Raw genomic sequence first — 121,896 nt, 5'->3', positions numbered from 1 at the left:
TGGTATCTAAGTGTTCTTTTTTCAGTCTACAAGAATGAGGGACCTGCAACATGCGCCAACAATTGTGGAATCAGCCTTCTTAATAATGCAAGGCCCTGTCAAGGCGACTTTGGGAGTATTCGAGAGAAAAGTTTATAGAAAGATATACGAACCTCTACGAGTTGGCGACTTCGAGTACCAAAGTATATTTAATGATGGGTTTTACGAGCTTTATTAGACATGAACATAGCTCAGCGAATTAAATCACAGCGGCTACGCTGGCTAGGCCATATAATGCGAATGAAAGATGAAGCTCCGGCCTAGAAAGTATTTTTATCCGAGCCTGCCTATGAAATAGGGAGGTCCCCACTCCGCTGGAAGGATCAGGTGGAAAACGATTTAAATATATGTAGCTGTGATATATGTCGCCACTCTCTCCTCACAATCACCTTTTTTTTCCAAATTTCTAAATGTCAATATAGGAAAATTAGTGAGACAATTATTTGTCAACGTAGAATAAATAAATAAGAAAGCAAGAATGGCTATAGAAGTACTAGATACTCTAGATATTCGGAGAGAGATGTTTAAACAAGTATGCACATACATACATATATATGTACGCCAGAATGAAAGACAAATCATTTGAAAGTGGACATTTTCGAAAATGTTGGCGAAATCTCAAAAAATCTCAGCCGTCGCAGTATTTCTAATGCTTTTGAGTGCATTTAGTGGTTTGTTTTTGGTAAAATTGAATTTGTATTTTCAAATGCAAATGAACATTAGAAAAATCTCCATCAAAGAAGCCAGGTTGGTCGTTCAGTTGCAAATCGAACGGTGTGCGGTAATGAAGAAATTACAAAACGCTTAAAAACCGTTACATTTTTTGTAAGTGAAAAAAGTGTTTTGAAAATTATTGTCGGCTGTAAAGTGTTGGAGTTCCTCAAGATTTTGTAAAAGAAGGTTGTGCTTAAAGAATTCAAACGAGAATAATTTGAAACATAAAAACGAAATAGATTTGAAAAAAATTCAGATCCTTGCGCCTAAGAAATGTTATAGTAAAAAATAAAAATAAAAGGAAAATAAAATAATAATATATTCTAAAAGTAGTGTTAAAAAAAAAAGTTACTAAAATCGTTAATCAGTGAACCAACCAATTCTATCATACACCAGCCAGAGCATGTTTCAAAATATATTTCGAAAATGTACTCAATTACTGTTCTTGCAAAATATTATTATTATTGGCAAAAATTCGAAATTCGGGAAAATTTGTTCAAAAACCTTTAAAGCAGCCTTTAACCTTAGCTGTTCATGAAGTCCTCGCATACGAAGAAGGGGCGTACATCATCTAATTCCCCACAGCAAAGGCGTTTCGGGTTTTCAACCTTTTCCATTTTGTGGCCGCTTAGAAATTTAGTCAGATGAATGTCGACATATCCGTGTGATTAGTTCCCTGGCAAACTTTGTTGTTGTTGTAGCGATAAGGCCTCTGATGGTCATTTGCCGGATGCAGATCCGGTAGGTTCTGTTAACAAGAACCATTAAGACACCAGCCCGATCATCTCCGGAACGATTTAGTATGACTACATGAAACCTTCAAGGCCATACCGCCCTCTCACCTCCTAGTTCCATGAGGAACTTAGGGTCGCCAGAGCCTCGGCTGTTAAAGTAACGGTTTGTTGAGGTTGACAATTGGGTTGGAGAAGCTATATTTTGAGCTGGCAACATATTGAAAGGGTTGCGTTACACAACACCTTCAATCAATTTGGTATTTTAGTCGTCTCTAACGACAGGCATACCTGCCGCGGGTATATTCTAAGCCCCCTAAGCCGCCGGAGCACGCCATCGTAAAGGCAATTAGGGTTTTCAACCTTGCCCATTTTGTGGAGATATTAGCGGAAGTAACCGTGGCCGTATAAGAGAGCAGATTCCTTGTACATAGCTTTGGAGCACCTATGTTTGCCATTAATCTATCTCAGGTTCACTGTGAGCGTGCTGTCTAGCCCCACGGCTAGATATTTCGTTGAAGTGAGTGTTTGTATTTGCTGGTCCCAACCGAAATATTCCTGATAGTGGGAATACGCCGCTTTGTAAGGATAGTGATCACCGTTTTTGCTGTTGCTAACCAGTCAAAATAATTTATGGATAAAATTGAACTACTGAAGAAGTCTATAGGCTGGCCAATTAAAATATGAGGAGTTATAAAAATTCGCATATTGCACGGAAAGAAATTTTGCTTGAGATCAACCGTCAAAAAAATTGTTACTGTGCTTCCTATGGTCGAGCTGCGTTATGCGTTCTTCAAAAAGTTGTAGACCATGAAATCCTCTGCAAGTATTGTCGGAATTATTTTATGAGCTGATCCAAGGTTCAAAAGTGCTTTTCCGATTCCTGCGTTTTACGCTGATTGACTATTGAGCTGATTTTTGCATAGAGGTCAGTTATTGGTGATCTACTAGGTTGTTGTTATTGTTGTAGCAGTGCTTCGTCTCATCCAATAGGTGCGATTACTCACAAACTGTCATTACAGTTTCAACACGGTTGAACCAAAGATATATTGGTATTAGAGGCGTGAGTTCCACATTGCAATTGAAAAGATGGTTGTGGGTATACGTTTCAAGCGAGACATACATTGGGTATATTGGCGTTGATTCTGCATATGTAATGAATCACGTCCGCCAGACTATCTAAGTTGAATTTTTGGCTGTCATGAATATCGGTAGAAAATGTGATGATTCGACTCCTCTACATTCTTTACTTGATATACTTTGCAGAGCAAGTTAATTTTTATACTGCGTCGTCAAAGCAACGGTGCGATATCGCGGTGACCTTTGCTGACACTCGTAAGTACTCTTATTGCAGGTTTATTTAGTTCTTAATCATTCTCACGGCAGAGTTGATTAGTTTGAGAAGAAAACTCATTCGTTATAACGCTTTGTTCACTGTAAGTTTGTTTCCCTAATAGTGTGTTCCTTGATTTTTCTTAGACAATGAAACAGCGTTGGACATACGGAATTGTTCGTCTCATTTATATAGATTTTACGACCTTTACCGGTATTCTCATCAGAAAATGTATTTCCTTTAACGTTACTGTACCCGGAGACTCAGCAAAAACGGTCACTGAGATGCTGTATAGTACGCCATCGAAGCTCGACACTTCCGTATTATTTACGGTATTAGCAGGTTGGATACTAATGCTTATTAGGCAGCCTGGCTGACAACAAACAGCATTCGTCCCTGGCCCTGTACTGTATTAGAGCAATCCAGCAGGTCTCTCTATGTCGTAGTGCTCCGTACGAAAGACACTGCAAGCGTCAAGAAGTTGTTGAGACTAACTGTCTTGCATATGATTCGAGTATACTCAGTTCCCATTTACATTTTTCTATGTAGATGGTAACATCCCTACCATTGTCTAGGATCTTCTTTCTTCCTCCCTCGAAGCATACCTTGTGTTCTGTGCTGGAAGTCAACACCTGTTGTTATTGTCAGACGGTAGGTCAATGTTAACCCCGCTTATTTGACTCTTGTTTTTTTTAACAAATTCCTGCTCAAGGATATACATATGTACATACACTCAGGTTCCAGCGCACATCATAAAATTACTCTTAGTAGTTGTTGCCGTATTTGCTGCTTCCCACTATAAATAGCCACCACATTTAGCTGGGCTGGATTGCTTAAATTTATAATTTTCGGACGACAGCTGCATCGTCAAAGTGGCAGCAAAAAATATAAGGAATCATTAACAACTACAAAACAAAAAATGGAAATGAAATATGTGAGAAAAAAGTACTGCGAATGTATTTGAGCCAAACGGAATTTTTAAATTTGGAAATCCAAAAAAAAAAAAAAAAAAAACAGAGAAAGTTGTTTGTGGTTTATGTGTGAAGTGGACAGCTTTTGCGGAGAATAAGAAGAACCAATAAAAAATTTACTTGAAATAAACACAAAATATAATTTTTGTCACATAAAATGTGCAAAGCTGTGAAAAATTATGTGAAAATTTGAAAATATATGAATAAAGTAGCTATTTTTAGTTAATGAGCAGAAAAGTGACAACAATTTTGGTCTGAACTGGAGAAAAGCGCATTTGTGTGTATGTGTGTGTGTGTGTGGGAAGCATGTGATAAGTGTTGGCGGTTATTTGTGTTGGCAACAGTTGGCTGTGGTTGGAAGTGAAAACCAAAAAATTCTTTGCTAAAAAGTTTAAAAATTGAAAATGAAAACAAATTTTATGATATAAACTATTTGTATTAAATCTAATAACACAACATAACTTAACATAACATAATAAAAAAACAAAATGAAACAAAACTTAAAATAACAAAGCATAAGTGAAATAAACTTAAATTAACATAAAATAATATCACAAAACATAATATGACATAAAATAACAAAACAACTTAACCATACATTATATATGGGGTATTCCATCCCATTTTGACCAATTTTGAACCCGACCCCTTTAGAATTGGCTGAAAGTTTTTCTTCTTTTTCTAGCTTACGAAAGACGTTTTTCAGAATTTTTTCAAATTTTTTCATCCAACTCAAAAAAAGATGAATTTAAAAAAACACCGTTTTTGTTTTCAAAATGCTATAACTTTTTCAAAAATTGACCGTTTTTTTTTATCAATTTTATTTATATAACAAAAAAATATAAGAATATGTTTTTTAAGTATTCTTTTCTTTATATATTATGGTAATCTACGATTAAAATATTTAAATATATAAATAAATATCATTTTAATCGTAGATTACCATAATATATATAGAAAAGAGAACTTAAAAATCATTTTCTTACATTTTTTTGTTATATAAATAAAATTGATAAAAAAATTTTTATTTTTGAAAATTTTTTTCAATTAAATAAAAGAAATATAAAAAAAATCGCAGAATTTATTGAAGTTTTTTATGAGAAAAAAAAAATGTCGAAATTCGAAAAATCTCGAACAACTGAAAAACTAAAAAAAAAACTTTAAAAATTTTTTTGTATTTTTTTCCGAAAAGTACATTTAAAAACAAATTTTTTAGATCCCAAACGGTCAATTTTTGAAAAAGTTATAGCATTTTGAAAATAAAAACGGTGTTTTTTTTTTAAATTCATAACTTTTTTTTAGTTGGATGAAAAAATTTGAAAAAATTCTGAAAAATGTCTTTCGTAAGCTAGAAAAAGAAGAAAAACTTGCAGCCAATTCTAAAGGGGTCGGGTTCAAAATTGGTCGAAATGGGATGGAATACCCCATATATAAAATAACAAAAATATATGTACATATGTATATATATAATATATATATAATAACATAGAATAACGTAATATATCATGACCTAACATAAGATAAAATGACATGACAATATATATATAATACCATAACATAACATAACATAACATAACAAGACATGGTATACCATAACATAACATTATAAAATATGACCTACTATAACATAACATAACATAAACAAACAATATGTATATTGCACATAACAAAATAATAATATAAATAAAACAAAACCTAAATGACATACGTAACATAACATAACATGGCGTAACATATCATAACATAAAAAAACATAAGATAACTAGACATGGTATACCATAATATAACATTATAAAATATAACATACCATCACATAACATAACATAAATAAGCATACCTTAACAAAATATGTATAATAATACACATAACAAAATAAATAAATAAAACAAAACCTACATGACATAGAATTAACAAAAACAAATGCACGAGAGATATCTGAAAAGACCTCAAAGTTAAAATTAAGTGGAAATAATGCATGAAAAAAAAAAAAAAAAACAAACAACCAACTATTTATTTAGTAACATCAAGAACAATAATTCGTATTTATTGCAGATAAAATACTTGGCGACATAATAAGCTCACAACAACAATTACAAAATGAACAATGTATACAACTCGGACTATCCACTCGTCGTAATCCGACATACCCTAAATTGAAATATTGGAATGAAGGAAATTCCTTAAATTAGTTTTTCGCGAAATGCGCGCGTAAATAGACTACAAGAACAATGCACACTTACTAAGACATACATATATACATAAATGGCAACATAGGCATTTACGTACAAGCATTAATGCATGAGTAGACTTAGCGCTACTTACATAGGTGAAAGCAATTTTTACGCAGTAGCTGTGTTCTGAATGGAATGATTTTCGATTCCTACGAAGGCTGACTTTGAGCTCTATATAGCTAGGAGGAAGCTAGGTCATGCATGTTATATTTTCTTCGGAAAGCTCACGGGCCCAAATATCTACGATCCAACTATATGGCTGGATTTTTGAATGTTCCGCTCTCTGTAATATTACCCTCGTTCCTTTTCAGTTGGTAAACATTCAGTCTATGTGAGGTCTTTATTGACCGGCCAGTTCAACCTAATAGTATCCACATGTTCAGGAATGGTTGTTGCAAAAGCTGCCGGAAGTACAGTTATGGTAGACACTACGCGGGAGTATTTGGGATAGTTTTTGGGAGAACATCGGGACTATTTTAGTAACATTTTGGTGGCATTTAGTCATATTTTCGGGTTTATTTCTATATTTTAACGGGGTAAATTTTGGAAACATTTCCGGCTAATTTCGCAATTATTTTGGACAATTTTTCGGAATAGTTTTGATGCCTTGGGAGTACATCGGAACATTTCAGGATTGCTCTCGAGGTAGCTTCGTTAACATTTCGTGATAATTTCGAAACAGTTTTCAGGATCTTAATGGAAGTATTCCGGAACCAGTTCGGGGTTGTATTTTGGATAGTTTCTGTGCTACATAGGATCATTTTGGGTAGAGGTTAACCCAGAATATTTTAGATTGATTTCGGAATTGTCTTCGGAATGGTTTCGGCAATACTTTGTTATCGTTTCGGGACTACTTCAAAAAAATTTCAGATTAATTTCGGGATTGCCCTCGGAATAGATTCGGTACTATTTTAGTATCGTTTCAGGATTATCTCTTTATCAATTCGGGAGTGTTTTTGTATAGTTTCGGAAATATTTCTTGATCATATTGGAACCGTTTCGGGATTCTTTTGGGACCATCTCTGGATAATTTCGGCATGATTTTAAAGATTACATGGGGGACTATTTGTTTTCAGAATCGACTGGGAATTATTTCCATACCATTTAGGAGTATATTTTGCTTTTATGATTAACCCGGGATCAACACTTCAGGCCTATTTCGGGATTGATTTTAGGATCATTTCGGCACTCTTTGGCCGGATGTAATCAAAGAATTTCCATCAATTTGGGAGCAACTGCCTATGGGACTATTTCGGTATTGTTTTCAGGATCGACTGGCAATTATTTCCATACCATTTAGGGCATATTGCTTTTATGATTAACCCGTGATTATTGTGGACCTATCTCCGGATAATTACATCATTACTTTGGTCAACATTTCAGACCTATTTCGAGATTGGTTTTAGGATAATTTCGCCACTTTTTGGCCGGATGTAATCAAAGTCCTTCCATCGCTTTGAGCGCAACTGCCATGGGGTTTATTTACCTCCTCCACAGATGACATCTATTAGTGGCATAAAACCGGAGTGGACTTATAAAGAAATTGAAAGAGAAGGTGGCTTACATTAGATGGACTGAAGATTTATATTGGTGACTTTGACCGACTTCAGCGAAGAACCTGAGAGGCCAAACCAAATCGATAGTCTTCAAGATTATATAAGCAGATCGGTCCGGGAAAAAGCAGTGAAAAATCGTTTTTCCCTTGCATAGAAATCTACATTCCTCTTACTTTCCCACTGGGTTAATCGCTTATTCTATTACTTGCGGTTGCATACTTATATTTGCTTTTTTCTTTGTTGTCTCTATTGTCACACTTTCTGAATCGTCACTAATGATAACGCTTCCAAATGACTTCAATTAGAACTTTGGCAGTATTCCGGCTACAAAAATGCCGCCTCCACCACTAACCTAATCACTTATAGTGCATGTTTTTTTTTTGTTTGTCAATGTGATTTTGCAATGTCGCCATCATTGAAATTCTCTGTTTAGATTTTGCAAAAACGATTTTTCAACATGTCACCTATTGCTGGTGTGCGGTATAGTGCGGTGGATCGTGAAGCTGCAGGAGAGGTATAAACATACATAAACTATTACAACAATAACAAACAAAATTTAAATAAAATTAAATTACAATAGGTAAAACTTATAAGTTTTGTTAGATAGCGACAGCGACAATGGACACCATAGCTGAGGTTGTGGAGGGTGATAAAACGTTGACGAAATTGAAAAATTTTTTTTTACCGGTATAAATAGCCCTCGGACAAAAACAAATCGACTAACTGACATGCAGCTGAAAGTTGCGAAATTTAAGAATATATACATACATACATGCATACATACATACTTACATATGCACTTGCTATGCATCAAATGGATGCCAGGCAAATTCATGAAAACAATCAAAGTGATCGACTAAATCTGATGTCTGCCTTTTCACTTCGGTTTGTTTGTTTGTTTGATGTGGACAAAAAATGCCGATTTGCTGTAAATTTCGGTTTCTCATTACACAAATAACATGCTAGTCGTGTGTTGCCAAAAAAGTGGAGAGCAAGGTAAAATGCTATTACAACAATACAAACGCATTGCAAATACCACTATTTTGCAGATTCAGAAACTGTCTACTTTGCCCCATGAGTTCGCTAAGTTAGGTAGTCAGTTAGTTATACTCTGTGTATTTATTAGGGTATACGATGCCATGATACAAGTCTTGAGTAGGTGACCATGGAATGACTTAAAACAATATACGACGGGTGCATAAGACTTGATCATGATACCCCAGCGAGTTAGGGGTCAGAATATTCCCGCGGTAGGTATGCCTGTCGTAAGAGGCGACTAAAATACCAGATTCAAGGTTTGCCAACGCAATATATAGTTTCTCTAAACCCAATTGGCAACCTCACCTATCCGTGGCGAATCCTGTTTCACTAACAGACGAGGCTCTGCTAGCACCTTAATGGTGCTGTGCTACCGGAGCGTACCGGATCTGTATCCGGCAAAGGACCATCACATCGATAACACTCCCCAAAGCATTCAGGGAGTAACCTTATCGCTATAACAACAACAACATGATACACCTTAGCTCTTAGAAAGCTGTCCGTGTCGTTTTCCTACAAAAGTCTGAGAAGACCAGTAATATGTGTCCCAAAGACTATAGACCCATTAGCTTAAAATCGTTTCTGCTCAATACTTTTGAGAAAGTCATAGATGTGTATTTAAAGTTCAACAAAACTGTACTCCAAAATTTCAACATGCGTACACCCAAGACAAGTCGGTGATCATGGAGGGTCTTAAGTACATTGCAGTACACGAAATACAAACCAGATAGATCGACTGCATACTTCATTGCAAGAAGATTACTTCGCAGTGGCGACTGTATGAGGCCACAAAATCGGTGGACAGGTGCACGCCGCAGGGCAGGGTATTGTCACCTCTGCTGTGGATGCTGGTCCTCAACCAGCATCTCAGGCCGTACGCAGTGAAACCCGTAAAAATTACGGCTAATTCAGATGACAATGCAATTGTTACAAGTGGACAGTGTCTTTCAACAATTAGCTCTTTAATGGATCAGGCGCATCGGAATATGCATACCTGAGCATGTAATGCCAATGTGGAGAAGACGAATATGGGCTTGTTTACGAAGAGGTACATGGTCCCAAATTGGTCCATGCCTAAGTGGGATGGTTGGCGCAAGGATGCCGAAATGACGGACGAGGCGTTAAACATCTACACCGATGGTTCCAAAGTAGTCAAAAGAGATAAATAGATCCTACACCCTGCACTGGAGGAAAAAAGCCTCAACTGCAGCCGCGTCAACTTTTACATTGATAGCCACGCAGTAATTAAGGCAACAAGCTCGCAGAGCACAACATCTCAAAATGTGTTAGAGTGTCAACAATCCCTGGAAAGCATCGGGATAGGGCTAGGCACACATCTATATTGGATCCCTGGGCATATGGGATTACATATATGGAAATGGAAAAGCGGATGAGCTAAAGAGGGCGCATCGCTTGCACTTTGTACCGTAGGCAGTCCAATTAGATTGGATGAGAATAATGGAAGATGAGAGTTGCAAACGTTTGACCATACCGGAGGTACGTAGAACCAAGCGCGCGGCTGAAAAGGGTTGAAGATCATGTGCAGGTCTTACAAGCTAAGAGTTACAAAAAAGGGACTGTAGGCTTATGATGGGTAATTTTACTAGACACTGCCTTCTAACATCATCAGATTTAGAAAGTGCGGATTTGGACGAGGAAACGATCAAGTACTCAAGTAGCAGTAGGCCCTAGAAAGCTTCCAGTATTTGCCAAATTTCACAACATAGGTCCCGGTTTCTTATAGAGATTATTGCCTTTACTTGCTGCTTGGCTGTCAATATAAAAATTAACGCAACGCGGCTGCAGATTAAGCTCTTTTCCTCCAGTGTTTCTTCTGCTTCAGTCAGGGCTACTACTTCCGTCTGACAAACTCTATAGTGAACTGGCAGCTTGTATCCATTTGAGTCCGGATCAGCGCAATATTCCGAACCCACCACTTCTTTTAGCTTAAATTCATATGAAAATGGCAGCGAGGTTTTTTAAAAGGAACACCCTACTGTGCAATTGAAAAATTGGAATAAGATTAAGTGTTTTGTTGTTGTTATTCTTCATTAAACATCTACAATAAGCGTTGCCTTTTTGCTTAAAAAAATCTGTCATTCCTTTAAATGTGACAACAAAAAAGAGATACAACCAACAAGCAGCCGCCATAAACAAATATGTATACACAAATGTATGTAATGTTGATGGGTTTAAATATGTAAATTCTAAATAAATTTAATTTAATTGCAAGCGTTGATATGTTGGCCAGTCAAGTACTGGCTAGATTATGGCCTGGCGGGCGTTTGTGCAGTCGGTAAGGGCAGGTGCGGTGGAGAGTTATGGTATCTGCCAGGGATTCCTGAGATTTATATAGCTACGAGAACTCAGCAAGACGGCCAGCTAGAATTTTATTTATTTTTGTAAATTTTGGTAATTTACTTCCTTGCACAAACTAATTAATTTATTTTCATGTGCATATAAAAATCCTTCTGTTACAGCTTAAGGAGCTAAGCTCTTTAAATGTAGTGGTTCAAGTGGATTAGAAAAACTTTTCTAAGCGGGATCGCCCCTCGACTGTGTTTTGGCAAACACTCCCAGTGTATTTTTGCCACGAAAAACTTCTGATCGAAAATTTATATAAAATAAAATATGTAGGTCGTCCCGCCCCGCTAAATTGTAGGAAAAAATTAATGAAAAATTTTCGATATCAAATCGATAATATTTAGGTAGTAAATCGATAGCTTTTTGATAACAAAACGATACTAAAATCGATATCTTTTCGATAGGAAATCAATAACTTTTTGATAAGGTATCTATTATTTTCCGATAAATTTTCGCTAACTTTTCTATAATAAATCGGTCACTTTTCAGTAATATATCGATTACTTTTCGTTCAATGACCGATAACTTTTCGATAATAAATAGATAGATTTCAGTAAATTATCGATATTTTTTCGATAGCGAATCGATAGTTTTCCGGTAATAAATCGATACATTTGCAATAGCAAACCGATAACAAGGGGTCGAAAAATCAATGATTCATTGTTGATATTTGTTATCGATAGCAAGTTTATTACACTTCGATAACAAATCGATAACTCTTCCAAAATCGCTTGTCTTTCGTTTCCGTTCCTTTATTCTCCTTTCTTGTTCGATAATAAATAGATAGAATTCAGTAACATATCGATATCTTTTGGATAGCGAATCGATCAATAGCAAACCGATAACATGGAGTCGAAAAATCAATGACTCATTGTTAATTTTTGCTATCGTATAGCAAGAAAAGGAGGTCCTAAATGTTCTTAATTATACCATCAAAATTTAACACGCTTTTATTGGAACAATTAAGACTGTGATATAAACTGTAAGATTTAATAATGTAGGTGTAAAGTTTTAATGTTATAAATATATAATTATGTACAATAAGGAATTTTTTTGTCGTTTTGTTTTTATTTCTGTGTTATATTTCTTTACAGTCAATTTATTTTCTACTTTTTAGTAAATTTTATTAACCAATAATAAACGCTTATTTTTAAAAAAGTTTTTTTTCTTTAATTTTATTCTCCTTTCCTTACATTTCCTTTCCTTTCCTTTCTTTTTGTTTCCTTTGCTTTCCTAATCTTTCATTTCTTTTCTTTTCTTTTCATTTCTTTTCTTTTCTTTTCTTTTCCTTCCATTTTTGTCTTTTCTAATCTCTTATTTTTTTCTTTTCTTTTCTCTTGCTTAATTACTCTCCTTTTCTTTCCTTTCTCCTCCTTTCCTTTTCTTTTCTTCTCTTCTCTTCTCTTCTCTTCTCTTCTCTTTTCTTTTCTTTTCTTTTCTTTTCTTTTCTTTTCTTTTCTTTTCTTTTCTTTTCTTTTCTTTTCTTTTCTTCTCATTTCCTTTCCTTTCTTTTCTTTTCTTTCCATTTCATTTCTTTTCTATTCTATTCTTTTCTTTGCTTTCCTTTCGTTTCCTTTCCTTACCAAGTCTTTCACAGTTTTAAAACAACACCGAATTGAGAAGCTTTCCAAGGCTCAATTACACTCGCGGGGCTTGCCAAGGGGCTACTCCTTTTAGAAAAACACTTTCTAAAGAATTTTGATGCAACTTGTAGCGTGAACTGAATCTGGTACTTCCGGTATTGTAGGCCGGATCATTAACTTAATCGCACGTTGGCCGCCTAACACCTTTTCGTAGGTCCTAAGGCGCTATCAGCGCATTACGCTTGCAATGGAGCCTTTAGGATAAACAGGGCACTACCAGCGCATCGGTCGATCTTAACGTCTGGAACTTTGGTATGGTAGAATGCGTTAGTCAAGTCTTACGAAATGATACAGTAACATCTGTCTTAGAATCTCTCACATCACTTTTTCAGTCAACAGGCATGCTGGGCTTTTCATGATAGAAAGTAAAACAAAGCAACTGAGTCCGGACTCTACTCGAAGCATCTGCAGGTCACGCTGTCGAAATTCAACCCTTTTAAATTTACAGTATTGCACAAGGAGTGCCTCAGATTCATTTGATTAAAGAACAAAACAAAAATAAGTAAATAGCATAAGCAACAAGTAAGGAAGGTTAAGTTCGGGTGTAACCGAACATTACATACTCAGTTGAGAGCTATGGTGACAACATAAGGGAAAATAACCATGTAGGAAAATGAACCGAGGGAAACCCTGGAATGTGTTTGTATGACATGTGTATCAAATGAAAGGCATTAAAGAGTATTTTATGAAGGAGTGGGCCATAGTTCTATAGGTGGACGCTATTTAGGGATATAGCCATAAAGGTGGATCAGGGTTGACTCTAGAATGCGTTTGTACGATATGGGTATCAAATGAAAGATGTTAATGAGTATTTTAAAAGGGAGTAATCCTTAGTTCCATAGGTGGACGCCGTTTCGAGATATCGCCATAAAGGTGGACCAGGGGCGACCCTAGAATTTGTTTGCACGATATGGGTATCAAATTAATGGTATTAAGGAGGGTTTTAAAAGGGAGTGGTGGTAGGTGTATAGGTGGTCGCCTTTTCGGGATATCGCCATAAAGGTGGACCAGGGGTGACTCTAGAATGCGTTTGTACGATTTGGGTATCAAACGAAAGGTGCTAATGAGTATTTTAAAACGGAGTAATCCTTAGTTCCATAGGTGGACGCCGTTTCGAGATATCGCCCTAAAGGTGGACCAGAGGTAACCCTAGGATTTGTTTGTACAATATGGGTATCAAAAGAAAGGTGTTAATGATTATTTTAAAAGGGAGTAATCCTTAGTTCCACAGGTAGACGCCGTTTCGAGATATCGCCACAAAGGTGGACCAGGTGTGACCCTAGAATTTGTTTGTACAATATTGGTATCAAAAGAAAGGTGTTAATGAGTATTTTAAAAGGGAGTGATGCTTAGTTCCACAGGTGGACGCCGTTTCGAGATATCGCCATAAAGGTGTGACCCTAGAATGCGTTTGTACAATATGGGTATCAAACGAAAGATGTTAATGAGTATTTTAAAAGGGAGTAATCCTTAGTTCCATAGGTGGACGCCGTTTCGAGATATCGCCATAAAGGTGGACCAGGGGTGACCCTAGAATTTGTTTGTATAATATGGGTATCAAAAGAAAGGTGTTAATGAGTATTTTAAAAGGGAGTGATGCTTAGTTCCAGAGGTGGACACCGTTTGGAGATATCGCCATAAAGGTGTACCAGGTGTGACCCTATAATTTGTTTGTACGATATGGGTATCAAATTAAAGGTATTAATGAGGGGTTTAAAAGGGAGTGGTGGTAGTTGTATAGGTGGTCGCCTTTTCGAGATATCGCCATAAAGGTGGACCAGGGGTGACTCTAGAATGCGTTTGTACGATATGGGTATCAAATGAAAGGTGTTAATGAGTATTTTAAAAGATAGTAATCCTTAGTTCCATAGGTGGACGCAGTTTCGAGATATCACCATAAAGGTGGACCAGGGGTGACCCTAGAATTTGTTTGTACAATATGGGTATCAAATTAAAGGTATTAATGAGTATTTTAAAAGGGAGTAGTCCTTAGTTCCATAGGTGGACGCCGTTTCGAGATATCGCCACAAAGGTGGACCAGGGGATACCCTAGAATTTGTTTGTACAATATGGGCATCAAACGAATGGTGTTAATGAGTATTTTAAAAGGGAGTGGGCCTTAGTTCTATAGGTGGACGCCGTTTCGAAATATCGCCATAAAGGTGGACAAGGGGTGACTCTAGAATGTGTTTGTACGATATGGGTATCAAATTAAAGGTATTAATGAGGGTTTTAAAAGGGAGTGGTGGTTGTTGTATAGGTGGTCGCCTTTTCGAGATATCGCTATAAAGGTGGACCAGGGGTGACTCTAGAATGCGTTTGTACGATATGGGTATTAAATGAAAGGTGTTAAAGAGTATTTTATGAGGGAGTGGGCCATAGTTCTATAGGTGGACGCCATTTAGGGATATAGCCATAAAGGTGGATCAGGGTTGACTCTAGAATGCGTTTGTACGACATGGGTATCAAATGAAAGGTGTTAATGAGTATTTTAAAAGGGAGTAATCCTTAGTTGCATAGGTGGACGCCGTTTGGAGATATCGCCATAAAGGTAGACCAGGGGTGACCCTAGAATTTGTTTGTACAATATCGGTATCAAAAGAAAGGTGTTAATGAGTATTTTAAAAGGGATTGGGCCTTAGTTCTATAGGTATACGCCGTTTCGAAATACCGCCATAAAGGTGGACCAGGGGTGACTCTAGAATGTGTTTGTACGATATGGGTATCAAATTAAAGGTATTAATGAGAGCTTTAAAAGGGAGTGGTGGTAGTTGTATATGTGAAGGCTTTTTCCAGATCGGGACCAAAATGTGGACCAGGGTGAACCAGAACATCATCTGTTGGATACCGCTAATTTATTTATATATGTAATACCTGCCAAGATTTTAAGGGTTTTTTAATTCGCCCTGCGGAACTTTTTCATTTTCTTCTACTTAATATGGTAGGTGTCACAACCATTTTATAAAGTTTTTTCTAAAGTTATATTTCGTGTCAATAAACCAATCCAATTACCTCACCATGTTTCATCCCTTTTTTCGTATTTGGTATAGAATTATGGCATTTTTTTCATTTTTCGTAATTTTCGATATCGAAAAAGTGGGCGTGGTTGGTCATTGTCGGATTTCGTTCATTTTTCATACCAAAATAAAGTGAGTTCAAGTAAGTACGTGAACTAAGTTCAATAAAGATATGTCGATTTTTGCTGAAGTTATCGTGTTAACGGCCATGCGGAAGGACAAACGAACGACAGTGTATAAAAACTGGGCGTGGCGTCAACCGATTTCGCCCGTTTTCACAGAAAACAGTTAGCATCATAAAATCTATGCCCCTACCAAATTTCAAAAGGATTGGTTAATTTTTGTTCGACTTATGGCGTTAAAAGTATCCTAGACAAATTAAATGAAAAAGGGCGGAGCCACGCCCATTTTGAAATTTTCTTTTATTTTTGTATTTTGTTGCACCATGTCATTACTGGAGTTGAATGTCGACATAATTTACTTATATACTGTAAAGATATAAAATTTTTTGTTAAAATTTTACTTAAAAAATTATTTTTTTTAAATGTGGGCGTGGTCCTTCTCCGATTTTGCTAATTTTTATTAGGCGTACATATAGTAATAAGAGTAATGTCCCTGCCAAATTTCATCATGATATCTTATACGACTGACAAATTACAGCTTGAAAAAGTTTTAAATTACCTTCTTTTAAAAGTGGGCGGTGCCACGCCCGTTGTCCAAAATTTTACAAATTTTCTACTCTGCGTCATAAATTCAACTCATCTACCAAGTTTCGTCGCTTTATCTGTCTTTGGTAATGAATTATCGCACTTTTTCGGTTTTACGAAATTTTCGATATCGAAAAAGTGGGCGTGGTTATAGTCCGATATTGTCCATTTTAAACAGCGATCTGAGGTGAGTGCTCAGGAACCTACATACCAAATTTCATCAAGATACCTCAAAATTTACTCAAGTTATCGTGTTAACGGCCATGCGGAAGGACAGACGGACGGCTGTGTATAAAAACTGGGCGTGGCATCAACCGATTTCGGCCGTTTTCACAGAAAACAGTTAACATCATAAAATCTATGCCCCTACCAAATTTCAAAAGGATTGGTTAATTTTTGTCCGACTTATGGCGTTAAAAATATCCTAGACAAATTAAATGAAAAAGGACGGAGCCACGCCCATTTTGAAATTTTCTTTTATTTTTGTATTTTGTTGTACCATCTCATTACAGGAGTTGAATGTTGACGTAATTTACTTATATACTGTAAAGATATTAAATTTTTTGTTAAAATTTTACTTTAAAAACATTTTTTTTTTAAAAGTGGGCGTGGTCTTTCTCCGATTTTGCTAATTTTTATTAGGCGTACATAAAGTAATAGGAGTAACGTCCCTGCCAAATTTCATCATGATATCTTCAATGACTGACAAATTACAGCTTGCAAAAATTTTAAATTACCTTCTTTTAAAAGTGGGCGGTGCCACGCCCATTGTCCAAAATTTTACTAATTTTCTATTCTGCGTCATAAGTTCAACTCATCTAGCAAGTTTCGTCGCTTTATCTGTCTTTGGTAATGAATTATCGCACTTTTTCGGTTTTACGAAATTTTCGATATCGAAAAAGTGGGCGTGGTTATAGTCCGATATCGTTGATTTTAAATAGCGATCTGAGATGAGTGTTCAGGAACCTACATACCAAATTTCATCAAGTTACCTCAAAATTTACTCAAGTTATCGTGTTAAAGGACGGACGGACGGACATGGCTCAAGCAAATTTTTTTTCGATCCTGATTATTTTGATATATGGAAGTGTATATCTATCTCGATTCCTTTATATATGTACAACCAACCGTTATCCAATCAAACTTAATATACTCTGTGAGCTCTGCTCAACTGAGTATAAAAATTTCCTTTAATTACGATGTATATCAACAACACTCCACTCTACAATACAATGCAGTGTGCCGAAGCGTATGAGTAATATTTCTCACTACCTAGAAAATCCACTTAAATATATTTCGTCAATTCTTCTGAGATATCTTCGCTCATTTCTTGAATATTTCACTCAACAAATATCACTTATTTTCTCTTTTCTAATGGTGTTTTCTTTTCTACACGAAAATGTCGCCTTCACGCCAACCCTTCAAAAAGTTCTGTTCTGTTGTAAAATCAGCTTAGCCTCAATAGAGGGCATCATTATCTTTTCTCAACAACCTACCCCTAAAAATGGCGAAAAATGCAACATTACTTGCCCTCACTGCCATTGATGGTGCAGAAAACAGCCCTGTCAATTAGCTGATGAATCACACGAAGCTGAATCGAATGATATGGATCAAACGAAGCTGAAGCGAATGCTATATATGAACATATGTGTCGCATCATGCCTCACTCAAAAGCAATTTGCGATCACAGTTGACAGCGAACAAACACACGAACTGCATTTTTTTGTAAAAATGGTTACAATTTTCAAGTCATGCAGGGTGGCACTGAACATTTTAAGTGGCTATAATTTCACAGGGCGAAGTGAGAATCTTAAAAATGTTTGTCGCTGAAAGTGGCGACATTTTGGTGTAGAAAAGAAATCACCATAACATTTTTACAAAATCATTCATTAATTGCCCATAAAATTGATTTGTTTTGTTTACATTTTGCTTTGTTTTCGAAACAAGTGTCCACTAAGTAAATATGTATGTATGCATGTACAGATGTATGTAAAATAACGAGCGTGCAACAATAACACACAAAATAAATACGATTTCAGAAAGGAGGAAAGTGTTTAGGAAAATTCTAGAGAAATGAGCAACAACAATCAATAAGCAAAATATACACATACATTCGACTAATGCACGCGACATATGTATGTACATACACTCATATGTATATACGTAGACCGTGAGACAAAACGGAGCAACCGCACCTTTTCCGGCTGTAATGATGAGCCATCAGTGGCGTAGCTAAGCGTTGTATGGTTTAAGTGTTGCAGACGGTGGATGCGACGAAGATAGGCGATGATGACTATGACGATGTCGCTGATAATTAAGTTTAGATTTAGTAGCAAATATGTATGTATGTATGTAGTACATAAATACATACTCATTGCTTCTGAAGATGCTCTCAAACGCTGTGTTTACTCATTGCAAATGTTGAGTGATAGAAAATGTGGAAAGTTTGCAAAAAAAAAGAAAATTTGTTATAAACAAAGAAACAAAAATTATGTTATAAATGTAGTTGTGCGCGCATATGTACATATATACATATATGTATATATGTACGTGTATTAGCTCGAGGTGTGAAATGATTGTATTTACAAATTTGCTTGTGTTCACTGGTTTTGTTTACAATCCATGCAATAAATATTTTGACATATATAATACCGCAACATTAATTAAAAAAAAAGTGCGAAAATAACTAAAAATTTTTTTTTCTACAGGTGGAACACCTTTTTAAAACTTAATTCAGCATAACCAAACATATTTAAAAAAAAACTTATTTATTTCTAAAATAAAAAAATTTATATTACTTTAAAAGTCAAATAAACTTTATGAGCGTTTACACGAATTTTGGTTGCACTTTTGTTTTTGTATTATGGAAAATGTTAACGCAACTACAGCAACAGCTAATACAACCAACCAAAAACATTCACAACAACACCAACAGTTGCTGCAACATCACCAAGAGCAAGAACAACAACATGAACATCAACAACAATTTTGTTTGCGTTGGCATAATCATCAGGTAATTAATTAAAAAAACATTTTAAAACGGTATTTTTTTTAACAATTTTCTTTAATGCCAATTATCGAGAATGAAGTCTCACATTCTTACATATATATCTGAGTTTGTGAACAGTACATTTTTAATTGATCGTAGAAGCGTTTGTAATACCATGGCTTACCTAATCCGGCACGGTGTATTATTTGCATGACCCTCTCATAGTTGTTAAAAACTGTACTCGCGGGAAGCAGGAAAAAGCTGGATGTGATCTGTTTATATTTCATCTCCTAAACTTGGGCTCAGCCCCCTAGTGGGGAAAACACAGTTGCTCTGGCTTCGCCTCAAATGTGCGGAGGGTTCACCTTTGAAGAAGTAGAAAAATAAAACATTCTGAATGAAGCATTGTGGTCTCATCTACGCTAGAGCTGACAATAATGCATTCTCTTCGGTGTTATGCAGCCTCTTCAGCTCTCTTTAACAATAAAGCATTCTCTTCGGTACTACGCGGTCTCTTCGTTAAAAAAGTTGGTAATAAAGTTTACCCTTGGAGGCTTTGTTACTAAGGACTAAGCGGCCTCTTTACATATTCTAAGCTATGCATAAGTTTTTCAAGTGGTTCTTTTGAGGAAGGTCTAATATCAGGTTGATCACATCCCTCAAATTTGACTCCGAAGTATGACTAAATGAGGGCACATACCTTAATTATAATACAGTATTAAACACGGCGGCGGCCGTGGTGTGACGGTATCGTGTTCCGCCTACCACACCGAAGATCCTGGGTTCACGCCCTGGGTTCACGCCCTGGTTTAGGTTAGGTTAGGTTGAACTGGCCTGTCCATGAGGACTTCACATAGAATGAATGAGTCCGTAGTGTTACCAGAAGTTTGTTTTAACGACCAAACTGAAAAAGCCTATCAAAAACCAGGACCTATGTTAAAAAATAACTCCGTCCTCTTGGCAAATACTAGAAGCTTTCTAGGACTTAAGCCACTAGATCTGATAGCTCCAAATAGCTGCAGTCTTGGCCTGTCAATCGCGGGGCACAAGCACTTCCTACATCTGCTAACACTGACCAAGTCTAATTTAAAGGCATGTGACGCCAGAAGGCAGCATGAGTCTAAAGTACTCTCTTTTTAATGATAGAAGCAACTTTGTTAGTCTAAGGTTGTAAGACCTGCACATAATAATCAACACGTCAAGGCACGTCAAGCCTTTCCCGCTTGGTTGACCATGTGTACCTCTGGCCTTCTCTTAATCTTGCCCAATCTAATTGGGACGTCTACGTAGCAAGCTTCAAGGGATGCGCCCTATTTAGTTAATTCATCCGCTTTCTCATATTCATTTGTTCGCATATGCTCTGAGACCCAATATAGATGTATTCTTCTCCCTGTCCCGATTTTCTCCAGATACTGCTTATACTCTAACACACTTTTAGATGCTGTGCCATGCGAGATTATTGCCTTAATTGCTGTGCCAGCCATCCACCTCTATTGCGGCTTTAAGAGCCCCCGCGAAGCGCATATAGGGAATCAGGTAGTCTGTGCGTCCTGTAATTGGTGACGCTATACTACTTATGGGATAGTTTCGACACTATTTTCGGAATCATTTCGAAACTATTTTAAGACCAATTTGATCGACTTCAGCGTTATCGATGATTCTAAACAAAATGCATTTCCAACCCAAAAACTTTGAATCAAAATAAGTTTTTGATTTGCGATTAAGCTATAAATAAATTGACATCTTCTCTTTGGAAAAGAGACCAACTAGAATTTGCCATTTACGCGCCCTGCTGTCAGTAAAACATTCCTTGCACTTTTCCGCTTCGCAAGCATTCAGTCAAATATGTAAATGCATTGAGGTCCGGAAGAGATATGGACAACAGCAACTGACAGACAGACAAGGGAGCAAATGAATAACACAAATAAAACAAATTATATGCATTAATTACAACAACAACAACAATATGCCTCATCAAACGGCAGCAAAAGAAACGAAATGTCAAAAGTAGAACTAACGGCTCATTGAAACAGGCAGCACTTTTCTATTGCCGCCAAAGACACATTACTCGAAGGCAGTACATAGTTGGAATCGAAGAAAATTCTTTGGATTTTGGCAACGGCACATTCAAATATTTGAAAAGATGTAACGAAAATGTATTTTCTTATTTGATTGTGTATGTTTCCCTCAGCTGTAAAAAGTAGACATAAGTGATGTAGCCGCTGTGTCTTAACTCGCTGGACTATGTTGATGTCTGCGTAAAGCTCGTACATCTCATCATTAAATATACTTCGGTACTCGCCGTCGCCAACGCGTCCGTATATCATTCGAAGAACTTTTCTTTACTCCCGAACACTCCTAGAGCCGCGTCATCTGATGCCTATCTATGCCTATCTAGTGGCTTTTATTGGAAGGAGTGATTCTCCGCTGGGCTTCAAAGCTGATGTTGTATTTTGTCTTAGTGCTGGTTAGAGTTCGCAAATATCTGTGTACCTGTGATTTTGTCACAGTTGCTGAAATATCACAGTACACTTCAGCGACAGATGATTGCCTGTGACAGCATTTATTTCCCGTTACCAATCACAGACGCAAATATGGCTTTCATCACAGGAACAAATCGCTTCTATGCTATGAACCAATACAAAGAGCAAATTACTTAAGATGCGACTGAATAACAGTAGATATCCCAAAAAATTACGCAAAGTCAACAAAATCCGCAGGGAAAAATATAAAACTGAGGTAATTCTATATGGCAGCATGACACTCCTAATACGCGTCCAAAAATATCGAGAGGGGTGTCAAAAGATGCGTATTGACCTCGACCACAATAATCAGAAGGCGGAAAATAAAAATTTTAGCTCGTTAAAAAAATATTAACGAAAAACCGGAAAATGACCCCGGAGTGCTCCGAAACCGTTTTGGAGACCAAAACTATATCCGCGCAAAACAAGTATGTTGACAATTTTTTTTTGTGGGTATCACAAAATGTTCAAAATTACAACAACGACATGGAAATTTTCAATTTCTTTGACAAATATCTCTTGACAGACCCAAAATTTTATTTTCCGCCTTCGGATTATTGTTGTCGAGGTCAATACGCGTCTTTTGACACCTCTCTCGATATTTTTGGACGCGTATTAGCAGTGTCATGCTGTCGTGTAGAATCACCAAAACTGATTCCTGTTGGCGTGGTATTTGTTTTTGTTTTTCAGTCACAGTCCCGGTTAAAAGCCGCTGTGACTGAGAGGTCACAATCACATATAACATTGTTCCTCAAAAATTACGGGATCGGCCAACATTAGTGCTGGTGCCCAAATATGGTTGCCAACAGTGTCATGGCTCCCAAGGCTTAAATGGGCTGACTCTTTGCTTAACGGCAGCAGACAATTTGTTTTGGCCTCATTCACTATCATACCCATCTTTTCCGCTTCTTTTCTATTGAAGGCGACTTTAAAATCGACGAAGAGGTGACCTGTGCCAATTACTTCTGAAGTATTCCCTTCATAATCTAATTACGCCCCGTCTTTCAAGACTTCCGCCTGTCGCAAAATATTTTGATAAAATTACCGGGCGTTATTCTTGGTGGCTGGCAGCTCAAACCCCTCGCACTGGCTTTTGGCTTCCTATAAAAGTGTCTCGCTTTTCTTTACAACTCGCAGTAGCGTCCACGCACTCTTCCTGTTTCGTTAATAGCACTGTAGACAGCGTTCTTTTTTTCGGTTGCAACGCGGCATTCTTCATCGTACCAGTTCTTTTTCCGTGGTCATCCATTTTTTTTTACGGCGGCGCTAGGAAGTGCTTTAAAGATCTGCTCCCACTCTTCCTGCATGCAGTATCAAAATGCTATATTTGTAATTTCATCCATCTTTCAGACCAGTCTTCTCAGTACACTGCCAGTGCTGTTAGATCAATCACACCTCACCGATGTCACTATATCAGCTGAGGGACGTACGTTGCGGGCGCACCGAGTTGTGCTCAGTGCGTGCAGGTATAAACTCTGAAGTAAACACATTTCACATAACATTCACAGTTTTTTTTCATAACAGTACTTTCTTTTTGGAGCTCTTTCATACACTGGATACAACAAATCATCCAATTGTCATTATACCCGGCGCATCGTTTGCCGCCATTGTTGCGCTTCTGACGTTCATGTACTCGGGTGAGGTGAATGTATACGAAGAACAAATACCAATGCTACTCAATTTAGCTGAGACTTTGGGTATTAAAGGACTTGCCGATGTGCAGCACAATGTGAGTATTAAACGTTTTTGTATACTTTAACAAAGTAGCTCGTATTTTTCGTACTTACTTTGAACTGTTTTCCCCAAGTTACAGAAAACGAATAGACGCGCAGCCACAGCACCGCCTGCGCCACCACCAGAGACAGAACATTTCCTTAATGCATTACATAAAGAGGACTCAGATATATCGCCTACACCAGCCACACCTCCGCCACCGACATCTACCTCTATGGCTCCACCCACGCTGCCGCCGTCACCTTTAACATATGCCGTGCCAGCAGCAAGTGCCCAATTACCTCTAATTTCTGCCACCACAGTGCCAAGCGCTTTCAATACACCACTACTTGGTGGCAGCAAACTTCCCACACCACTGGAAAGTTTCTTTATTAAGTCGTTGCAGTTTTATCCAAATTTTCTGCCTCAACCACTTAACTTCTCACAAACTGCACTGAATAAGACAAGCGAGCTGTTAGCCAAATATCAACAGCAGTTCAACAGTTTGTATCAGGATGCGTTGGGAATGGCGAGTAAGAATGCTATGCCCACACCTTTTGGCGCTGAAGACTATGCATCAACTACACAAGCGTGTGCTGGTACACTGGTGGATGATAGCAGCGCAGGAAACTATGAAAATGCGAAACGCTTCTGTTCCGCTGATAAGCAACGTCAATTGATACAGCAACCGGCACAGTCGCATCATCATCACTATCCGCATCAGCCGCCTACGTCGCTGCAGGCACCTTTGCAGAACACATTAGCGACGCAAGCGCAAACTCTTTCACAACAACAAAAAGACATGAAACGCATAGATAAGATTGTTGAAAATTTACGTAAGACACCGGTAAGCGGTGAAAATAGTTCAACTTCGCTTGGAACACAACAAGCAACAACGCAGCTGCAGCAGAAACAGCAACAATCACCGCAACAACACTTACAAAACCATTTACAAACACCATCGTTAAGTGTGAAAGCATCGTCGTCTGGCAGCTTTACGCCCACATTGCAATCGCCTCATTTGAGTGGAAGTAAATCACCATGGTCCGTCGTCTCGGCAGGGATTAGTACGACACAAAGTCAGCTGCAACAGCATCCACACTCGCATGCGCTGCCTTATTTGAGCGCAGAAGATCAAGTTGCTAAACTACAACAACAAATCGATCAATTTGCTAGCTGTAGCCGTAATCTTGCATCAACGACAGCGTCAAGCTCAAGCGGTGCTATAGGCGCAGATATGAAATTACACACTCAAACTGATTTGAGCTTGCTTTCGACGTTACACGAAAAACCACCTAGCGGTGCTATGAATTCTACAAGTGCGAGTTCGCAACCTAAGCCGCCTTCGAATTCAAAATTGTATGCGACCTGCTTTATTTGCCACAAGCAGCTAAGCAATCAATATAATTTGCGTGTGCATTTGGAAACCCATCAGAATGTGCGGTGAGTTTAGGTTAGCATTCCGTTTAGAACATGATTTAATTGAAGATCTTTTCTCTCAAAAGTTATGCCTGTAATGTTTGTTCGCACGTCTCACGCAGCAAAGATGCACTACGCAAGGTAAGACTTATCTACATATGCAATTGCCTATAACAGTGGTGGCCAAACCAAGACAGTCATTCATTTTCGTTTTTTGGGTAAACTCCCTTGAAATGCCGTCCGTCCGCTAATATATTGTAACAAATTTTGGGAAATTCCGCTTATTTTAAACCTTCTGCCAACGTTTGAATCACTGAACAGTCGAATAAATAACTCCAATATTAGGTATTGCAAAATGGTATTAATTTAAACTACTTTGGGAGTAGTACTTCACAACTAAAATTATACTTCACTAAAGCGTGGCGGCCACCGTGGTGTGATGGTAGCGTGCTCCGCCTACCACACCGAATGCCCTGGGTTCACGCCCCGTGCAAAGCAACATAAACATTTTTTAAATAAGGTTTTTCATTTAGAACAAAATTTTTCTAAGCGGGGTCGCCCCTCGGCAGTATATGGCAAGCACTCCGAGTGTATTTCTGCCATGAAAGGCTCTCAGTGAAAACTTATCTGCCTCGCAGATGCCGTTCGGAGTCGGCATAAAACAAATAGGTCCCGTCACGCCAATTTGTAGGAAAAATTAAATAGGAGCACGACGCAAATTGGAAGAGAAGCTCGGCCTAAAATCTCTTCGGAGGTTATCGCGCCTTACATTTATTTTATTTTAAAGCGTGTTTAAATCAAACTGACTCCTCAGATTGCGTTCGCCCATTTCTCCTTATGTCTAGACGTTTCACGCACATGCCTTCTAGAACAGTTGTATCTCATGCTTGGTTAGTTAGCTATATACATGTATATCTGTAGTTTATGCTTTTCGTCTAGCCATATACATGTGTATGTGTGAGTAACAACTTTTGCTCTTAGCTGCCGGCTACATATATGTATGTGAAATAATCTCTCTGATTCGCGCTGCTGGTTATCTGCATGGAATATTCTTCGTTGCCTTGTACATAAGTGTGGTTGCTTGCTCTAATGTACACATGTACATAAAGGCGCTGTTTGCTGTTTTTGTTGTGATTATTTACTAGCAGCATAGTGATGCTAATATTCGCCACAATATTTATTTGAGCATGCTTACTGTTCTAACAAGGATTCTCAATGAAAATAAGCGAAATACGTCCGAAGCCACGCCAACTTTTTACATACATAAAATTTCATAAAGCACTGCACTCGGTTTTTGAGAAAGATATGCCTCTTGATTTGACAAATAGGTTGCTCGCAGAGTATTTGGTTCACTTCCTATCAAATTGTTCTAGTATGGGCGTGCCACTACCTTCTTGTTGAGCTTTTAGCTAGGGTCGCAGCTTCTGTGGTGTGGTGGTAGCGTGCAGCGTTTACCACACCGAAGGTACCCAGTTCAAGGCTCGGAAAGCCTCTCTCTCTTAAAGGCCTCCCCTGGCAGTGGTTTGATAAACATTCCAGTGGATTTATGGCATAAAAAGCTTATCAGCGAAAATGTATCTGCCTGTAGATACTGTTCAGAGTCGGCATAAAGTATTGTAACGAATTTGCTTGCAATTCCTCTTATTTGCCTTTTTGCTTTGTTCGTATCACTAAACGGTTGAATAAATAACTCCAATATTGAATAAAGGAAAAATACCTTTATTAAAGTACTTCACAATAACATATATCTTCTCATATGCGTGTATTTGGGAGCGACACTTCAACAATTACAATTGCATACTTTTGGGAGCATCTCTTCTCTGCTGCGTGTACGTACATATGTGTAGACATAATGTTTTATTCGTTTATGTAGATACAAGTGACTGTCTGCTTTATTGTTGTTGTGACTTCATTTACTTAGCATCAGACTAGGGATGTGAGTATCACCTGGTGTCACTCATATTCGTCACACTGCCCTCCACCTAAGTCTGATCGTCCCGATCAGACAAATCTCTCGATCTAAACGCTGCCAGCCTTTCCAAATGAACCACTTTGATTTTGGTTCGTGGTTTGCCAATGGTTTGTATGCGGTACACTACATCGTTGATCCGTTTTAAAACTTTGTATGGGCCTTCCCAGTTACACTGCAATTTCGGGGACATACCTTTTTTTCGTTGTGGGTTGTATAACAGCACCAAATCTACTTCCTGAAACCCTTCCCAATTAATTGCTTTATCGTACCTCGCTTTCATCTTGTCACTCATAATTTTTGATCGTTGCCTTACAAGATCGTGTATCTCTCTCAGCTCTTCTTCCAAATCACTAGTGGATTTCTTAACATTTCTCTCCGCATTGGCATCTATCCCAAACTTCAAATCAGCTGGCAGTCTAAAGTCATTGCCTAAAATTACTTTTGCAGGGGTTTGGCCCGTTGTCTCATGCACGGCTGATCGGTAAGCCATCAAGAATAATGGTATGCGGGTATCCCACTCTTTATGGTACTTTTCTATTACTTTCCTTAAGTGCTCCTCCAATGTTTTATTGACTCGTTCTACCATACCATCGGATTGAGGATGCAAGGCAGTTGTCCGTGTTTTTGGAATGCCCAATGATTTACACATTTTCTGGTATACAGCTGATGCGAAATTCCTGCCTTGATCAGAATGTAACTCCATTGGTACACCATACCTTGCAACCCAATTGTTTATAAACACTTCTTCTACCGTTTCCGCTTCTTGATTTGGGATTGGGTATACCTCTGGCCATTTGCTGAAATAATCCATAACTACCAGTACTTATTTGTTTCCGCCGTTGCTAGTAGGAAATGGACCGGCGACATCCATAGCGATCCTTTCAAATGGCGCACCTGAGTTATATTGCTTCATCTGGCCATGACTTCGGGTTCTGAGCCCTTTTACTCTCCAAGATGACCTCCGCTTGGACCATTATGCAGCTCGCTGAGCACGTCACGAATCCTCTTTCTGGGAACAGCTATCAGTTTTTTTTTGTATTTACCATCCTCACTCTCCCATACTCGATGAAGGCAACCGGATATCAATTCTAAACTGTTCCACTGTGCCCAATATGACTTCGCAATGGGACTCTCTGCTGACATCTCTTCTCTGTTTGGTCTTTCGTTTCGTTCGAGCCCTTTCATAACACGTGACAGATCTGTATCTTCTAGCTGACACTTTCTTAGCAGTTCCTTGTCCCATTCATCTGCACATGTTATAGTCATTAGCCGGACATCTATAATGTCTTCTTTAGCCTCAGCTTTTGAACAGTGCTTGCATTCCAAACTACATGGTCTTCGTGACATTGCATCGACATTTCCATGGGTACTACCTTTTCGATGCTCAATGGGAAAGTCATAGCTTTGTAGTCGCTCGATCCACCGTGCCAATTGTCCTTCCGGATTACGGAACTGCAGAAGCCATTTTAAAGCTGCGTGATCTGTCCTGACACGGAATCGTTGGCCGTAGAGGTATCTGTGAAAATTTTTAATGCACTCTACCAATGCCAACAGCTCTCTCCGCGTAACGCAGTAGTTCCTCTCTGGTTTTCCAATCGAACGGCTGTAATATGCAACTACCTTCTCCTGTCCATCGACCAGTTGTGATAAAACGCCTCCTATAACATATCCGCTCGCATCTGTATCTAGAATAAACATTGCTCCTGGAATTGGATATGCCAACATTGGGGCAGTGCACAAACGCTCTTTCAATGTTTGGAAAGCTACTTCTTGCTCCTTCTTCCATTCAAAAGCTTTATTTTTTCTTGTTAGCTCCTGGAGACTATGGGCTACGCTGGCAAAATTTGGTACAAATCGGCAGTAATATGTGCACAGCCCAAGGAAACTTCTCAATTCATGCAGATTCTGTGGTCTTGGCCAATCCTTTACTGCCTCTATCTTTTCATTCGCTGTACGGATACCTTCTGTCGTTACCTTGTGACCCAAATAATTTACTTCCTTTTTAAACAGCGCACACTTTTTGGGGCTTAACTTCAGACCAGCGCCAGATATTCTCTGGAAAACTTCATCTAAGTTTTTAAGATGTTCATCAAAGTTCTTGCCCAATACGATGATGTCGTCCAGGTACACCAAGCATGTTCTCCAATGTAGTCCTTTCAATACCTGATCCATGAGTCTCTCGAAAGTAGCTGGTGCATTACATAGTCCAAAGGGAATTAGTGTAAATTGCCAAAGACCATCTCCGACGCTGAAGGCTGTTTTCTCTTTGTCTTCCTTTTTCGCCGCCACTTGCCAGTAGCCGCTTTTCAAGTCCAGTGTGGAAAACCATTTCGTACCAGAGAGCGAGTCCAGAGTGTCGTAAATTCTTGTCAATGGGTAGCTATCCTTTTTCGTAACGTCATTCAACTTCCGGTAGTCCACGCAAAACCTCATTTTTCCATCCTTATTCTTTACAAGTACTACCGGTGAGCTCCAGGGACTAGCTGATGGTTCGATGACGCCGCTGTCGCTCATTTCTTGTATAATTTTACTCACCATTTCCCGCTATGCCAGTTTTTTTTTTTTTTCAGTGGAACACTACGTGGAGCTTGACGTATCGGCCTCGCGTCTCCAGTGTCAATTTGATGTTTCAGCGGCCTGGTTTGGAACCATCCTGGTCAAATATGTTTGCGTACTCTAGGAGCAATTGCTTTGCCTTATTCTGATAATCTTCCTCTAGCCCCTCCGTCCATTCCGTGATGTTATTTGAAAGATCAGTGTTACTAGATGAAACGTGTTTCTGGAGCTGTTCACAGTTGATAATTACTTTAGCCTCTTGGCATCTTCCCAAAATAGCTCCTTTGGTCAGTTTGAGTGGTGACTTGAACTCATTGAGTACTCTTACCGGAATACGTCAATCTTGTTTTGTCATAGCCAGGGTTTTTCCTACAAGTATGTTCGGTGCTGATTTGTTTGCTGCTTCGACAACCCACAATTTGTTTGTCCCACGATCTCCATCAACCTTTGCCCAGATGACTGCTTCGGATTTTGGTGGTATTCGCTGACTCTCTTCCACCTTCAAAGGATGGTGTTTTTACCTTTGGATTACTCGCTGAAACAGCTGGGCGATTTAGTTGTAACTGCTCCATACGACCCTTCAAATCATCGACTTCTGCCTGAAATTGAGCGATTTTTGCATCCTGCGCTTCCAGCTTTGATTTTACCCTTGCTTCCTGTGCTTCTAACTGTGAAGACATTTGTGCCACCTGCAATGATAAGCGCTCCTCTTGTTCTTCCATTTTGGATGTTATGCGTGTCTCCTGCGATTCCAGTTGGGATGCCATATTGGATGTAATCTGTGTCGACATTTCTGACATACGCGTTTCTTGTGCTTCAATCTTCGATGTTATTTCTGACGACATTTCTGCAATATGTGCCTCCTGTGCTTCCATCTTGGATGTTATCTGTGTCGACATTTCTGAAATACGCATTTCTTGTGCTTCAATCTTCGATGTTATTCGTGTCTCTTGGGATTCCATCTGTGATGACATATACGTTTTCTGTTCTTCTAGTTGAGATGACATTGTCGATGTTTGAGCAGATATTGCAGCCAAAATCATGTTCAGGTCTGTGCTCGTAACTGTCTGCGATGTTTCGTTTTCCCTTCAATTTTTGTTGTTGTCTCGTCCCCATCAGGATAAAAGACATACTCGTCCACATCAATTCCTTCTGCTTCCATTGCCTCTCGTAGCCGTGCCTGAAGTTCGAGTTTATCGCCGCTTGTATTCAATCCACGGCTCTCCAACTCCTTCTTCAGTTGCTGGATCTTCAATTCACTGAACTTTGCCATGTCCTTGTTGTCCTCTGGAATGTATTCAAAAATTCTTCTTCTGACACCAATTGTAACGAATTTGCTTGCAAATCCTCTTATTTGCCTTTTTGCTCTGTTCGTATCACTAAACGGTTGAATAAATTACTCCAATATTGAATAAAGGAAAAATGGCCTTTATTAAAGTACTTCACAATAACACTTATACTTTGCAATTAGCTGGCTTAATAACCGAACTGATAGCTTAAATGAAACTGACTTTCAAAATAATACTGCTATTGCTCGCTAGATATCGTCTTAATCGAAACTGATTATAGCGCCTCTACCGCTGGTGCTTTTATACTCTTTGATTTCCTCGTGGCATCTTCTAGGCGCTTCCAGAATTTACTTACTTGCCGCCATATAATTATAACTACAGATGCACGTATATAGCTTCTCATATGCGTGTATTTGTGAGCGACACTTCAACAATTACAATTGCATACTTTTGGGAGCATCTCTTCTCTGCTGCGTGTACGTACATATGTGTAGACATAATGTTCTATTCGTTTATGTAGACTTGTATCTTTATAGTTGTTGTGACTTCATTTACTTAGCATCAGACTAGGGATGTGAGTATCACCTGGTGTCACTCATATTCGTCACAGTATGTAGGTTCATCCCGCAAATTTGTAGAAAAAACTTAGAATTAGCACCACTAGCTTTACTTCTAAAAGCCCGGCCTAAATCTCTTAGAAGGTATATATCGTCCTAATTTCAGCAGCAACCATGTGTTTCTGGACCAAAAAACTATCCCCTTGCGAAACCGAAGCCCACCCTTTCTTTGTCTTCAAGGTATCGTTCCAATTTTTAAATGTTCAAAGACCTCTCTTTTGTGGGGATATTTAGAGCTGAATATTGATCCGGCACGTTCTGGACAATAGGACCATCAATGGCATTGGCATTTTTACCATCCTGTATAAGTATTTTTTGAAGTATTATAAGAAGTTCAGCTTCTAGTGCACTATGCTTAAACATTTGTGATTAGTCTCAGTGACTATTGTGCTCTTCATTTTACCGTCAGTCTTGTCAGACTAAACAATCCCTTCTTGCTTTCTTGGCCAACGATTTTCCGTTTTTTATTTCCATAGACTTATTGTTTCCAGCGTAGACAGATCGATCGGGTTTGTTCCGGTGATTACTTGCACAGTTACTCTTAGAGCTGTTTTTCGCTGTACAGATGATCAGAGCTTACAAAGGTTCTTCATCATAAGTGTGCGCAGTTGGGCTTCATAGTGCCTTGCGGATAAGGTAATACCCATAAGCAGCTTCCCTTTCTTGTATTCCATCTCCGATGTTTGCCATCATCTTGCTTAGCAGCGATTGCTCTTTAGATGAGTTATGTTAGCCAGGAGTTGTATTTTACTGCTGGACAATTACCTACCTCCTTTGAGGCTATGTTTACAGAACAGATTTCGAAACCAACCTTTTGCATTGTGTGCTTTTTTGATAGGAGTATAAGCTCTGTATATCTTCTCCAGGAGGAATGTGCGTGTTCTCCTGATTGTTCTATGGCGGCTGCATTACGTGGTCTTAGGCTTTCGAAAACTTTTCGGACTGTATGAAACAAGTATGGTGGGTGGTACACTGATGACAAGTTCGTGTCCGCTTGCCAATTAACACTAGATATTACTTTTTCCAAGCCCAAGGGAATAATCCATTTCCTAGGCCGTGATGCTATGTGGCCCAGAGGCCTTATTGTCACCAGCTGCTGGAAATTTGTGGCTCTTTTATGGAAAGTGGTAGAGGTTCAATCACCGCGCTGATACGATCTTCTGTATTTTCCTTGAATATGTGGGTTGAATATGTTATGTGACTCTGGTGTCAAGGACTTGGTCCAGATCTTTCTTAGTACTATTTTGTAACCCAGAGCCCAGATGGCAACATGGCATCTTATTGAAGCTTCTTAATGTCTTTCAACTGCGTTTTTTCCATTTTGTATAACGCTCGACGTTAGGGTATCCTACACGCTTTAAGTCTGTTACTGCTTTCAGATGCTTTCCTGATATAATGCTTTGATTTCGGTAGAGACTGCAGTTTATTTCGATAGACGTAGCCGACAAAATACAGTACCGACTTCCAAGAAATCGGCAGCGTCAACCTAAAGAGCGGTAGGTAAGGTGTAACGAGGTCTTTTCGTGAGCGGTTCCCTCTGACCCATCACGCTTATTAGTTTAGAGTGCACCTGATAAAGCGATGTTTAAAGCGCAATCTAGAATAGACGGTCTTACGCTCTTAACTTGGTGTTGGCTAGACCTTTGAACATTTTCAGTCTAAGCATAAATTAGAGCTCCTTATTTTATCCTCCACACCAAACAATAATTAATTTTTTCTTTTTACATTTTATACTCAGCATGTTTCCTATCGTCATCCAGGAGCGCCATCACCTTGCGAAACAGAAGCACGCCGTAAGCGCGCTGCTAAAGCAGCGAACGCCTCACCACCTGTGGCTACCGCCACCACACCAACCAGCTCTTGTGCTTCGGATAGTGGCAGTATTACACCAACTTCACCAGCTGCTGGAGTTAGCGCACCATTTCAATTAAATCCACTTGACACAATTGTTCCCTCAGCGTCAGCGACTGCTGTGGGGCACACGAGCGGTGCAAGTAGTAATACGCCTTCGTTAGGCGCTGAAGCACAAATGGCTGCAGCGGCACAGTTAAGCTCCGCCTATATGTTTTTACCAAATCAATTTCATTTAGCCGCCGCAGCCGCTGCTGCTGCTCAACAAGAACAACAGCGACAGCAGCAACAACAACATCAACAGCAACAACAGCAGCAACAACGACAGCAACAGCAACAGCAACATCAACAACATCTACAAAACGCCTTAGATGCTTCAAATACAGCAGCAGCAGTAGCAGCGCTAAGCTATGCAACTACTTCGCTTGCGTCCGTGTCCACTACAACAACTGCAGTAACAACGAGCACGAACGGCGAGGATAGCACCATCACTGGTGGTTCAGCTAATAACGTACTTATTAAACGTGAGCCGAGTCCAGTTATTGGAAGTCCAGGTACTGCAGGCTCTGCTATACAAAGTGCTGGCGTAAGTTTGAGCCCAACACGTCTGCCCTAATAGACTATCAAACATTTTCAAATGGAAAACATCAAAGTTGCTTTTTTGTTTTGAAGCAGCAGCACAACAAAAATGTAACTAAGTACGTTAGCGATGGCTTAGTGTAAGATCAACAAATATCGGCGTCCATTAGAAAGTGCCCTTTCGCCGAATTCGGTTGAAGAGTACCCTATACTGAAACTTGTTTCACAAATTTTCTAGCTCAGCTGAAAATGTGTTGTCTGGTTGAAGTTATACGGCCAATAAATAATAAAAAGACAAAGTTAAATTCTCCGTTTCCGTTCTAGGCGTTTTGATGCATTCACGTCTTCTTCAGGGAGTCTGATACTCATTTTATGTTGAGATAGGAATATTTTGAAACAACTTCTGATATAGAGCAGTCTTCAATAATTTTCAGACACATTAACTGCGCTAGGGTGATATTCCAATAAGCCATCGTTATAAACTACATACATACATAAATCTATAGTTATATATGTAAGTCCTTTAGAGATTTTTATCATGTAATCGATCCCATCGTTAGCCCCGGCTGTGATAATTAGTGAAAACTTTTATAATTTTTGTTTGCCATTGTTTTATCAATGATTATGTAAAAATATGCCTTTCTATTAAGTGCTAGTCCTCCAATCCTAGATTTAATGTTATCTATAAGCATCAAAGCTGTTGTCGTTTTTTTACTGAAAATAAGCGAGCCAGATGGTAACAGGCGATCCCATTAATTTATAGCCAGATACTTTTTTTCTTAAAAAAAATAGAAATCCGAACTTGACCCACCTCAGTTTCTTTCCACTATTGAATCTTGAGCCATTGATAGACAGGAAACTTGTCAGCCATATTATTTAGCTGAGTGGCTTGGGCGCTTGCACACGTGAATTGCGTTGTACTTGAGCAGAGCCTTCTCCTCACTGGGTCGCGTTGCGAAATAACGGTGGTCTCGTCGCCGCAAACTGCGCTGCTGTCACGAAGTAATTGATAAGCTTAAGTGCGGTGACACAGACACTCCGGTTTTATTCCGAGACTCTAAAAGCAGCAAAATGCAGCGACTTCGGTTGTTCAGAAGCACTGCTCTCCTTAAGAGGCGTTTTGCTCTTTCTGTTTAAGCTTTGGTATGCAGCATTTTTTTTTTAAGTCTGTTCACACATTTTAGCAGATCTGTAAATATGTATTTATCAGTTAAATTATAGCTTGTTTTTTTACATCTATAGACGTTTACGCTTCAACTTTATATGGACTGCTAAGCGTCAAACTTTAAATACACCCCTGAAATTGCTGCGCATACAATTAGTACTACTAAATTTCAATACGCATTATACTCAGATGTAACTGAAATATGTGTCTTTGTTTCACCCTCTACACTAATTCTATGTATTCTATGTGTGTCCACAATTCATCGCAACTGATTCAGCTGTATGTTATACCCTACGGCCATCAGAGGGTTGTGTCTCCGCTTTTCGGTACACCTTGTGCTGTAGCTGTAGTTATTTAACCACTGCCGCTAGATGGGTCTTCTAAGCATTATCTAAGCGAGGATTGGCGTTTTTTCACACGCAAACGTAAAGTATACGCGTGTGAAAAAAACCCAGCTTATGTTTCACCTCAACACTAATTCTATGTATCACCTCTAAAAATGGTGTGTATCCACTATTCAGCGCAACCGATTCAGCTATATGTTATACATTATGGCCACCAGAGGTTTGTGTCTCCGATTTTAGGTACACCCTGTTCTGTAGCTAGTTATTTAACCACTGCTACTAGATGGGTCTCCTAAGCATTATCTAAGCGAGGATAAGCGTTTTTTTACGCGCAAACGTAAAACACGGCTATTGATAGCTTAATAAAAGATACCCTATAAAAAATTAAAAATTTCCAAAACATAATTTTTTTTAAAATGCTTTTTCAGCATTTGACAAATTGCATCTCTGACAAAAAACGCAGCTTATGTCAAATACGCAAAAGTGGATTATCCCTTTTTTCTTGTATCATGGTTTAGGGTTGCTCGAATTGAAGCCGAAAAGCGGAGAAGGAGTAGTGCGATAAAAAGGGATAAATAATCTGTAAAACGATATAGTCCTTTAGGAACTCGTTTTCATCACATAGTATCCATTTTGTTTCGATTCAGTCTTCCACCTCGTAACCGATTACAAATATGAATATTGTTAGAGGCTTATAAAGTATCATAAATTGAAAAACGTTCTATGAAATATGTAAAAAATTTAATATATTGATATACAAATACTCAAAAGTTCTACGTTTTATATTAAAAGCAGTTGAAATTTCGAGGCGTAATATAAAACCTTTGCCACAGATTTTGTTATGGAAAAAATTATAAAATTGTTTAGGTATGATTTAAAAACTAATTTATTTCATGCAATTTTTACTAACCCACAAAGAATTTATGACTACTTTAGTCATAATAAAAGCAATTATTTGGAAAGACACTGAAACTAATAACTAATGAAGTATACACATACACAATACATATTTAAATATGTATATTCATTAAATTTAGCCAGGCTCATCAAAATTAATCTACTCTTTACTCTTTAGGATGTAAGTTAAAAACGTACATTTTTATACAAAAAATGACTTTTATACACAAACAACACACATAAAAAGACAAGAATATATATATTTATTGTTTTAAATTTTATATTCAAATTATTTAATAAAAAATATATAATTTTCAAAAATGAACGAGTTTTTCTTGTTAGAGACACTTTTGAAGTTAACACAACAACAATGCAGATATTTTGAAAGCGACTTGGTAAATTGGTACTTTTTATTTCTCAAAGCTGTGGACTATCATCTACTACTCCAAAAACGAAATCAGCTCCCAAATTCCAGCTTTAGCTAACGCTAAAGGGCCCATTACTGATACTTAGCATCAGGCATGCTTAACCAACGAACCGATATCATTTCGTTACGAGAATTAACGTTATTAACGAAACAAAGTCATTTCGTTTAGTTTATTAACGTTAAGAACGTCAAATTAACGTTATCGTAACGAAATGATATCGGTTCGTTGGTTAACCATACCTGCTTAGCATATAGTTGACTTGACTTGACGTAAACTTGGCAACTTAGCCACGATTATACTCCTCTTAGCGCCTACAATCTGGCATCATAACCAATAAATGTCAATTTGTATGACAAAATGTCAAAATGAAATGGAAACAAACAAATGGCATTTCAAAATGTAAACGTCACTTAGAACTTACATAGAGAATCAAAATTCAACAGACTTCTAAGTCAAGTTAAGTGTTGCTAAGTTTGAGTAATAAGTACATGCAATGTTCATTTAACAGAACTGTAAGTAACAGTTCTCAAGTCAAGTCAAGTCTATGGTAAGTATCAGTAATGGGCCCTTAAAACTCCATCGCGCTAAAATGCCAAAAACAGTATCAAGTGCGCAGAAAAGCATGCAACATTTACAAACATGTGGTCATATGGTATACAACCTAAAGCGGGAGTCATTGGTGCCGTATGTCGTATCGCTTTAGTCGTATCCCTAACGTAATCAGCTATTTATCGTTACGACGGTAAACCAAAAACCAATTGGTTGGTTACGATACGGTTATGACCTTAGCGGCACCAATAATCGATTGCATTGATTCCCATAAGGTTGGTCGAATCAGCTGTTATAAGGTTACCGATAAAGCACCAATGTCTGCAGCTTAAAGAGCCAATTAAACTTCCTTAACCCTAACGCCATAGTCGTAACCATACCCATATCCATAACCATCTCCAATGTGATCGATTAATGGTGCCTTAACCTAAAAATCGTGAAAATTTCATAAAAATGAAGAAAACGCAAAAAATTACAAACATATACCACAAAAAATAAGTATCTTAGTCATAATGTATCCAAAACAATGCATAAAATCTACAAAAAGTTATTAAATTCACCAACTCAAATATTTTTAGGTTATGGATATGGCGAGAAACTAAAAACCAATTGGTTGGCTATGGTATGGTTATGACGTTAGCGTTATGGTATGGCACCATTAATCGATTACATTGATTTCCATAAGGTAGGTTCGATCAGCTGTTTTATCTGGTTATGGTTTTATGGTATATAAGTCACCATTAATTGGCCCTTAAAGTGTAGGGGTAAGCTTGTAATTCCACGTGACCATATGGCATAAATGTTATATATATGTGACCCGGCCTATGAAAAGGTGGCCTATGACTCAAAAAAGAAATTGCGAGAAACAGCTGTTAAAGATAAACAATGCATTTCTTCAGTTTCTTAGTAGTTTTTCTTTTGCCTTATGAACAGTCATGTCCAAAAGGCAACCAAAAAAGGCAAAAGAGCATAAATGAGATAAGTTCGTGTGTGTATATAGAGCGATGTTTTTTTCAATGCAAAGCTCAAACCCATGGCGGAACGATACAAGATGGCAGCATGGCGACATGCCTACAAACATAAATAAAAATTCCATCTACTTTGTTTTTGTAAATTCGATCGACAAATGTCAAAATCGTACTGCGCCGGAAGTTGATGTATCAAATCAAATAAAAAAAGTTTATAATCAGCTGTCCCATGCTGCCACCTTGTATAGTTCTGCCATGCACAAACCAGTTTCTGACCGAAAAAAAATCGTGTGAGTGCTCAGATTTAAAAGCAATGCGAAACGAGTAGGACGTGTGTCGCTTGCGAATAATGTCTGTCGAGGAAGAATTTAGCGAGGTTTTTCAAACATATTTCTGTGAAAATGAAGAGAATGATGATGATTTTTTCGATGATGTTGGTATCAATTACGAGGACGAACTACAAACATTGTTTCAAGCTGAAGGTCAAATGGAAGTGGATGAAAATATCATCTCCAGAACACTTCTAAGCAAGTTAGGACTTTCTAGTTTTCACCACGTGAAAGAGCGTCTCAAAAACTCTCGAAACCAGAAAAAAAGTTGAAATTTTTTTTGGAGTCATAAGCCACCTTTTCATAGGCCGGGTCACATATATTTTTTAGATATTTTTGGCGATGGCGTTTGCCAAAGCTTGAATTGGCTCTCGGCATTATATGTTTTGATCAACCCAGCGTTATTATGATGTCCAATGTCCTACTGTTTACAGCTTAAAAATATAAAATAAATTTACAAACCTGTTCCGGGTCTTACAAACCATTTTCCAAGCGAATTTGGATCAATATAGTACGATTTCAATCCGCTGTTCCAGTATCAGCATTGAAGCTTTTAGATTCTTTGGTACTTTGCAAATCCAATTGGTAGGTTCTTTGCAGGTGAAAATATGTATGGGTGGCACCTCTTACAAAGCGATGGCAGCTATTATGAGCCTAAAAGTAGGCAATGTGTATGTCTTTAAAAATTACCCTACAACCTGAACTTAAATAATACTTATCGGAATAATTTTGTTATTCTCGCTCGACACTCGAAGTAGGGTGGTCTGTAACTCGATTTGAAAGGAAATGCGATCCGAAAGCTGTCAAAATGCATCAATTTTTTTAAATCTACAAGAAGTTTCTTTCAAATCGAGCTACAGAGTAAAGCCACCGTTGTAAATCACGCGAATATAAGATAAAAACACATTAAATTTTTTTGACAAAATATTTTATTTTTTTTAGTGTGCTTTCACATTCGCGCGACAATATTTTACAAAATTTTCCCGTATTATGATAATATTTAGTTTCTTTTTTTTAAATGTTACAATGAAAAATAAATATTGTTGTGTGTATATAATAAAAGTAAGATGTTATGTATACACATTACTGCTTGATATAAATAAATATGTATGTATAACGCAAAAACATTTTTCCTAAACGCACACGCATTTCAATTATAAAAAATAAATACAACACGTACGGTAAGTAAACTTAGAAATTTAAATGCATAAGCTAAAAATTGATTTGATTTTGTTAGTTTCTAAAATAACGAAGTTTCTGAAAAGCTTATGGAGTTGTGCAAACAAAGTAATAATGCTTTGGTAAGCTCGTTGAAGCAGTAATTAGTAGTTAAGGTTTTTGTTTTCAAAAAAAGTTAGTGCAGACGAGCGCCATGGATGGCATATTTTACTTGTTGTCGGTGGGATAGTAAAGAACCGACAGCAGCACTATTTTGCGTGGTTAAAATTGTATAAAAAATGCGTAGAAATATCTTTGGAGTCAACATGACTTATGGTTATGCTATGGTCTTCATTATTTATATCTCGTTTATGAGCGAAGCAAACGGCGGCATAGTGCGGTATGTTTATAAACTATTAATGTAGTCGTTGCATTATCTTCTACTCTTTCCTCATTCATAAAGCTATTAAAGTTTAAAACTTAAATAGTTTCCACTTCCCAAACTTTTGTGTTGCAATCTTGGCCAGTAGAGATCACAGTGTTGTTATCCAACCACACTAAGCGTGTAATTTGCGATTGTGGATGAGCATCTAAAAATGAATAAAAAAAAACATTCAGTTATTTCGAAGCATGCACATGCGTTATGAAATTGCTGTACTCACTTTTAATAATAGTATGTTTGGCTGGATTGTTGACCGACCAAATAATAATAGTAGTATCTAACGAGCCACTAGCAACCAGCAGCGAATTGGGTGACCATGCCACCGTATTAACGCGCGCATTGTGGAAGCCCCATTCTTTGTTATGCGGCGGCTAATGAAATGTATACAAATTATTATATATTTATATATGAATAACTGTGAAAATTTAGCTCTCACCTTATAATCCTCCACAGCATAGAGTATGACTTTACGATTCGCATCGCATGCTACCAAATATTTATTATCAGGTGAGTACGCACAATCCGTGACAGGTCCTAGATGTTGCAATTCGGTTTTCTCTTCTAACGCAGTACCTTTAAGGGAGTACACATGCACTTTGTGATCATCACCTGTTACAGCAATATCCAAAGTTTCAGCATTAGCTGAAATTGAGCTAGCCTCATACTTGATGGGTAGGGAGAAGACCTTTTTATTGTCTTGCACAAGAGTCAGTTCTTTAACGCAAGCTAGAGCGATAATATTCTCATTACGTAAAATGGCCAATCCGCGTGGTTGGCAGTTGAGCTTGACAACATAATCGGTGTAGGTGTTACCTTCGATATTGATTTGACGTAGGCTATCATCAATGCCGCAAGTATAGATGTGATCGCCCCATGCAGCAATGCCGTTTATCTGGAAAAGTTATTGGACGATTGTTATTGCTAAGCCGGAGATATAAAAAATAAAAAAATGTAAGGTGCGATAGCCTCCGAAGAGATTTTAGGTCGAGCTTCTTGGCGGGACGGGACCCTCTTGTAGGAGGGACGCAACAAATTACATTGGGTTGAAGCCAAAAAACACAAGCAGGTCCTCAGTGAACTCCACAAATAGGCGTCGGACCCTTATGCCGTGAATTGGCCGGTGAATCCAGCAGTCGAAGAACAGTACCCAAAACTTGCGGAAGAGGAACGCACACTCCCCAGGGAAACACGATTCACTCTAGCTGAACTTCGATCTGGATACTGTAACAGGTTAAACTCTTACCTATCCAGAATCAACCCCGACATACAAAATGTATGCCCGCTTGCAATGTGTCCCCACATGACACCAAACATCTCTTTAATTGTAATGTGTAACCAACGCCTCTAACACCCCTCTCATTATGGTCCACCCTTGTTGAAAAAGCAAGTTTCCTTGAACTCCCGTTAGAGGATATTGATGAAAATTTGTGATCGGTCGCACCTATTGGATGGGGCGAAGCACTGCTACAACAACAACAACAACACGGGACCCACTTGTTTTATGCCGACTCCGAACGGCAACTGCAAGGCAGAAGAGTTTTCACTGAGAGCTTTCCTTGACAGAAATACACTTGGAGTGCTTGCCAAACACTGCCGAGGGGCAACACTGCTTAGAAAAATTGTCTTCTAATTGAAAAAACTTGTTTCTAAAATTTTGATGTTGCTTTGCGCGGGGGGTGAACCCAGAATCTTCGGTGTGGATGGCGGAGCACGCTACCATCACACCACTACGGCCGCCGGAGATATACTATTCTTTATATTTTATTTTATTTTGGATTCGCACGTTTTTGATTCAGATTTAAAAGCTTGATATCCAACAGGAACATTTTTTCGTTTTAAATTCTTTAATTTGCTTCACCCTTCATTCAAGCTAAACTAATATTTACCTGATTGCCATGCCCTGTGCCGCCAATACGATCATTCACACCACTACCAGAATTCCAATTTGTAACCACACCATCATGACTGCCCGTATATATGGTGCTGCGATCATCACTCAAACCCAGCACAGTTATCGGTTTATTGTGACCCTTAATAATCCTCAAGGGTTTTGTTGGATCATCAACATTCAGATAACTTATATTACCAGACAAAGATACAGTAAGTAAATATTCGCCTTGCCAGAGGCAAGATACTTGTTGATCATCGACGCTGGTACCCATTTCGAACTCCGTAATTAATTCACGCGTTTCCACATTCCACAAACGACACGTTTTATCACCAGAGCAGGTAAGTAACTGTGTGCCATCAGGTTTCCATGCAACAGCATAAACACCACCTTTATGAGCAGGACTACCGAATTCACCAATCAAATCAGAGGTGGCGCCATCATAAAGGAAGACTTTACCATCAAAACCAGCTGAGGCAAAGAACTTGCCATCGGGAGAGTAACGTACGGCTTGTACAAAGCGAGAATGCTCCTGTTTGGTCATTTTGAATTTGAATGGTGGTCCCTCAAAGACGGCGATTGTGTTGTCCTCGCTGCCTGTGTGACGCGAATGTATATAAAGAGTTAGCAGTAGATGTAATGTTAGTTTGTATCATTTAAACATACCAGTCACTATGCGAAAGGGACGTGCAGGGCGGAAATCACAAGAGTTAATAGGTTTGGATTGACCACTAATTTCACCCACCGATGTGCCAGTCTCAGCCATGAAAACATGTCCGAAACGTTCACGTCCCTCACCAACGATCACAATACGTTGATTATCTTGGGACCAAGCTATATCCTTAATAGGACCACCAATCGGCTGGAACTCATTCTTCAATATATGTTCTTTGTTCACGGTGTCCCAGATACGTATTTTGCCAGAGACATCTGAAAATATGGTTATTTATTTCGTTAGTTTATGAGGTTGCCTTTATCGCTTCGTTACATGCATATCGTCATTGATAAGCTCGTTATCGTTAAAGAAATGTTAATCAAATACATTTGTATTCCATACTAAGCTCATATACATCAACGTGCGATTTGCAACATTTTCGCATGGTATTTCTAAAAATCGCAGGTCAAGCGAGAAAAAATATGTGCCTAATAAGCACTAGATGCAATTTAAAACAAATAAGGAAGGCTAAGTTCGGGTGTAACCGAACATTACATACGCAGCTGAGAGCTTTGGAGACAAAATAAGAGAAAATCACCATGTAGGCAAATGAACCTAGGGTAACCCTGGAATGTGTTTGTATGACGTAATAAAGAGTATTTTAAAAGGGAGTGTATCATAGTTCTACAGGTGGACGCCTTTTCGAGATATCGCCATAAAGGTGGACCAGGGGTGACTCTATGATGTGTTTGTACGATATGGGTATCAAATTAAAGGTATTAATGAGGGTTTTTAAAAGGGAGTGAACCTTAGTTGGATATGTGAGGGCGTTTTCGAGATATCGGTCCAGGGTGACTCAGAACGTCATCTTTCGGGTACCGCTAATTTATATATATATGTAATACCACGAACAGTATTCCTGCCATGATCCCAAGGGCTTTTGATTTCGGCCTGCAGAACTTTTTCATTTTCTTCTTAATATGGTAGATGTCACACCCATTTTACAAAGTTTTTTCTAAAGTTATATTTTGCGTCAAAAAACCAATCCAATTACCATGTTTCATATCTTTTTCATATTTGGTACAGAATTATGACATTTTTTTCATTTTTCGTAATTTTCGATATCGAAAAAGTGGGCGTGGTCATAGTCGGATTTCGGCTATTTCTTATACCAAGATAAAGTGAGTTCAGATAAATACGTGGACTAAGTTTAGTAAAGATATATCGATTTTTGCTCAAGTTATTGTGTTAACGGCCGAGCGGAAGGACAGGCGGTCGACTGTGTATAAAAACTGGGCGTGGCTTCAACCATTTTCACAGAAAACAGTTATCGTCATAGAAGCTATGCCCTTACCGAATTTCACAAGGATTGGTAAATTTTTGTTCGACTTATGGCATTAAAAGTATTCTAGACAAATTAAATGAAAAAGGGCAGAGCCACGCCCATTTTCAAATATTCTTTTATTTTTGTATTTTGTTGCACCATATCATTACTGGAGTTGAATGTTGAGATAATTTTCTTATATACTGTAAATATATTAAATTCTTTGTTAAAATTTTACTTTAAAAAAATTTTCTTTTAAAAAGTGGGCGTGTTCTTCATCCGATTTTGCTAATGTTTATTTAGCACATACATATATAGTAATAGTAGTAACGTTCCTGCCAAATTTCATCATGATATCTTCAACGACTGCCAAACTACAGCTTGCAAAACTTTTAAATTACCTTCTTTTAAAAGTGGACGGTGCCACGCCCATTGTCCAAGATTATACTAATTTCCTATTCTGCGTCATAAAGTCAACCCATCTACCAAGTTTCATCGCTTCATCCGCCCTTGGTAATGAATTATCGCAGTTTTTCGGTTTTTCGAAATTTTCGATGTCGATTTCGTTCATTTTAAATATCGATCTGAGACGAGTGTGAGTGCCCAGGAACGTACGTAGCAAATTTCATCAAGATACGTGAAAATTTACTCAGGTTATCGTGTTTACGGACGGACGGACGGACGGACATGGTTAAATGAATTTCTTTTTTTGCCCAGATCTTTTTGATACATAGAAGTCTTTATCTATCTCGATTAGTTTATGCCGTTACAGGGTATCGTTATGCGAACAAAATTAATATACTCTGTGAGCTCTGCTCTGCTGAGTATACAAAAAAAAAAACGCATAAGACCGCTGAAGTTAAATTAAATCTGCAGTCAATGACGGATGTAGGAAATGAGCTGTTCTTCTAATCGCTCTATTAAATTCAAGTATATAATTATGCCAATATAAAAATCACTCAGTCTGATCGCCGTTGGCTTTAACGGCTTTTAGATTTCTGTTCAACAAAGGCGTTAACTAAATATTTAACTGTAAAATTGCAGTAAAAAGGAAAATAAAAGTTATGAATGAAAATGTGTATGTATGACGGTAATGAAAGATTTAAGTAGCTGAGTGAATGGGTAAACTTTCTTATTCAAACACGAAGAGCTCAGCAACCGTTGTGATAAGTCATATATGAGTCATTGACAAACAAACAACAAAAAAGGGAAAACACAGCAGCTTTAAACAACAAAGATAAGCAAAAACCACCAGTAAGCATCATTAGTAAAATAACTGTGGCTATTTAGCGCTGGGTTCTGATTCAAAGCGGCGTCACACTATGGCGCCTCTGCCGAAAAAGCCTGACAAAACAAAAAAATTTCTTGAAAGCGTTTGATAAACCTAAATACCTCAAGGGATTACGTATAAATAACTTTATTAAACACAAAACAAATAAAGGTGTCTAACTTGTAACCGAACATTATATACTCAGCGTGAGCTTCAATTGTACATTTCATTTCAGATAAATTACTTTTCTACATAACACGTGGCATCGCCCGTTTAAAAGAAAAATGTCTCCCCATTTCCTCTTAGAGTAAAACTGGATAAGTGAAATATCATTCATTCAAAACTATTTTTTGCTAAGTTATAGCCTTATTATTCTAGTCTACGACCCTTTAAACTTGTTTTATATAAAAGTTGCCGTGGTCTTTAACCAGGGATGCACCTTAACGTTAAGCTAATCGTTTATCAAAAAATTTCCACCGTTTTCGTTGAAAAACTTCGAAATATTATCGATAAAGAAATTATCAAGATAAATTGTATCTCGTTTTTAACCGAAACGAAAAGCTCTCGTTAACGTTAAAAACGTTAACAAAAACGTGATACTTTATGTTTGAATTGTGCTGGCAATGCTATAGCCATGGTGAAGCCGTAAGGTGGTAACAGCGAGCGGACATACACACAAACTCTATGTAATTTGTTTGTGTAATTCGGTGGTCGTAATGTCAAAAATACTCTGAGAAATGGTCGTACTGTCAAAATTCATGAGAAAAGTTGCAATCAGCACCTTTAATGACTCCGCCATCAATCATCATAGTTTGAAATTAATAATCAACATAAACGATTTGATTTCGTTTTGATATGGCAGAAAGCGAAACCAAATCATTTCGTTAATTTGACGTTCTTTACGTTATTACGTATTAACGTTAATTGTCGTAACGAAATGATATCGGTTCGTTGGTTAAGCATGCCTGTCTTTAACCGATCCCGTCCATTTTGACTAGAAATATTTTCTACTATAGGGAAAATTTGTGTACCCAATTTTATTACGATCTGTTAATTTTTTTTTGAGTTATGGCTCCCGAAATATAGAAAATTGCTTAGTCATAAAAGGGGTGGTGCCACACCCATTTTTTTTAATTTTAAGTTTTCCTTATTTATTGTTATAAATCCACTTGGGAAATTAAATACCATTGATATAAAGTCCTTTCTTGCAAAGATATAGCATATTTTATTCGTCCACGACCTTTTCAAAAATCTTTTATATAAAAGTGGGCGTGGTCCTTAACCGATTTCGTTAATTTTTCTTCAAAGCATTCCTTATAGTAAAGGCAACCTCTCTGCCGAATTTTGTTACGATGGGTTTAACGATTTTTGATTTATAATTAATAATATTTGTAAAATTGATTTTATCACAAGTGGGCGGTGCCACGCCTATTTAAAAAAATGTTTCAAATTTTTATCAAGACTTAATGGCAGTCCACAAGTCAAATTTCAACATTCTAGGTGTATTATTTAATAAATAATCAGGTTTTTTGTGTTTTCCAAAATGTTATATATATAAAAAGTGGGCGTGGTTATCATCCGATTTCGCTCATTTTCAATACCAATCTATTCTGGGTCCAGATAAGCTCGTGTACCAAATTTGGTGAAGATATCTCAATATTTACCCAAGTTATCGTGTTAACGGACAGACGGACGGACGGACGGGCATGGCTCAATCAAATATTTTTTCGACACTGATGATTTTGATTTATGGAAGTCTCTATCTATCTGGACTCATTTATACCTGCACAACCAACCGTTATCCAATCAAAGTTAATATACTCTGTGTGCAAATCACGCTGAGTATAATTAAAGTTTACTAGGTAAATACGCTCAAAGTTGACAAATTTTCAGCGTAGGAAAAATGTGTGGATTTTGTTTTTTTGGTGTATTTTAAATGTCTTTATAAATAAAGATGCAGTTTACTGCTTTCATGTACGAAATTTTGGGTGTACACAAAGATTTAAATTCGTTTTTTTTTCGGTAAAAGTTGGCGGATCTCCCTGTTTTATAGAAAGCCTATTTCTAAACCCATTTTCAAACTTTGATGGACAATAAAAAGAGAAGTCCAAAAAATACTTCCCTGAAATTTACAGTAGTGGATCCATAGATATCCAATTATCGGAATTCAGAAAGTCCACCTGCGTTCAGCAGCGATTCCACCTTTTTACATCAAATACTGTTGTTTCACCTTAGGTGCAAATGCGCGCTTGATCAGGTATAGATAAAGAAGGCGAATTTTGCTCGGTCGTCCCTTGTCAAATTTGGTTAAGAGACAATCAGGTCTCGGCGTTGCGCAATTTTTAGTTTTATTTTTCGTTTCCAAGTATTCGGTTATTAAAACAAAGTGCAAAGTATTTTTAAATATAGATCAAAAGTAAAAAAATGGCAAGTTGTAATATGTTTCTAGAAAATTCGGAGGTGTTCAAAGCTACGAAGACAAAAGATTATTTCGTATGAATATATTATGACAGAATGAACAATACAACAAAGAAGACAAAGGCCTGAAAGAAAAAAAATGGCTTACTTTACTTTAAAATACAAGGATATTGGCAAGAAATTAGTCGTTCAACTTCAAGGCTTATAAATACGCATGAAAGCTGGCTAGCTGGAATAAGTTTTTTGGACGAAGAAACACCTGATATATCAACCAATCGAACTAGAAGGGACCTACAAAACCAATGAAAAAATATTCGGCCTATCGCCATGGCTCATCTCTTAGAAGCATCGGCTGTTAAATAAATAAAAAACGGCGCAAAGTCAAGCCTCATATGACAGAGGTTCAGTGCGACTGATGAGAATCAAAAAGAGCACTCCCACACCGCCAAATGTCAACATGGACATACATATATAACTATAGATATAAGAACACTTGTAAAATATCCCTGGTTCGACAAAAAGAAGACCTTTTCAACCAGCCATCTCTTTTGACGCGCATAGCTCGGAAATTCTTTATTTTTTTAGATAAATTTTCCAGTGACGATGTCTATGTTAAGGTAAAATAAAATGGTCACATTACAAAATGATTTAAATATTTTACTGAACAATAAAATCAATTAAATTTTAAGATGAGTCTTCACGCATCCTGTATCTACATTTATCTTAAAGCTTTGGCGTTCGAATTTCAGTATAATCTAAATTTTTACAAAAAACAAAACGGCTATCGAGTTTCGCAAATATTGGTAAAACGATTACTAAGATACAACTTTTTATCATGAGTGGGCAGTACCACGCGCTTTTCATAAATTCATTGGTTTTGTCTTTTACTCAAAAAAATTTTTATTGAACAACTTTGATTTTGTTATTAATAAAATATTTGGTTTTTTCAATATTTCAAAAATATGTATGTTAACTTTTATGAATTTAAAAGTACCCTGTTAATATGGCAGCCTGTATATATATTGTTTTTAAAGCATAGACATTTGAATGATCAAGTTTCGTAGAGATTGATAGCGTGCCTACCATGATACAATTTTTTTAAAGTAAGTGGGCAGTGCCACGCTCTTCATCAAAATCACTATTTCATATGGTTTTATGATTAAATCCATCTTTCATATTTTTCCTTCAGTTTCTTACTAAAAAAATTTAGTTTTTGCATTTTTTTACGATTTTTCGATTTTGACGAATTATTATGAAGCACCCTGTTTCTGTGTAATCCTATGTTTTGAACTGTTAAACGTTCAAACAATTAGCTTTAGTTCAAAAGATATAATTTTTGCAAAGAAAAAAGTCAAAGGGCGCCATAGTGCGTCGTCTAAGTGCCTTAATGACGCTGATACTTTGCTTTTACTAAACATTCATGCTACATAATAATTATTAAGCATTTTATGCTGGCTGAGCAGAGATAATGCAATGCGATTCAAGTAGCAAAAACAAAACTAAACATTGAATAAAGTAAATAGAGAATATGAGTTTAAATCAGAACAGTCAAAGAGATAATGATATAGAGTTGGTAAAACAATTTGAATGTATTCAGGTATACAAATAAAGTATGTGTAATATAGGTCCGTCATACAAAAGCACAATACATGCCCTACTGGAACAACAACAGGTAGCAACAAATTCGTAAATCTTAAGTACTGTAACATAAAAGAGAAAGGCTAGTGACTGAATGCTGGGCGTTAAAAAAGCTAAAGTGTAATGCACTGCTGTGAAGCTGCTTAGGAGAGCGTAACGGCTGCTGTGTAACAAAAAAAGATATACAATACATATGTAGTAGGGCGGGTCAAATTGTATGGGAAAAAAAACTTTAGCTGCACATCCAGTTTCTGAATCTATGGGTCATACTGAGTAATATTGTCCACGGGACCATAGGTCTGAAATGAATTTTGAGCCTCCCTAATTTTGTTAGAAAATATTTTTTTTAGAAATTTTTATTATTAGTTTTGTTAGAAAATTTTTGGGCTATTTAAAAATTGATTTTGCAATATGGGAAAGTAAAATATTCGTCGATTTTTGCGATTTCCCCCAAAAAGAAGCGATAAATGCGAAAAATAGTAGGAAAGCGCCCTATAGCGACGAATATTTAACTTTTCCATATTGCAAATTCAATTTTCAAATAGCCCAAAATATTTTCTAACAAAGGGAATAATAAAAATTTCTAAAAAAATATTTTCTAACAAAATTAGGGAGGCTCGAAATTCATTTCAGACCTATGGTCCCGTGGACAATATTACTCAGTATGACCCATAGATTCAGAAACTGGATGTGCCTTTTCAACAATAAATTTCACCCACACTGTTGTTGTTGTTGTTGTAGCGATTAGGTTACTCCCCGAAGGCTTTGGGGAGTGTTATCGATGTGATGGTCCTTTGTCGGATACAGATCCGATACGCTCCGGTAACACAGCACCATTAAGGTGCTGGCCCGACCATCTCGGGAACGATTTATATGGCCACATTAAACCTTCAGGCCATCCCTCCCTCCCCACCCCCAAGTTCCATGAGGAGCTTGGGGTAGCCAGAGCCTCGTCTGTTAGTGAAACGGGATTCGACGCTCGAAGGTGAGGTTGACAATTGGGTTGGAGAAGCTATATATTGCGCTACACAACCCCTTGAATCCCAGACTAATCCCACACTTGAATCCCACACTAATATGTAGCGTAAAAAGATCAGGGACTAGATTCTTATTTAAAAAATTAATTTTCAAATGTTTTCCCACTATCACTGAGAGTTTTGTTTCATTTATTGCCTAAGGTTGTTTTAAAACTGTTATTTTGTGACCGAAATAGAAAATCTCTGCAATGGAAAACTCTCGCCTGTTCTATTAGAATTCACATAATGTAAACTTAACATTATGTTGTTATTCGGAAAATATTTTTCTTCGCAAAATTTAAATCAGAAAAATTATACTACATCCTGATAATATATGTATTTTTGGGACTGCAGGACTATTTATAGAACCATTTTTAAATTATTGCTGGACTGGTATCAGATGGAGGCTTTTTATGTAGTAATCTTGGGATAATTCCGGGACTATTTCGAGATCATTTCATTATTAATTGTATTTTTTTCGATATTGTTTTAGGAACTATTTCGATATCATTTTGGTAAGATGTTAGGGAACGTTTCGGTACCATTTCGTGTTAATGTTGGCACTACTTTAAGACTGTTGTCGAAATCATTTGTGAATAATGTCAGTGCATTCATTTAGCAGAGTTCGGAAAAATTCATTTATTAGCGCGATTTTACTATCAGAATGCTATTGGTTCATTATCTATGTTTTATCGGCTTGTTATCGATTACAACTTTTATCTAAGAGTTATGAGTGTACTATTGGTGAATTACGGACATGTTTTCGGTTTCGCAATCGAAAAGTTGTCGACATGTTATAGAGAAAATATAGGTTTGTTATCGAAAAATATCGCTTCGTTTTCGCAAATATATAAATTTCTTATCGAAAGGCTATCGATTTTTTATTGAAACGTTATGGAGTTGTAAACGTATCGTTTTGGTCTATACGCACAACATGGCCATGCCAGCGAAGGCTTTTGTTTCTTTGTTGCCCGCACGTTTTTTGATAGCAAATCGATGTTTTGATAACAAATCGATATTTATTCGATAACAAATCTATATTTTGCCAATACGTTTTCCATAAACAATCGATGTCATCGCAAACGTTTCCTATCCATAACAAATTTTTAACTATTCGTCAATAAATCGCTGATAACTCATATGCCAATGTACATATGTATGTATGTATAACAAGCCCACAAACCGTTGTTGTTGTTGTTATTTTTTCTTTCTTTTAGTTTTCTCTCCCTTAATTCCCTTTCGGCATTGAGAACTGTTATTCGCGATCTCTGCTTAACTCTCCAGTGGATTAGGGGGCTTAGAATATACCCGCGACAGGTATGCCTGTCGTAAGAGGCGACTAAAATACCGAACTGATTCAAGGGGCTATGTAGCGCAACCCCCTCAAGGGGTTGCCAACGCAATATATAGCTTCACCAACCCAACTGTCAACCTCACCTACCCGTAGCGAATCCTGTTTCTTTAGCAGCAGAGGGTCTGGCGACCCTAAGTTCCTCATGGAACTAGGAGGTATTGCAAACGTATATGCGCAGTAAGAAAAAAGACTAGGATTTTATAAGACTATTGTAACAAAACTTCTTACAGAATGAAAAAATATTTTATGTAGATGACAGAAATAACTCGATTAGATTAATTGCTATTATAAATTGTTTTTACAGTGAAAATATAACAAAGTATGTTACAGTATTAAATTGATATCTCTAACAGGAGGGGGGGGGGGGGGGGGCATGGCTTAGAAGGTTCAATGTTGTCATATTAAATCGTTCACGAGATGGTTGGGATTGTATATTAATGGTGCTTGTTACCGGAACGTACCGGATCTATATCCGCAAAAGAACCATCAACATCGATAAAACACCCCAAAACCTTCGGGAAGTTTCTTTATCAATACAACAACATCTCTGCTTAAAACACATATTTCCAAATCAACATGCGAGTCAAAATATTTTATCCATTTAAATTATTAAGCTATGAACATTTCTCACTCGCTTCCACGATACTTATTGGTGGGTCTATTTCTTCTCTTTCGAAGACCTACAACTTTCGAGAATCGAACCGAAGTTCATATACTCCTGATGTTAGATAGTTATAAGTTGGTACTATTAGGTCGTTGATTCGAGCAGACCTGGAGAATATTAGCTTATCATATAGGTAACTAGGCTCCTTATACATGATAAGTTGACAAAGGAAAATGCTGTTTCTAGCTTTCAGATATTCGAAGATTTCACAGCCCAGTAGACGCACTCTCCAGCTGGATATATGATCAAATCTAGCTAAACCGAATACATAATGTGTAACATGATTAAATGCTACATCAATTTTATGAGCAGACTGGGAGCTCAGTTTACTGTACACTAGCTCAGAGTAGCCTTGGGGTACCCTGTCAATAGTGGTTTTAGACCTGAAGTTTCGGAGCCGACTTTGACAAGCTGGGATCTACCCGTCAGATAACTTCGCATGAGCCGCACTGCGGAGCCATCAAAACCAAAATATTTTTTTAATTTTAAGCACAGCAGGTCATGGTTCACAGAGTCGAAGGCTTTTGAGAAGTCAAGTAGGCATAATAAAGTCAACTGGTTTTTGTCAAAGGGTGCCCTGATGTCGTCTAAAATTTTTACGATAGCCGTGGAGCAACTGTGCTTTGATCGGAAGCCTGACTGGAATGGTGATAGCAGACTATGTTTGCTAACATGGTCTTGAATTTGTTCCGACAACAATATCTCAAAGACTTTCGAGAGTGCTGGCAAAATGCTGATAGGCCGAAAGTCACTAGGACAATCTGCAAACTTAGTTTTTGCAATGGGTATAACCGTGGCAACCTTCCACAAATCAGGGAAGCAGGAGGTAGTAATACTGTGGTTGATAATATGCGTCAATGTAGGAAGAATGTACGGGGCAATTATTTTAACAAATTTGAGCGGTATATTGTCCTGACCGATTGCGTTGGACCTTATTTTATTTATGCATCTCGCCACATCAAGTTCCGAAACAGCTGTAAACTCAAATACTTGACAAACAGGAACCACATATAAGGGAGGGGTTGGGAAACAGGTATTAAGACAAGACGGGTTAGCTTGGCTCACAAAAGCTGCATTAAGATCTTCAGGATTAAGGGAACAGTCAGAACTCTCACTCACATGTACACGAAGTTTTTTCAGATTACGCCACAAAACATGATTAGGCAACGATATATTCAACATTTTACTGTAGTAGTTGCATTTTTCTCTCCTAATATAGGCTGTGGTCTCATTTCATGTAAGTTTGTATGCACGCCAATTGGCGTCGCTTCGGTTTTTCTTCCAGAGGGAATAAAGCTTATTGCGCTTGATAATCACAGCACGGTCGGATCTATTAAACCAAGGGCAAGAGGAAGATCTGCTCGATTTGTGCTGACAGCTATGTAAGACTAACATGCTAACCTTATATTGGATGCGCTCAATTAGACAATCCTATACTCTGATGTTGGACCGATTATATTAAAATTTACAATAGCTTAACAAATATAGACGCGAATTTTTACACTAGCAAACAAATTATGACACAAAAGTGAATAACATTGCGAGCCTAGGATTAAGCGAATCAAAACAAAAAGCATCATACATAATAACCCAAAAATGGTATTAATTGATCGAAGTTGAAAAGCTGTTATGTGCCAACTACTTTTTAGCCGGACGACGACTAATATACATAATATACATATACAAGGCGTCGATAACCTCCTAAGAGATTTTAGGCCGAACTTCTCTTCTAACTTGCGTCGTGCTACTTTGAACTTTTTTTTTTACAAATTCTCGGGACGGGATCTATATGTTTTACGCCGACTCCGAACATCTGCAAGGCAGATGAGTTTTCACTGAGTAGGTTTTCATGGCAGAAATACACTCGGAGTGTTCGCCAAGTCCCTGCCGGGGGGCGACCCCCGATTAAAAACTTTCTCCTAATTGAAAAACTTGGTTTTGATGTTGCTTTGCCCGGGAATCGAACCCAGGACCCTCGGCGAGGTAGGCGGAACATGCTACCACCACACCACGGCGGTCGTTAACTTATTATGAAACAATGAAAAGAAACTGGATTTTTTCTTGCAGTGATTTCTAAAAGTATTTTTAGTTATTTTTATTTAATGATTAACGCAACTGTGAGATGCTACGAGTGAAACAAAGCAACACATAGTATTAGATAAATATATTTTTAGTAACTAAAAATGCAGCACGCGCGCTATAATACATATCGCTCATTTACTTCAATAGTGTCATAACTCAAAAAACACAACTGTTGAGTTAATAACATATAAACTTACCCAATATCATGATCTATGTTGTATAAAAAAATCTATGTGATCAGTTAAAAATTTACCACGTGCTATAATAATGAAAATGTGCCTTTATATGCGCAACATATGGCATTCAAATCTTTGATTGGCTCTCCTGAAAAATTGTGTTTTTTGAGTTATGACACTATTGAAGTAAATGAGCGATATGTATTAAAGTGTATGGATTGTCGATAAAAGGGCAAAGCCGGCTATCCAATATATGCAATACCGCATAACTGACTTTTACGATACCAAGCAAGTGGGCTGTAATTTACTTAAAAGCCAAATATTTGTAGAAGCTGAATGCCTTTTCGAATACGTCTAGATGTATATCCTCTCATAATAACGTCCTACAAGTATGTTACTTATGTTATTAAAGAAATTTCTATTCTTCGAATTTTCGCGAAACGCAACTTAAACTTTTGACGATTAAACTTTGGACACTTTTTGATCACAATGTTGGTTATGCTGTTTTTACAAGTTAGATATGCGGTTTTGCACTGCAAACGATCTTCAAAACATATACATATAGAAAAATGTATTTAAGCGTGTGTGTATTTACTTACCGCCTGATGCAATATAAAATCCACTTGGTGAATATTTGGCTACATTGACGGCACACGAATGTTCCGTATAGACATCAGAAATTGCTGGATTCTGTCAGTGACAATCAGTGCATATAGTCATGGAAGTTACAAGTAGAGAATGAAAAACAATTTACAAAAACAAGCAATGTTCCAACAACAACACAAGATATTAGTAGCAATGGAAACGTTGTTGTTTGATAAATTCGAGATAGGTAGGCAAAATTTTCGTTAATATACACCATTAGATAAATTCGTTGATGGGAGAAGTGAAGCGCAGGCCATACCCACATTTTATTTTAATTTTAGGCCAAATTTTTTTGTGTTGTTTTTCAAGTTTTTGTTTTTCGTTCGTATACGAAGAAAATGATGTTGTATCGAGGAAAAAATAAAAATATCATTAAAAAATGAACGAACACATTGCGTTTGTTGTTGTGTAAAATATTTTTTGGGTGGAAAGACAACAGCCGGCGTAGCAGAAATGTTGGAATCATGAAAATAGAAGAGAAAAACGAATAAGTTGTAGAATTTTTTCAGACAAATTTTATGTTTTCCTATTATTTAATATTAAGTTATTTATTCAGAAAAAAAAATTTAAAACCAAAACATATTATAAAATGATGTATAAATCAGGGGTGCATGACTTAGAATTGGGTGAAAATACGTATCAAAAAATTCAACTCAGATCTGATTTGGGATTAAAAAAATGTTTTATTTATGGTCTACCTTTTCGAAATCGAATTGCAAATATGCAAAAATGAAATCAGAGATAAAAAGCTATATTTGATTTGAATGAAGGGTGACATCAGAAATAAAATTGTGTCTAAATTCCTCTATAGTTTCTTAAAAAAACAAAAACAAAATAAAAACATAATGCTCTTGTTGTTTGGTTTTCATCTCTAAGGCCAACATTGCCTACGACAGTAAACATCCAATAGTGCTAACTAAGCAAAATCCAATATCGTTACTCATCTTTAGAGATTCTCTCTAGAGATTTTGGATCTTATCTGCCCGAAGCCTGGCAAGATCAGTACTTCGACACTGCCTTGTGTGTTTCAAATATGGGTGATCTACCAGCAGTGAGACTTCAACCTATCAGACCATTCAAACACAGCGGACTAGACTATGCTGGGCCCGTTTTAATAAAGGACGTTGAACAGACTTGTATTCTGACTGCGGCTCAACTTTCATTGGAGCCGAAACAGAACTTAAAATTTGCTTCGAAATTCAAAAATTAGAGTTACCCGAATATTTGGCAGCTGGACTGGCTAACGAAGGAACCACCTGGCATTTTATTCCGCCCGGCTCACCTAACTTCGGTGGTTTATGGGAAGCGGGTGTAAAATCCGCAAAGCATCATCTGCGACGAGTTATGCGTTATCAAAGATTTACATTTGAAGAATTAACCAGGCTTTTAGCCCAAATTGAGAGCTGCTTCAACTCACGACCACTGTGTCCTTTATACGGCCAACTTGCCGACAACCACGCGCTAACTCCCGCACATTTTCTTGTTGGAGAACCAACAACCTGTGTATCTGAATATGATATACTAGCTTACGAGGAAAATGCTTTAAGCCGCTGGAAGTTAGTTGAACGACTTAAACAGCATTTTTGGAAGAGATGGAGCAGTGAGTACATTCACACCCTACGAACACGTTCCAAATGGTCTCATACTAATCGAAACCTAGAAGTTGGCGACATTGTTTTACTGCAGCACGAACGAAGTGCACCAGGGTACTGGCCCTTAGCGAGAGTACATCAAACCCATCCTGGGACAGATGGATTGGTAAGGGTGGTTACACTTTTACTCAACGGTAAACTGCTGAAACGTCCGATATCCAAGGTGTGTCTGCTACCAATAATGGAGTCTACCAACAAGGACCAGGAACAACCTGATGCACAAGGTAGCACCTAAGGACTTCAAGAACAGTCGTTCTTAGTGGGGGAGAATGTTTGGTTTTCATCAACCTACTTACTTTGTTTTATCCACATTGCTTACTTATCTCACCTTGTACTTTACTACCCCTACTCCTAAAATTTCTCGATTAATCTTAATATCAAGGATTCATCAGCACTACTTGTTAACCATCACTACTTTGACAAAAAAAAAAAAACCTAAAATCAATGTAGTGAGTTCTTTTTTTCTATTAATGTATCCAACACTTGTTTCTTACAACAGTGTAAGAGCTAGAATTATTTTGAAAAAATTTTCGGTCGCTTCGTGTCTTGTCTTGGAGACAAACCGGTTTCACTGTTTATTTATTTAATCACTCCATCTACGGATACAGACAAATTAGATGTACATTTATTTTAGCAAGTTTAACATACAGTCAGTATATTAAGTTTTATGACAATACCTATGTAGTTAAAATAAATTCTGAACTATATTGTTGATGATGGCCGCATGGACAGGATTCCGAGCACCATTGTTGAAGTTTGGTTATATGTTCGAAATTATTGGTTTTCAATTATCATACCTTTGTAATAGTCGGAAGCTCACAACATGCAGGTAATGGCATCCATGATAAGCTTTAAATTTTAATTAAAATTTTGTAATCGTTAGTATAATATCGAATACTGGTATCGCCTGTGGTCGAAATTCGACAAACGTGTATTTTTTTTCAACTCAGTCTATGCATCAAGTGTTGGAAATATAGCAAACTGGTCTAACTTACTTAACTTTTTCTTTAAAATTTTGAATTTGATCTAAGACTTTGTACTTTTTGATTGTATTTTCTTAAATTTTCTACAAACTTTTCACACGTAATTATAACGTTTTGGTATGGAGCTCCTTAAACCAAAATATAAAAATTATGTAAAATCAAATGAAATTGACATAGAATTATGGTGAAATTACTTAAAATTGAATTGAAAAATAGGTCTTTCCATACCCGGAAGGTCCCTGTTAGCGCGCTACCGAAGTTAGTTTTGGGAGCTCGGTTCCCCAGTAGGCCTATATCACCCATATACATATATCGCCCATTTACTTCAACAGTGCCATAATTCAAAAAACATGAACTTTTAGTTAAAAACGAAGAAATTTGCTAAAGGAATTTAGCCTATTTCACGCCACCCGTTTAATTTTGTATAAATACATATCTAATATGTAAGTGTGACACAAAACAAAAATTTCGAGTAGAATAGAGGATACCTTCATAAAAAATAAAATAAAAATATAAAAAAATTATGTAATGAGAAAGGAGGCAGAGTTTACTAAAAAAAATGTTTAATTAAAGTGAAGTGAACAAACAGCTCCATATAAAAACGCAATAAGTGCACTTAGACTTTTTTCCGGGTTTTAATGTGATCATTGTGGAAATATGAAGATTCTATAGTTCGGATATTTAATGTTGGGTTTCCCATTGAGATCCAAGTACGTAATTAATCTGTATTAAATTTGGAAACACTCCATTTCATTAATATATATGACCATATCTACCATAAGATATCGTCTGTGAACAATATAATACTAAGATATAACAAAGCAGAATAAATTAGGAAGAAAAGAAAAACAAACAAAAATATTGAAATTATTCACGCAAAAATATTTACTAAAATAAAATTGATTTCACAACTTTAAGCGACAGAAACAAATTAGGGTTATGGGATCTAAGCATCCGATTAATGGATATATAATCCAACAAAGTTAGCCTAATAATAAATATAGTGGGTAATATACTACTATGCAATACGGCCGCTATGATGCCGGTTGCCGCTTTGACCTAAAATCAAAAACGTTTTTGGGACGTTTTTTTGTTTCGTAATTAGCATAAAAGGCAATTGCCATCATCCAGTGGCAAAATCCTGAGCCAGATAAATCCAGATAGAAGTCTGGTTCAATTTGAGAGCCAGATAATTTGTTAATTACTTCTTTTTAGTTTGGCAACGCTGCCCTTAATAAACCTAATTTTTGAAAAATATATGTCGCTGCTTAACCCGCTGCTCGCCGTATGAGTTAAATGAAAAACTGCGGCGACATCTGCCTATCACATTTCACGTATGCGTAAATTTCACTTCTGCTTCTCAAGTCTCTCAATGATCCAGAGCATTCCCGTGAGAATTGAGCGTGAGCCGGAGCTGTAAAACTTACTGGAAGACGGCAAATATAAAAAATGTAATGTTATATTTTTGTAACTTTTTTTTTTGTTCAGTATAAGACGTACTTTATCTAAAATGAATCTGCAAATGAAAAAACATTTTCGCGCAAATTTGCCATTAATTGTTATAAATAAATAAGTTAGTTTCAACAAAAGTTAACTCATTATTTGTGATTTCATGATTTTTGAAAACAACTAAAATAAAAAACAAAGAATCTGTTAAATAATGTATTTACTTGTAAGTGAACTTTACCACAAAAAATGGGCCGGTCAAAAATTAATTCTATTTACGATTTTTTGGTACGCTACAAATTATTTTGGAACAATTTTTTAGGATTTTGCTAGAGGCTATTATAGGTAAGTGGCAACAATGGGAAACCATATTTGTATGTAGGTGAAACATTTGTGCTTTCGGATTTAGCGGGGATACATAAAATTTTAAATTCACATTAGAACACTTTGATAATTGTTCCCAAAGACGGCGAGCTTGTGCATAAAGGTTCAGGACTTTGAAATTCGCATTAGAACACTTAGATAATTGTTCCCAAAGATGACGCGCTTGTGCACGAAAATTAATTACGATATTTGTATGAATTGTTCGAGTTTACAAAAAACTTGTTCTATTAATTATAAACAAATAGTTATATTTGTTAACAAAACTAGGCCTATGCACTGCGGCTGATCAATACGAATCGATTCATATAACTTTTATATGATTTTACGTATGCTAAGTATTCGAAACAGCCTGTCAATTGATTGTATGGAAATTTTGTTAGTGTATTAATATATAGATGTTGTCGGAGTGGACGCGCCGGCGAGCAAAACCGAATCACATTTATTTTATTAATAATGGTTTCGGAATGGACGTTATTTTGTGCAGTACGTGTAAAATTATCACACAACATTTAGGGCTGCACTGCATTGGAGGTTGGGAATGACGTGTTTCGAAAATACTCTCAGTAAGCAAAACTGGGCTGCCCAACGACCTCTAGTTGTGACATCTTAAGTGTTCAGTTTCGTTCTTCTTCTGAAAAAGTTATAACTGTTTACCCTGTATGCTATCCAGAGCAAAAAAACACATACTGGAAAAGGCTGCAGGCCTGACATAATGCTGCATTCAGAACTGGCCAAAGAGTTCAAAATTAAAGAGCACAACAAACGCTGGACAAGCAGTTTTTGCTGGAACACCTTGGCAAAAAGCATCTTCACAAGCACTATGATAAGATCAGGCACCTGTCAACACGGCCGTTTGATCCGGACAAGCATAAGTAGGCCCACTACCAAGGGAGCGATAAGGACACTCCCCGAAGGCCTTGCGGGGTGTTACCGATGTTGATGGTCCTTTGCCGGATGCAGATCCGGTAACCTGCACCATTAAGGCACCAGCCCGACCATCTCGGAAACCATTTAGTATGACCACATGAAACCTACAAGGCAATACCCCCTCCCACCCCCTAGATCCATGAGGAACTTGAATCGCCAGAGCCTAAGCTCTTCGGTTGGAGAAGCTACTTGTTAAAATACATTGGCGTTCCTACACAACAAATACCAAGAATATTTACCAGGAGAGACATATGAACTAATAAGATTGGGAACATCAATGAATCTGACGTTGGAACGCTGCTACACCACATCAGCGTTGAAAGGCTTGTTTTTTACTAGCGAAGCGTTTAATAAATTTTCATTGGACTGCAGCTGCCAGAAGCCAAAAATAAACAAGCGTTTATTAATGTATATAGGTGCATTGAAAAATAGCATATAAAAGTTGGATGTGAACAAGATATGTATAATTATAGAACATATGCAATATATACTAAATGCAATGAAGCTAGCAGTGAGTGCCGTTTTGTTTTTATCAGGTAGAAGATAACGATTTCCTTAAGCGATAAATTTACATATGTATGTATAATATACAATTTAAAACCTAAAAGATAGCGATAATTAAATTAGTTCTATACACGAAGATAAATTAAATTTGTGAACTCACCTCAATGTTCCTTATAATCACCGAATTTCCATTGGCATAGAGAAAATTCTTTCCTTTAGGATCACTACCCAATACAATAGGTTGACCGCGTTGGGTGCGTGGCAAAGTGGCGTAGATAAATTCTATAGGAGCGAAGCGACAAGAAAAATTAAAAACACATTCTTTTGAAACACTGTGCTAGATTTGTTTTTATAATTTCAGTTATTTAAATATCACAGAATCAATGGGCGCTCAAAATGAATTAACAATTCCACACATACACGAATTATAATTATCACAGAGCATGGAACTTAAGTAAAGTGGGGGGAAGGCGAATACTTATTGGATTAGCTGCGAAAGCCGGCAATGCATCTACAAATACACCTATTAATTGGGCACCTAGTCTATTTGTTGTTGGTAATCCACTGCTTCCGCTGGAGAGTTGCAAGACAGTTCAGTATTCTTTTGCCCATATAAGCACATAAAGTGCTTCATAAACATTGGTTTAATATTGCCACTTCCCCACTTCAACCACTGGCGCCCACTGACTCATGCTTTTTATTTTTGCTCTATATTTGATATATTTATTATAATTTTTTTTTCGATCAGACGATGACCGGCCAACTCACTATTTTGATAGGCTGGTTTTTGTGGTTGTGACATTGTTGCTATTTTAACACACTTTACAGCTTATTATTGAATACACTTTATATAAACTAAATTAGTTTATTTTTAATACAAAATAAATGTTTTTTAAAGAATTAATTTCCAAGCACAAATTGACACCACCAAAATCTGACTGAACAAAACCGACTAAAATTTTTGTCTGACTTGCACTGTAGCAGTGTTGCTGCAGCACGTGTGGGTTTCGTGAACAGCGCCAGGTTGCATTTCCGTTTTAAAAAGACGGCAATAACTAAATAGTGCAGCACTGGTGTTAATTTCACTATCAATCTGTAGATGGCGCAACACATTCTTTGAAAAGATGAGCTTCGCCCACAAATTGGAATCGAATAGGAGAAGAGACCTTGTGAATGGCTTGATTTATTATTTGTGAGAGTTTATGAGTGCTCGCATCGAATGGGGATAAGCAGTGCTGCAAGAAGAAGAAGAAGAATTTAAAAGACCCCTCAAATGCCAAATGATTAAGTTACAATTAATATTTAGAAGGATCATTAAGAAATCAACTTCCTTTCAAGACCCTTTCAACATAAACTTCAAGTTTATGGATGGTTTATTTTATATTTTATGTGCTAATCTGTCATCAGGTTGGTGTTGTAGTAGTGTTCCCGCAAACACAGCAAAACGATTTCTCTGGAGCGGGATCAGGTACCGGCTTCGGATTGGGTTCGATAAATTCCCGGAGCAGGAGAATATGGCGCAGTCCGCTGCAAAGATCTGCTGGGAGGAAGACAATTTGTTGGAGGGATGCAACAAATCAAATGGGGGTACACTGAAATGACAGCCCTTGGTCAGGAAAAACCCCTAGTCGCACTGTCTTGGGAAGCGTCATCAGACCTTTAGGAGTGATGAAGTCATTACATTTCGGCTGCCACCACCTGAATGGCATGTTTCATTTACTTAAGCGAATTCGGAATCTCGACCTCATAATCCTGCGCGTTATTGGATGATAGCAAGGAACCACGGGTGCCGGAATTCAAGGGGATGTGTAGCGCGACCCGTTTAAAGGGGTTGTCAGCGCAATTTATAGCTTCTCCAACCTCATCGTTAAACTACCAGCTGCGAATCCTGTTTCTTGAGCGGCCGAAGCTCTGACTTCCTCAAGTTCCTCTAGGATCTAGGAGGGGGGGGGGGGGGGGGGGGTGGTGGCGTTTTGATCAAAATAGGCCATTGTGGTCATATTAATTTGTTCGATGCTTTGAAGCGAACCTTCGCCTATAACCCTTCTTTTGGCTCCTTGTATTAGTCACGTTCCAATAACTCGTGAACCAGTTACGGATAGAAATTTAGCATGCAAATGCAAGAACAAAGTTGTGATCCTGATATATATCTGGTTTTCTGGTTCAATTTCTGATCCGTATAGCAGTTCTGTTCGTTTCGTTTTCTGTAGTAGATTTTTTGACAGCTAACCACTTTTGAGTTGGTAGCTAATGGCTCAACTATATAGTTCGCCCATCTCTACAGCAACAACATAGCTTTGTTCAGATTGTCAAAATCAGCGTGTTGGTGTTAGACGAATGAAATGGAATGAAAACACAAAACTTAGCAGCTTTTGTGTGTAGTAAGAAATTGTTGCTTCATTTTGAGCTTGCCATCACCTTCTGACAATCGTTACTCCAGTGAAATGAAAAAAATAAAATCAGCTGATGAGTTGAGCCAACCATATAGTTGAGCCATGGTAGTACTGAAATAAATACGTATACATATGTGTATACATAAAAGATTTCGCCAAATTTTTAAGCAAAAACACGGAAAGAGTAAACAACTTGAAGAAACTGTAAGGAAAATAATTAGTTTATTTACGTGTGAATCATTTAAACGGTGGTAATAAAATAAATTTCATTATTAGGGAAAGGAGGATGTGGACCAACACCATCAAAAAAACATGTTTTATAATAGTGCAGATCAGATCGTTCCAATAAAATTTGATAGTGAGCCAGAGCTCGATAACTCAATGGAACGTCCTATTGTTTCCTTTTTTGCCAGCAACCCTGCAATCAGCTGTTTCTGACGACTCATTTGTTTACAAAACTTCCGTCTAATAATTCGTGATATTTTTATCTATATACCGTAAAGTTATTTACACAATATTTCAATTATGCTACAAACTCCAGCAGTAAAATTTGTTAACCCACGTTATGGCCAATTGGTCATTGGCCCACCAGGTTCTGGTAAAACCACATACTGCCATTATGCCTACAACTTCTACAAAGAATTGGGACGAGAAATCGGCGTTGTTAATCTAGATCCTGCGAACGAGAGTATGGAATACAAACCAGTAATTGATGTTATGGAGCTTATCACAGTTGAGGATGTGATGGAGCAATATCATTTAGGACCCAATGGTGCGCTTATGTATTGTGCTGAATTTTTGGAAGCACATTTTGAAGATTGGTTTCTCCCAGAGCTGCGTAAAGCAAGCGCGACATGCAATTATTTTCTATTTGATTGCCCCGGACAAGTCGAACTATACACACATCATACAGCAATGGCTACCGTTTTTGAAAAACTGCAAAAGGAGGGATACCATTTGGTCACTGTAAATCTTATCGACTCACACTATTGCTCAGAGCCAACAAAATTTGTATCAACGCTGCTGCTAGCATTGAACATGATGCTGCGCATGGGTTTGCCGCATGTGAATGTACTCTCCAAAGCAGATCTATTGCGTAAGCACGAGTCAAAATTGCAATTCAATTTAGATTTCTATACAGATGTACTGGATTTGAAGTATTTGTTGGAGTCATTGGATGATACGCCGACAATGAAAAAATATCGCAAGCTAAATGAAGCTATCTGTTCTATGGTAGAGGATTATGCTTTGGTAACATTTCAATTGCTGGATGCGCGCAGCACAGCAAGTATGTTGCGATTGAGAAATCACATAGATAAAGCAAATGGTTATATTTATAAAGCGGGTGAAGAGACTGCTGTAAATTCGTTAATGGCCTGTGCCGTGGGTGCAGAAGCAGAGTCGATGCGGCAAGCACATGATATAGATCCGTATGTTGCGTGTTGAAGTGGAACTGATATGTAACATGATTAAGTATAGTTTAAGAGTTAATATAAATACTTTACATACATATATATTATTTATAAAAATCAAATTTCTTATTGTTTTCTTGAGTTATAAACAAACTTAGCATAACTATATAAAAAAATTTAAAAAGTGCGCCCCAAAAGTATGATATATTCAAAACAGAGAAAAATAGATTTTGAATTTTCTCATTGACCAACATCGTGTCGCATGATTTAAAAAATTCGGAAGCCAAAGCGGGGTATAGGAAGCTTCTCGTAACCCATCATCAGATTATGGCTCAGGGATCAGCATGTTGTTGTTGTTGCTGTTGTAGCGATAACGACACTCACCCAAAGGCCTTGGGGAGTGTTATGTTGTTGTTGTTGTTGTAGCAATGCTCGCCCCACCAAATAGCCGCGACCGATCACAAATTGTCATCAATATCCTCTAACGGGAGTCCAAGGAAACTTGCCGTTTCAACAGGGGTGGACCATAAGGAAAGGGGTGTTAGAGGCGTTGGTTCCACATTACAATTGAAGAGATGGTTGGTGTCATGTGAAGACACGTTGCAAGCGGGGCATACATTTTGTATGTCGGGGTTGATTCTAGATAGGTAAGAGTTTAACCTGTTACAGTATCCAGAACGAAGTTGAGCAAGAGCGATACGCGTTTCCCTGTTGTTGTTGTTGTTTCCCTGGGGAGTATGCGTTCCTCTTCCGCAAGTTTTGGATAATTTTCGTTAAGCACTGGATTCACCGGGCAATTCCCGGCATAAAGGTCCGACGCCTATTTATGGAGTTCACCAAGGACCACCTTGTGTTTTTTCACTTCATACGGCTGGGTTCTCAGGTGCCGTATTTCCTCAAAATGCTCATTTCTCTCCCTGATGGGGAGTATTCTCGCCTCATTATGCAGATGGTGTTCTGGGGACATAAGAAGACAGCCCGTGGCGATTCTGAGAGCAGTTTTTTGGCAGGCCTGTAGTTTCTTCCAGTGGGTGATTTTTAGGCTTGGCGACCATATGGGTGACGCGTAGCACTTAATCGGCAGGCTAATTGCTTTGTATGTAGTCATAAGCGTTTCTTTATCTTTTCCCCAAGTACTGCCAGCGAGGGATTTGAGGATTTTGTTACGGGGAGTGTTATCGATGTTGATTGTCCATTGCCGGATGCAGATCCGGTACGTTCCGGTACCAATCCCGACCATCTCGGGAACGATTTGGATGACCACACGCGACCTTCTAGGCCACGCTTCCCAAGGCAGTCGTTCTATGTACCGGAGCGACTCGGGATTTTTCCCGACCAAGAACTGTCATTTCAGTGTAACCCCATTTAATTTGTTGCGTCCCTCCCACAAATTGTTATCCTCCCAGCAGCTCCTTGCAGCGGGATTGCTCCATATTCTCTTGCTCCGGGAAGGTATCGAATCCAATCCGGGTCCGTCTCCTGACCCCGGTCCTGAGAAATGGTTTTGCTGCATCTGCCGGAAAAGAATATTTTTAGGACGGTCATACTCTGTTCAGTGTGTCTCGTGTAAGGGATGGTTGCATCGGACAGGTTGTTCTGGGCTTGATCCCAAAACCCGACGTCCACGTAACTTTTATAAATCTTTTGTGGCTCCTTGCTGTTTACGTCCAAGGGCGTCCCGTAGTCTACGCCTTAGCGCCCCCCCACTACCTTCCAGCAGCCCAGCTGCTCAGCAAGCCACAACTAGTACCCGCTGCTGCTCGCGCCCCGCGGCGCCAACAACTCAAACAGTTGCTACCACTCATAACTACTATCTCCGTAGCAGAGTCGGTAGCAATGCTGAGCGGAAATGGAGGCGGCCTCGCGTTTATCATACAGCACTCTGTGCAATATCATATATTTGATCCTGGCATCGACCGCAGGGACAATGTCTTAGAACGTCAAGGCCTATCTGTCCGGTCAGGCGATGCAAACCTAGAAATCATCAACATCTACATCCCTACTGCCACCTGTTGCCCCAGTGGATACCGCCCTAATATTAGCGCCTTACTCACTGGCAACAATCGCATTATCTTATGCGACTTTAATGCCCATCACGATCTATGGCATTCAAACTTGCGGGCGGACAGTAGGGGTGAGATGTTGGTTGTTCAAATAGAAGAAACGACGTTCTGCACAATAAACGGGGACGCCCCCACACGTATGGTAGGAAGCTGTCACAGTTCGCCGGATATCTCAATCGTGAGCGCAGAACTCGTAAACTGCGTCAACTGGCAGCCAATGGTAACATTGGCATCCGACCACCTCCCTATACTTATTTCGTTCGAGCGTACCACCGACTTCATCGTTACAGAAAAGCGCACTTTCATAAACTTTAAAAAAGGAAAGTGGGACGAATACAAATCTTTTACAGACAACCTCTTTGCTGCCCTCGCTATCCCGACTGATGCCCGCCAAGAGGAGCGTGCTTTCCGCAAGGTCATTGAATCCGCCTCGGCACGTTTCATTCCCGCCGGGAGAATTCCCGAAATTCGGCTCTACGTCCCGGCGGAGGCCGCAAATTCAGCGAGAGAACGTGACCTTATAAGACAGCTCGACCCAGGCGATATAAACCAACGCATCAGATTGCTTGTGGATGAACACAAGCGGGCGAAATGGGAGGAGCACCTAAGAGGTTGTAACCTCTACCGGTGTGGGTAAACTTTGGTCCACCGTAAAGTCCCTATCGAATCCGTATAAACACAATGACAAAGTTTCCATCGCCTTCGGCGATAAAGTGCTGTCGGATTCGAAAAAATGCGCGAGCGCTTTCTGCCGTCAATATGTAATGCATTCTATGGTCGACAAAGATACGCGGAGGACCAACAGACACGCCCATAAACATAAATTCAGCGCGTCATCAATTACCATCACCGCCAGAGAGGTTGAAGATGCCATTGGTCACGCTAAACCATCCAAAGCAGTGGGCCCAGACGGCATAGCCATGCCGATGCTTAAAAGCCTAGGGAAAGAGGGTTTCAAATACTTAGCACATGTCTTCAACCTGTCTCTTTCCACCTTTGTCATACCCGAAAAATAGAAAATGGCCAAGGTGGTCCCGCTACTAAAGCCTGGGAAACCAGCTAATATAGGAGAGTCGTATCGCCCGATATCTCTCCTATCGCCAGTAGAAAAGACGCTTGAAGCCATTTTGCTCCCCTACTTCCAAGCAAATTTGCAGCTAGCCTGTCATCAGAATGGCTTCAGAAAACTCCATAGCACCACCACCGCGCTAAATGCCATCAGCACCCATATAAATTGCGGTTTAAATCAAAACCCCCACCATAGAACTGTACTCGTAGCGCTAGACCTATCAAAAACTTTTGATACGGTTACCCATGGCACTTTACTGCAAGACCTGGAAGGGTCTAACCCCATGTCTTAAAAGATGGACCGCAAATTATCTGGGTGGTCGGCAGGCATCGGTGCAATTTAGAAACGAAACATCAAAACCAAGAAGAATTAAACAAGGGGTCCCACAGGGTGGTGTCCTATCCCCACTTTTGTTTAAATTCTACATGTCTAAGCTACCTTCACCACCAGAAGGAGTCACTATCGTTTCATACGCCGATGACTGCACAATAATGGCCACAGGCCCAGGCCCACAGATCGTGGAGCTCTGCAACAGAATAAACGGCTACCTCCCTGATCCCTCCAGTTTTTATGGCATTATCACCGACTAAATCTTCCGCGACCTTATTTACAACATGGACGTCCCAAATGTCGACCATTTTGAACATCCACGTCGATGGCACTACGCTACCGACTGTCCTACACCCCAAAATCTTGGGTGTGACGTTTGATCAGGATCTACATTTTGGTGAGCACGCAGCCGCAATTGTTCCGAAAATCCAGACCCGTAATAAAATCCTCAAATCCCTTGCTAGCAGTACCTAGGGAAAAGATAAAGAAACGCTCATTACTACATACAAAGCAATTGACAAGCCGTTTATGTGCAACGCGTCACCCATTTGGTCGCCAAGCCTAAAAATTACCCACTGGAAGAAGCTACAGGCCTGCCAAAATACTGCTCTCAGAATAGCCACGGACTGTCTTCTTATGTCCCCAGAACACCATCTACACAATGAGGCGAGAATACTCCCCATCAGGGAGAGAAATGAGATGCTAACCAAACAGTTCCTGTTGAATACCCAGAAACCTGGGCATCCAAACAGACATCTGATTGATGAGCCAACACCGCCTAGGGGCTTAAGGAGTCATCTCCGTAAGCATTTTGAGGAAATACGGCACCTGAGAACCCAGCCGTATGAAGCAAAAAAACACAAGCAGGTCCTTGGTGAACTCCACAAACAGGCGTCGGACCTTTATGTCAGGAATTGCCCGGTGAATCCAGTACTCAAAGAAAAGTACCCAAAACTTGTGAAAGAGGAACGCATACTCCCCAGGGAAACGCGTGTCACTCTCGCTCAACTTCGTTCTGGATACTGTAACAGGTTAAACTCTTACCTATCCAGAATCCACCCCGACATACAAAATGTATGCCCCGCTTGCAATGTGTCCCCACATGACACCAACCATCTCTTCAATTGTAATGTGGAACCAACACCTCTAACACCCCTTTCATTATGGTCCACCCCTGTTGAAACAGCAAGTTTCCTTGGACTCCCGTTAGAGGATATTGATTACAATTTGTGATCGGTCGCGGCTGTTAGGTGGGGCGAAGCAACCTTCTAGGCCATCCCACCGCCTATATCCATGAGTTCGGGGTCCTCAGTGCTTCGGCTGTTAATGAAACATGATCCGCCACGGATAGGTGAGGTGCGCTGGCAACCCCTTGAATTTATTTGATATTTTAGTCACCTCTTACGACAGGCATACCTAACGCGGGTATATTCTAACCCCTTAACCTCCTGTTGCCAAGGTAGATCAAGATCTTCACATACACACTTTTCTGCGGCCTTTGGATATCGTAATTTTCGGCTGCAACGCGACATTCTTCACCGTACCAGATGCACCTTTTCCAAGTATTTTAATTGGCGGTGGCACGAAGTGCTATATAGATATGCTCCTGTATACATTCCCCGCATGGTTGATTTGTACTCTGACAGAGCAGGTGTGCTAGGATTTTGGTTGCGCCGATATAGTGATCTGACTCGATGTTAGTACATCGCCTCGTGCGCATATCTAAAACACCGTAGGCATGTCGTCCGTTTATCGCAATATGGTCCATATCTATAGTAGCTTCATGGATCTTTTTTATGTTTATACCTGGAGCTAGATATGTAGTTGGACTTGTGTTAGGAGATAGCAGGAAATCACTCGCAGCAAGATATGATTGGGGCGATATCTCTACTTTAGAACCTGAGTCCACGGCCTTCTTCACAGATGGCTTAATTTAACGGCAATCAGGGCACGGGCACCTTCTGTTGTTGTTGTTGTAGCGATAAAGACATTCACTGCAGGTTTTGAGGAGTGTTATCGATGTTGAAACCTCCGTTGAGTTTTAAGTATGTTATCGAGTCTTTTAACAATCTTTTGGGCGATTTGGCGCGCAGATGAACTCTGGTCGCTTGAAAGCCAAGACTGAAGGATTGGTCTTTTAGAGCAACGGTAAGGCGGCCTTTATTGTGCCATAATCGGATGATGGAACATTGATTCCATTATTTACAGTAAGGGACATTGTCTCATCTGATTCTCATTCGAACTTCTTCTGCCGAATACCAGATGTGCTGTTTTTGTTGCACGGATAAGAACAGTCCTCGAAGGGATATAGATCCGGTACGTTCCGTTAACAAGCACCATTAAGGTACTAGCCGGACCATCTCGGGAACAATTTAATATGTCCATATTGAACCTTTTAGACCATATCGTCCCCACCCCCTAATTCCATGAGGAACTTAGGGTCTCGCCTGCTAAATGTGTATATGATACATTCAAATTTGTAACAGGACTCGCCTCGCGTGGGTGAGGTTGGCGATAAGCAAAAAGAGCAGAAGCCCCCCGGCCTTTGGGCGGATAAGGTTGATAGACGAAACGAAAAACGTCGCAACGTCCTGGACCTAGTGACGAAGAATATTATTAAATTTGAAACTGCAGGAAAGCGCTGCTCTTTGCATGCATTCCCAGCGTTATGCAATCTGGAAACACCGAAATTTGTCTTTAAATTTGTCAGCGGCTTCCAATCAAAAAGCACTTTACGTTTACCACAATACAATAAAGAGGAAACAAAGCCATTAAATGTAATCGAGCCATGACATGATAGAAAGACTAGCAGCTAAACACAAGACATACAATATAAACAAGTTACTTGTGGACACGTAAACATAGTCCAGTTATCAGTCAAAATGTCTTTAAAACAAATCAAAAAGACAGGCATTAAGGAGGGAGTGCAAGAGCTTAATAAGGCGCACACCTCGTGTGTGTAGCTACTTTTTGGGCTCGTAGTAAACTTAGACGATTGATATGCAACAAAGTGCAACAGTCACCTCAATCGCCTTAAATAAGTTATACAGGGGCGTAAGCCGGAGGGCAGAACAGACCTGTTGTTGTTATTCTTTCCCATTTTTTAATGATAACAAGATCGTTGTTAATGGACCTCGAAGTGGTCGTCAATGCTCCCTATTCAAAAGATGTTTCTAGATACTGTGTTAAAGCTAATACATGTCATAATAAGTAAGGTGGTCGCTTAGTCCAACGTATTATTTTGGGCAGGAAATTAAAGAAATACAGAGGGAAAGGATACTAGAAGATACCTGAAATAAAGCACTCCTTTAGCGACAGGCGACTAAAATTCACATAGCCAGAGATTCAAAAGACCAGAAATATCGTCCCCGCTGCATTGGGGTTAGCATCAGAAGGTGCAGTTACCGGCGCGTACTGGATCCATACCTGGAAAAGGACCGCCCACATTCGTAACACTCACCTAAACATTCGGCGAGTGTTCTTCCGGTTATAACAACAACAAGGTGAAGATACGAAATCTCGCCCTTTAGACCATATACTATTGATACATTTTTGGCTGTTTTTCCCAGTCCACTGGGTTTTGACATGTGCAGCAAAGTTCCTGACTGACCCACGGACTTACTTCCTCATCCTAAATAAAGAAAATTAAGACCGCGAGCGTTTTTCTATGGAACCGACTCAAACACAATATCCAACATTTAACAAAACCCTTTTTGTTGTCTATACACGACTCTGGTCCCTTGTTGGGGGAAGTCTGACCACACCCCTGAACATTTGTTAATTTATATCTATTGTACAATATTGTAACAGGAACCACCTTTCAACAACGAGTTGCCTTAGTCAAACATTTAACAGTCAATCGAAGTCAAGTCTTAAAAAAGCCACACGCTATCGCATACACGTTGTATAGTCGGCCACATTATCTTTTGTAAAATCAAGCGCCACTCGCGTCATAATAACAATATGAAATGGCAACACAATTTGCTGCTGCCTTTAAATAAGGCGGACCCCAAAGACGCACAGTGGGATAATAGGAAGCCAGCGCTGAAAAGAGGAAAACACCTCGATATTATCCAAATAACTACTTTAATGATTTGGAAATAATTAGGCAGTAATACCGAATCCAATCCTGAAATGGTAACAGAATAATTCCGATATAATTTTTAATTGGTCCCGATATAATTCTGTAATAGTCCCAAATGATCCCGAAAAAAATGTTAAAATATTTCCGATATTATTATTAAATTTTACCAAAATGCTGCCAATAATAAAATGGTCCCGCAATAGTCCTGAAATGGGTCCAAAATTATCTTGCAAAGAACCCAAAATTAAATCGCAATATATCTTGGAATAGTGAAATTGTACCTAAGTAAACCAAACAATAATCCCGAAACGATCCCAAAATTAATGCCCATACAACGTCGACTAACCATAAATACAACTTCTTATAAAATTCCCGAACTCTTGGTACCCAATCTTATAACGATCCGGTATTTTTCTTTGAGTTATGGCTCGTGAAAATTGCTTATTCATAAAAGGGGCAGCGCCACGCCCATTTTCAAAAATTTGAATGCCTTCTTATTCCTTATTATAATTCCATTTTGAAAAGAATTATATTTGATATACAGCTCTTTTTTTGCAACGACTTAGCGCAACCGCTTTAAAAATCTTTCATATAAAAGTGGGTGTGGTCCTTAACCGATTTCGTTAATTTTTCTTTAAAGCATTCCTTAAGTAAAGGCAACCTCTCTACCGAATTTCGTTACGATAGGTTTAACGATTTTTGATTTACTATTCATAACATTTATAAAATTGATTTTATCACAAATGAGCGGTGCCACGCCCATTTTCAAAAATGTTTTCAAATTTTTATCAAGAGTCTCAATGTCAGTCGACACATCACATCAAATTTCAACATTGTGTTTTCCAAAATGTTATATATATAAAAAGTGGGCGTGGAAATATTATTAGTAAATAATCACAAAAAAAAAAAAAAAACAGCAAGCAGCCACACTTATGTACAAGGCACCGAAGAATAGTACATACACATAACCAGCAGCTTGAAGCATAGAGATCATTTCACATACATATATGTAGCCGGCAGCTAAGAGCAGATGATGTTAGTCACACATACACACGCATATGGCTAGATAAAAAGCATAAACTACATAAACGTCTAGACCTAAGGAGAGATGGCGAATGAGGTAACCGAGAGTATAAAAGCAGCTGAGGAATCAGTAATCACTTTGATTTAAACAAGGTATTAGTGAAGTGTAATTGTTAAGTACTCCCAAAGTAGTCTAATAAAGACCATTTTGCAATACTGAGTATTGGAGTTATTTATTCTACATTTCAGGCTCACGATCTGTTCATTGCAAGTGTGAAAACCCCAGACTTCTTTAAATGCCCCACTGTGCAACGCATGCACTTCGATAAACGAATATGAGCAGTTTAGTGTAAAGAACCCTTTCTTTTCTGTTCCATAAACTTGTCGAATCACAATGCACCTGACAGTGGTTTTAGTTGCTGTCTTCCAAAAAGCATAGATAATTATTCACACACAGATACATATATATATGCATAAATATGTGTGCTATTTATAGTTGTATGTTTGTAGGCATATTTAAAGGAATATACATAAATAGCTTTAATCACGCAATATGCTTATTAAATCCTTGTTGCATTTTTGTTGCAACTCAACCTTTAACATAGCAATGCATCAGCAGGCTTCATCCACCTGTCGCCTGTTTAATACACATTTATTGTATTTAAGCAATATTTAAATGTATTACAAATGCGCGAACACACGCCGATACGTTAACATATCTGCGAACTTGAGATATACGTGTATATGCATATTAGACCGTACTGAAAAAATTAAATTTTTCCGCACATCACGTAAAATCGACTGCTGAGTGGAATATCGTTCTATCTCAGCTGGCAGTTCGAAAACGTCCTAACCACGAATATTTTTTTAAACACCCTATCTCAGACTTCGGTTGAAGAACGCCCTATCTCAGAAAACGCTTTTCCTGCCACTGTCGCAGATGACGGTCATAACGGAACTGCGAGCTGGCATAGCTTAAATTAAATCTAGTAAAGCAAAGTGCTTAGAAAATAATGGAAATATGAGCAGTCCTTACGAAGATAAAGATATAAATTGCGAAACCTGCAGGCCTATCAAAACACCGTGCTCCAAACTGCTACGGGATGTCTTCTTATGACGCCGGAACATTTTCTACATAATGTGGTGGGAACATTCCTTAATAAGTAGAGAAACGAAATGCCGAACAAACATAAATATAAAATAAATACTTGGCCCAAATCACCTCCAAAGAGATTAAGGCCCAGTTTCTCTTCCAATTTTCATCATGTTCATTTTCAATTCCTACAAATAGGCGGTACGGGACCTACATGCTTTATGTCGACTCCGAACGGCAGTTTCAAAACAGATAAGTCACAATATAAACTCGTGAGTGTCTGCCAAGCCAACCTGCTTAGACTTTTTTTAATTGAAATACCTTTTTGTTTAATTTTTGATGTTGCTTTCTCTTAGCCTTGAACCCAGGATCTTCGGTGTGGTAGGCGGAGCACGCTACCACCACACCACGTTTGCCAGTGCTTTACAAAGAGTTCCTATTAAATATTCAGAAACCTGGAAATGCAAACACATAACTGATTGCTGAGGTTCCACCTCCCAGCGATACAGCGGTTTATCTTCGACAGCAGTGCGAAGAGATACGGCACCAAAAATTTATAAGTTTGAGTCAAATGAGCATAAAGACGCCTTTAGCGCCATCCACAAAGAGTTGGCAAAGTTTCCCTGAGAGACGCGCATCCCCCAAGGTTAAACTCCAACTTGTCCAGAGCCAACCCCGACATACGTTATGTATGTCCCGCCTGTAACGTGTCTCCTTATGACACTGAACATCTTGCGAATTGCAATATTTCGAATAAGACCAATCTTAGCCTCGGATAAATCCTTCGGAGATCGAAGTGAGTATAGGCCGAAATACTTTCGCGTAGTTCTCGTAAAAGCTGGGCAATCATGCATTAAGTGATTCCACCTCATCATCCTTCATACAGCTGCAGCAGTATGGGGTTTCCAGAACATTATTGAGACGCTTCGCATGGACTCCCATTGGACAATGTCCGGTCAAAATCCGAATAACCATTGATAGATGAGCCTCAGTAAACCCAATCAGAAGCTTGGGGGGGTTCCTCGCTGCTCATCGATCAGCCAACATTATCACCTCTCAGATACCCTAAAGGGGAATCATTTATTGAAAGTACTTTTCTAAGCCTCGCCGATTAATTGCAACCTTTCACATTTTCGCAGAAGCTTCTCCACGAATCTCGCTTGGCTATTCTTACTTCATACTAATAAATAGAGCTTGCAGTCAGAAGAGTTGAAGAACCGCCTACTAACGCTTAAAGGTCATCAAGAGAATCAGACCAACAGGACGGCTTTCCCTTCCCTCTATTTAAGCTTTCATCGGACAGGACAGATGAAAAGTGCTATTACTTGCGGAAGTTGTCCAACAGAATGTCTATCTCAGTTTAGGACAAGTCCGAACTTACGGCAGGTGTCGTAGGCAATAGCTCCATAAGCTTCCTACAATGTAAGTCGTAGTTAGTGCTTTTAGGATTTCCAAAAAATATTTTACCAAGATGTTGTCGTTCACAGAGTACTGAATATGTCCTTGATCAGAGAAGGAATACTCGTTAGACGGTTTAATGAGTTCAAAATAAAAATTGAGTCTCATACTCGGATTTTGAATAACATAAAATAAATAAATAAATGTAAGGCGCGATAATCTCCGAAGAGATCTAAGGCCGAGCTTCTCTTCCAATTTTGCGTCATGTTCCTCTTGATTTTCCCTACAAATTGGCCGGATGGGACCTATATATTTTATGCCGACCCCGAACGGCATCTGCAAGGCAGATGAGTTTTCACTGAGAGCTTTTTATGGCAAAAATACACTCGGAGCGTTTGCCAAACACTGTCGAGGGGCGACCCCGCTTAGAAAAATGTTCTTCTAATTGAAAAACCTTATTTCTAAAATTTTGATGTTGCTTTGCCCGGGGTATGAACCCAGGGCATATGGTGTGATAGGCGGAGCACGCTACCATCACACCACGGCGGCCGCCATAACATAGAAGATGATAATTAGGCATGTACGAAACAGTTTAAACCAAAATTAGACTATCATGCCAGTTTTGTTAAAAATTTGCCATACACTCAAAACTGGGGATATTTTTTTTTATTTCTTTCTTGAAACGGTCTAATCCACATACTTGTGTGTGTAAGTATGTCTTTAGCAAAAATTGCAGTTTACACGCTCATGACGGAAGAGTGCATAAATATTATTTAAGTGGTAAATAAAAGTTGAACAACTCAACGAATAAAATGACAACATTTCTTAATTGTGCAATAGCACCACAAACTGGGCATAAGCGTGCCAAAATCATCAGGACACTTAAAAATTTATTTATTTTTTTTTAAATATACATAACTACGATTTATAAATACTGTATGCATGTAAGTATTTGTTTATGCAAATGAAGTTTGTTGCACTTAATGAAATAAACACTGACACGTTAAAGGCATTTTGCAACAACAAAGTGAACGCCACAAAATATGCAATGATTTTTTGTTTTTGATTGCTTTGCAAGGACCAAAGACTTAAACACAAAAGAAAAAAATGCAGTTTTTAATGCAAGAAAAAGTTAAAAATAGTTGATCTTAAGTTAGAATTTAATATTCTTGAAAGAAGTTAATATCCATAGACAGAACTCTTTTTTTCTCCTCATTGCTACCTATAGAGGGACAAGACGAACCCGAGACCACAATCGCTGATAATGAAAAACACGTTTCGGCATCTGACTATGACGAAGTAAGAATGGAAATATTTAGGCTAATTAATTACAAGGCGCCAGGTAATGTCGGAATACCCACCCAGCTTTTCAAACACGGAGGCGAAGAGTTGGTAAATAGCATACATCAGCTCCTATGAAAATTATGGTAAGATAAGCGCATGCTTCCAGTTTGGAACTAAAGTGTACTCTGCCCAATCCACAAGAAAGGCGAGCCCACAAGCCGCGCCAATTACCGCGGAATCAGCCTGCTTAATATTGCGTAAACAGTTCTATCTAGCATACTGTGCAACAAATATGATCAACATTCTGATTGGAGCTTATCAGCGCAGCTTTAGGCATGTTAAATCAACTATCGACAAGATCTTCAAGATGAGCCAGATCCTGGAGAAGACTCACGATAAGAGAATCGACACTCACCTCACTTCAAAGCAGCTTTTGACAACGCGAAAAGAAGCTCCTACATCTGAATTTAAGTTTCCTGCAAAGTTAATATCGCTCCGCCAAATGACGTTGAACAACACCAACGGCTCCATGAGGATTAGAAAGGACCTCTCCGAGCCATTTTCAACCAAATGAGGCTTCAGACAAGGCAAGGAGATTACATAAAGAAGAAAAAAAAAAAACAGTTGAAGGATACAAATTAGGGGAAGGATTCTGTCTATTTGGGAACCAGCATTAACAGCAAAAACACTTGTCAGTTTAGAAATCAAAAGGAGAATAAGTTTTGCCACCAAGTGCTACTTTGAATTAAGTAGGCAACGGAAAAGTAAAGTCCCCGCTCGGCCAACGAAAATTGCGCTTTACAAGACGCTCATTATACATACCCTCATGTATGGCTCGGAATCATGACCGGTATCGAGAGAAGATGAGATGGATCTTGGACGGCGAGTATCGAAAGAGCTATAATTATGAGCTGTATGAGTTTTGCGCAGATATGATGATGATAAATGGAATAAAAAACCAAGGCTATGCTGGCTAGGCCATATGCAGCTGACCTCCAACGCAATGGTACAATCTATTAGAAAAGCCTACAATTGCTGATCTTAATGATCGCCTAAAGGTTTAAATGCCAAGGAGAAGGAAGTGGGATTAACCGAGGGGGAAAATTATATTTCTCTACCTTATGTGGGTTGTATATATATGGACTCATCCATATACCAAATAGTTTTTATATTAAGCGCTTGCAAGACGAATATAAAATATTTAGGCGAATGTTAGCATCACTACGCTGTTAGTAAATTAATCACAACAACAATAAAGCAAGCAGCCACACTTGTGTACATGAACCCATCAAAGTAATCCATTTACACACGTACATAGACGGCGACGAAGAATGACTCACAAACACATATGTAGTCATCAGCAAAGGGCAGAAGTTGTTACTCACACATACACACCCATATAGCTAAATAACCAAGTATGTGATGCAACTGTTCCGTGTTCGTGAAAAGCCTAGACCTTAGGAGAAAACGAGGCACCAGAGAGTATAAAAGCAGCGCAAGCTGAGGAATAATTAATCAGTTTGATTTAAACACGCTATTAGTTGTGAAGTATAATTGTGAAGTACTACTCCCAAAGTAGTCTAAATAAAGACCATTTTGCAATACTGAATATTGGAGTTATTTATTTCAGAGTTCAGCGATTTGAACGTTAGTAGAAGATGCATAATAATCAGGAATTTCTCAAAATTCGTTACAATATGAAGTGTTGGTTAGTTGAAAGAGCAAAATGTTTTTTTGGATACATCTGACTTCTTAGGTAACTCAAGTTTTTGAAGCTCTATTTGCGTCATTGGCCTTATGGATTTGCCATCTGTTAGGATAATTTTCATGAACGTAAGTAGCCCCTTTCCAACTATGGAACAAATAAGCTAGCAAACTGTCGAGATAATTAAAGGCTAAATAAAATTCGAATTACATACATATGAAAAACAAGAACTTTGCAATCAGATAAAAAGTTGTCAAGTCTTAATCGAGCACACGACAATAAACTTCCAAGCAACTAGACAGTTGAGTTCAACAATCATAATATGCACTTCTTTAGCACTGCAGTACTTAATATGCGGAACAATGCAAACATTCTGCACCCTAAGAACATTTCCTTTTTCAACCAACTCATAACATAATTAATGAAAATTAATTAAAAGCATAAATTTAGCACTTAACCGTTGACAGTTTTTGTAAAATAACTTGCAGAATGAAATGAAATGAAACAACAACCAACTAATGTGTATGGAAAACAAAATACAAAAACAAAAATGTAGGCACTAAAGTCACAACACACTCAAAGCAAGAACAATAGAAATTGTTGCAAACGCAAGACTAACGATGCAAACATTTCCCCCTAAGAAGGAGAAGAACAACAAGAAAACGGCAAGAAAGAAGGAAGAGACGACCGTAAATTGATGGCATACAGGAAACTTGAGATGGAGGGAAGAGTATGTTAGAACGTTAATGCACTAATCTGCTGTATAGTCTGATGTGGCGGATATCACAACATCAGTAGACGAATAAAAAAGCTTAGGCGTCTAAATGTCAACTATAAAAAATCTTGTTTATGCTTCAAATATATGCGCCCCACACAAGTGAGCACACATTGACCCGCGTAATTTCGTGTTTATGTTGTTGCAGTTGCATACAGAATTGCATTGCTAAGTTGACATAACGACTTGGCCTGTTTGCTCTTTGCGATTACGCATTAATTCTAAAACAACCACGCAGCGCACCTAAGTCAGGTCTATACTGACAACGTCAAGCACTAAGAATAAATACATTTTTTGTTTATTTGTTGGCGTTAGTGGGACACTTTCCTTCTTTGTAGCTCTTGGTATTTCTAAGAGGCTGAAGATAAACCCCACTGCCGGAAGACGTTAAAATTTGCGCTACCTGGGGAAATGGACGATGAGTGGCGGGTGCCAGACGGTCGGTATCAAAGGCGAACGGTAATCGGTAGAGGGTACAAGATGAAGTACTTGCTGTCATCAAATAATGAACCGGCGCATTCGCACCTTGGCAGCCACGTCACTGCTGACGGATATAAATTCGAGGCTGTGTAGGCTTTTGTCTATTTGGCAACCATCAAACGGAGAATCACTCTTGCCAATAAGTGCTACTTTGGACTGAGCAGGAAATTGAAAAGTAAAGTCCTCTCTCGGAGTCATGGACGGTGTCGATAAAAGATGGGGTGCTCTGGTAGTGTTGAAGAGAAAAGTTCTCGTGTCCATGATGCCGACAACGAGTATCGAAGAATGTTGAGCCGTATGAGCTTCGCGCAGATACATATATAGATAGTGCAGCGCATAAAAACTCAAAGGCTTTGCTCCGAACAAGAAGGTATTTCAGTTGATACCGCAGTTTGGAAGCAAAGGAAGCAGGTAACCTCCACTGAGTTGGGAGAGGCAGGGGGATGACGAGTTGACCTCTCTCCCGCTTAGGCGGTTAAGTACCAATTAATGATGAATGATGCTGAGAGGGTATGCAAGAATTACTTGTTGAGGCTCTGATTCGAAGAGCAATTGGCTGGTGTTTATTCGGTCGGTGGGATTTATGATGTCGAAGCAAGTGACTGGTGGATGGTTATATGTTCCAAAGAGGCCGGTGGGATATAAGGAGTCATCTACGCAAGCACCATGAAGAAATCCGGCACAAAAAAATTCAGCCGTTTGTCTTCAAAAAGCATAAATAGGTCTTAAGCTGTATCCATAAATAGTTGGTGAAGTCCTTTGCCGATAAATGCGCGGCATACCCAGTTCTCGGTGTTCGCAGTTACCTGTCCTGGTTGATGCCTTATACGGTGGACGCATCAGTGTCTTGGAGATGAGGAAGGTTCGAAATAAAAGTTGAATTCACTTCCAAATTCCTGACACGACTTACTGAAAATACTTACCTTACTCAAAACTGCGCTTTCGATACTTCTGTTAAGTATAACCCATGGTAAGCCATTAGAGAAGTTTAAGCCCTGAAGGTAGCGTTCTTATTGCGAATGAAATGCATGCAAGTTGAAGCACAGGATGTATCCTCCTCATACATTTTATCATAGGGCAGAAAGTATTCTGCTATTTAAAAAACAGAAGTTGGGTAGCCGAATTATTCACCACTCTAAGAAGTGGATAGGAAACGCAGACTTGTGAAGTGCAGAGTCGAAAATAACGCACCCCTTACTACTTTTGTTAGAAAGTGTCTCTTTTCTTATGAAACTTCAATACCAAACATAAAACCAACTTAGTTTTATGTGAGTTTTTTCGCTCCACCCTAATACACACCCTATGGCTGTTGCACACTCCATTGTCGCTAGAGAAAAGGTAGGGCAAAAAAAGATATACATACATACAAAAATGCATGCAGGTATGTACGTATGTATACATTAGCAAGAAATTTGCTCACATTCAAATGTTAACGCACATAGAAGTGAACAACAAAAAACGTAGTTGAAGTTTGTCATACACCAACAACAACTTCACGAACTACACAAACAACAAAAAGTAGAACTCATATCTACCGCCAACGCCAATGACGACAACATTAATTTATTTAGTGCACTTTACGACAAAACACGAACATAACGATGATATCAAATCGTAAATTCAGGTTAGAAAAAGATGGATGGGTGTTACTGTTGTTGTTGGTTGCATGTTGCGGTGTAGGTAAAGGGTGTGAATTGAATGTGCAACAATGCATTCGTAGAATGCATAAAAAACATAAACGCGTACATAAATTGCATGAGCCGCTTGTATTCTACCCAACTTACTTACTTACTTAATTGGCGCTTAACCGTCTAAATGGTTATGGTTCGCTCCGCCAACCGGTGCCAATTGGTCGCACCAAGGGAGCTTAAATCGTTTTCCACCTGGACCTTCCAACGGAGTGGGGCCGCCCTCTACCTATGCTTCCATAGGTGGGTTCCGATAGAAACACTTTCTTGGCCGGAGCATCATATTTCATTCGCATAACATTGCCTAGCCAGCGCAGCCGCTGCGTTTTAATTCGCTGGACTATGTTGATGTCTGCGTATAGCTCTTACAGGTTATCATTAAATCTTCTTCGGTACTCGCCGTCGCCAACGCGTAGATGTTCATAAATCTTTCGAAGAACTTTTCTCTCGAACACTCTTTCTACCCAACTAACGGAACAACAATCCACAATGTGATGCATCGAATCTTCGTACGAGTGAGGCTTTGGGGATCACGGAAGGTATATTTGACCGAAAATGCCAGTTAATGATGATGATACTGGCCCAGCACTCAAACGTACACAGTGATATCGTGTTGGTTGTCCTTTTCCATATGAGCCTCCGTGAACCCAATTAGGTAAGTCGTGCGCCTTGCATAAACGCTGAGTCCGAAGAACCCCGTTTACACACAAGAAGAAAGAAAGAGACTTCAAGTGAGAAAGGAAGAGCTCCAATGTTCCATACGTCCGAGAAAACCCGAATAACAAGTTCGTATTTGTGCTTGATATTCATCCCCGAAGTCATTATAGTCCCATATAATTTAAATATAAACTGGTATGACGTGAGAAAGAGTTAATTATATCAACTTTCTGAACAAAATTTCGGAAACACGACAGAGCATATGAAAGTAATAAGAAAATTCAAAGAAAGTCCCGTACTGCAACTACGTGATGCAAAATCCCCGACGCTCAGAATCTCACGGAATTTCGAGGTATCCATTGCGGACAGAACTCTTCCCAAAGAAGGAATCCATACACTGACCCTGACTCAGAAGTCTGGCTCACTGATGTATCAAAATTCGATGACGGACAAACGGGAGCTAGTATCTATACTCCAATAATATTCAAGCAAAAATACACAACTTAGAAGTTTGTAGTAGAGAATGTCTACGGAGAGGCTTCTCTTCAAAGAATATCCTCATTATGTCTGCCAGTCAAGCAAGATTTGCGCGCCTTGCAGTCTCACACAACTACTTCTAAGCTTGTGGATAAATGCAATGGAGTCCCAAACTATCTGGAAGCCAAAAACAAGGGGTTGTTAGGATGGTTTCGCGGGCATCAGGTACATGAAGGTAAATAAAAGGCAGATTAGCGAGCCAAACAGGGTGCTACAACAACATTCTATGTTCAAGAGCCTGTAAGAGGGTTACGCTAGGAAAACTATAAGTAACTATAAAAGCAGTTCAGACAACGCCGGATTGAATACCAAGGGCGAAAATAGACCAAATTTTTTATACTCCTCGCAACGAGAGTGTCAGCCAAACTACTTAATCTAAGCATAGAGGGACTACAAACTCTCACTGGGTACTATACTAGAACTATATTAGACACTGTAGTTCACGATATCACCTAAGTAAGATAAATATATAGGATACACAAATTTGTGCCTTTTGCGAGAGAAACGGTTCACATTCCCTACAATTTCGTCGTTCTGGCAAGCAGATATTATCCCAGCTGGGTGGTGGCGTGACTATTAATCTCCTCGGAGTATGGAGTAAGAAGCCTGAATAGATACTTAAATACATCGAAAGACTCCACATACGGTGATAGGTTGAAGGGTCAGCACAACATATCTAAATAAAGGTCGCACGGCATCGACGCCTAATTAGTATACTAACTTTTCATCGCCCACGCCAGTCGTTGTCCGAGTAAATGTTGAAATCTCTGTATTCAAAATCATAAGATAGAATTCCATCCTCGTAATAGTTTTTGCTTTTGTCAACTGTTATTTGCTTTACGTAGATACGGCACCTCCCAAAACTTGATCTAAAGGGTACTAGACTTACTGTCTCTGAACCTTTTGAATCCAAACCTTATTGCCTATCCGTCCCCTTGATTTTGTTAGAATCTTGAGATTGCCACAGGCTGGCCCTCATATTCGTAAACTATTGAGTTGGAGCGACCTCCGCTGGGGAACCAATGCAGTGATTCGACAGCGTATATTTGCGGCTTCAACATGTAAAGTTCTAAATTCCCTTTCCTTGGATGGCTTTTGTACTCCTCGAAGCCGCGTATACTTCAATTCCATTTGGTGAGATTGAATGATTGATTCCGATTAAACCTCCCTATAAACATGACTTACGGCCTAGAAAGAGATAGAATGCATCAAAAATTATTTACTGGAATACTTGGAACTCCAAACAATGTTGAATGCCATATGTAAGTACTTCTAAGAACCCACTACTTTTAAGACATTTAAATGAACCAAGCTATGCAAATTTGTCCTTCAGTTCCGTCATTGGTCTTTGCGCTGCACTTTTAATTCTCAATTGATTATTCTTTGAGCATCGGTTAAGTTAAGTTTTCCAAATCGAGGCTACCCTCACCCATATGAAATGGTTTAACTAGCAGCCCTTACTTCAGAGCTTTTAGATAGGTGTAACGCGTAATACGTGATCACCGAAACTATACATATATAGGAAGTATGAATAGTACCCAGGGAGAATAACCTAATTACTTGACTTACGAGAAGAAAATTAAACCTATCGTGTGAGAGCTACCAAGTTCGGTAGATCACTATGCGGCTAGTAATTAAATGCTGCGCCAAAACAACAGTGAAGGCGGACGAAATAACAATAGGTTCATATATGTACATACACAATAAATGTACATAATGCCATATATACAATATCAAAAAGCGAATATGAGACATAGAAAACTAGAAGTACAAAAATAACTGTTCGAGAAGGCTGTTTACGAAGAGTCTAGACCCTGTGAGAAATAATAATGAGGCAGCTAAGGGTATGTAAGTGGTGCAATCAAAGGAAGCAGGTATAAGTTTGATATTAAGTGATGTATACGATTAAATTTGAATTATGCAGTTCTACTACGGATGTTGTGGGGAATAAAGAGCATTTTTCTATACAGGATTTTTAGTATTTATTTGACAGTTCAGTGAACGAATACAACATTACAATATTTTAAGCAGTGTTAGCCAGGGAAACTGTGAACTTACAGATTTTCTGAAAATATGACATATGTGCTTTGGGCTTCTCTGACATTCCCAGCGTTATTATTATTATTATTGTGGCGAACATTAGCAGTTTTATACATCACTATGCTGCTATTAAATAAATGCACAACAACAATAAAGCAAGCAGCCACACTTATGTGCATGAACACAATAAGCAAGCAGTCACACTTCTATACATGTACGAATCATAGCAAGCAGGCACACATACACATAACCAGCACCTTGAAGAAAGATAAACAACCACACATCACGTTATCATCAGCTAAGAGCAAAAGTTGGTACTCACACGTACACGCGCATATAGCTAAATAACAATGTATGAGACACAACTGTTCTAGACGGCATGTTCGTGAAAAGTCTAGACCTTAGGAGAAATATGCGAATGAGGCAACACAACACGCTAGTAGTGAAGAATAATTGTAATTGTGAAGGACTAATCCCAAAGTAGTCTAAATAAAGGCCATTTGGTAATACTGAATATTGGAGTTATTTATTCGACAGTTCAGCGATTCGAACGTTAGCAAAAGGTGTATAATTATCAGAAATTTCCCATAATTCGTTACATTATTATTATTACTAGGCCTGGAAGTACGGCAACCTTTGTTTAGATCTATTGGCCATGGCCTTTCAGCCTAATTTCGTATGCGGAGGCTTTTAATCTCTAAGCCTTCTTCAAGCTTTTTACTCCATATTATATGGGGATTAAGAGTCACACCACCTAGTTGCAAAAGACTTTGCCTTGCCAGGACGCCACATTCGGCGTTTCATCCTCCAGCTCACAGAAATGACAAATTTGAGTATCGGATAATAGACAGCATATTTCGTAATATTGTAACGAATTTCGGGAAATTCCGTTTATTTGAAACCCTCTGCCAACGTTCGAATCGCTGAACTGTTGAATAAATCACTCCAATATTCTGTATTGCAAAATGGTCTTTATTAGACTAATTTGGGAGTAGTACAGATATACTTCACAATTATACTTCACCTCGTAACTAATAGCGTTTTTAAATCAAAATGATTACTGACTAGTCGGCTTGCGATGCTTTTACACTCTCCGTTGCTTCATTCACATATTTCCATTAAAATTTAGACGTTTCGCCTTCTACAACTCTGTATCTCCTGCTTGGTAAATGAGCTACATATATGCGTGTGTATGTGTGAGTAACAACTTCGGCTAATGACTACATCTGTGTGTGAGTTATCTCTTCGTTGCCTTTTATATATGTGTGTAAATGATGATTGATGTGTTCATGTAGATACGAGAGGCTGCTTCATGTTTTTTTATAGTTGCGTGATTATTTATTTAGTATTAGCTTAGTGATGCTATTATGCGTCACAATATATATGATAATGAAAGAGCGTTAAGGTGATTATGAAAGAGTAGCTGAGAATTTCGAGAGAGTACAAATATGCATTTTATCTAAGCGTAAACTCTCCCAAGCGAGAGTTTGAACAAAAATCTCAAGCAAGACGTTCTTATCACTTGATCTCTCTCCATTTTAGTATGCAATAACATCTAAGTGAATTGGAGAACTGAAATTCTTCTTCTTCTTATGAACTATCAACTTCATCTAGTTGCCAAGACCCACAAGCATTTCTTCCACCAGTTGCTTCACAGCATGGCACACGATCCTTCTCTATACTCATTTATTTATTATTGCCGGCGCATTTCCGTTTGGTTTCCATGTTATCCTTTTGTTTTCAAATTTCATTCACTTACTCATTTACATACTTACCGGCGTACTTGTGTGGTCTATTACCTCTTTTGAATGCATTTTGCCCATGTTTGCTAGCATTTTTTTAAACACTGGAGTGGGTATTGGAGGCGTTTGTTGTAATTCTTATGCACATTTTTTAATTGTTGCTGCTGTTTTCATGATATCAGCTATGCAAAAGTCGCTAAGCGTATATTTGGAAATACAAAAAAATAAAAGGAACAAGTATGTAAGATCTTTTGTTCATTTGGTAGGCCCGTAAGGGAAATGGGAGGTGTGTATACGCACTCATGTATGTTTGCATGTATGTGTATTTTTTCATTTCTATGTTCCCCTTTATATTTATGAGTTTTATCATTTGCCATGACTTTGTCTTGGCTATAAAATGCAGTGTCGCTCCATTTGCCACTTGTATGTAGTGACTGCTATATTTGCATGTGTAAGTGAGTTTGTGTGCATTTCTCACATGTTAGGCATTTTTTAAATTCACGTCACACAGCCACTCAGCTACATACAATTTTCCCGTTTGCTTGGTTTTTCAAATTTTTTTATTTCTGACTGGGTATTGCATAGCAATCTTTAGTCGTCGAGTTACAAAAAAAGCAAAGGTTTGAGTTCTTATGCATGATTACTAAACAGCAAAAGCACAAACTTGAAGAAATAAGGCAAATTTATATAAAAAGGAAACACTTTTTTTTAAATAAAATTGATGAATGGATCTGTTGTGACCGACAACTGTGGCAATACAACCAAATATTATGTGCCAAAGGAAAGAGTATGAACCCTACTGTCTGGTCGATGGAGCAGCCCTATTTTGCAATCACATTTGTCATTTTGCTTGCTCATTTTATCTAACCATTTAAGAAACATCGGTGGAATAGCAGAGTGACCAGTGATGAGGCTCGTAAATAATCTCAATACAGATTTGTTTAGTACGAAAAGGAAGCTCTTGAAAACTTACAAGCACTAAAATTGATACAAAACAAACACGTCACGATTATATCCATTTCAGTCTTCCACTGGCAATCCCATTAACAAATTGATTCCCTTCAATATTACAGTGTCCCAGTATCCAGAAAAGAGAGACAACGAGTTGCCCTAAATACACCAAACGAAGCTCGACAGTTCCTTACAAATAACAGTTTTTACCAACTTGATTTCGATACAGTAAAGTCCTGAAACAGGCTGGAATATGACTCGGGCGAGAAATATCCGAACATGAATATGAAAAAAATTACGTGATCATGCTCGTTTTCAGAATTTCGGTTGTCAATCATAAGTGCCACACTGTGACACTGTATCAGCGAGCCCCTTCGAGTGAATGATGCTATTCCTCTCTTGATGGGCAACCCACTAAAACTGAACCTCTCACGGCTAGCACATTTATATTACTCCAAGTAAGGAAGCACTTTACGTGAGTTTTTTGGAAACACTCATGTAATTGGGCTAAGCAACCATATTCCCGTTTCGCAAAAAGACTGTGTAAGAAGGAAACGATTTTTGTACTAACCGGGATTCAAATCACAGGTGCCACACTCTGTATCAGCGCCCACCTCCGAGTGCATGACTTTCTTATCTTCTTAATGGGCTACCGAACAAAAACCTAACCTCCCACGCCCCGGGCAGTTTCGTCTTTCTGTTTTGAAAAGTAAATATATCTCATGTATCTGCTATTTCCTATCTGTAACTTCCCTAGGCCATTTTATACCCGTGGTTAGATCGTCTAATGCTACCTCTACCCTTGTTCGTTACTGTGCGAAGTGATTTCAGATTTTCCTCCTTGCTCATTCTGTGGAGATGTTCCTGGAAAGAGTCGTGCTCAGCTAACACTTTCCTCAGGTCAAAGTCAACCTGTCCAGCGGTAGCCGCAAGCATGTGTCCAGCTCGAGAGTCAGTTCCCTTTCATGCAGCACCGCGGCTTATTGCTGTTGCATCCTTTTCGCATCTGCCACATCTCTGCCTACCTCTGCGCGGAGATGATAAATTGATTTCCTTTCCTCAACGAGAAGGTGTACCGGTATGGTTTCCGCAACGACAAGGATGGCACCCTCGGATACCATGTCGTATGCTGAGGTGATTCAAAGGGCCTCTCTGTATTGGACTTAGGTAAAAGCTGCTCGGACCCCTAGAACTTCATTACATACACCCAAATTTCTGCACCGTACAGAAGTATAGAATGCGAGGCGGCTGGAAGCAGCTTTCTTATAAATGATCTTAGTCCGCCTATGTTTGTTACTAAGCGACATAGGTACACAATGGTCTGTGCCCTACCCCTTGCAAGTGGTCGCAGACGGTAACTTGCAATAAAGCCTATCACTAAGCAATTTATCAACGTATTCTTTATCTTATCGAAAACAACTGATACAGAGTAGTTATCGGTTAATTATCGACATGTTATCGATAACAAATGACATCTGTGCTACTTTCTTTGTCGTCATGTTATCGACATGTTTGTTATCGACGAGTTATTAATAAACGGTAGCGCAAGTTCTTCATACTGCCGTACACGTACGAGAACGTCCTGAATGGTTGTTTATGTTCTCATTCACCAATGTGAACGCAATGAAAAGGCTCGAGTGCATAAACTCAGGTTCGCGAACGAACGAGGATGTAAGATTCCGAACCTAGCCTGAGAACAAATGCCAATTTCGCAAGCTATCGACGACTGTGGACCATGGTATCCCTGTCAAAATAGGCAGATCAAATCAAATTTAGGAAATTATTGGGCATCCTGATTTGGTAAATAAGTAGTATGAGTTTCAAAAGAAAATTCGATACACGAAACATTGAATTTTTGCTACTCAACTACAAAAGATTACAGCTAGAATATATTTTGCCTGCATTTGTCTGTCGCTTAATTTTTTTACTTCTGCCAGATAAAACCTATTATCATAAATTAAAATTAAAATTTATATGCCAACATTAAAAGGTGTGCGGAAGTGTCACACACACAAGCGCATTTTCTTACTCGGCAACGCTTTGCATTGTTTATGTTAATGTTTTACTTGCAGGGGGAGTTCCCCTCTACATTTGTGTGTGTGCAATTGAGGCTCACAAGTTAACTTAGTTAGAAGAAGGTTTGAATATTTTTATATTCAGAGATGTGTTAATTTAGAGTTGAGAAAACCATTTGCGAGGTTTGGGTTAATTGCATAAGTGCGTAAATGTGTAATTGTCGATTAACAGTAAAGTCGTGAATATCAGAGACTAATGCTTTAAAATACATTTGTTGACAACTGGTGTATGAATAGTTCACTCTACCGATGCCCATTGAAGTACAGGGAACGGGATCGCGACTTATCTTGCGGGTACTTAGACTCAAAGCAAAATATTATTAGTTGAAAATACAACTGGCCACAGTTTTTTCGTGGAGCTCGTATACCTTATTACCCAGATATCTATGCCTTGTACTTGCAGAGACTCTAAAGGGCAGTGCGCCATCAGCTCTCCTATGACCATTGAGAGATGGGTCTTAGTAAACTCAAATAATGTCACTGAGCGTTTACTAACAACAACCGACAAGAAGGATCTTGACACCTGGAAAGAGGTGGCCTCAGCCCAGCGCTTTCTCTCTTGACCAGAGTCCCTGCTGGCATCCAGATGAGTGGAGGCGAAATACCCCCGTTATTTTGTGGATAACTGAACTTCCTCACTTCGCTGTTATAAACCTGCAGTCAGTTGATAAATAGAATCAGAGTTGACTTGACAGCCAATACCTATGGATACCAATCGGTAGAACACTACTAAAAGATCCTCCGATGTCGGAAGAGGCGCCCAGAATGAGATTTTTGCATCCTAGTGAGCCTTCTATCAGATTAGTGACGGAATGGCAGGCTTTTTCAGTAGATCTGCCTTTACTATAGGCCTGTTGTAATATCGATAATAACTCTCGAGAAATTTTAATTTGATCAGAGGCTCTGACGCTTTAAGCAAGCTCTTCCCCTTCATCGGAATAAAGGTGTCTTTGACCATAAGCTCAACTTAACACAGCTGGCGAATACTGGCATAAGCCAGATTTGAGCAGTCTATAGAGACTTCTGCAGTTGCACAATATTTATGCCACCATAACCTGGATGCTTGTAGCGTTCGAAGGAGCTCTTTTGCCTCCGGATGACTGACAATACTCTTTGGCAAGTAATCGCACTTTACTCTTCCTGCTAACGACGAAATTGGCAGTAATTCCTCTAATTTATTACAATAAAGGTCCCAATTTCCAAGCCTATCACTCTTAAACATGATTTTACTGGAAAGCTAAACTGAATGCACCAGTGATCGGCTTGTGGAGCGTGATCTTTTTCCTCAAGAGAAGACTTTATTGCCTACTCAGTTCAGTTTACTTGTTTGCAAGAGTTATTCTCCGTTTGATTTCTGAGCTGACATTATTTTCGCTATTAATGTTGTTTCTGAGATGAACAACGTTTTTCACGGTCTCCAAATCATGTGTGTTAACTATGACGTAGCTGTCAAGGCACGAATGCGCCGATTATTTCTTGGATGATTGAAAGTACTTCGCCTTGTCCTTATTCAACGCAAGACCCACTTGTTTGTCTCTTTATACAAGGCAGAAATCACGGCATGTTTGCTAAGGCCAATAATATTAATAACGCGCTTTGCAGTATCGCCTTACTTGAGGATTCCGCAGTTAAGTGCTAGCCAATAATGGTTACCCTGAACTAGTAATCAAATCCCGAGTTTCCGGTACGAAAGAGAAGCTCAACACCCTTTTTATCACGTTGGATGTGCCGTTTCTTGAAAATCAACTATAGTCGGATTTCAATATGATGGAGGGTAGAATATATTGAGATGAAGCTAATAAAGGAAATCGAACAGGTTTCATGAAAATTATTTAACCCATTAGGTAATAAAATACCATTTCACTATGAAGAAGACATACAATAATCAGTAGATTGGAAATTGCCTATATTAAAATTTTACGGAACGACATGGCGTATGAGCAACCTAAAAAGGCGCACGTACGAATTTTTTTATTACCGTGAATGCATACCAAATATACGAGTAAAAGAACATCTGAATCAATGTATACAGGACATGTATGAATGTATATGATCATAGCCATTTACCAATCGTACATGTTTAGTATGCATACCAATAAATACTTGCAGGTGCCTAAAAATTTTGCTTAAGTGCATCATTTTTTGAAAATCAACTAAATTCAAGGCAAGTGTATGCCAAAAGCATAGTGGAGTGGTCATTTATGTAGAAAATTGTAGCTAAAAATTGCACATGCCGAAAATTGAGGAAATCAACTGTTAGGCATAAACACTTCTCTGCATGTACATTAGTGTGTGTGTGTGTGTATATGCTGCTGCGCTCGTTAGTTATATGTGAGTTCCATAACAAGCATGCTAATGGGGCTAAAAACTTGCATTTACCGGTAGGCAGACCACTTACAAGTACATTTATACACATTTATATAAAACACATATGTATATGCACACAAACACATACATATATGTATTTATAATATCCATTTGACTTTTAAATGTTACATTTGCTGCCTGCTGGTTTGGTTAGTTTATTTTATTTTTTTCTACAAAAAAGACGAAAATTTCCGGTCGTTTGTTTATTAGCTTCTTGGTAATATAAACGTATCCGTATGCATGTATATTTATGAATAACAAAAGTAAATCAATAATAAAGCAGGTTAAGATATGATATTAGTAAAAAAGAAATACGACTTGAGCAAGTAAGTGATTAAGACCGGAAGTTATTTATATACGTATTTTTGTATATAGTTGAGGGTATAAGCTTTTATGTTGTAGCAGGTTGTATAAAGTAAGTTATCTAAAGTCTTCTACTTACTTGTGCAAATCAATGGCTTAATAGAGCGCAATGGATGATTTAATAAATGTTAACAAATGCATGCGGCAAAAGGATAAAACATATAAGTATGACTACTTTTAACAAGTATGGACTATCTCAAATTTAAACACACGCTGTGATATTTGCTTCTCGTCGATAGTTAAATTATTTTTAACATACATCTATAAATCTTATTAAATAAAGTCGTTTGTAAGTCCATCACTTCACGATTTTAAAACGTGTTTTTCCATTTGAAAGATTAGCTACCTGTGATGAACATTTTCTCTATAATTTGAAGGTGTATATAAAATAGGGGCGTTGCAAATTGGCGAAATGTTGTAAAATATCATATATTTTTTGTTTACAGAGCTATAACTCAAAAATGGATAGATCGATTTTAATAATTCTTCTTTGCAGTAAAATTGTGCAATATTAGCTTTCGTTCTGCATCACAAGAAAAAATTTATACTTGATTCCTTTTTAATATGAGCAATATTATTTCAACATAAGTTATATTTTTTCCCAAAAATGCAGTGCGTGTGTTTGTTCGGTGTAAACTGTGCGAGCTAACTTGATTTGAGTGGGGCATTATGCATCACATATGCAGATACTTAGTATTCGCTAGCGTTATTTAACTTCACACATTCAGTACATTTTTAGGTATGTATGGATGTATGTATGTATTTTTATTCTATATCAGCTGGAAACATATATGTATGTATAATAATACGTTGCATATACATATTTATGTATGTAAAATACTCTTTTGTGAAGATTTTTAAACACTTCGTTAAAACTCTTAAACAAAAGTTAATTTTTTTTGTAAAATGTTTTGTTTGTATGGAGCTTATGGACACCAAAACCACTACTCCGTTTTTATTCAAATTTTTTCGGGGAATGGACCATGCACCGACTGGGCTTTGACTGGGACTAGTACTGGGATTACGACTGGGACTGGAACTGGGACTGGGACTAAGAATAAAGGATGGGGGAGAAAAAGAACTAGAAAGGAGAGAAAAGATTTCTATTTTCGACACTTTTTCAAGGAAAATGGACCACGAACCGACTGAGATTGTGGACTTCAAAACCACTTCTCCGTTTTTATTCAAATTTGTAGGGTTTGCTACTGATATCTTCGAACAAAACTTTGCCTAAATTAGTATTTACGACACTTTTTCCGGGAAATGGGCCATGAACCGACTGGGCTTTGACTGGGATTACCTCTGTGATTGGCACTGGAACTGGGACTGGGACTAAAGATGGATACGAAAAAGAACTAGAAAGAAGAGAAAAGAGGAAGGAGAAAGGGACTGAGAAATAAATAGAGTTGGACGAAGATAGAGAGATAGGAATAGATGAAGTGGAAAAGAAGTGAGGGTAAAGACGGAGAGGCCGAAATAGACGCTTAGAAAAGAGTGAATAAAAGGACAACGAAAAGGCGGAGGGAGGGTGTGGGAGAGTAAGAGGTAAAAATTTCATAAAACTTTTGCAGATAGACCAAAACTAGGGCAGAACAGTGTCGGTCGGGTTCTGCTGGTATATATATGTGAATTTCGGAATGTAAGCGTAACCGTAGTTTTTGGAAGCGATATGTCACATAGGGGAATCCATAATGTAAGCGAAAGTCGTACCTTCATTAATGCAAGCCAAGGCAAGGCAAGGAAAGACGTGTAATCAATATAGTATCGAAGAGTTAACGGCTTGTTATCGATGAGCTATCGCTTCGGTATCGACGGTTTATGGGCGTGATGAACATTTCTTATCGACGAGCTGACGGTGTATTATAAACGAGGAGTAGATGAATAATCGATTTGTTATCGAAGTGTTGTAAACTTATTATCGACAACATAGGTTATATACAAGTTGCAGATTTTTGTTATCAATATGTTATCGAAAAATACAGGTTTATTTTGGACAAGTTATCGATTTTCCATCGAAAGGTTATCGATTTGTTATTCCAAATTTAACAACAATTTATCAATTTGCTATCAAGGATTTATCGATATATTATCAAAAAGGAGTGGCTTTCCATGAGAGAAACACTTTTGGTTTAATGCAAAACAATCAATATTTTGCCTTGAATATTACATTCAGTACATTTTTAGGTATGTATGGATGTATGTATGTATTTTTATTCTATATCAGCTGGAAACATATATGTATGTATAATAATACGTTGCATATACATATTTATGTATGTAAAATACTCTTTTGTGAAGATTTTTAAACACTTCGTTAAAACTCTTAAACAAAAGTTAATTTTTTTTGTAAAATGTTTTGTTTGTATGGAGCTTATGGACACCAAAACCACTACTCCGTTTTTATTCAAATTTTTTCGGGGAATGGACCATGCACCGACTGGGCTTTGACTGGGACTAGTACTGGGATTACGACTGGGACTGGAACTGGGACTGGGACTAAGAATAAAGGATGGGGGAGAAAAAGAACTAGAAAGGAGAGAAAAGATTTCTATTTTCGACACTTTTTCAAGGAAAATGGACCACGAACCGACTGAGATTGTGGACTTCAAAACCACTTCTCCGTTTTTATTCAAATTTGTAGGGTTTGCTACTGATATCTTCGAACAAAACTTTGCCTAAATTAGTATTTACGACACTTTTTCCGGGAAATGGGCCATGAACCGACTGGGCTTTGACTGGGATTACCTCTGTGATTGGCACTGGAACTGGGACTGGGACTAAAGATGGATACGAAAAAGAACTAGAAAGAAGAGAAAAGAGGAAGGAGAAAGGGACTGAGAAATAAATAGAGTTGGACGAAGATAGAGAGATAGGAATAGATGAAGTGGAAAAGAAGTGAGGGTAAAGACGGAGAGGCCGAAATAGACGCTTAGAAAAGAGTGAATAAAAGGACAACGAAAAGGCGGAGGGAGGGTGTGGGAGAGTAAGAGGTAAAAATTTCATAAAACTTTTGCAGATAGACCAAAACTAGGGCAGAACAGTGTCGGTCGGGTTCTGCTGGTATATATATGTGAATTTCGGAATGTAAGCGTAACCGTAGTTTTTGGAAGCGATATGTCACATAGGGGAATCCATAATGTAAGCGAAAGTCGTACCTTCATTAATGCAAGCCAAGGCAAGGCAAGGAAAGACGTGTAATCAATATAGTATCGAAGAGTTAACGGCTTGTTATCGATGAGCTATCGCTTCGGTATCGACGGTTTATGGGCGTGATGAACATTTCTTATCGACGAGCTGACGGTGTATTATAAACGAGGAGTAGATGAATAATCGATTTGTTATCGAAGTGTTGTAAACTTATTATCGACAACATAGGTTATATACAAGTTGCAGATTTTTGTTATCAATATGTTATCGAAAAATACAGGTTTATTTTGGACAAGTTATCGATTTTCCATCGAAAGGTTATCGATTTGTTATTCCAAATTTAACAACAATTTATCAATTTGCTATCAAGGATTTATCGATATATTATCAAAAAGGAGTGGCTTTCCATGAGAGAAACACTTTTGGTTTAATGCAAAACAATCAATATTTTGCCTTGAATATTACTTTGAATAGATAAAAGGAGTCTTCTTATTAACTGGAGGTGGCGTAATCGTTGTTTGATCGGCTCTGGGTTTTATTTTTCAAGCGCGGCAAAATGGCGCTCGGAATGTTATCGATTCGTTATCGATGTATTATCGAAAATTTTATCAATTATCTATCGAAAATTTATCGATTTGTTATCAAAAATTTACCAATATATCATCGAAAAACTTTCGATTTACTATCGAAAAGTTATGGCTGATTTATCAAAAAGTTAACGATATTTCATCACAGTTATAGATTTGTTATCGAAAATTTATCGAAAGTGTATCGTTTTTTTACCAACAAATGATCGGTTTCTTATCGAAAACCCGTCCTTTAACAAGAAGATTATCAGCCGATAGTATAACAATAAATTGCGGTATCGCTTGTTAATCTCGATATTATTGGTTCCTGGAAAAGTTAGCTCTTGTTAATTTAAAAATATTAGTTTTCTAAACGTACACCTGTATGTTTGTTCGATTTGTTTATCGAATTGTAAGACTACTTGGGACTTGCGTAATTATTTTAAAACTTAATAAAAATTTCTACTTTTGGTAGATTTACTTACTCAGCCGTTTAAACGGTTATGGCAATCCAACAATTGGTATCAGCCGCTTCTTCGCTTTGTTGACTGGCGCGAATCGGGAATTTAAACCGCTTTCCATATGGCCCCCAGCGGAGTGGATAATAATACCTTCTTAGCTGGGGCATCCTCTTTTATTCACCTCATCTCGTAAAGCTCATCATTAAATCGCCTTCAGTACTCGCCATTGCCAAAGAGTAGAGGTGCGTTAATCTTTCAAGAATCTTTTCTTTCCAGCACTCCCAGAGCCGCCACATTAGATGTTGTAAGTTTCCATGCATTTGAACCATATAGTAGAACGAATACAATAAGCGACTTGTAGAGAATGATATTCTTTGCCAAGCGAGGGCTTTAGGTTTTAGTTGCCTACTTAGACCAAAGGAGCATTTATTGGCAAGAATGGTACTTCGTTGGATTTTAAGGCTAAAGTTGTTGATTGTATTTATGCTGATTCCAAATAAACGAAGTTGTTTACTGTTTGGAAATTATAACTACCAAAGTGCAAATGTGCTGATTTTGTGAGACTATCTTTTAATATGCTTAGAGGCTTGAACAATTTCAACATCAAGATTCATCAAGATTACTCCTTTGCCCTTCGGTGATGTCCGTACGGACTTGCCCGTTCAGACTTATATGAGCCTTTGGCTAAAAAAGATTTGTTCCCCTCTTTTGTGAACATTTTTTTTAAGTTAATCTCTTAAAAAAAATAGAACATCGCTTAACTCTAGAACACTAAACCCGGCCTGTGAGGCGACCCGATTATTTGTTTTCACGATATTTTACGATTTGATGAAAATATCAATACGTGGTTTCATGTCAACTCAGCTGAAAATGAAAATAAAATAAAAAAATTTTAAGCACTTCCTTTATATAAATGGACAAAAATCAGCAAAAAATGTCTGCTTATATAAAGACATATTCTTGCTAAACTTTGATTTTTATTAAATTTTGACATAGGAATTGCAAAAATGTTTATGAGAAGTAAGAATATAAAAGTGGAGCCCACATTTCTTGGATTGGAAAGTTGGTAGGAAAGGAGATATTATGAGTCAATCAATTGCGCTCCACCTTTATATTTTTACTTCTCATAAATATTTTTGCAATTTCTATGTCAAAATTTAAAAATCAATGTTTAGCAAGAATATGTCTTTATATGTATAAGGAGACATTTTTCATTGATTTTTGTCCATTTATATAAAGGAAGTGCTTAAAATTTTTTTTTATTTTATTTTTATTTTCTCCTTTCCTTACATTGTTTCAGTGCCTTAACCTATCTCTTAAGTTTTGCGCTTGCAGCTCAATGAGAATTTATATAAAAATCAATCCCAAAATTCCCTCCGTTCCGTTTGATTTTTCTAAATATCTCAGTTCGTGCGCCCCCTAACGAAAGTTTTTGTATTGTGTCATCGGCTGTCATCGACCTCTGATTAAGCTCTAAACTTTTAGCCTCTAGCTCATCGAGAAGTTACTTAAACTTCAAATTTCCAAATTATTATCTAATTTTTTCGATCCGTGCGCCACCTAACTGAATTTTTTCTTCTTTTCTTAAATTTTCTCGGTGCCTTATCCTATCTGTGAAGTTTTACATTTGTAGCTCAGTGAGAATTTACATAAAAATCATTCCCAAAATTCTCTTCGTTTCGTACGATTTTTCTAAATATCTCATCCCGTGCGCCCCCTAGCAAATCTTTTTGTATCGTGTCAGTGGTTGTCATCGACCTCTGAATTAAGTTTGAAATATGAAGTCTCTAGCTCATCGAGAAGTTACTTAAAAACTGGTTTTAAAATTTCCAAATTATTATCTAATTTTATCGATCCGTGCTCCACCTAACGGGTTTTTCATTTGTTGCATTGTCACGGTGTTCTAACCTATGTGCAAAGTTTCACGTTTGTAGCTCAATGAGAAGTTACTTAAAAACCGATTGCAAGATTTGTATGAAAAGCGGACAAACATTCAAAAGACCTAATATAAAGGAAGTAATAAAACAAATGAATTCGCCTTATTTTCTTATTAAATAATTGTATTCTTCAATAAAAAACTCTTTTTTTTAATAAAAAATTAGTTTAATCATGAAAATTTGCTAATTTTAAAAAAGTAGCCTCACAGGCGAGGTTTAGTATAAAATAGTAAAAAAAGAGTTTTAGTGTTCTAGGGTTAATATCTCAGCCAATTCACATGCAAAAGTTATTACAATCAAACAACTGTTGCCATCTTTAATTCTAAGCAATTCTTTGCTCAATCTGCACTCCTATCTTATTTTAAATTTTCCATATGCAGCATATTGCATACAACCTGTTTTTAGTATTAAGTGCACGTTGCAAATAATATCTACAACAAGACGTAACTTTTTGCGCCGATATTCATCAGCTGCTGCCTGCTACTCACCACTCCTCAACGCACTACGCTGTAGCACAACAGCAACTTATTGAAACAACCTTTGAACGACAAAAATATGAGTGTGTGTTTATATGTGTGCGTGTGCAATGGCTAAGGGAGTTTACCTGTTCACTGCCTTTTATTTATACAACATATTTCCTTGTTGTAATCTTTTTTATATTATTTTCTTTTCGTATATCATTTTCAATTGCACTTACGAGTGTATTGAGTAAAATAATTGTAGAAATATTGTTGTGGTTCTTGTTGTTGTTGTACATGATTCGTATGCTCGGCATGCAGCGCGCACCCATGCAATTGTACACTTTTGCGCTTGAGTGCACGTGTGGAAAGTTGTTCATACATACATACATACATACAAACATTTGGAATAGTGCACACAGCCTGCCACTCACTTTATTTAACACGCATACATACACAACATATGTTGAATTGTGTGTGCATCATTGTTGCTATAAATTGTTCGTACATCAATGCTGCAACGTCTGCGTTTAGGGATTTTTTTTATTATTTTTCGAGGTCCCAAATTCAATACACTTTTGTGCAATAAGTAGAAATTGAACTGCTGTTTCTACAAAATTGTGCTTTTTTTGTATTGCTAGCGTAGTTATTTTGTTACTATTGCATCTGCAACAAATGGCCGCCCTGTTGTTCTTGATTTGTACAGCTTTTGGTACAAAATTCTTTTCAATTGCAGCTACGTTCGCGTCTTTTTTTTGTTAAAATTTTTTGACCATTGGATTGAGAAGCAATGGAACATTCAACATACATACAAGGGCAAAATTAAAGTCTGGTATGTTTTATTATAGTTCGAAATGTTCTATATTCTTGTGTTCTAAAGGATTAGATTAAACATAATGTAACGATTTTTGGGTAATTCCTAAAGCTTATACACCTTCTGCTAACGTTCGAATCGCTGAACTATCGAATAAATAACTCAAATATTAAGTATTGCAAAATGGTCTTTATTAGACTACTTTGGGAGTAGTACTTCACAATTATCACGTACTTCACAAAAGCGTGTTTAAATCAACCTGATTATTTATTCCTCAACTTGCGCTCCTTTTATACTCTCTGTTGCCTCGTTCGCATATTCCTCCTAAGGTCTAGACTTTTCACGAACAGTTGCATCTCTTACTTGGTTACTTAGCTACATATGTGCATGTGTTCGTGAAATAATCCCTTCGCTTCGAGTTGCTGCTTATGTGTGTGGAATATTCTGCGCTGCCTTGTACAAAAATGTTGCTTGCTTTAATGTGTACATGTACATAAGTGTGGCTGCTTGCTTTTTTTTGTTGTTGTGATTATTTACTAACAGCATAGTGATGCTAATATTCGCCACACTAATGACCGCCGTGAGATAGAGGTAGTTTGCTAGCCTGTTACACCGAAGTAACATAGAAACTCTTAAGGAAAAGCTTTTTTTAAACAATGTTGTCACTCGGTAGTGGTTTGACAAACTTTCTGGATGCATTTCTCTAAGGAAAAACTCTTCAGTAAAAATACAGCAGCCTTGAAGTTGCCTCTTAGAGTCGCCATGAAACGCAGGTTTTAATTTAGTTGAAAAGGCCTAACTTTAGGTTGGGTTAACAGGACTGGGCTGAGGAATTGCACCCAAGCGCGACAATAAGGCCACCAATGAGCTCAATGTGATTTCACAAACGGTAAGAAACATTTACTGCACCAGGTACTGCGAATCGAACCACTTCGTGGAGTCAATAAACTCCTTGAGATCATAAAAAAAATTATAATAAATTGATCTCCTTCTACTTAGTGCTGGCAGTAATCGTAATAGGTGATGCCCATCCTAGCGACGTGAGTAACTATTAAACAGTGACCAGTAAAAACCATTACCAGGAACAAAATACTTGATATATTTAAGCTGAGAAGAGTGTTAGAGCGTCCTCCATTATAGGTAGTCCAAACCAACTTTGATGACTTGGATGTAGCAAGCACCGCCCAAAGCATATTTAGCCTCCTTATAAAGTTCGTGCTCACACGAAGTCATTTTCGGTACGAATGTGGGTAGTCTTACCTCCGCTGGAGAGCTCATCAGCTATTCAGTTGCCTTCTTTACTAGGCCTTTAGCGCCCACCTATCGGATGAAATTATCACCCATTTTCTTTATGAACCACAAGGGTCAAATAGTTTACAGCTCCGCGTATTGCTAAAAATTCCGCTTGATAAACGATCTAAAAGGTCAGAAAAGCAGAAGGAGATTATAATTCCAAATCCTATGAAAATATGACCAGCCAAACAACTTAGGATGCTATTACGAGCACCACGGTGACCACCGTGGTGTGATGGCAGCGTGCTCCGCCTACCACATCGAATGCCCTAGGTTCACACCCCGGGCAAAGCAACATCAAAATTTTAGGAATAAGGGTTTCCAATTAGAAAAAAAATTTCCTAAGCGGGGTTGCCCCTCGGCAGTATTTGGCAAGCACTCCGAGCGTATTTCTGCCATGAAAAGCTCTCAGTGAAAACTCATCTGCCCCGCAGATGCCGTTCGGAGTCGGCATAAAACAAGTAGGTCCCGTCCCGCCAATTTGTAAGGAAAAATTAAAAAAAGGAGCACGATGCAAATTGGAAGAGAAGCTCGGCCTCAAATCTCTGCGGAGGTTATCGCGCCTTACATTGTTTTTTTTTATTACGAGCACCAGAGGTTGCAAAGGACATGTTTTTAATCTTTACCAACCTAAGGGCCATAACAAACACGTAATTGAATTACAAAAAGTGACTTTAAATTCGTTCTATAGAATAAATAACGATGTTGGAATTAACGCCATTCTAGGCCCAACAGTGTACGTTCATTGAAATAATGGAAACTAATGGTTTCCAGGGTCCGCCCCTCAGCAAAGGTTTGGCAAACACTTCAAGTGTTTTTCAACTATGGAAAGCTTTTCAGTGAAAATTAATCTGCCTTGTAGCTGCTGCTCCGAGTCGGCATGAAAAACTCAGATCTTATACCGCCAGCTTTTAGGGAAAAATTGGAAAGGAGCACGGCAAAAATTTAAAGAAAAATCCGGCCTAGATCTAAATCGCACATTGTGTTCATTAATTGGTGGTCCTTGTGCGACATAAAAAGGTTACGTTCCGGAAACTTGAACTATCAAGGTACTAGTCTGACTCTCTTGAGAACAATTTGATATGACCATGCCAAAAATTTTAGATTATCCCACCATCCCTTGCAATAGTTACGACTATTTATTGAAGAGCACGATTTCAATACGAAAGAGGGCTGAACTTACTACTGATGTTACTGAAATGTACGCAAGGTTGTAAGGAACGTATTTCCAATGCTCCTGAATGTGAAGGATGAAACCTACAATTGTTGCATAAAACCATGCAGAAGAAATGATGTTGTCCGAATGAATAAAATGTAAGCACCAAAATTCGTTGGGAGGTCGGAATGTACTTGATTCTAAACCCCTAAACCCAAATCCTGTAAACTGTAATTGGTTCACAAACCGTAGTCGTATTAGCGGTTTTGATCATCAAAGTTTAAGTGCACTGAAATGTTGAAAAGGTCGTATTTTTCATACACACAAACCTTAAGTCTGTAACTTAGAATTGATCTTTGGAATGTGACCAAGAAAACTAGGTTAGGTTGAACTGCAAATTCTGGTAGCACTATGCACGCATTCAGTCTATGTGAGGTCTCTATTGACTCCTGATCTGGAAACTCTGCCGCCCTAATAGCTGGTGACTTGATCTGGCGAGCTCAAGAGATCAATAGATCAACACAGAACGTGCTCATTTGTGCCTTCCTGCAGCTCGCACTTACTACACCTGCTGTTACTGACGAGACCCAACCAGTGTTGCCAGGTGATGCAAAAAAAAAGAAGCTAGATTGGCAAAAAAAAAAAGGATAAAAAAGGCTAAATTGAGAAAAAAAGAAGCTAAAAAAGGGCCAGAAATTTTTTGGTTAATTCATTAAATTTTTTTTATATTTTAGTTTACACATTTGTAAATAAAAACTTATAAACATAACTTAAACATAACTTCCTGTTTCAAAACATATCAGGCACATTTTCCTTGACTAGCACATGGACTTACTTTAAATGATTGCATATGTGTATATACATAAAAAAAAATATTACAAACTAATTATTTATATAAAATATTCCCCGTCTGAAGAATCAGAAGAGCTTAAGTCTGGGTATAAAGTTTGGCTATTTACCATAGATATGAGATCATCGGTAATTTCAAAGTCATAACAACATTTAGATAAGCGTTTTAACGAGCATCTAATATTAAGCAGCGCAGAATTTTCATGCCACTAAAAATTCTTTCAACCTCCGCGTTACTGAGTGGTAATACTAAAAAACTAAATATGAATTCGACAAGTTCTAAAAAAGGAGGTTCGTTTAATGCATTTTTATGTTCTCGGACTTCCGACCAAAATTCCATGGTGGAGTGTACATTTTTCCATTGTATAGTTATAAGCTCTATTAATGCTATTTGACTTGAAGAATAACTATACTTCTCTTTTTCAAAGTAAGAAAATACATCTAGCTTTGAAATTTTCAATGAATTTTCAGCAGAAATAGAATTAATCTTTTGTAGAGAACTCATATTATTAGGTATTAGGTGTTCACAGGAACTATTGAAATTATTTTATTTTAGAAATTTTTAAAAATACATTCGGAGTAAAAAAGGCTAGAAAAAAGTCACGAAGCTAAACCCAAAATTTCGAGGCTAAAGGCAAAAAAAAAAGGCTAAATTTAGCCTCGAAAGGGCTAACCTGGCAAAACTGGACCCAACTAATAAGCATGTCTCGTCAGAAGGCAGTGTTCATTTAATCTGCCCATCGTAGGCCTTAAGTTTTCTCTCTTCAGAGATATGAGCCTTTTTGTGAGGCTGACATCGTAGGCTTTGTACGTGATCTTTGAAAGTTTGCAGCCACACATTTGTGTGTTTTTCCTGTTTGATTGAACATATGTAACCAAACCTTTTGAAACCAAAATTAATCTTCAATAAATACTTAAATATACCGTTTGAATGAGAAATCAATACCTCACAAACTCCTTTTAATTTTTCCCGATATTTCCTCGTGATATTTGATATATAAGCTTTTGTATTACAAGTACTACTGCACTGCGAAAGAGCAATATATGTAGCACACTTTCAGGCAAACCTTCCTATATTGAGTTTGGAGTTGTGTAGCAGATGGAATAGTCGATTTATTTCTTTTTAATTTAAATGTTTCGCTTTATTAGTTTAAATAATTTTATTTCAAAGACGCAAGCTTTGCTGAATATTCCTATATGCAGTTATTAAGTAACTAATGTGCCTAAAAGTAGACTTCAAATTTGTGAAAAAATTTTGTATGAAGAAAGTATCGCAACTTTAATAAAGTTTAGGGACCAATATCTTTATTCGCAACAGAGTTTTTTCAAAAATAAAAATTACATTTTTAACAGATGCGATTTTAAATCTTATTTGTTGTGTTCTAATAAGCATAGAATATAGCAGAAGAACTGGTTTGTAGCACATTCATGTACAGTTAACTCAACAACCAAAACCTGTTAAAAATTCTGATACCAGATTAAGATTCCACGCACCGAAAGCCTATTTTCTCTCAATACCCACTTTCACATTTTCCAGCACGCAATGGTTTTGAAATCCCTTTAACCCTTGAAATTAAAATACGCATTTTAAATCATTTATCGGCTGTTGGCAATTAGATAAATTTAAAATTTATTGCTACAACTAAAACTATTACATAATACAAGGCTTTCATAGAATGCTGGTTATTTAAGTTATTATTTTGGTAAAAATTTATACAAAATCACATCAATTATAAATGATTTGTTTAACACTTATTCATATATTTGCGTTTTTTGTTGTATTTTATTGCATAACAAAACAGAATTTTTTTGCAATTTTAATTTTTGTTATTGCACAATTCGACTAAATTTTAAACCAAATATTAAAACTGTTAAAATTAATTATACAATATATGATTACATTGTTCTATTTCCCAATAGCACTAAGATAGTGTTGATGTGTTAAAGTTGTTAAATAATTTTGATGAAACAAAGCAAAATTGGAAATTAAGCCACACGAGGGAATATATCAGCTGTTATTTTATTTATACTCTTATTTTTCTCGCATAAATAAAAAAAATGTTTTTTTTTGTTGCAACTCCAATCTTAGTTACCGCTGATTCTCCATCCTAAAGCTTTCTCTACTTTAAAAAAATCTAAGGAGCCTAGAAGTATGCAATTGTAAATTATACATATTTATAGGTACAGGTAGCTTAACTAAGCGTAGTTTTAGGGGCACAATTTTGATGCGAATAACTTCTTGCTCAAAATAAAAGGCCAGTGCCTGGAATTTGTGTAAAAAGTAAACTTTCTGTTGCTATTGTCGTTGTAGCGATATGGACACTACCTGAAGGTCTTGGGGGCGTGTTATCGATGTTGATGGTCTTTTGCCGGATGTAGGTCTGGTACGTTATGGTAAAAAGCACCATTAAGGTACTAGCCCGACCATCTCGGGAAAGATTTGGTATGACCACATAAATATCTCTAGGCCATAATGCCCTCCCATCCCCTACATCCATGAGGAGCTTGGGGTTGGAGATATATAGCTTCTTCCGCTGGCAACCCCTTGAATAATTTATAATTTAGTCGCATCTTACGCCAGGCATACATGCCGCGGGTATATTCTAAGCTCCACTGAGGGTAAACCTCTTCCTCTGCTTTTGAACGCTAGATTATGTATGATAAAAATAAAGCTGGTTCCTAAAGCTTTGATATTTTATCAAGTCAACTTAAATCCAAACGAAGACGAAGGAAAATTTTATTGATCCGTACCTGAGGGGAAGGATTTAACAGAAGCTGATGGCATCGAAATACGGCTATCGTAAATTAGCTTTTCATTAGGTTGTTAAACTGATAGAAGGTCCCTCGAGAGCAAAAAGTTTGCACTTGATAGACTTTGGCTGCAAGTAGGGTATTTGCGACTCCGTTGTTTGAGCAAAAAAAAAAAAACTGCAAAATTACATACTTCCTCGACGTGACGAGGTTCATCTGGCTAGTTATGTACACCAAATGCTCGGCGGAACTCTAAAGGTTTACTATTGTGGAGATTAGAATGATGACTGACTGTGTGAAGGATAAAGGTAAAAAGAGAAGTAAAGATAAATCGGGATTAAGGTAGAGGCTTCACTAAGTTACTCCATCATCAGACATTAAACTTTAGCGGTAAAAAAGAGAAAATATCCCTATCGAGGCGTATTTGCCGGAGGTAATACATACAAGATAGATGTCTAATATATTCGCAGCTGTATCGGACAGCAAACTTGACCCACTGGAATGCTTTTTGATTGAAGCAGTGGCCGTGCAACCCAACCTAACCTGACAAACCCTGAGATGTGACAAAATCAGCATAATATTGCCTACTTTAAATTGTTGGCCATCGAAGCTTCGCGTTTTCAGACAGCTGGGTTTGAAAGTCTTAAAGTTTATTTGAACTAAAAGTTAGCTTAAGTTTATATAATTTATCAGTTTTGGAAAATGTAGAGCAAAAATCTGTTCTTCCTGTAAGCTATATGTGCTGTGCCATAAAATCATTCAGATATTGCAGTAGTATTGTGTGGTCCCGCACATAAATTTGTTTTAAAGTTTGCTTAAAAATATAACAGCACTTAATGGCAGGCCTAGTTTTTCGAATACAATCCGAGGTCAAGGTATAGTAAATAATGTTGTCTACTTTTAGGCACCTTCATATTTTTTTGTATCAACCAAAAAGATTAGAAGCAGCAACTTTAAACCTTGATGCGCTCAATTCCCTCTTAAAAGTTGCTATATGCGGATGCAAGGGACTTGAATATTCATGCAATTAAAGCCCTTATAAAAATTCGGAATAACAGCGTAAATATATCAAAATTTACACCCGTCAATTGCAGTCATCAAAATTTCGCTCTAAATGAAAATAGCGCAACCGAAATGTATGACTGCTTTTTAATTAAAATTAATATTTACCAGCACTGAAGCAGCAATAACAAATGCGCACATAAAAAACATATACATTCATAAATATATTTCAACACACACTTTCACATACACACACACATATGCAGCTACTCAGCATTGCTTAGATTGGGTTATGGTAAAGATAAATGCATTCAAGTTTGTAGGTGGATGTTGATATTGTTGCAATCGCATTGCTCCCAATTTTGGGTTACTATTATTACAACTACATATTTATACAAACAAATGCACAAATTTTGAGTATGGCATGTGTTTGTGTATGTGTATGCATTTTGTGTTTTATTATTACTCGTTGTGAAAATTGAAGTTTGCCACATGCAGCGCCATTCAACCACTCAAACGTAAACTCTAATTCAGATGCTCAGCTTTTTAGCTGCTAAGTTATTCCATTTGTTTGTAATCACGCTCACACATATGCATATATATACATATACACACACATCCATATATGTATGGAATAATAAGCCACATATATATGGCATTTGCTTTGCTTTGTTGTTGGCATACAATTTGCCATTTGCAGATCTTTGCCAATTTAAAAAATAGCTGCACACAAAATATATATATATATATATATAGCTTTAGCTTCTTGCTGCCGCTTTTGTTGTTGTTAACTTTTTGGCGTATTGACCATTGCACCTTACTTTGTATAAATTGTTTTTGACGTAAAACATATCTAAGGAAATAGGGAGATAGAGGTTATGTAAGCATATGAGTAAAGAGAATTGAATTTTGGGGAAGTTAAGCTCCATGAGTGCTGCTTAGCTATCTGATAAAATACATAGCTCACGCCCCTTACCAAGTCCCTGCGACAGGAGTGTACACACCTTCACTATACCCAGAACTTCCGCTTGGAAGAGACAAACAAAGTTGCGAAGACGGACTGATAGCGATATCTGAAGATGCTTACAGAGGGATCTATCGGATTAGGGTGGAATTGCGTCCCTTATTTTCTTTAGTCACCGCTTGAGTGACCTCATGGTATCTGTTAAAATTAAGTGTTGTCGTGCGATAATATGATAACGGAGCCACAACGGGAAGCCTTCTGAAGATACCACTTTGTCCGTACTTCCTCGAGTTGGAACAGTCAGACTCACGAAGCCTTACTGCCGTATAAGTTGCAGTCGCACCTATGTGAAAGTGTAAAAGCAGGTAGCTGGTTTACGTGCACATTTTGAGAATTAGTGCCCTATGTATCCCGCTGAAGGCTGCTCGTTTCACTCTATTCAGCTTTTTAATATTTTTCTGTTTGCCCATAACCATTATAGTTTCGGTTTCAGGCCCCATTTTCTGCTGATGATTCTTTAACATAAGTAGAAGTCCTGGTCTCGCGGGCCCGGAAGCACAGCTACAAACAAGAAGGATATGTAAACCCTTTTTTTCAAAGTCGGTGCAAAGTTTTTATAAAAGGTTTGAGTGGCTTTAGTAGGCATGTTATGTTGAATACCTTTCTTTTAATTCGTAAAGAAGTTTTTTTCTTTAAAATTGCAGCTTTATAAGCTCCGGAGATATCACCTAAGGTTGTGTAAATAGATGAGCAAGCAACTATTCAGTTAATTTGGACACTTTTTGTTGGCCCGCCGTGTTACCACATACTCTAACGATGAAAATGGCTTGCAGTTATTAAAAGATTTGCCATGTGGCAACGACAAAACTATGAATAATGCACTCATAGATCTAGGAAATATCCTCCGGAGTATCGAATACATACCGGCAGAGGAATTTACGTCTGGGGGTTTGGGGGTTGGTCCCTCCTCCAAAATTTTTGAACTTACCTAAAACAAAAACTTTTTTATAGCCCTATCTTGTTCTTTTGTTCACAATTGAACATAACTCTATTTAAATTTACTATTTTTTTCAAACTTAAGGTCAAAATTAACTTTGGTGTGATTCACATGAATCCATCTTATACAAAGTTTGATAAAAAAAATTCGAACTTTACTGCAGAATTCATCATACAATCCCTCGTCTTTATTAAAAAAAAAAATAAATGTAAGGCGCGATAACCTCCGAAGAGATCTAAGGCCGAGCTTCTCTTCCAATTTTCGTCGTGCTCCTCTTGCTTTTGGCCGGACGGGACTTACATGTTTTATGCCGACTCCGAACGGCATCTGCAAGGCAGATGAGTTTTCACTGAGAGCTTTTCATGTCAGAAATACATCCGGAGCGATTGCGAAACACTGCCGAGGGGCGACCCCGCTTAGAAAAATTTTCTTCTAATTGAAAAACCTTACTTCTAAAATTTTGATGTTGCTTTGCCCGGGGTGTGAAGCCATGGCATACGGTGTGGTAGGCGGAGCACGCTACCATCACACCACGGAGGCCGCCGTCTTTATTTACTCCCTCCCTAATACAGTACATACGTGGTTTAAAACGGCGTTATCCTTTTCCATTTGGTCACGTTCTGCAACCCAGAACTCATACTACTCTCTCTTTGTGATCGTAATTATATCAAAATGAGGACCTAGGGGGATGAAGAATCATTTGAGTTGTATGAAATAATATTGAATTATTGTAGAAATTCAAAAATTATTGTGTAACAGCGTGGTTCAAACCTTTGGCAGGCTTTTCTTTTCACGGATTTATATATTTTCAGCACAAAAATAATATGCATTAAAAAACTCATAATTTCGTAAAAAATACCCAACCAAAAACATTTGAACACTTGCAAAATTATAAAATTACTAGCAGACCCGGCAGACGTTGTCCTGGCCTAATTTTGGCCTATCTGCATACATTTTAATAAGCCTTTTCCGTCTAACTCTACCCTACTCCTCTACACTTTTTCCTAATCTTTTTATTCACTGCTCCCTCCGTCTTTTTCGCTTCATCTCCATCTTCGTCTCATTCTATCTCTTTCTCAGTCTCCTTCTCTCTTTTCTCTTCTCTCAAGTTTTTCTCCGTCTTCTTCATCTCTTATTGCCAGTCCCAGAGGGTGGTATGTATTTTGTTCCAGTCCCATTCCGAGTCTCAGTCCCAGTCCCACTCCGAGTCTCAGTCTCAGTCCCAGTCCTAGCCCTAATCCCAGTCCCAGTCCGTCTCTGGTATACTTCCCGGAAAAAAGCATCATAAATACTAATATAGGCAAATTTATATACCAAATTTCAGGCAAATCGAGTAAGACGTATGTAAATAGATTTCATGAGAATCGGTTCAGCCTTTTCGGAGGAGTTAAGCCTCAAACACCGTGACAGAAAAATTTTATATATTAGATGGTTAGATATAAGTAACCATAAAAAATGTTACCTGTTGTTCCACCACAAAGTTTTATTTAATTTTAAACTATTCGTTACTTCAGTTCTGTAAATTGCACTACTTAGCGCGTCATCAACAACTCCCAGTGTGACAGCAGATTATTCAATGAAGAACACTAATTATAAGAAATGATAATTACCGTTATATACTGTGGACATTTTAAAAACAAACTGCATTCAATAAAAAAAAAATGAATTGAAAATTTTTATTTTTTGGCGTCTAAATCAAGCAAAAATGACACTGTGCGCCGATCACTTGAAGTGAACTACAAGGTCTGCCCAACCAGATACATTCAAGTCGTCAGTGCCTAGTGTAGGCAGATCAAGATGAGAGTTGCCCGAGTTGTCTTTGTCCTTGACACAGAGAATTTTATCAAGTTGCAGTTAAGAGCCATTGCAACTGATGTGAAGCAATCCCTTACAGTGCGCGACCTCAGGGTGGTATAGCTAGCGTTGACTACCTGAGTAATGCCAAATTGCCTGTACAAAAATTTGCTGTTATAAGAAGCAATCTAATACTATTTTGGCGAATATTATCATCACTATGAAGTTAGTAAATAATTACAACAACAAAAAAAAGCAGGTAGCTACACTTATGTACATGTACACACTAAAACAAGCAGCCACACTTATGTACAAGGCAACGAAGAATATTCCACACACATAATCAGCAGCTCGAAGCGAAGAGATTATTTCACATACACATATGTAGTCAGCAGACAAGAGCAGAAGCTGCTACTCACACATATGCACGCATATATCTAGAAGAGAAACATAAACTACATATATAAATGTATATAGCTAAATAACCAAATATGAGAAAAGTCTAGACCTTAGGAAAAATAGGTGAACGATGCTAACTGAGAGTATAAAAGCAGCGCGGCGAAAGAGATAATCAAGAAGTTTGACTTAAGGACTCTATTAGTGAAGTATAATTGTTATTGTGAAGTACTACTCCCGAAGTTGTCTAAATAAAGATTATTTTGCTATGCTGAATATTGGAATTAATTATTCGACAGTTCAGAAGGTGCATAATAATCGGAATCCCCAATTCAATATTCAATATTCAATTCACTTTATTAAGTCTATGATTACATAAATCTTACAGACTAGCAATTCTAAATTATTGTTTACAAAGAAACATATTCCAATATATGAAGATGAAGTATAATATTATTCAACTATAGTACCAAAACTTGATCTCGGGATTGCGAAGTCTAGATCAAGAGTAGAGAAAATCTTGTTAAACTCCGCGAGAACCCTTGAAATAGGGCCATAATTAAAATAGTTAGCTCTGATTACTTTGACGTGAAATGGATATTGCGTACGTAGCGTTCTGCACGGAACATTGAAGGTAATTTTCCCCAGAAGTTCGGGCAGTCCATCAAACCACAAACTAAATCATAAATAAACATGAGGGATTGGCTAGACCGTCTAGACACAAGTGACTTCATGCTTATGAGGGGCATCGAACACTATACGAGGGTATAGGATCAGAAAAATGAAGGGGTTGAAGAGCAAATCGAAGGACTCTTTCCAGTCTTAGTGATTGAACAGAATAAATTGGATTCCAAATAATAGAGGCATATTCCAGTTTTGAACGCAACAATGAATTATATAATGATTTTCTTGTGTATCGATCTGTAAAATCTTTGCCATAGCGCCTTATGAAGGCCAGATTCGAATAGGCTTTGGGCAAGATGTAGCTGATGTGAATAGCAAAAGTAAAGCCCGAATCAAACATTACACCAAGATCAACAAATTCGCTTACGGTAGAAAGAATATCATCAAAAAGGGTGTACGTGGACTCAATTGTATATATTTTAAGAACAAACTCTTTGAATTCGTGCAAACTTTTTCGTTTGCTATGCGTTATTTCATGAGTTTATTTTTTTTTTAAGAATTCTGCTATAATTCTATTTTTGGGCAACGAACTCAATTTCGTTTTAAAATTGTTGCAATGCAGCATCCATAGCTACTGAGAATGGCGGCAGCGAGAATTTATGGGCTTAGCGCAAAGCCAATATATAAAAGTCGAAAAAACTAAAATTTGCCCAAAATTTGCATTCAATCAAAAATTAAATAAAACTAATACACTTGCATGCAACGAATATTTAATAAAATTTTTTTGTAGCGAAAATTTATCGGCTTAGCGCAAAGCCAATACATAAAAGTCGAAAAATTAAAATTTGGCCAAAATTTTCATTCAACAAAAAAATTATGAAATTTTTTCGAAATGTTTTTTATTTTTATTTTTTTTTAGTTTACCTTTATATTAAGTCGCTTTCATGTTTGTTCCCTCATTTCTATACGAATTTTTCACCCACGGAAAAGTTTTTTTCGGTAACTTCCCGTTGAGCTAGATACTTGATACTTAGAACAGAGTTCAGATCTGAGAGACATTATAATGCAAGTGAAAAAATCCGGTAGGTGGGGCACGGATCAAGATATACAGAAAATTAATTTTAAAATGGAAATTTTGCGATCGACTTTTAGCTAACTTGTCGATGGTCCAGAGACTTGAAACTTAGCACATAGTTTACGAGTCGATGGCACTACAATTCGTGGAAAACAAAATGCCGCCAGGTGGCAGACGAATGGAGATAAACGAAAATCTCTGAAAAAACGCAGGGAATCCTGCAATCGATTTTTGAGGAACTTCCCGTTGAGCTGGACATATGAAACCCGGAGATATGAGACGTAAGTCAGAACCCAGTGACAATGCAACATTTTATCAAAAAAATTCCGCTAGGTGCCGCATGGACCGAGATATTAGAAAAATTAATTTTAATTTGGGAATCTTTCAATCCATTTTTAACTAACTTCCCTGTTACCTAGAGACTTGTAACTTAGCACATAGTTCTAGACCCGGTGACAATACAATTTATAGAAAACGAAGTTCCGCTAGCTGGCGTGCTAATTGCGATAACTACAAATCCCCGCAAAACGAGGGGAATTTTGCGATCGATTTTTGAGTAACTTGCCGGAAAGATAGAGACTTGAAACTTGGGCCGTGGATCCAAACCCGGTGACAATTCAACATTTGATCAAACAAATGCCGCTAGGTGACGCATGGATCGAGATATTAGGAAAATTCATTTTAATTTGGGAATTTTGCAATTCATTTTTAACTATCTTCCCGGTTTTGTAGAGACTTGTAACTTAGCACATAGTTCGAGACCCGGCGAAAATACAATCTATAGAAATTAAAGTTCCGCTAGGTGGCGTGCTAATTGAGATAACTACAAAATCCCCGAAAAACGAGGGGAATCTTGCTATCGATTTTTGAGTAACTTGCCGGTGAGCTAGACACTTGAAACTTGGGCCGTGGGCCAGATCCCGGTGACAATGCAACATTTGGTCAAAACAATTCGCTAGGTGGCACGCGGATCGAGATAGTAATAAAACAAATTTGAAAGTTGGTACTTAGTTAGACGCCTGGTGACAATACAACTTATAGAAAACAAAGTACCGCTAGGTGGCGCGCTAGTCAAGATAACTGTAAATCCTTTAAAAACGGGGCAATCTTGCGATCGATTTTCGAGTAACTTCCCGATGAGCTAGAGACATGAAACTTTGGCCGTAAGTCAGAACCCGGTGACAATACAATATTTTATCAAAAAAATTCCGCTAGTTGGCGCATGGATCGAGATACTGAGAAAACTAGTTTTATATTGGGAATCTTGCAATCGATTTTTAACTAACTTCCTGGATATCTAGAGACTTGAAACCTGAAATATAATTTAAAACTCGGTGACAGTGCAATGTTTGACCAAAAAATTTGAGCTACGTAACGCACAAGTCCAACTATTTAGAAGATTAGGCCATACCTTCATGGCTAGCCCCCTGAGTGTTGCAGGCGTTGTACAATTCCACCTCGTTGAAGGCCCAACTCAATGCACGTCCTTGCATACTTTTAGGCGTACGCGACTTTCACCACGATTCTTTTAGACTTTCAGGCGTATGCGAAGTTCACCACGATTTTCAGCTGTGCAAATTAAGTAGCTGACAAACGAGGTGGAATTCTGTTGTTTTCGCCAGTGTTGTCAGCGAAAATTCCACTAATTCTCTTAGCAAGATTTAAGAACAAAAAAATAAAGATAATAATTTTCACTTAGGAATTACTTAAATTACTAATCAAAGTTGCAATTGCCTTTTTGCAGGCAGTACTAAAAAATTGAAAATAAAAAGATGATAAAAAAATTTTAAGGACTACCTTTATATAAATGGACCAAAAAATAGATGGCAATTTTTCCTTTAATAAAGACATAGTCTTGTTGAATTTTGACTAAAAAAACTTTAACAATAGCTCTTGTAAAAGGATTTTGAGATACAAAATTATAAAGGTAGAGTGCGTGTTGAAATTTTAAATAATCAATTAGTTAACCCCAAGTACATGGTTTGCCTTAAATGGAAAGATTGTGCTCCACATTTATAGTTTTAAATCCCAAAATTATTTTACAAGAGCTATTGTTAAAGTTTTTTAGTCAAAATTCAACAAGACTATGTCTTTATTAAAAGAAAAATTGCCTTCTATTTTTTGGTCCATTTATATAAAGGTAGTCCTTAAAATTTTTTTATCATCTTTTTATTTTTTATGAATACACTTTGCAATATTTTCATGCAAATACAAGTACTTTTCCAAAAATTTCACATTTGAATTTGCCGTATTCGTGCATGATTTGCAAATATGATATGTGCGCCAGGGCGTATGAGTGATGTGAGCCAACAAAAATTCATAACATCACTGCATCATAAAATTTTCAGCAAAGTTTGGCAACCAGCTGCATTATGACTGCTTGCATAAATATATGTATGTACGTAAGTATGTATGCAATATTTACTTTGGCAAATTAATTTTCAAGTGCTAAAAGAACGCAAACAAACAGACGACATTGATTTAATTTATGCAAAAGCGTTTTTCTTACATAAGTATGCAATACTATGTATGTATGTATGTATGTATGTATGTAAGTTTATTTGCTAAATAGTTTGTGCATAAAGCAGAAAAATTGGTTATTCATAAATGCGCAAGAAAAAATATGAATAAATAATTTATAAGCTCAATTAACTTGATTGTTTTAAGTCATAAAATGGTGACTTAGAACAAAAGCAAACTATTTGTGAGTGAAATTCAAAGAAATTTATTTTAAAGATTAAAATCTAGAGATGGATTAAAAACTATTATTAAGCAAACTGTATGCTATACATGGCGTGTAAGTAACATTTGTGTTAGATTTGCAGCTGCGAACAAAAATATAGCAGCGGCAGGGGCGGATTTACGGGGGGAGGGGGGGGAGCTTTAAACACATACAGCATAAAGAAACTAATTTTTCCCATAACTATTTCCCAACAATCGCCTAGGTTTTTGAAAAACTCTTCTGGTACTTCGTTTACAGAAAGTGATATATCAATGTGGATATTTGAAGCGAGTCCATTCAAACGTTCTTGGCTGACTGTACTCCGCAAGTATGATTTTAACCTTCTGAGGGCAGAAAATGTGCGTTCTGGATTTGCTGTCGAAACTGGTAGAACGGCTAATATGTATGCGCAATATCTTATTTACATGTTCGAAAACATTTGGATTCACCATATGAAATAATAAGATAAATAAGAAATATAGCATACAAATTTTGTAAGTAATCATCAAAATTGTACCCACCTCAAGTGCATCAAACACGTTTTTAAAATTCTGACCATCGACTCGGCTTTTCCATATTTCGACTTCCATTGCAAACTCGGTTTTGGAACAGTTCACAACACTTTCATAAAAGTCATGTAGTTTATTGCATTTTTCAGCGCTGTATTCAATTTTGGGGAACAAAACACCGAAATTTTCGAAAATTACTTGGTGTTTCATTAACGGCTCTTGAGTTATGAATTCATCAAGGAATGGAATATAGAATGCGATTCTATAATAATCTTTGACGCTCTCAGTATCAACGTTGCGTTTATTTAATTGATGTTTTCTGATGCGTGGTGTCTTGTGTAGCGCAACTATCTCAGGGGGTTGCCAGCGCATTGTATAGCTTATCCAACCCAATTGTCCACCTAACCTACCCGTGGCGAATCCTGTTTCATTAACAGCCGAGGCTCTGGTGACCCCGAACTCCTGATGGATCAAGGGGGTGGGGGCGGTATGGCCTAGAAAGTTTCATGTGGTTATAACAAATTGTGCTTGGTACCGGAACGTACCGGATCTGCAGCTTGAAACTGAGAAGCTTGTGCTGAAGTTTTGTCGTTTTTCCCTTCTGCTATCTCTTCAAAGACTTCTAATATTGCTGGCTGAAGTTCAATGTAAGTGGATACCGCTTCATAACATTGCCCATCTTGTTGGGCAGACGCTTTTCAATTTTTGTCTTCGATTTTCTTTTTATACCCAGCTGTACTAGTACACAGCGTATTAAAACTTTGATTGGATAACGGTTATAAAGGAGATAGATATAGACTTCCATATATCAAAATCATCAGTATCGAAAAAAAAAATTTGATTGAGCCATGTCCGTCCGTCCGTCCGTCTGTCCGTTAACACGATAACTTGAGTAAATATTAAGCTTTCTTCACCAAATTTGGTGCACCAGGTTATCTGGACCCAGAATAGATTGGTATTAAAAATTAGCGAAACTGGATGATAACCACGCCCACTTTTTATATATAACATTTTGGAAAACACAAAAACCTGATTATTTAGTAAATAATACACCTAGAATGTTGAAATTTGACTTGTGGACTGCTATTAAGAGTCTTGATAAATATATGAAGAAAAATTAAAATGGGCGTGGCACCGCCCACTTGTGATAAAGTCAATTTTACAAATATTATTAATCATAAATCAAAAATCGTTAAACCTATCGTAACAAAATTCGGCAGAGAGGTTGCCTTTACTATAAGGAATGCTTGAAGAAAAATTAACGAAATCGCTTAAGGACTACGCCCACTTTTATATAAAAGACTTCTAAAAGGGTCGTGGACGAACAAAATAAGCTATATTTTTGCAAAAAAGAGCTTTATATCGATAGTATTTCATTTCCCAATTGGATTTATAACAATAAATAGGAAAAACTTAAAATTTAAAAAAATGGGCCTGGCACCGCCCTTATTATGACTAAGCAATTTGCGATGTTTCGGGAGCCATAACTCGAAGAAAAATTAGTTCAAAATAGAACCAAATGTAAATGTATTATTGCGCAGCCTTGTAACACTTTTAAGTACACAAAACAAACAACAACAGCATTTCAAGTGTACAGCTGGGTATGTAATAATCGGTTTCACCCGAACTTAGGTTTCCTTACCTGTTGCATAATCGAAATATTTTTCTTTAGAACGTTTTGCTTTTTTGGCCATCGGTAAAAATCAAAATAAATGCACCCTGCCTACATCATGTTACAATAAAATATACGACATAAAATAATGAAGTAAAAACCCTCCCGGAAGTAAAATCCTAGATCCGCCACTGAGCAGCGGCAATTTTTATCAAATTTCGTCAATTAAATTCTTCTTATTTTATTTCCCATATTTAAAAAAAAAAACAAACAAATCGAAAAATCAAGAAAGTTTAACGAAAATTTCGAACTTTTTATTTCGAGTTCTTAAAATTTTTTTTTGAGAAAGCTGTTTTGTAGCCCAACCAAAATACAGGTCTTTCTCAATATTTTTCCAAATAAAAATGAAAAATGTTTAACCCTTTGAATGGAGGAATATCTGAAACTAACCAAAAAAGTCTTACCTTTAAACATGTATTCCATCAACAAATTATGGGGGAAAAAACATCATTTTCTCGATATACAAGCCTGTTGTTAGAGGTCTTAAAGCCGGTAGCGCGAAAATTGTATCAATACTGCCTTCAAACTTCAGTTTTCGAAATAGTAGTTTATTTGATCGAATTTTTTCCCCGGAAGCAGATTGAGAATACATCTATACGCTTTGTGAGCATCCCTCCATCACTTAGACTCACTGAGCCTCAGAGCGTTTTGTGTCTTTGAACAAAGTATTTTAAAATCGATAGGAAACCGGTTTAAAATGGGATCTAAAGTCACGGTGGGGCATTTGCGATAAACTTTAGTGAAGTGAATGCACGTAGTTCGCTGAACTTTCTGCAGACTGATAAGATTATGGTTCTTTCTAATAACGGGGCCTTCAGACTTGGTTATTTAAAATCAGGTTGTTTGTACTTCCTGGTAAAGAGCAGTAAATTCATCTTCTCCTCGAAGAACGTCCCTTACATGATTTCGCTCTTCACGGAAGGAAAGAGACGCGATATCAATTGCGCGACATCGTTGATGTTCGCCGCAACCATTATACCACTTGTGTTGAGTTTTAATAGGACATCATTTATAGTAACGAGCCACTGTAAAGTGCTTCTATACATATATCTGCTTATTAACTAAGAAAGACGTAAGATTTATTGGACTGAAATCCTTGGCCATCTTATGTTACCTCCTGCCCGCCTGTGGAGTGAGAGCTACATTTGTTTTTCTCCATGTAGCCGGAATATGGTTTGACGAATAAACGCACCAAAGATATCCTTTAAATCCTTAATCAAGGTTTTGTGGGTCTTCAAAAACATAATGGGGGAATATCATAAGTCCTCGGTGAATTGAGCGGCAAGATTTCCCAGGAAACTTTCTCCTCGGCATATATCATTTTAACTAAAACAATAAGTGCTTCCTGATGTTGTTCTTGCTATGATTTATTAGTGCCAGGACCTTGCCAACCCTTGCCGCGTACTCCGTGGGCTTGATTGTCTTGCAGTGTTCTTGATAGGATTTTCTCTTCGCAATATGTACGGAATTTTTAAATTTTTTCAAGGAGGTTATATACTCCTGAGTGAGGTTAGTTGAATACTTCCCTGAGATTTGACCTTAAGTCGCTGAGGTTTCAATATCATCACGGAGCAAAAGTCTTCTTGCTCCTGAATATTGGACAGTTGTATGCGTTACCTGAATTCCTTTCTGTAGAGCCCCGATCCGGTTATCTAGATTGTCAAGCATAAACATACCTCCGCACTGTCCAAGGGGAATATTGGTGTTTGGTTTTCCATGAGGTACTCGATGATCATCTCTGATAGCTGCTCCTCAATAGAGCCGAAAATAGCAAGAATTTGCCTGCCCTTGTTTCTTCTCGTATCGAAAAGGCCAAACTGCAGGCTACCTCTGACCAGCTCAATGTAAGTGTACTTTATAGATGTTGAAGAACCACGAAAGGGCCCATGTGGTGCTTATTGAACCTTACCTTCTTGACCATTTCCGACATTTTTGGCGATTTCAAATACTGGTACTTCTTATATTTCAGTAGAAAGAGGGTTGCTTGTTGCCGCGACTGGTTAACGGTTCTTCATCCATAATAACCGTTATCTACGCGCTATCAGTTTGTTATCGACGGTTTATCTATGTGGTGTCCATTAAATTTCGACAAATTATAGGTGTACTATCCATTATCTCGTTGTGATCGCCGAGCTATGGACGAGTCATTGTGTTGTTATCGAAGTTTTACTAATTCGTTATCAATAAAAAATACTGTCGATATATTAATGGCTTATTATCGACAAGTTATCGACTTGTTGTCGTCATGCTCATCAGTTTTCAATGTACATTTGGGGATAAGTTCGCGGTTTGTTAACGGTGCGTCGTCGATAAAAATGTTATCTACGACTCATAGGTTTCAAATCAAACCGCTAACTTTTTATAAAAGATTCATGACAACTTTTTGACTTGATCTTCGCTTCGCCTTCTTCTTTTCTTGGTATGTAATTTCTTTCGTATCTGTGAACATTTTATTCTATGAGCAAAAATATTCACGTTGTTTTCCTGTTCCACCCTAATACACATAAGCATTGTATATGTATTATCAAGTGTCTCTGTGCAATTTTATTAGTTTGGCGGCTATTTATTGCCGCGTTTGTAGCGTTGTCATTGATGTCCTTTTATGCTTTAACTTTTGTTGCATTTTTTGCTAATCTAAATGAAAGCTTGGGTAGTGTGGATGTTTTGGTTTGCTGAAGAGTGCGTGGTTTGCTTTGCTATTTCGTGTTTACCGAAAGTTTTCTTGTTGCTACAAAAATTATTATATTGTTTGTTGTGGCGTTAAAGTACACTAACATACACATACACACAACATAATTGTCTACATATAGGCGCATTTTAACACTTTTACAACATTTTCGTGTCATGTAATCACTTGGTGCTGTTTTGCTAGCACGTTTTTACTTTTATTACAGCTATTAAAGCTTTATGTTTAGTCAGAGTAGTTACAGTTTTGCAAACAGTTTTTGAAGTAATAAGTAAAATTAGTGAAAACAAAAAGAAAAAGTTAAATGATTAGTGACATGCAAGCTTTTGCTTAATTTTATTAATTTTAGTGTGGTATACTTTAAGGCTCAAAACTTCTCTAACGCAGCTTTAGCGAATCGCACTTCAGCTAAATTACAAGCTTTTACAAGCTTTTCATACCTTTACTTGGGTTCTTTTTAGAGTTTAATGTTCATTTTTTATTACAAGAATAATGTTTCTTATTTTTAGCAGCCTTTTTTTATTAATCCCGCTTGTGCTTGTTATCAAGCTTCTTCATCATGTGGGCGTAAGAGTCTTAATTGTTAAAAATACTTGCTAGTGTTCTACCTTTTTGCTTTCTCGTCCCTCCCTCACTATTTTTTGCATGCTTTTGGCGTCATAATTTCTAGTTAACATTTGCTATGTCCTTTCGTTTTGCTGATTTTTTATTGCTTTTTCGTTTTCTTCTGTGCTTTATGGCACTAAAACCCTATCCGAAATATACCTAGCATACATCTGCATGTTTTGTACGTCAGTCGGTTTATGTGTTTTTATTTAGCCTTTGGCTTTGTCTTACTTACACACATACAATTGGGCTCACATAATAATCGCATGCACTCCTTTATAGTTTTTTAAACAATAAAAGCTTATAAGGCTGTAAAAATTTCATACAAAAGCATTAAAAAATGTTTTAGCGAAGTTTAACAAAACATAAATCGTTTGGTTACCAAAGATGCCAACGATTCAGAGTGGTGCTACTAGGCGTATGAGCAACAATTTGCACGTCATTTGAAAGGTCATTTGGCCATGTGCAACACATAAGTTCATATTTCTTTGAATGTTTTTTTATGGGTTGTTGTTGAGTGAAGAAAAACGTTAGTAAAATATAGCAAGAATGATTATAAGTTCAATGACCTATACTGAATTCCCTTAAATATACACTTTAGAAATTATTGCATGAAAAATTTGGAAGGTATTATTCAGCTGGGTATAATTTGACGTTTTCACATTTTGTACGAGCTTTTCTCTTAAGATTTGCAACCTGGCTTTGTATGGGCCAAATTCATCTAAAAACGC

At 37.8% G+C, this 121,896-nt stretch overlaps 3 protein-coding genes across 11 annotated transcripts; 2 read left to right on the top strand and 1 right to left on the bottom strand.

The window, feature by feature from the left end:
• Positions 1 to 754: 754 nt before the first annotated feature.
• LOC137233787 (protein tramtrack, beta isoform) lies at positions 755 to 35,670 on the top strand. Of its 9 annotated transcripts, XM_067757151.1 has the most exons (9): positions 763 to 864; positions 12,565 to 12,872; positions 12,930 to 13,122; positions 19,053 to 19,357; positions 23,206 to 23,321; positions 23,380 to 23,584; positions 23,663 to 25,011; positions 25,074 to 25,128; positions 33,160 to 35,670. In XM_067757151.1, the coding sequence occupies exons 4-9, from the start codon at positions 19,208 to 19,210 to the stop codon at positions 33,886 to 33,888; spliced, it is 2,604 nt and encodes an 867-aa protein (XP_067613252.1). In that variant the 5' UTR covers positions 763 to 864; positions 12,565 to 12,872; positions 12,930 to 13,122; positions 19,053 to 19,207; the 3' UTR covers positions 33,889 to 35,670. The 9 variants fall into 9 exon arrangements, 8 of the variants coding, with proteins under 8 accessions (XP_067613250.1, XP_067613252.1, XP_067613251.1 ...); XM_067757150.1 differs by having other exon boundaries at positions 12,565 to 13,122; XR_010947563.1 differs by lacking the exons at positions 12,565 to 12,872; positions 12,930 to 13,122 and having other exon boundaries at positions 768 to 939; positions 33,160 to 35,362; positions 35,619 to 35,670.
• A 3,782-nt stretch (positions 35,671 to 39,452) lies between these two features.
• flr (actin-interacting protein 1 flr) lies at positions 39,453 to 62,115 on the bottom strand. Its single transcript, XM_067791766.1, has 8 exons — positions 61,926 to 62,115; positions 61,318 to 61,439; positions 55,216 to 55,306; positions 42,686 to 42,949; positions 42,018 to 42,616; positions 40,568 to 41,023; positions 40,352 to 40,502; positions 39,453 to 40,279 (listed from the first exon to the last, which is right to left on the bottom strand). Exons 1-8 carry the CDS (start codon positions 61,957 to 61,959, stop codon positions 40,170 to 40,172), a joined length of 1,827 nt encoding a protein of 608 aa, XP_067647867.1. The 5' UTR covers positions 61,960 to 62,115; the 3' UTR covers positions 39,453 to 40,169.
• A 1,532-nt stretch (positions 62,116 to 63,647) lies between these two features.
• Positions 63,648 to 65,084, top strand: LOC137254071 (GPN-loop GTPase 2). The gene is made up of 2 exons (XM_067791767.1): positions 63,648 to 63,754; positions 63,827 to 65,084. The coding sequence occupies exon 2, from the start codon at positions 64,076 to 64,078 to the stop codon at positions 64,994 to 64,996; it is 921 nt and encodes a 306-aa protein (XP_067647868.1). The 5' UTR covers positions 63,648 to 63,754; positions 63,827 to 64,075; the 3' UTR covers positions 64,997 to 65,084.
• The last annotated feature ends 56,812 nt before the right edge of the window (positions 65,085 to 121,896 follow it).

This window comes from Eurosta solidaginis, chromosome 5 (genome assembly GCF_040869045.1).
Source record: "Eurosta solidaginis isolate ZX-2024a chromosome 5, ASM4086904v1, whole genome shotgun sequence".
Taxonomy (NCBI): Eukaryota; Metazoa; Arthropoda; class Insecta; order Diptera; family Tephritidae; genus Eurosta; species Eurosta solidaginis.
The sequence above is the reverse complement of the archived record's forward strand: the minus strand, read 5'-3'. Positions and strand labels throughout refer to the sequence as shown.

Coding starts and splice junctions, on each gene's coding strand:
- LOC137233787 (XM_067757149.1), top strand. CDS start 19,208: ATGGAAAATGTTAACGCAACTACAGCAACAGCTAATACAACCAACCAA. Junction 23,322..23,379: donor GTTGTGCTCAGTGCGTGCAG/GTATAAACTCTG, acceptor TTTTCATAACAG/TACTTTCTTTTTGGAGCTCT. Junction 25,129..33,159: donor GCAAAGATGCACTACGCAAG/GTAAGACTTATC, acceptor TTTTATACTCAG/CATGTTTCCTATCGTCATCC.
- flr (XM_067791766.1), bottom strand. CDS start 61,959: ATGTCACAACCACAAAAACCAGCCTATCAAAATA. Junction 42,950..55,215: donor ATTTTATATTGCATCAGGCG/GTAAGTAAATAC, acceptor CCATATTTTCAG/ATGTCTCTGGCAAAATACGT. Junction 41,024..42,017: donor GCACAGGGCATGGCAATCAG/GTAAATATTAGT, acceptor TAACTTTTCCAG/ATAAACGGCATTGCTGCATG.
- LOC137254071 (XM_067791767.1), top strand. CDS start 64,076: ATGCTACAAACTCCAGCAGTAAAATTTGTTAACCCACGTTATGGCCAA.